Below are 121,733 nucleotides of genomic sequence, written 5' to 3'. Positions count from 1 at the left end.
AAGAAATAAAGTACAGGAACCAAACATAAATCCTGGAGCTGAATAACACGAAACCTGAAGTGAAAATGTCACTGCAGGGGCTCTGTGGCAGATTGGAGCAGGCAGGAGGAAGCCGGGGAATTTGAAGGAAGGACTGATCTGACACCAACTGGGTGTTTGTTTGTTTACAACTCAGCTCAAGTCTGACACTAACAAACTGGAGTCAACATCAGACCCCACAAGTTAAAGGACCACATCTCCAAAACGACTGCCCTTCAGATGCCAGCCACAAGTGGGGTCCCCAGGCCAGCCACAAATAGCCAATAAGCACAAGAAAAGATGCCCAACATCATTAGCCATTTAGGAAATGCACATTAAAACCACAATGAGATAGCACCTCACACCTATTATGATGCCTATAATCACAAAGTAAAATATTTTAAAATAAGTGTTGGTAAGGATGTGGAGAAATACGGAACTCTTGTGCATTGCTGGTAAGAATGTAAAGTGATGCAAGCTACTGTGAAAAACAGTTTGGCGGTTCCTCAAAAACTTAAACATAGAAATACCGTATTATCCAGCAGTTCCACTACTAGGTTATACCCAAAAGAAGAATTAAAAGCAGGGACTCGAACAGATACTTGTACACCAGTGTTCACCACGGCATTACTCACGATAGGTGACGGAAACAACCCAAGTGTCCCTCACAAATGAATGGATTTATGTGTATACAAAGGAATATTATTCAGCCGTAAAAAGAATGAAATTCTGACACATGCTACAACATGCATGAATCTTGAGAACATTATGCTAAGTGAAATAAGCCAGATACAAGAGGACAGAAATAGTAGGATTCCACTTACATGAGGTACCTAGAGTAGGGAAATTCATAGAGACAGAATAAGAGTTACCAGGGATTGGGGGAGGGGGAAATGGGGAGTTATTATTTAATGGGTACAGGGTTTCTGTTTGGGATGATGAAAAAGATCTGCAAATGGACAGTGGTGACAACAGCATTTTGAATGTACTTAATGCCAATGAAATCTACACTTAAAAATTAAGAAAATGACAACTTTTATGCTATATATATTGTAGTACAATAGAAAGGATGAAAGGCAGAAAAATTAATGCTACTATATCAATATGTACTGCTGTTCTTGGAAAAAGGAACAGAATAGAAGAAGTATTCAAACAAGTAATAGCATGAAGTCTGACACTTTAATGGGTACTCTGTACCTAAAAAACAAACAAAAATCAATACTAAGATAGAGCCTGATGACAATTCTGTTCTCTGATGACAAGTAATGTCTAGATCTTTAGGAAGAACGAGCAAATCATCTACAAAGCAGAAAAAAAAAATCAGGTGGTTTCACAATTTCTTCTATATAGCTGCATTAATTTCTAGTGGACACTACAGCAATGTCCGCTAGAAGCAAGAAAAATGTGACCCAGGACCATCTGTCCCTCAGATGCTGAATAAAGCCAACAAACACATAAATATCCTCAAGCATGTTAACAACTCAGCAGCTATAGCACCCCTGGCTATTAAAAAAAAAAAAAAAAAAAAACTGCTTGCAATCAAAATAATTCAGGAATTGGACTCTTTGGTAGAAGGACTGGCAATATGGAACTAAGGAAGTGAGGCTTAAGAACAACGTGAGTTGTGATCATAGAACAGGACGTAAATGTAAAAATAATGTGTTTTTAAAAATCCGGAGGCAAGGAATGCAGAGGTGGGATAAAGCATAAATTCTCTAATTTTTATGTTTTCGTATCAGTAAATCCTACGGAAGGTTGAAAGCTGGGGTCTAAACAAGCCTCAAGTTCTTTTTTTAAATAACTCTTTTTTAGTTAAGCTAAGAGCTATTTTAATTAAATACTGTCTCATTATTAAACCTCACTTGAAATTCAGCAATTCAGTTTCACTTTAGTCTTTCATTGAATTTAAGAGTAAATTTAATTGCATTAAAAAATAGTACTATAGATAATCCCATTGTTATCAGCTTATTTACCTTCTATCCTCACGTGTATGTATGAGAGAGATCTGGAATGACATCCACCAAACGTCCCCAGTAAGTAGTGTTATTTCTGAGAGGAGGAATCTGGAATTATTTTATTCCTCTTTGCTTTGTATAATTCCGTATTACTTAAATTTTTAAAACTAATGACTAATGTCATTTTTACAAAACAACAGTAAGTTATTTCTTTACAAAGAACTGGCCCCTTCACGCACTAAGGCCATGAAGTATTCAAGAACTTTTCAGGGCAGCAGAGACAAGGACCCCGCCAGACACCTCTACCTCCGCTGACCCCCAGCAGGGGCCCACAGCCTGGAGAAGGTCCCTGGACACTCTGAAAGCCAGACTGTCACAGTGTGATCTCAGATTACTTTTTTTAAAAGTGTGTATGACAGAGAGGTCCCCAAACTTTCCTGGTTGATGGCACTGTTCGTTAGTGCCTTAGCAATATGTTTTTCATGGCACCCTGTGGCCAAAAGAAATACCTATTCATTAATTAGTTAAGTTGATAATTACTCATAGCCTAACAATTTAGTAGCTATTTAAAAAATAATACACATAAATGGAAAAAAATAATAGTCTTTTTTTGTCTCATTCTTAAGTGGACGCCTGCACCTGCTGGGCACCGAACAACTTCTCAGGCCCTGAGGTCAGGTTGGACGCTGCTACCCTCACTGCCTTTTTCACACTGACTTTCACACAACGTTTTATCACAGCAACTGCTGAGATAAGTTTTTCAAAGATACGACGACATCATTAAAAAAATACATGATGCGTTCTAACGTTAGAGCTGTAAAATGCCTTCAGCTGATAGCTTGCGTGGTGTATAACAGGCATTAAGCCTCATTCTGTTTCCCTTGAAACTTTAAAATACTCTGAAATGTGCCTGTGGATTCACTGCTATCCCCATAGCACCTTGGCCCAGAGTTTGGGAACCAAACCGTTGAGTACGTATAAGAAAAAAGTCTGAAAGTATACAGCACATTAGCAGAGGATACTTCGGAGTGATGATGGTATTACACATAGTTTTTACTTCTCTATACTTCTCTGTATTTACTGGAAAAAAATTATGCATTACTTCTACAATCAGGAAAAGCAAATAATTAGGCAGCCACCAGATTCCCAAACATTAAAAATTAAAGCAATATCAAGAGTTCCTTATGACCCAGCAATCCCACTCCTGGGCATATATCCAGAAAAGACGAAAACTCTAATTTGAAAAGACACATGCACCCCAATGTTCATAATGGCACTATTCACAATAGCCAAGACATGGAAGCAACCTAAATGTCCATCAACAGATGAATGGATAAAGAGAATGTGGTACGTATATACAATGGAATATCAGCCATAAAAAAGAATGAAATAATGCCATTTGCAGCAACATGGATGGACCTAGAGATTATCATACTAAGTGAAGTTAGAAAGACAAATACCATGTGATATCACTCATATGTGGAATCTAAAAAAAATGATAACAAATGAACTTATTTACAAAACAAATAGACTCACAGACATAGAAAACAAATGGTTACCAAAGGGGAAAGGGGGGCAGGGATAAATTACGAATTTGGGATTAACAGATACACACTACTATATATAAAGTAGATAATCAACAAGGACCTACTGTATAGCACAGGGAACTATACTCAATATATTGTAATGACCTATAATGAAAATTATCAGTTATAATGTACATATATATATATAAAACTGAATCACTTCGCTATACATCTGAAACTAACAAAACATTGTAAATCAACTGTACTCAAAAAAAAAGGCCATATCAAGTGTCATCAAGGATGTGAAATAACAGGAACTCGTATACACTACTAGCGAGACTGTTAACTTGTAGAACCACTGGTTTTTAAAAAATTAAAAAATATTTTTTTAGGGCTTCCCTGGTGGCGCAGTGGTTACGACTCTGCCTGCCAATGCAGGGGACACGGGTTCGAGCCCTGGTCTGGGAAGAGCCCACGTGCCTTGGAGCAACTAAGCCCGTGCACCACAACTACTGAGCCTGCACTCTACAGCTCACAAGACGCAACTACTGAGCCCACGTGTCACAACTACTGAAGCCCGCACACCTAGAGCCCATGCTCCGTAACAAAAGAAGCCACCTCTACGAGAAGCCCGCGCACTGCAACGAAGAGTAGCCCCTGCTCGCTGCAACTAGAGAAAGCCCACGCGCAGCAACAAAGACCCAACACAGCCAAAAATAAATAAGTTTATAAAAAAAAATAATAATAATATTGGCTTCTATATTTGACTATGTAGTTACTTTTATCAGTGATTTTCATTTCTTCACATTGCTTTGTATTATTACCTAAGGCCCCTTCATTTCAACCTAAAAGACTCCCCTTTGCATTTCTTATAGTGCAGGCCTACTAGTGACACATTTTTTCAGCTCTTGTTTATCTGGGAGTGTTTTAATATTCCTGTCCTCTGGATAGTTCTGCCAAATAAAGGATTCCTGGTTGACAGTTTTTCTCCCAGCACTTTAAATCTGTCATCCCCCCATCTTCTGGCCTCCATGGTATTTGATGGGAAAGTGGCTGTCAGTCTTACTGAGGATTCCCTTCTGCATGATAAGTCACTTCTTTCCTGCTTTCAGAATTCTCCCTTTGTCTTTGTCTTTGTACAACTTGATTATAATACGTCTCAGTGTAGGTCTCTTTGAATTTATCTTGCTTTGAGCTAATTGAGGTTACTGGATTTGTAGATCCATGTATTTCATCGACTTGGGGAAGTTTCTGACCTTTCTTCAAATATTCCTTCTGCTCCTTTTATCCTCTTCTGGCACTCCCATTATGAATATGTTGCTACACTGGATGGTGTCTTATAGGTCTTTAGGCTCTGCTTATTTTTCTTCAATCCTTTTTATTCCTTTCTGCTCTTCATGCTGGATAATCTCAAGTGACCTATTCTGATATAATGAGTATATCTGGATTCTGACCCCCAGTTCCTGGCACAAAGCTTTAAAAATGCTTGGACTTTCCTGAGTGATAGGAGTGTTTGTAGCATGAGGTGACACATGCAGGGGCCCTTAGATAGCTGCAGGATGGGGGCTGGTCACTAAAAAACCAACCACACATGTAGAGGGTTGGAAATTTCAGCCTCACCTCCCTGATCTCCCCGAGAGGCTAGAGAGTGAGTTCAATCACACCAATGGTGTAATCAATCATATCTATGTATCAGTAATAAAACTCCATATAAAAATTCTGGGCTATAAAACCCAGGGGAGCTTCCTGCTTGGTGAACACTTGATATACTGGGAGGGTGATGGGCTCAGACCCCGAGAGGAGAGGGCCTGGAAGCTCTGCATCATCTCTGGCCCCCAGACCTTGCCTTACTTCCTACATCTGGTGTTCCTCGGTTGTTTCTTTTATAAAATTCATAATCATAAGTATAGCATTTTCAGTGTGTTCTGGGACACACTCTAGCCAAGTACAGAATGGAGGAAGCTGTGGGAAATGCTGAATTTATAGTCCAGTCAGCCAGGCAGAAGTGTGGGTATCCTGGCATCCCACTTGTGGCTGGTACCTGAGGGGAGTGCAGTCTGCTGAGGACACTGCCCTTCAGCTTGTGGCATCTGATGCTACTAACTTGAGTTCAGAACTGAATTGAACTGAGTTGTAGACACACAGCTGGTGTCAGCAGAGTCCTATATTCAAGTTCATTGATTCTTTCTTCTACCTATTCCAATTTGCTCCTAAAACCACCAAGTAATATTTTCATTTCAGATACAGTATTATTCAGGATTTCTATCTGGTTCCTATACTTCCTATTTCTTTGTTGGAATTCTCTATTTGTTGATACATCATGCTCTTGGTTTCCTTTAGCTCTTTGAGCATTTTAAGACTGTTAATTTAGGGACTTCCCTGGTGGCGCAGTGGTTTAAGACTCTGCGCTCCCAATGCTAGGGGCCCGGGTTCAATCCCTGGCCAGGGAACTAGATCCCACATGCATGCTGCAACTAAGAGGTCACATGCCACAACTAAGGAGCCTGCGTGCTGCAACTAAGGAGCCTGTGAGGCACAACTAAAGGAGGCACAACTAAGACCCGGTGCAACCAACTAAATAAATAGATAAATATTAAAAAAAAAAAAAAGACAAACTATTTCTCAGAAAAGTTCACTGTCTGGCTTCTTCAGGTACAATGTCTATTAATCTTTTCTTCCTGTGAAGCGGCCATACATTTCTGATTTTGTGCATGCCTAGTAATTTTATATTAAAAATTGGGAATTTTGACTATTACAATCTGGCAATTCTGGAGTCAGATACTTTCCACTCCCACTGCTTGATAAAGATTACTTTTTTTTTTTTTTTTTTTTACTTTTTAAAACTATTTTTGTTAGAACAGTATTCTTTATTGTGTATGGCCACTGAGTCTCTGTTTCATTACCTTAGTGGTCACCTAGTGATTTCACAGAAATTTCCTTAAAGAGTTTTTGGCTATTCTGAATAGTGCTTCTGGGAACATTCATGTAGAAGTTTCTGTGTGGACATGCGTTTTCCATTCTCTTGGGTATATACCCAGGAGTACAACTGCTGGGTCATACAGTAACTCTATGTTTCACTTTTTGAGGAACTGTGAAATTGTTTTCCACAGTGGCTGCACCATTTCTCCAAATCTAGGGCAACACTTGTGGTCATTACTGCCACCAAGTGTATGTGGTGTCTCCTTGTGTGTTCATTTGTATGAGTCTAATGTCTAATATATTGAGCATTCTCATGTGCTTACTGTCCATTTTTATATTATCCACTTTGTATTGTCCATTTTTATATTACCCTTGGAGAAATGCCAATGCAGACCCTTTGCCCATTTTAAAAACAGACTTAATTTTTAAAGCAGTTTCGGGTTTACAGAAAAATTTCACAGAAGTACATAGTTCCCACAAATGCTGCCCCTCACAGACCCATGCACAGATTCTCTTATTAACATTGTGCATTAGAGTAATAAATTTGTAACAATTGATGAATGAACTTTGCTACATTATTATTAACTAAAGTCCATAGCTTACATTGGGGTTGACTCTTGGTATCATCTAGTTCCATGGGTTCTTCAAGCAAGTGTATTTCATGTACCTACCATGACAGTATCATACAGAGTTAGCTTCACTGCCCTGAAAATGCCTTTTGCTCATGGACTACTCTCTCCCCACACCCAAACCCCTGGCAGCCACCGACCTTTATTACGGTTTCCCAACTCCAGCATGTCATATAGCTGGAATCATAGGATATGGACCCTTTTCAGACTGGCTGCTCTCACTCAGGGATCCTCCAGGTCTTTTCACGGCTTGAGAGCTCTTTTCTTTTGACCACTGAGTAAAATTCCTTTGTATGGATGTAGTACAGTTTGATTATCTAGTCACTGATTGAAGCACATCTGGTTGCTTCCAAGTTTGGGCAATTAAGGATAAAGCTGCTGGGCTTCCCTGGTGGCACAGTGGTTAAGAATCCACCTGCCAATGCAGGGGACACAAGTTCGAGCCCTGGTCTGGGAAGATCCCACATGCCGTGGAGCAACTAAGCCCGTGCGCCACAACTACTGAGCCTGCGCTCTAGAGCCCGCGAGCTACAACTACTGAGCCTGTGTGCCTAGAGCCCGTGCTCTGCATAAGAGAAGACACTGTAATGAGAAGCCTGTGCACTGCAACGAAGAGTAGCCCCCACTCGCTGCAGCTAGAGAAAGCCCGTGCGCAGCAACAAAAACCCAGTGCAGCCAAAAATAAATAAATAAAATAATTTTTTAAAAAAAAGAATAAAGTTGCTAGGGACTTCCCTGGTGGTCCAGTGGGTAAGACTCTGCACTCCCAATGCAGGGGGCCCAGGTTCAATCCCTGGTCAGGGAACTAGATCCCGCATGCACGCCACAACTAAGAGTTCGCATGCTGCAACTAGGAAGTCTGCATGCCGCAACCAAGAAGTCCACATGCTGCAACTAAGATCCTGTGTGCCGCAACTGGGACTGAGCACAGCCAAAAATAAATTAAAAAAACAAAAAAAGAAATAATAAACCTGCTATTAACATTTGTGTCCAAGGTTTACGTGTAAATGTAAGTTTTCAACTCATTTGGGTAAATAAGTGCACCATGAACACTGGACAATACTGTAAGCCTATGCTTACCTTTGTAAGACACTGTCAAACTCTCCCGAAGTGGCTGTACCATTCTGGGCTCCTACCAACAATGTATGAGCGTTCCTGTTGTTCCACATCTCTGCAAGCATTGGGTGTTGTCAGCATTCCAGATTTTGGCCATAGGTAAAATCTAACAGGTAGATTAGATTCTACTAGGTACAGAGTGGTATCTCGTTGTTTTAATCTGCAATTCCCTGATGACTTACGGTGTTGAGCACCTTTTCATATGCTAATTTGCCATCTATACTCTTTGATAAGGTGACTAGTCAGATCTTTTGCCCATTTTTTAATTGGGTTGTTTTCATATTATTGAATCTAAAGTGTTCTTTCTGGGCGGAGTCAAGATGGCGGTGTGGGAAGATGCAGAGTTAGCGTCTCCCCACATCTAGAGCACCTGCCAGCTGCTGGTGGGGGACTCTGACCCCCAAGGAGACAGAGGAACCCCAAGGTGAACTGGTAGGATGTAGCGGGACTGAGCGGGGAGGAGCAGCGGAGGCCAGAAAGGTTCGGTGCCCCTGAGGCCGGGGGGATCAGGAGAGGCAGTCAGGAGGGGCCCTCCCAGACCGGAGGAGCAGGAGAGGAAAGAAGGGCGTCTGCCCCGCCCACTCGAGCCCAGGAAGCCTGCTGGGCTCCCAGGTGAGGTCCCCTGACCTCTGAGACCAGGGGTGCAGGGTACGCCTGGGCCTCTTCTGTTCCTTGAGCCTAAGCCCCACTCCCCACAGCCCCCAGGGCCTTTTCCAGCCCCGTGGGTCCTGAGCATTGGCCCCGCCCACTGCCCAAACCACGCCCTTGCTTAGGCCCCGCTCTCCATAGCCAAGGCGCCTTCCCCCCCTCTTTTTTTCCTTTCTCCTTTTTTTTTTTTTTTTTTTTTTTAACTATTGTGGTACTGTTGTACCTCCTGGTTGTTGACTCATCTATGTTTTTACTTTTATATTCTCCCTAACATATCTGTTACTTTCCTAGTCTAATTTTATTTTTTACTTTGTTATTGTTTTTTTTTTTTTGCCGCCTCAGGCGGCTTGCAGGATTTTGGTTCATGAGCCTGGGGTCGGGCCGAAGCTCCCGTGGCAGGAGCTCCGAGTCCGAACCACTGGACTAACAGAGAACCTCAGACCCCAGGGAATATTCTTCGGAGTGAGGTCTCACGGAGTTCCTCATCTCAGCACCAAGACCCAGCTCTACCCACTAGACTACAAACCCCAGAGTTGGAAACCTCAGGCCAAACAATCAGTAAGACAGGAAAACAATTCCACTCTTAAAAAAAAAGAAAAAATGAGATGGCAAAAAAGTATGTCATAGATGAAGGAGCAAAGTAAAAACCTACAAAACCAAATAAATGAAGAGGAAATAGGCAATCTCCCTGAAAAAGAATTCAGAGTAATGATAGTAAAGATAATCCAGTATCTCGGAAATAGAATGGAGGCACGGATTGAGAAAATACAAGAAATGTTTAACAAAGATCTAGAAGAACTAAAGAACAAACAAACAGAGATGAACAACATAATAACTCAAAATGAAAAATACACTAGAAGGAATCAATAACAGAATGAGGCAGAAGAACGAATAAGTGAGCTGGAAGACAAAATGGTGGAAATACCTGCCAAGGAACAGAATAAAGAAAAAAGAATGAAAAGAATTGAAGACAATCTCAGAGACCTCTGGGACGACAATAAACGCAGCAACATTCGAAGTACAGGGGTCTCAGAAGAAGAAGAGAAAAAGAAAGGGTCTGAGAAAATATTTGAAGAGATTATAGTTGAAAACTTCCCTAACATGGGAAAGGAAACAGTCACTCAACTCCAGGAAGCACAGAGAGTCCCATACAGGATAAACCCTAGGAAAAACACACCAAGACACATATTAATCAAACTAACAAAAATGAAATTCAAAGTAAAAATATTAAAAGCAGCGAGGGAAAAACAAAAAATAACATACAAAGGAATCCCCATAAGGTTATCAGCTGATTTTTCAGTGGAAACTCTGCAGGCCAGAAGGGAATGGCAGGACATACTTAAAGTGATGAAAGAGAAAAACCTACAACCAAGATTACTCTACCCTGCAAGGATCTCATTCAGATTCGATGGAGAAGTCAAAAGCTTTTCAGACAAGCAAAGGCTAAGAGGATTCAGCACCACCAAACCAGCTTTAAAACAAATGCTAAAGAAACTTCTCTAAGCAGGAAACACAAGACAAGAAAAAGACCCACAAAAACAAACCCAAAACAATTAAGAAAATGGTAATAGGAACATACATATCATTAATAACTTTGAATGTAAATGGATTAAATGCCCCAACCAAAAGACAAAGACTGGCTGAATGGATACAAAACAAGACCCATATATATGCTGTCTACAAGAGACTCACTTCAGACCTAGGGACACATACAGACTGAAAGTGAAGGGATGGAAAAAGATATTCCATGCAAATGGAAATCAAAAGAAAGCTGAAGTAGCAATACTCGTATCAGAAAAAATAGACTTTAAAATAAAGACTGTTACAAAAGATAAGGAGAGACACTACAGAATGATCAAAGGATCAATCCAAGAAGAAGATAAAACAGTTGCAAATGTTTATGCACCCAACATAGGAGCACCTCAATACATAAGGCAAGTGCTAACAACCATGAAAGGAGAAATTGACAGTAACACAATAAAAGTAGGGGACTTTAACACCCCACTTACACCAATGGACAGATCATCCAAACAGAAAATAAATAAGGAAACACAAGCTTTAAATGATACAATAGACCAGATAGACCTAATTGATATTTATAGAACATTCCACCCAAAAGTGGCAGAATACACTTTCTTCTCAAGTGCACATGGAACATTCTCCAGGATAGATCACATCTTGAGTCACAAATCAAGCCTTGGAAAATGTAAGAAAATTGAAATCGTATCAAGTATCTTTTCTGACCACGATGCTATGAGACTGGAAATCAATTACAGGGAAAAAACTGTAAAAAACACAAATACATGGAGGTTAAACAGTGCGCTACTAAATAACCAAGAGATCACTGAAGAAATCAAAGAAGAAATTAAAAAATACATAGAAACAATGAAAACACGACGACCCAAAACCTATGGGACGCAGCAGAAACAGTTCTAAGAGGGAAGTTTATAGCAATACAATCTCACGTCAAGAAACAAGAACAATCTCAAATAAACAATCTAACCCTACACTTAAAACAACTAAAGAAACAAGAACAAAGAAAACCGAAAGTCAGTAGAAGGAAAGAAATCATAAAGATCAGAGCAGAAATAAATGAAGTAGAAACTAAGAAAACAATAGCGAAGATCAATAAAACTAAAAGCTGGTTCTTTCAGAAGATAAACAAAATTGATAAACCCTTAGCCAGACTCATCAAGAAAAAAAGGGAGAGGATGCAAATCAATAAAATTAGAAATGCAAAAGGAGATATCACAACTGACACTGCAGAAATACAAAGGATTATAAGAGACTACTACAAACAACTATATGCCAATAAAATAGACAACCACGAAGAAATGGACAAATTCTTGGAAAGGTACAATTTTCCAAGACTGAACCAGGAAGAACTAGAAAATATAAACAGACCTATCACAAATAATGAAATTGAAACCGTAATTAAAAATCTTCCAACAACCAAAAGTCCAGAACCAGATGGCTTCACAGGCGAATTCTAGCAAACATTTAGAGAAGAGCTAACACCTATCCTTCTCAAACTCTTCCAAAACATTGCAGAGGAAGAAACACTCCCGAACTCATTCTATGAAGCCACCATCACCCTGATACCAAAACCAGAAAAAGATATCACAAAAAAAGAAAATTATAGACCAATATCACTGATGAGCATAGATGCAAAAATCCTGAACAAAATACTAGCAAACAGAATCCAACAGCACATTAAAAGGATCATACACCATGATCAAGTGGGATTTATCCCAGGGATGCAAGAAATCTTCAATATATGCAAATCAATCAATGTGATACACATTAACAAATTAAGGAATAAAAACCATATGATCATCTCAATAGATGCAGAAAAAGCTTTTGCCAAATTCAACACGCATTTATGATAAAAACTCTCTAGAAAATGGGCATGGAGGGAACCTACCTCAACATAATAAAGGCCATATATGACAAACCTACAGCAAGGATCACACTCAATGGTGAAAAACTGAAAGCATTTCCACTAAGATCAGGAACAAGACAAGGATGTCCACTCTCGCCACTCTTATTCAACATAGTTTTGGAAGTCCTAGCCACGGCAATCAGAGAAGAAAAAGAAATAAAAGGAATACAAATTGGAAAAGAAGAAGTAAAACTGTCACTGTTTGCTGATGACATGATACTATATATAGAAAATCCTAAAGATGCCACCAGAAAACTACTAGAACTAATCAATGAATTTGGTAAGGTTGCAGGATACAAAATTAATGTACAGAAATCTCTGGCATTCCTATACACCAACAACGAAAAATCAGAAAGAGAAATTAAGGAAACACTCCCATTTACCACTGCAACAAAAAACAATAAAATACCTAGGAATAAACCTGCCTAAGGAGGTGAAAGACTTGTACTCAGAAAACTATAAAACACTGATGATAGAAATAAAAGATGACATAAACAGATGGAGAAATATACCATGTTCTTGGATTGGAAGAATCAATATTGTGAAAATGACTATACTACCCAAAGCAATCTACAGATTCAACGCAATCCCTATCAAACTACCAATGGCATTCTTCAGAGATTTAGAACAAAATATTGTACAATTCATATGGAAACACAAAACACCCCGAATAGCCAAGGCAATCTTGAGAAAGAAAAACGGAGTTGGAGGAATCAGGCTCCCCGACTTAAAACTATACCACAAAGCTACAGTAATCAAGACGGTATGGTACTGGCACAAAATCAGAAATATAGATCAATGGTACAAGATACAGTGCCCAGAGATAAACCCATGCACATATGGGCACCTAATTTACGACAAAGGAGGCAAGAACATACAATGGAGAAAAGACAGCCTCTTCAATAAGTGGTGCTGGGAAAACTGGACAGCTACATGTAAAAGAATGAAATTAGAACACTCCCTAACACCATACACAAAAATAAACTACAAATGGATTAAAGACTTAAATGTAAGACCAGATACTATAAAACTCTTAGAGGAAAACATACGAAAAACACTCTTTGACATAAACCACAGCAAGATCTTTTTTGACCCACCTCCTAGAGTAACAGAAATAAAAACAAAGATAAACAAATGGGACTTAATTAAACTTCAAAGCTTTTGCACAGCAAAGGAAACCATAAACCATACAAAAAGACAACCCTCAGAATGGGTGAAAATATTTGCAAATGAAATAACAAAGGATTAATCTCTAAAATATACAAACAGCTCATGGAGCTCAATATCAAAAAAACCAAACAATCCAGTTAAAAAATGGGCGGAAGACCTAAATAGACATTTCACCAAGGAAGACATACAGATGGCCAAGAGGCACATGAAAAGATGCTCAACATCACTAATTATTAGAGAAATGCAAATCAAAACTACAATGAGGTATCACCTCATGCCAGTCAGAATGGCCATTATCAAAAAATATAGAAACAATAAGAGCTGGAATTCTAGGGTGTGGTGAAAAGGGAACCCTCCTGCACTGTTGGTGGGAATGTAAAGTGATAAAACCACTATGGAAAACAGTATGGAGTTTCCTTAAAAAACTAAAAATAGAACTACCATATGACCCAGCAATCCCACTACTGGGCATATACCCTGAGAAAACCGTAATTCAAAAAGAGTCCTGTACCACAGTGTTCATTGCAGCACTATTTACAATAGCTAGGACATGGAAGCAACCTAAGTGTCCATCGACAGATGAATGGATAAAGAAGACGTGGCGGGCTTCCCTGGTGGCGCAGTGGTTGAGAATCTGCCTGCCAATGCAGGGCACACGGGTTCAAGCCCTGGTCTGGGAGGATCCCACATGCCGTGGAGCAACTAGGCCCGTGAGCCACAATTACTGAGTCTGCGCGTCTGGAGCCTGTGCTCCGCAACAAGAGAGGCTGCGATAGTGAAAGGCCTGCGCACCACGATGAAGAGTGGCCCCCACTTGCCGCAACTAGAGAAAGCCCTCGCACAGACACGAAGACCCAACACAGCCATAAATAAATAAATAAATAAATTTATTAAAAAAAAAAAAAAAAAAAAAAAAGAAGACGTGGCACATATATAGAATGGAATATTACTCAGCCATAAAAAGAAACGAAATTGAGTTATTTGTAGTGAGGTGGATGGACCTAGAGTATGTCATACAGAGTGAAGTAAGTCAGAAAGAGAAAAACAAATGCTAACACATATATATGGAATCTAAGAAAAAAAAAATGGTACTGATGGACCTAGTAGCAGGGCAGGAATAAAGAGACAGACATAGAAAATAGACTTGAGGTCATGGGGTGGGAGGGTGAAGCTGGGGCAAAGTGAGAGTAGCATCGATACACATACGCTACCAAATGTAAAACAGATAGCTGGTGAGAAGCAGCAGCACAGCACAGGGAGATCAGCTCTGTGCTTTGCGATGACCTAGAGGGGTGGGATAAGGAGGAGAGGAGGGAGGCTCAAGAGGGAGGAGACATGGGGACATGTGAATGCATATGGTTGATTCGCTTTGTTGTGCAACAGAAACTAACACAGTACTGTGAAGTAATTATACTCCAATGAAGATCTATTAAAAAAAAAAAGATTTAATACAGGAAAAAAAAATAAAGTTTTCTTTTTATTGTACATTTTGGATACCAGTCCTTTTTCAGATATGTTTATTAGAGATTTTTTCCTAGTCCCTATCTTATCTTTTCATTCTATTAACAGTGTTTTTTGCAGAGCAGAAATTTAAAACTTTAATGAAGTTCAACTATCAATTTGACAATGTCCTTACTGTCCATATAATCAGTCATAATTCCAATTATTATTTTAAAATTCTCTATGTCACAGAAATAATCAAATTTCCTTGTCAACTGCATCTTTTTTTTTAATCGTCAAATCTCACCAAATCTTTCACCATGGCTATTTTTACGTCTTTTGTCTTTCACAGTTATTGTTTTACCTTTGATTCTTCTCTGAAAGCATTTACAATCAATTACAGGGAAAAAATGCTTCATCTTCAAGGAGATTCATGGAAAGGACCCTGACAAGTACTCCAGAATACAGGTTTTTGACAACTTTAAGATCATACTACTGAACTGGGTAAGAATTTTTAGAACTCTAATGAAGAAATTGATTCATAAAACTGCTAACCCAAGATATAGCAAAACAAGACTTAATTACATGTGACTGAAATGAGCTGATGCAGATGATTATAATTTTTGCACTTTTTGTTTGAAGCATTCTTGGTTCTTTAATGTTTTGTTATCCAGATTTAAGGAAACCTTTTCTCTTTCTCTTAAGCTATCTATAACTTACCACAATTTAATAGATTATGTTTTTTAAAATAAAAATTAAAACATGTATCTTTTCTCTCTACCTGATCCTTGCAGAATTCAGATACTCTTAGTTTCTCATTTTCATGGCAAAATACTTATTTGCATAGGTTCGATCAGAATCTGTTCTCCCTATAACAGCACACAATTGGAAACACTGGTTTATTAGCGAGGCTTTGTCTGGATCATCCTATTTGACCTACATGTACATAGAATCAGATGTGATCACACAGATTTAAGGAACTGATGTTGACTTTATGGAGCCAATGCTTATGAAGTCCCTTGAAACACTGGCCTGGTACCTTACTTACACTTGAGTAAGGATGGTCATTTTCCAGCTGGCCCGGGAACCTTAAGATACACTGGGGAGAAGAGAGTTTCCTGTGAGCTCGGCTTCCTCAACATGGCAGCGCCCTTGTCTGTGGAGGTGGAGTTCGGAGGCGGTGCGGAGCTCCTGTTTGACGGTGTGAAGAAGCATCAGGTCACCTTGCCTGGACAGGAGGAACCCTCATGCAGTCAATGCCGAGGAGTAGGGCAGGAGGACGTGCTGGGGAAGCCAGGTTCTCCACCGCAACGAGGGATGCCAGCATCACGGCTGAAATTGGCCGGGGCCACACTCCAAGCATTTTGGGTCATTTTCAGCTTGAGCGCGAAAGGGGTCAGGGATAGATGACCTGGGCTCAGACCCGACGACACCCGACTGCCCCCCCCCACCCCGCAACTCCTGAACCCACTTCTGAGGAAATAAACAAATAAATAAACCCCAAAAAAAAAAAAAAAAAAAAAAGATACACTGGGGACCTCAAGAAGAGTGGAATTCACCCAAATCTATAGGTACTGCAGGGGAAGTCTGATGGCAAATTCTTGGCTTGGCTTCCTAGACTTGAAAGACTTTTAAAGGTCCACTCTAGAATTCCTTATTAAAAGTTCCAACAAAGGTGACTTGAAAAGGACCTATATGATAAACCACTATTGTTGCTGTGTTTATACAAATAATCAGGCCAGGATAAGACTAAACTTATTTTACAAACAAATAGTCTTACTATAATGGCATTTGAGAAAAATAGGGTAACTATAAAGAGAAAATTATGTTTCAATGGAAAACTATCACACACCCCTGTGGTTATTAGATATGGCCCTATTCATTTTCTTTGAGGTTTTGTTATCTACCTGTAAACTGGACTGGATCCTGAATTATTCTAGTTTCCTCCAGTGTCTAGTTACAACTGCTCAAACTAACAATAGCAAGTTTTGTCCCACCATTCTAACTTGGAATCACTAAGAATTAAAACTATCCTTTTCCTGAAACACTATAAGCTAAAGCTGGATGACACGATATAAACTTCAGAGAAACCACCACAACAGATCACGTACGGACAACCTTCATGCCTGCTGTTCTGCAGGCCACTAAGAAAATTCATGGGAACACCCAATTTCATAAACAGAGACATTCAAACTGCAAACCAGGAAATTCACCAAACTACAACTGCCACCCTCATTCCACCATCTGAAGATACTTTGAGCTCAAATCCAGAAATCTTCTTGACTGGATGCCCTCTGGACTCAGAAACTAGGTTTCCAACTATGAATCTTTGTTTTTCTTTTGTTTCCTCAGAAACTCCCCTCATAAATGCCTGACTGCTCACACCACATAGAGACCTAACTTAGATGGACACGGACACCCCCCTGCACCACTGCCTCTCGAAACAGACAGAAGAGTTTAACTGCACTGACTTATTCTCAAGACTAAGACACTAGTTCGGTGAGCTATGAAACAAGGTACCTTAGCTTCTGGGCTGTGAGACTTCTTGTGGAAGTTTCAAAGTGGGAGTGGAGAGGAATGAAGGGTGGCAGAATATGCCACCCCCAAATATGCCACTTTAGCGTAAGAATTATTTTGAACTAAAGGCACTTGAAAAAACGGCATATTTTTGTTGTTGTTGTTGTTAGAAAGGCGGTTAGAAGAGCATTTTAATCTCTGCTTCTCTTTTTGAAAAGAGGACATAAAAACTCCCATGTGAAAGATGCCATCATCCCTGTACCGGAAGAAGAGAAACATTCTTTGCTGGGGAGTCAGAGCTGAGAGAATTCTACACAAACAGACCTTGTTAAAATAATTCTTACCTTCCTTTAGCCTCTTCACATGGCTCAGTTACTCTCCCACAGCTGCCACTCTTTACATGCTACAGGCCACTATAAAAGCATGTAGATTCTGCCACATTTTTGCATCTTCACTTCCTTACGAGGGCTCCTGTGTCACATAAAACTTACATAAATGTGTATGCTTTTCTCCTGGGAATCTGTCTTAATGTCAGTTTAATTCTCAGGTCCAGCTGAAAAACCCTAAGAGGGGAAAGGTAAAATTTTGCCTCCCCTACATGTATGATGATTTCTGGGCTACTTACATGTCAGACTGAAAACAAAGTCTTCTACTTTGTTTTTTATTTCTTCCATAATATTTCTATATTCCAACACCACTTACATTTTTTTGACAGTTTGGAAATGGACCAAAAGCACAACAGCAACAACAAAAATAGATAAGGTGGATTTCATCAAAATTAAAAACTTTTGTGCAACAACTCAATAGCAAAGAAATAAACAAGTCACGGGGATGTGATGCACAGCATGGAAACTAGAGTTAATAACACTGTGCCGTCTACTGGAAACGTGCTAAGAGAGAAAATCTTAAAAAGTTTTCATCACAAGAAAAAAATTCTTGTAACTATGTATGGTGATGTATGTTACTAGACATTGTGGTGATCATTTCACAACATACACAAACATCGAATCATCATGTTGTACACCTGAAACTAATATAATTTTATATGTCAGTTTTATCTAAATTTTTTTAGAAGTTTGTGCAACAGAGGGCACTATCAAAAAGTGAAAAGACAATCTACAGGATGGAAGAAAATATTTGCAAACCATACATCTAATAAGAGTCCAGAATATATTAAAAACTTTCACAATTCAACAGCAAAAAGAGAAACGACTCAATTACAAAATGGATAAAGGACTTGAACAGACAAAAAAAGGTATATAGATAGCCAAGAATCTTATGAAAATATGCTCAAGATTAATTTGCATGAAGTAAAGGTACAAATTAAAACCACATTTCACACCCACTAGAATGGCTATAATAAAATATAGTAAAACAATGAATTAAATAAACTAAAAGAATTAAATAAGTAAAAATATAATAAAATAAAATAGAGAAAATTAATAAAACCAAAATTGGTTCTTTGCAAAGAGCCACAAAATTGACAAATTTTTAGTCAGATGGACTAAGAAAAAACAGAGACTCACATAACTGAAAGCAGGAATGAAAATGGGGGCATTACTACCAATTTTACAGAACTAAAACAGATTATAAGAGAATACTATGAACAACTGTATGGTAATAAAGTCTATAACCTATTAGAAATAGACAAATTCCTAGAAACACAAAACCTATCAAGACTAAATCATGAAGAAACAGAAATTCTGAATAGATCTATAACTAGTAAGAAGACTGAATCTGTAATAAAAAATCTCCTGACAAAGAACAGTCCTGAACTTAATGGCTTCACTGGTGAATTCTACCAAACATTTAAAGAGGAACCAATATTTACAGACTTTTCCCAAAAAGTGAGGAAGGAAGACTTCCTAATTCATTCTATGAAACCAGCATTACCCTGATACCAAAGCCAGACAAAGACACTATAGAGAAGAAAACTACAGACCAATATCCCCTGTGAACACTGATGACAAAATCTCCAATATACTAGCAAATCAAATTCAGCAGCATATAAAAGGCTTATATACCATGACCAAGTGGGATTTATTGCTGGATGATTCAACATAGGAAAATGGGTTAATATAAAACACATTACAAAATGAAGGGAAAAAACCTCAGGATCATCTCAATTGATGCAAAACAAGCATTTGACAAAAACGCAACACCCTTTCATGATAAAAACACTTAACAGAATAGGAATAGAAGGAAAGTACCTCAATGTAATGAAAGCCATATATGAAAAACCCACAGCAAACATAATACTCAATGGTGAAAGACTGAAAGCTTTTCATCTAAGTTCAGGAACAAGGCAAGGATGCCCACTTTTGCCAATTCTATTCAACGTAAGTACTGGAAATTCTAGCCAGAGCAATTAGGGAAGAAAAAGGAATGAAAGGTATACAAATTGGAAAGGAAGAATTATCTCTGTTCAAAGATAATATGATCTTATGTATAGAAAACCCTAACAATTCCACAAAGAAAACTGTTAGAGCTAATAAATGAATTCAGTACTGTCACAGAATACAATGTCAACACAGACAAGACACAGTTGTATTTCTGTTCTATACACTAACAATGAACAATCTGAAAAGGAAATTATGAAACAATCCCATTTACAATAGCATCAAAAGGAATAAAATAACTTAAAAATTAACTTAACCAAGGAGGTAAAAAACTAGTACAATGGAAATTTCAAAATATTGCAGAAATAAATTAAAGAAGACATAAATAAATGGAATTACAGCTCATGTTCAAGGATTAGATGCCTTTTCATTGTTAAGATGGCAATATTACCTAAACCAGTCCACAGATTCAATGCCAATCCCTATAAAAATCTTAATGACATTATTTGCAGAAATAGAAAAATCCATCTTACAATTCACATGGAATCTCAAGGGACCTGGAATAGCCAAAAAAATCTTGAGAAAGAAGAAAAAAGCTGGAGAACCACACTTTCTGGGCTTAAAACTTACTGCAAAGCTACAGTAATCAAAATGGTGTGGTACTGGCATAAAGACAGACATGTAGACCAATGGAATAGAACAGAGGGCCCTTGAATAAATAAACCCTTGCATATATGGTCAAATGATTTTTGATAAGGATGCTAAGATCATTCAGTGGGGAAAGGACAGTCTTTTTAACAACTGTTTCTGGGAAAACTGGATATCCACATGCAAAAGAATGAAGTCAGATCCTTACCTAACACCACATACAAAAATTAACTCAGGGACTCCCCTGGTGGCGCAGTGGCTAAGACTCTGTGCTCCCAATGCTGGGGGCCTGGGTTCGATCCCTGGTCAGGAAACTAGATCCCACATACATGCCGCAACTAAGAGTTTGCATGCCACAACTAAGGAGCCCTGGAGCTGCAACTAAGAAGCCCACCTGCTGCAACTAAGGAGCCTGTGAGCTGCAACTAAGGAGCCCGCTTGCCACAACTAAGACCCTGTGCAACCAAATAAATATTTTAAAAAAACAAAAAACAAAAAAACTAACTCAAAGTGGATTAAGCTTAAATGTAAGACCTAAAACTATAAAACTCTCAGAAAAAAACATAAGGCAAAATCTCCACAGCACTGGATTTGGGAATGATTGCTTGGATATGACACCAAAGGTACACGCAATAAAAGAAGCAATAGACAAATTAGACCATGAAAATTAAAAACTTGTTTATCAAAAGACAATATCAGGGCTTCCCGGGTGGCGCAGTGGTTAAGAATCCGCCTGCCAGTGCAGGGACACAGGTTCGGATCCTGGTACGGGAAGATCTCACATGCCGCGAAGCAACTAAGCCTATGCACCACAACAACTGAGCCCGTGTGCCACAACCACTGAAGCCCACGCGCCTAGAGCCCGTGCTCCACAACAAGAGAAGCCACCACAACGAGAAGCCCGCACACTGCAATGAAGAGTAGCCCCCGCTCGCCACAACTAGAGAAAGCCTGCGTACAGCAACGAAGACCCAACGCAGCCAAAAATAAATAAATAAAATAAATATATATATAAAAAAATTAAAAGACAATATCAAAGAATAAAAAGGCAACTCACAGAATGGGAGAAAATATTTATAAATCATTTATCTGATAAGGTACTAATGTCCAGAATATATAAATAACTCCAAAAACTCAACAACAACAACAAAAACAAAACCAACCTGATTAAAAAATGTGCAAAAAAAAAAAAAAAAAAAAAAAAAAATGTGCAAAAAAACTTGAATGAGGGCTTCCCTGGTGGCACAGTGATTAAGAATCCTCCTGCCAATGCAGGGGACACGGGTTCAAGCCCTGTTCTGGGAAGATCCCACATGCCGCGGAGCAACTAAGCCCATGCGCCACAACTACTGAGCCTGCACTCTAGAGCCCGTGAGCCACAACTACTGAGTCAGCATGCCACAACTACTGAAGCCCATGCGCCTAGAGCCTGTGCTCTGCAACAAGAGAAGCCATGACAATGAGAAGTCCGCGCACTGCAACAAAGAGTAGTCCCCGCTCGCCGCAACTAGAGAAAGCCCGTGCATAGCAACAAAGAGACCCAACACAGCCAAAAATAAAAACAAATAAATAAATTAATTAAAAAAAAAAACTTGAATAGATATGTCTCCAAGGAATACATTTAAATGGCCAAAAAGTACATGAAAATATGCTAAACATAACAGATCATTAAGGAAATGCAGATCAAAACTACAATGAGGGGCTTCCCTGTTGGCGCAGTGGTTGAGAATCTGCCTGCCAATGCAGGGGACACGGGTTCGAGCCCTGGTCTGGGAAGATCCCACATGCTGCGGAGCAACTAGGCCCGTGAGCCACAATTACTGAGCCTGCGCATCTGGAGCCTGTGCTCCGCAACAAGAGAGGCTGCGATAGTGAGAGGCCTGCGCACCGCGATGAAGAGTGGCCTCCACTTGCCGCAATTAGAGAAAGCCCTCGCACAGAAACGAAGACCCAACACAGCCATAAATAAATAAATAAATAAATAAAATGCTTAAAAAAAAAACCAAAAAACTACAATGAGATACTACCTCACGCCCATTAATTAGCATGGCTATTATTAAACAAAACAGGACAAAAACCAGAAAATAACAAGTGTTGATGAGGATGTGGAAAATTGGTCTCCTGTACAATGTTGGTTGGAATGTAAAATGGTGCACCCACTATGGGAAACAGTATAGCGGTTCCTCAAAAATTTAAAAATAGTTTACCAGATGACCCACCAATTCCACTTCTGGGTGTACAGTGAAAACAACTGGAAGCACAGACTCAGATATCTGTAGTACACTCATGTTCACAGCAGCATTATTTGCAACAGCTAAAATGTGAAAGCAACCCAAGTTTCTATCAACAGATGAACAGATAAGCAAGATGTGGTACATACATATGGTGGAATATTATTGAGCCTTAAAAAGGAAAGAAGTTCTGGCACATGCTACAACATGGATGAACCTTGAGGATATTATGCTAAGTAAAATAATGTCACAAAAACACAAATACTATATGACTCCACTTATATGAGGTACTTGGAGCAGTAAAACTCATAAGGAGAGAAAGCAGAATTGTGATCTCCAGGGCTTGGGAGGAGGGGAAATGGACAGCTATTGTTTGGTGGACAGAGAGTTTCAGATTTACAAGATGAAAACATTATGGGGATGGATGGTGGGATGATGGTACAACACTATGAACATATTTAGTACACTGAGCTGTACACTAAAAAATGGTTAAGATAGTCAATTTTATGTTGTATTTTACCACAATAAAAATTGAGAAAAAGAAAAAGCTGATACGACATTACCAGTGGTAGAGCTTGAAAAGGCCCTTACTATAAACTCATTGACAGGATTAAATCCATTGAGAGGGAAATACAAACAAAACTAGATCAGCAATTAATATTTTATAGGAAAGTGACCTGCTTCCATGGAAGAAGAAATATTCCATATGAGAAAGAGTACGAAACCTACAAAAGGGATAATCAGATTCACACATTGAAAACCCATGACGGAGTTAACATCCGGGAGAAATGTTTACATAAAATCGTAGCTCCTTTTCTGATCTCCAATAAGATACTGCAGATCTTCCAAATAACTTAGAAAACATCACTCATATTTATCCACACACAATTGACAGAAAACCATGACAAGGTTAGTTAACACGCTTCATAAATGGTATAAAATGATCATTTCCAGTTTGTAGCCTGGTGACAATTCTTCTGTTTTAGTTATGGTATTTGAAAACTCTTATTAAAATTTACGTTAAAAGTACAGCAACAGCTAATGCTATTCCATAATGGAAAATTACTTGCTGCCATAGTTGCAAACTTAACATATTTTTTGCACTGTGCCCTTTACTGCTCCTAAATCCCGATAAAAGGAATAAAGTCTAAAGATAAATGGTACAGTCACCTAAGGGATAGTTTATGGTCCAACTGAACGTCCTGTACACTTCATTCCCTCCAGCAATCACACTGAAGGGAGGAAGGACATGATACGTCACCGTAAGGAAAGGCAGAAGGGCTGCGAACCCTCGAGGGTGGTCCAGACGCAGACCGTGGTGGTGGCGGTCTGCACAGCTCAGCTCCTCCTCACGGCTCTTTGTCCAGGACACCTCCCCTCAGCCAGCCTCCCACCCATCTCCTCTCAAACCCTGACGCAGTCAGCAGGGCTCACACTTCAACACAGAGATGCCCAGAGGGTCAGGATCCCGGTCCTCAACCCGCAGGACAGGTTCTGCCCCCAAGAACTTCCCTGATCACAGGCACTTAGCATTTTGCATTTCTTAGGAAACCATGGACCAAAAGATCCTTTTTAAAACGCCTAAAACGAGACAACAGATCAGGAAAAACAGGAAACACTACTGCTTTTCTAAGACTACCACACCAAAACAGCAAAATAGTTTCTAAGGTAATTCTCTTTTTTCTGGCTGAGCCCTGCTTAGTAGATACTAAATTAACTCCACATTAAGAGGAAAACGTGCTGACACAGGATTTCCTTTTGCCCCCAGCTCTCACGTTGGATGCATTTCACTAATCAAAGTGCGTCATGCTGCCAATGGATTTCTTACCATTTTCACCCTAAAAGATTCCTTACCTGCCCTGGGATCAACAGGGTCCCATCTCTAAGAGGACCCGCCATCTGTTACCTGCTCTGCCACTCTGTTCCAGTTTATCCTCCAGGTGTACACCAAGTAGAAGAGGGTTTGAAAGAAGACACAGACCATCAATCCGAACCAGAGACCTGTGGGTGGGAAACAAGTATCCCATTCAGATTTTCTGCAGTGCCCCCTCCTGGCATCATTAACATTCTCCCGTAACTACCGTATCCACAGCGTAAACTGCAGCTTACGCTAAAATTTTAGATAATTATGGACCAGGATCAGACTCAAGCTTCCCACTGACCAGGTTTGATTCCAACTCTAGTGGGAACGCACTGGAAGGCTTTCGGTGGGTGTGTGCATGTACCTGTGAGGCCTGATGTTTCTAGAAGCCCACTTTGAGAACCATCTCTCCAATTGCTGTGTACAAGAGATGACTGAGAAACATTATAAACAATGCCTATCTCCTTATGAGAAGAAACTATTTAAACCACTTAAATATCATTGCATAACAAAGTGGATATAAAATACCCATTCACATATGAGTAACTGCACTACAAAGCCAGCTGTCTAGGCTTGAGTTGGAACCCAGTATAAACTGGGAATTAGTCTGCTAACCTGTTCACATGTCTGGGGCCCCACGTTGGCAAGGGGTCACTGAGGCTGGGCCTCCCGTGGACTCCTGGCCATTTCACCAGAATAACCTCTAGAGTGGAGAAGCAGATGGATGGACACTTTATACCCTTTGATGGACTGATTCCATTCCTAGGAATCCATCCTAAGGAGAGACTCAGGAATGTCGTTAATTCATATACCTGGGATGCTCGTCACAATGTTATTTAAAAGAGGAGCAACTTACAACATCGCTAATGATTAGAGAAATGCAAATCAAAACTACAGTGAGGTACCACCTCACACTGGTCAGAAAGGCCATCATTAAAACGTCTACAAATAACAAATGCTGGAGAAGGTGTGGAGAAAAGGGAACCCTCCTACGCTGTTTGTGGGAACGTAAGTTGGTGCAGCTACTATGGAAAACAGTAAGGAGATTCCTCAAAAAACTAAAAATAGAGTTGCTACATGATCCAGCAATCCCACTCCTGGGCATATACCCGGACAAAACTATAATTCAAAAAGATACGTGCACCCCAATGTTCATAGCAGCATATTCACAACAGCCAAGACATGGAAACAACCTAAATGTCCATCAACAGAGGAACGGATAAAGATGTGGTACATATACACAATGGAATACTACTCAGCCATAAGAAAGAATGAAATAATGCCATTTGCAGCTACATGGATGGACCTAGAGATGATCATACTAAGTGAAGTCAGTCAGAAAGAGAAAGAGAAATACCATATGACATCACTTATATGTGGAATCTAAAATATGACACAAATGAACTCATCTACAAAATAGACTCATAGACACAGAGAACAGACTTGTGGTTGCCAGGGGGGGTGGGTGGGGGAGGGACGGACTGGGAGTTTGGGGTTAGTAGATGCAAACTATTACACATAGAATGGATAAACAACAAGGTCCTACTGTATAGCACAGGGAACTGTATTCAATATCCTAGAATAAACCATAATGGAAAAGAACATAAAAAAGAATGTATATATATATAAAACTGAGTCACTTTGCTCTACAGCAGAAATTAACACATTGTAAATCAGCAATACTTCAATTAAAAAATAAAAGGGGAGCAATTTAAATGTCCACTATTAGGGAAGCATTAAATAAACGATACAAGGAAATACTAGAGAATTAATAAAAACCATGTCTTTAACATGGGACCGGGGGAAATTACATATTCAGTATAACCCCACTTTTGTCAATAACAGAAAAAATACTGGGAGAAAAATAATTTTAAAAGGCTGGAATAAAATACATTGAAATACCTCAGGTTTTATATTTGAGGAGTGAACTAGAGGTAATTTTAATTTTCATCATTATATTTTTTATGTATTTTCACAAGATTTCCATGTTGTTAATGTATAATTAATAGTTTAAAAGTATTATTTAACAAATCTGAGCACCTGCTAAATAAGTCCAATAGCGAGAAGCACTTTTATGGACAAAGAGGGAAATCGGACGTGTTCTTATTCTAAAGAGCTTAGCGTCTACTAGAGTAGAGGTGTTTATGTTTTTTGCTTTTTTAAAGTAAAGCTGAATTGTGAAACCCCAACAGCTCATAAGGCAGAGGCTCTGGCTATTTGGTTAAACGGTATTTCCGTGGTGTCCACGATGGTGCTTGGCAGGGATGAGACCGTAATAAATACTTGGCAGCTCTGTGTCCCAAACAGAGAAGGACGAAATCCTGCTTGACCGTGATCAAATACCCCACAGGCTCCCAGCCTGAACTGGTCATCAAAAGAGACATGACCTTGAGGACAGTTACTCATTAAGCCATCACATGACAACATTTCCAAAAAGTCAGGATAAGAAACTAAGCACCTCTGTTTGTGTGGACACAGAAGGCTCTCACGACAGCTGCAGGATTAAAATTTCACAGAGCAATGGGGACAGATTCAAAATTGTTTACACGGTCAAAATGTACTGGTTGACACAGAACAAAAGGAGCTACTTGAATACATACTACAGCATTCGGTCAGTCCTCGAACCCTTAGAAAGATTACATACAAGATAAAGCTACAGACCAATCTTCCTCATAACTATCATTGCAAAACTCTTGAATAAAATATTAGCAGAGTCCAGCAGCTCACTGGAATAACAATAGCACAAAACAATCAGAACTATTCTATATGAGGAAACCAAGTGGTATCACATCATCATAGTTGATCTCAGGAGAACAATGATAGAATCGTCTCTATAGGCACTAAAAGGCCACCTGACAAAATCCTCAACCATCCTTGTTGGAAACATTCAATAAAGCAGACTCCATGGATACCTCCTGAACATTGTTTTAAAAAAGATGCACACGTAAACTTATTTATGTGTGTCTTTGTGCATGCTTTGATGACGTATTTAAGACCATTTAAAAATCAAGACGGAGTAACTGTGGTTCAGGCATGGAGCTGGGTGGCCTTTGTGGATGTGGTTTCAGGCACGTTCCTGCATCATCGAGAACTTGAATTTTCTGCACTGTATCAGACTCAAGGACACCAACAGCCGTTCTCAAAATAACCTCTGCCAGCACCTGCAACCTTATGATATCAAGGTCTCCCCTTGTAACTATGCCACCATTTCAACCCCAGCCAATCCTTGCTCAACAAGCACCCTTACTTCTCGCCAGCTCCAATACTAACTCCTGACAAACAGCTTACGCAGCTTTGTGGTTTTTGCCTTTATAAGCCTCCCCCGTTTTGTAGTCTGGCAGAAAACAAGAACAGCTTCTTGAATCTGTGTCTCCCAGTCTATAGTCGTCATCTTGCCTCAAATAAAACTCTCTTCTGTTCCTTAATACAGATTGTTTATTGATTATTGGCGTCAACAGTGCATATGTCAGCCCCAAATCCAACATGCTGTTTGGTAGAGAAACATTAAAAGCACTATCTCTGAGGTCCTAAACAAGACAAGCATTTCCACTAATACCATGACAATTTATTGTTCTACTACAGGTGTTCAGGCCGGAAAAAGAAATCAGTGGAATAACATCTGGAATGGAGAATATAAAATTATAAGATTATTTGTAGACGATATGATTGTATCCTTGGAAAATCCATGAGAATCATCTGAAAACTACTGCAAACAGCAAGAGGAACTCAGAATTGTAACAAGATAGAAAATTCACAATCATTAACAGCTCTCTACATACAACCAACCTTCAGATTATGCAATGAAAGAGAAGGCATCCAATGGCAACAAAAGGATACAATGTTGAGGGATACTCTTTACAGGGAAAATGACAAAAGCATGCCTGAGCAGAAGCTAGCATTTCTCAAATTGCATCAGATATTTGAACACAGAAGCTGAGACTGCCAGGAGAGCACCTATTTTGTGAAAACACAGATGGCCTCCAGGTCTTGGACCGAGATAATAAGAAAGAAAATTTTATTTCTTCCTTTCCGATTTGGACCCTTTTTAATTCTTTTTCTTGCCTAACTACTCTGTCTCCAACTTCCAATACCATATTGGATAGAAAGAGCGAAAGCAGACATCCTCGTCTTATTCTTTTTCCGGGGGGGAAACCTTCTGTCTCAGCACTGAGTGTTACATTAGCCGTCAGTTCTTCATGTATGGCCTTCATCATGCTGGACAATCTCTCATCTTTTGTGAATCACTTTTACATATTTTCCTCTCCCATTTCATTTTTTTTTTAATGTGGTAAAATGCACATAACATAAATTCACCCTTTTAAGCATCTTAAAATGTATAATTCAGTGGCATTACATGCATTCACCACTATCCATGGACAGAAATTTATCATCATTCCAAACGGAAACTGTGCACCCATGAGCCCACTACCCGCCAGACGTTAGTAACCACCATTCTGTTTCTGTCTCTATGCACGTGGCTAGGTACCTTGCATAAGTGGAATCACGCGATATTTGTCTCCAGTTCATTTTACATGATTTTGTCAAACTTCCCCTTTTGTATCTCTGCTTTATTCTACCTTTGGTTGTTTCTAAAGTGGTCTTCATTTCTGTTCAAGTGTTCTTTTTCTTTTCCATTTCTTTCCTAAGTTTTAATTACTTGTTTGTCCTCTCCTTATTGTTTTCTCATCTATTCTTTAATCTTTTAAAGCATTTCTTTGGGCTTTTTCTTTTCCTTCAAAGATTATGTTTCGGTCTCTCAAGAAATTGTGAGAATTATCCATCTGGATGTTCATTATTTCATATAAGGTTTTATCTCCTCTTCCTTAGAGGTGTATGTGTGTACACATGTGTGTACTGTCTTTGCATGGGCACTGGGTTTGTTCTTTTCTGACTAATACTCATCTGTGGACACAAATAGCTCTAGCGGGCAAGTATTTGCTGAAGAAGAGCATGGTGGTTTAGGGCAGGTATCCAAGGCAGCCTGAGGCTCCAATTCAGGTTTACTGTCTTAACATCTTTCATAAAATCTGTTTTTTCCTGCCATGGAAATATATGCAAATAGTCATAAACATATGAAAAGGTGCCCAGCATCATTAGTCATCAGGGAAATGCAAGTTAAAATCACACTGAGAAACCACTACACAGCTACCAGAATGGTTAATTTTTTTTAAACTGACATCATCAAGTGCTGGAGAGGCTGTGGAGCTAGTCGACTGTCACACACACACACACACACACACACACACATAACACTCTACACATGCACCACCCCACACACACATATAACACTACACACACACACACACACAACACTCTACACACGCACCACCCCCCACACACATATAACACTCCACACACACACACACACCTCTACACACGCACCACCCCCCACACACATATAACACTACACACACACAAACACTACACACGCACCACGCCACACACACATAACACTCCCCCCACACACACAATCACCCCCCACACACACATATATAACACACACACAAACACTCTACACACACACCACGCCACACACACATATAACACTCCCCCCACACACACAATCACCCCCACACACACATATATAACACACACACCTAACACTCTACACACGCACCACCCCCCACACACATATAACACTCCACACACACACACACAACACTCTACACACGCACCACCCCACACACACATATAACACTACACACACACACACACACAACACTCTACACACGCACCATCCCCCACACACATATAACACTCCACACACACATACACACACACAACACTCTACACATGCACCACCCCCCACACACATATAACACTCCACACACACACACACAAACACTCTACACACACACCACGCCACACACACATATAACACTCCACACACACACACACACAAATACCACACACACAACACTCTACACACGCACCACGCCACACACACATATAACACTCCACACACACACACACCACTCTACAAACGCACCACCCCCCACACACATATAACACTCCCCACACACACACACACACACACACAACACTCTACAAACGCACCACCCCACACACACATATAACACTCCACACACACACACACACACAAAACACTCTACAAACGCACCACCCCCCACACACATATAACACTCCACACACACACACACACACCTCTACACACGCACCACCCCCACACACATATAACACTACACACACACACAAACACTACACACGCACCACGCCACACACACACAACACTCCCCCCCACACACAATCACCCCACACACACACATATATAACACACACACACACAACACTCTACACACGCACCACCCCCCACACACATATAACACTCCACACACACACACAAATACCACACACACAACCACACACACACAACACTCTACACACGCACCACCCCACACACACATATAACACTCCACACACACACACAAACACTCTACACACGCACCACCCCCCACACACATATAACACTCCACACACACACACACACACACACAACACTCTACAAACGCACCACCCCCCACACACATATAACACTCCACACACACACACACAAAACACTCTACAAACACACCACCCCCCACACACATATAACACTCCACACACACACACACACACACACACACACACACACACACACACGGGGACTGTGAACTGGTACAAGCACAATGGAAAGTTATTTGACTACTGAAGTTATGCATGTATCTGCTTCCACCTGGAAATTCTCTAGCAGTGACTAGATATAGGGGTATAAGGGGGATGCTGGTAACCTTCTGGGTGGTAGATATACAGGTGGGTTACCTTTGCCATAATTCATTGTACACATTTATAATCCATATACTGTTTTGTATTTATGTCATATTCAATAAAAGTGTAGTGTTTTATTACCCCCCAAAAATATGCTAGACTACATGCAAGGTTCAAACGTGTGATCTCTTCAGCAGTCAGCAGGGAGAGCTTTCCTAAAGGCAAGTTAATTCTCTCAGTCTCAGGGGACGAACGTTGTGAGTGTATGCCCAGGACTTCTTCCTTCCTTCTGGCCCTAATCTGGTCTCCTAGAAAGCTGGATGATTTGCTCATAACTTATGCCACACTGCAAGGAATATATTGACTGCATACATATTTTTTAAAATGTTAACATCTTGAACCTCCTTTTACCCCATTGTGGATTAGTCTGAGGACCTGGATAACAGAATTAAGTGCAATGTGGCATGTCTCTCTATCATGTTCAGGTCTCTTGGTAGCAAGTGGCAAAAAAATTCAATTCAAACATTGGGTCCCTGACATTTGGAAATTGACTGGTTTATGACAGGAACTGTGAAGATGTCCTTCGCAGAGGTGCTTTTAGCTTCGAGCCTTAACTGAACACAAACGATCTTATCAGGACTTGTCTCTGAGCTCTGCCTTCCTCTGTATCAGCTTTATTCTCAGCGAGTCATTTCCCCTGGGGTGCCAACAAATTAGCTACAGGTGGCTCTAGGATTCTACCATCCGCATAGCTGGTGAGCCCATGGGGAAAGCATGTCTCTGTCATGATAGTTCTAAGCAAAGTTCTGGGAGGGCTGAATGGTCAGGCTTGGGTCACCCGCACCGGGGAGGGGTCACAGAGTGGACCACCCACAGTGAAGAAACTTTAAGGACAAAAAAGGGGTAATGGACTAGGAAAAGTATGGTGGCCAGGCGTACTATATTTCCCAAAGAAATAGCTTGTAGGCACTCACCCCACAATCCTGTACCCTGCAGTGGTGACCTCACTTGCCCAGAGATACTTAAATCCATGGGCACATCATAATCAAAAGCTGGAAGGGGAGCGTTTCAACTTGGGGTGAAAGAATCCCCAGTCCACTCTTTGGTTTCATAAACATACCACCTTGTTCTGCTGAAGAATTTGGACGTGGGTTTTCTTAGGTCCGTCTCCCAAGGCAATAGAAATAAAAACAAAAATAAACAAATGGGACCAAATTAAACTTACAAGCTTTTGCACAGCAAAGGAAACCATAAAAGAAAACAAAAAGACGACCTATGGAATGGGAGATAGTATTTCCCAACGATGCGACCGACAAGGGCTTAATTTCCAAAATATACAAACAGCTCATGATACTCAACAACAAACAAACAACCCAATCGAAAAATGGGCAGAAGACCTAAACAGACATTTCTCCAAAGAAGAAATACAAATGGCCAATAGGTACATGAAAAGGTGCTCAACATCGATGATTAACAGAGAAATGCAGGACTTCCCTGGTGGCACAGGACTTAAGACTCTGAGCTCCCAATGCAGGGGGCCTGGGTTCGATCCCTGGTCAGGGAACTAGATCCCACAAGCATGCCGCAACTAAGACCTGGCGCAAATAAATAAGTAAAATAAAAATTTTTAAAAAAGAGAAACGCAAATCAAATCTACAATGAGGTATCACCTCACACCGGTCAGAACGGCCATCATTAAAAAGTCTACAAATAACAAATGCTGGAGAGGGTGTGGAGAAAAGGGAACCCTCCTACACTGTTGGTGGGAATGAAAATTGGTGCAGCCACTATGGCGAACAGTATGGAGGTTCCTCAGAAAATATACTACCATATGATCCAGCAATCCCACTCCTGGGCATATACCCAGACAAAACTCTAATTCAGAAAGATACACGCACGGCTATGTTCATAGCAGCACTATTCACGATAGCTAAGACACAGAAACAATGTAAATGTCCATCAGCAGATGAATGGATAAAGAAGATGTAGTATATATATACACAATGGAATACCACTCAGCCATAAGAAATAATGAAATAATGCCATTTGCAGCAACATGGATGCAACTAGAGGTTATCATATTAAGTGAAGTAAGTCAGAGAGAAAGACAAATATTATATGATATCACTTATATGTGGAATCTAAAATATGACACAAATGAACTTATCTATGAAACAGAAACAGACTCACAGACATAGAGAATACACTGGTGGTTGCCAAAGGGGAGGGGGCTGGGGGAGGGATGGAGTGGGAGTTTGGGATTAGCAGATGCAAACTATTATATACAGGATGGGTAAACCACAAGGTCTTACTGTATAGCACAGGGAACTGTATTCAGTATTCTATGATAAACCATAATGGAAAAGAATTAAAAAAAAAAAAAAAAAAAGAATGTATATAGAGAATTCCCTGGCAGTCCAGCGGTTAGGACTCTGTGCTTTCACTGCTGAGGGCCCAGGTTCAATCCCTGGTTGGGGAACTAAGATCCCACAAGCCGTGCGGCAAAAAAAAAAAAAAAAAAGTATATATATATATATATATATGTATAACTTAATCACTTTGCTGTACAACAAAAATTAACACAACACTGTAAATCAACTCTACTTCAATTTTAAAAATTACGCAAAAGAATTTGGATGTGGTTTTAAAATATGCCAAAAAAAATGCCATCAGTTGATTTCTCCAGTTAATAAAAAAAAATGTTCACGAGCTGGCCAAGAGTCAAACTCCTGGTGATGCTTCCATTGGAACCACGACAGATTCTTCTTCAGGTCCTGTCTCATCCTCAGCAGGAGAAGGAGCCCTTTGCGGCTCAGAGGTTAACTTGCCTTAGATGATATTTTGATATCATGCCTCAGATTGCCTATTTTCACGTTGGAATTCTGTTCATTATTTACATTTTAAAAAATTATGGCCTGAGTCACATGTCAGTTTACCTAGTCCCTTACATAACATTTATTAGCTCAGCGTTGAAAATGGTTACTCAATGAACTGTGGGCCAGTTTAAACACTGCCGCACGGTTCCAGAAACAGGTTTCCCCCACTTTTTGAAAGTCTGCTTTACACCACTGTGCTTTTCCTAAAGACCTACATTAGCACCTGTGTTTGCTAATGGAAAGAAATCCAAAGGGGATTTTCACTTTTAGGAGCGAAGGAGGTGACGAGTGAAAACAGCATACAGCGTCTGTAATTGCTACTTGGCTTCACTCCATTTGGCTTAGGGACGGGTTCACGGGAATGCTGTCCTCTGGGACAGCGGGAGAATCCTGCACCGACCGCAGACCATGGGCCTACTGTGCACAGGCAACGCTCGGGTATGAAGTTGGCTTGGACACCGGGATGTGCTGGAAGCTCCAGCTTTTCCCGGTAAAGCAAAAGGCCTGCTCACCAGCTACCTCCCCTTTACCAGCAGGATCACCGTGGTATCTCCACGTGGACTTCATTTTTTTGGCCAAAAGAAGGCAAGGAAGAAGGTGAAGGAGAGTTTGATGGTCATGCCACCTTCCTTCCTTCACCAAGAATCTCTTTAACTCTCAAACTACTGTGGCTATTGAGAAAGCCACAAACGTGGACAGTGCAAGACACGGAGGCTGGAGCACTTGAGACTGTACCATTCCTTTGTTCAATAAATATTTACAGAGTACCTACAACTGACCAGATTCTTTGCTTGGTACTGACACTACGTTGAACACGAAAGACAGACACAAACAAATGGGTAAGGGACAGAGTGGCAGAGCCTGGTATTTCAGACATGGTGGTCAGTGAAGGCTTCTTTAAGGAGGTTACATTTAAGCAGAGATGGAATTAACTCAGCTGAGCACTCCAGGCCGAGGAAAGAGCAGAGTGCGAAAGCCCCGAAGTGGAGGTGTGCTTCCTGTTCTGTGAACAGCAAGACAAGCACTCCACTAAGTGCGAGAACCATACAGACTGAGGCTGGAGAGGAGGCTGCAGGCCAGGACACGTACGGCTAGTCGAGCATTTTGGATTTTGTTCTACATGTCACAAGAAGCCACTGGAAAGCTTTGAGCAGGGAAGTAACAGGGTCAAGGGTCTTGTGAAAGGATCACTGACAGCTGGGTGGAGAATGGCCGCAGCAAAGCGTATCAGTCAGGATCCAGCCGTGAAAAGAGAACCCACCCCAGTTATTGCAGGCGGAGGGGATCTGAAGAGTAAGAGAGGCCAGAAGGACGCATGCGGTGACACCACAGATGAGAAGCTGCCGAAAACTCCCCTGGCTGGAAGGAACCCAGGGGAGCTGCACCTGCACCGGTGCCGCCTGGAGATGCTGTCACTGTCACCCTGTATCTCCTAGAGAGGGGCCACCTTGACCAAGGAAGGAATCATCCCAGCTCCTCTTCCACTACAGAAACACCCAGCAGCTGCCACACTGCTGACTCCAGAAGCAGAAAGCTGCTCTCCTCCTCCACCTTCTGATTCCTGCTCACGCCTCCTGCTAGTAGAACTCACTGGAAGCCAGCCGGCAGGAAAACCTGGGAAAATCGTTCACACACTCTGGGTGTCTGAACACCCAGAGGGCAAGTGGAGGACTGAGAAACGACAGATAAATAACCTTCACCGAGTCCATAGTAGAAGCAGGAAACCCAGTAGAATGCTACATAAAGTGCTGGTGAAAATGATTATGGCTTGAACTAGGGCAAAGGTGGTTGAATTCAACCACTGGTATTTCTTTTATGGTATTTTTTTTCTTCAACCACTGGTATTTTTTTTTATTAATAATATGTATTTTATTCTATAAAGAAAGAAATTATGTTCCAATGTGAGTTACTCTGATACGATAATTTTCATAGATTTTTTTCCACGTACATAACAAATGTAATAGAGAAAACTCAAACAACCTCAGCAACTATGATATATTTCTCCTTCTATGGCCAGTGTTGTAAAAATAGTCTCCAGAACTTTCTGAGAGTTTGTAACCATCCTGTTAAAATGACATACTATTATTTCTTTTAATTGACAAATACATACATGACCAGTTGTCCTTCAATGGAAAACCACTGGTATTTTTATTATGTTTTGAAACTAGGGTCAAAGAGAAGAGTCAGGATGATCCTAAGGACTTTGGCCTGAGTAAATGGGATGAAGGATGGTACCACTTACTGAGACTGAGAACACCGGTGGAGGCGTGCATTGTATTTGTCTCGTGGATGAAGAGAAACCAACAGTTCTACGTACAGCTACCTTTAAGATGCCTATTATGGATCCCAGTATGAGTGGGATAGAGTTGAACATACTGGCTGGAGTTCAGAGGAAAGGGTGGGACCAGATGGGATTTAAAATCTTCTCTGACCACCATGCACGGGATTAGACGAGGTTGTGACTGTGGAAAGAGACGAGGTCCAAGGACTGAGCCCTCGGGCACCTGAACACGTCAGGAGGCCTGGAAGGGGAGAAAGGTCCAGCAAGGAAAAACCCAGAGGACTTGGTCAGGGAGGGAAAAGGAAAACCAGAATACAGGGTGACGGCGAACAAGCAAACACACTGTCTCTCCGGAAGACGGCAATGACTGCTGAGCGTGGAGGCCAAGTAACCAATAAACAACTTATCGTAAGACTAGAAGAGGGTTTTTTTTCTGGCCAAACTGAGGACTGTAGCCCAGGAGTGCAGTCTCCACCAAGGAGGAAAGCGCTCTGGCGAAGCATGGTTTTCAACACAGTTTTATATCTTGTCAGGACAAAGAACACACATCAAACAGGACGACAGGATACATTCCTTCAAGGTTTCAAAAGAGAGAGCGAGCCAGCACGACCCTGGCGTCTGGGAGGGAAGCTCACCTTCGAGGGAGCGTCAGCACCGGCGTCCCAGGAAGGGGACAGACGTCCCCACCTTCAAAGCGGAGTCCTTCACTTCTGAATAACGCATTCTTTCCCTGAGTGGTGAAAGCAGATGCACGAGATAAACAACCACGTGACAAGCTGATAAAGCCCAAGTCAAATCAGGTACAAGCCAGAAGGACTTCCTGCAATCTCCGCAGGTGCAGAGGAGAGCGAGGCGAGAACCCAGGTGCCGCGGGCATTGTCACGTGGGCGCAGGAGGGGGTCCGAGATAGGTGCCCCTCTAGGGAGGGAGGGGGCAGGGACCTGGGGGTGGGGCCCCGAGAGCGGCTGGTAAAGGGTAAAGGAGGGCGTGGGGGCGGGGCTGCTGAGGGGCACTCACCTGGGCGCCGAGTCCCCGCGGCTCCGAGCTGGAAGGGAGCGGGCCGGGCGGGCCGAGGGGCGCCGCGGCGGGAGAGCGACGCCTCCTGAGCCGCTGGGCGCGGGGCCCGGTCGGCGGGGTCGTGACCGCGGGCCCCGGCCCCAGCCCGCTCCACCCCAAGCCCGCTCCAGCCCAGCCGGCCGCCCCGCCATCCTCACCCCCTCGCCTGCCGACTCCTGGAGGCGGGGCCCGCGCGGCGTCCGGCCTGCGGAGGTCACGTGGGCCACGCCGGCCAATCGGCGCGCGGCTCGGGGTCGACCCGGGCTCGCAGGGCGGTGGCCTGGCAGTTAACGGCAGCTGAGCGAGCGCGCCGGCGGGACGGAGGTGCGGCCGGGGTCGCTGGGCCCGGGGACGGGGGCCGGGGATGGAGAGGCACCGCCCGGCGGCCCCGCGTCCGGCCCGCTCACCCCCCACGGCGCCCGATCTCCTCTGTCCCCGCAGGACTGGCCATGGAGCGCGAGGTCCAGCGGGTTCGCGCGGCGTTCGGGTCCGGCCGCTCGCGCCCCCTGACGTTCCGGCGGCGGCAGCTCGAGGCCCTGCGCGCGATGGTGCAGGAGCGCGAGAGGGACATCCTGGCGGCCATCGCCGCCGACCTGAGCAAGGTGCACCCCCGGGACCTGCGCTGCACGGCCTGCCCCTTTTCCGCGGGCAGCTGTGGCCCTTTCCCTTCCCCTGGATTTGGGTCATTCGTCCGCTTCGTGTATTGCAGGCCTCTTCCTCCGAGTCGGGTTCATGTCTTTTAACTTTCCGGTTTCTTATGCAGACACAGGGTTTTGCTTGTCGTCGTTGCGCTCAGATTTCCCTCGATGATGTTAGGTGTCAGATCTGTGCACCCGCGAGTCACCCGCGGACCTTGTTACGATGCAAACGATGCTTCACTGGGTCTGGGGGGAGGGGGTCTGAGAGCCCGAGTTTTTGTAAGAAGCTCCCAGGTGATGTACCAAGCTGCCCCGTTTTGGAACCACGCTTTGAGTAGCAAGGTCTTGGGGGAGTGTTTCGGGTTTAAAAATAGTCCCCTATGTTTTATATCACTGTTGTTACCATTCTGTTTTTAATTTTTCTCTTCATTTTAGGGGTAACAAGGCCTTGCTCTGGCTTTGCCAGGCTCCTTCGGCCCCTCCCCCTGGAAGATTATTTTGAGGGGTAGTACATCAGTTACATTGTTACATCAATAGTAACAACAGGGACTCTAAAACTCCCTGTGTAGCACTTCTGGTGGAGAGGAACTGTTGATGACAGTTCTAAAGAAGTACAATAAATTCCTTGCCCTTGAGGGCTTTAAGTTTGGTTGGGAAACAAAGCAGACACAGATAAAGTGGGACTATAGTTTTAAGCCAGCGTATTAAGGCTGAAATGTTAAGATATAGGGGAAAGCATAATGACTATGGTTTATAAAGTGTGATCAAGGCGCACCATTATTAATTAGGGAAGTCTTCATGAAAGAGTTAACGTTTAAGCCTGACTTTAAATGGCTTGGATCAGTAAAGAAGGATTTAAAGGGATTGAATTTATTAAGAAGGGAATTAGCAAGTCCTTACTGTGGGCCTGGAGGACACACAGGAATCTGCATGGCAAACCAGCTAGTCTGACAGGTGTGCCTGTCCTGATGCTTTTTTTTTTTTTTTTTTTTTTTCCATTGCCGTACGGCTTAGTTCCCCGACCAGGGATCAAACCCGTGTCCCCTGCAGTGGAAGCACAGAGCCCTAACGACTGGACCGTCAGGGAATTCCCTGGCCCGATGCTTCTGACATTCAGGGCCAAGTGTGTCCTACCCACAAAGGTTAACTGTGACCCTCTTGTAACAGAGTGAATTCAACGCATACAGTCAAGAAGTCATCACCGTGCTTGGGGAAATTGATCTCGTGCTGGAGAAGCTTCCTGAATGGGCTGCTGCTAAACCAGCTCAGAAGAACCTGCTCACCATGCTGGACGAGGCCTACGTCCAGCCAGAGCCCCTGGGAGTCGTGCTGATTATCGGAGCTTGGAACTACCCCTTTGTCCTCACCATCCAGCCTCTGATAGGAGCCATCGCTGCAGGTCTGGTGTCAGCTTCCGTCCTTATGCTGTCTTCGAGAGGCGTATTCTCTGAAACTGGTTGTACATTAAGGATAGTGGTTAGTTAAATGCATTTGCTGTGGTGGCTTGTCTTGGTTTACACCAGCAGTGTATTGAGAATTCATAAACGTTATTATTACTTGTTCAGTGGGCTCCAGAGATTTGTGGGGTGACTGCTTTCTGGAGCCCCGGAGAATGAACCCGTGAGGGTGTAGAGGCATGCGCGAGTCCACAGGCCCGGGTTTGGAGTCAGACGTCCATATCGTCATGTGGTTTCAGTCGCCACCTCTGGCTTTGGATGAACCAGTTGATTCTGTCTGACCCCTTTCTTCATTCAAATAAGGGCTCTGGGAGTAATGCGTGCTTGGGTCTACAGCAAATGCCAAGGGATTCATTTCTCAGTTAACCAGGATCCAGACCAACAGCTTTATGTTGGCAAAGCTTGTTTGTGCAATAATCCCAGGGCAAAAGGAAAATCCAAGGGTGGGAGTGAGAACAGTGAGAGAAGGCCGGAGGCCTGGGGGATGGGGCCTCTCGTCAAGGACGTACGTGGTGAGCACTGAGGAGTTAGCCTTTGGGAAAGAGGCAGTGGGACGAGCGCTCACGCTTGTGGTGAGGAAGGCAGAACGCAGAGCCAGAAATAACCAGAGGAATGAACCCTTAGCCTGTGCTCCCCACAGGAGCCCCGTCTCAAGGATGTAAGAATCACTCAAGTACTAGACAACGCTGTCCTGCTTTTTGCTTTGTTTAGGAAATGCTGTGATTATCAAGCCTTCTGAAATAAGTGAAAATACAGCCAAGGTCTTGGCTAAGCTCCTCCCTCAGTACTTAGACCAGGTAAGAGGGCCTTGCCCCCCCTCTGGCATGTCTGTCTGTCTGGCACATCTGTCTGTCGTGGGGAACCCACTCTGCTCCTCGTGCTGGCTTGCGTCATTGGTGGTCAGGCCTCCACACTCATTTTCCCTCAGCCTCCCACGTCTGGCTTAACAAGAGAAGTTAAGTTCCAAAAAAACTGTGGAATAGTTTAGCTATTGTAGTTACACGGTTTGGTCAGGCCCGTGGCTTTATCGGCACCTCTGCTATTAACAAAGCCTCCGCTGCCATTTGGCATTTCGAATTAACCTTTGATCTGACATGATTTTAGGTGTATCCGTTTAGTGAGTTATGTAATGAGGGACTGGTACCGGCCTGGGTGCTCTTCACGAGGTACGGTTATGTGAGCACACGTCTACATTTAAACGGGCATGTTTGTGGCCTGAAAACTACAGGAAGAAAAAGGCCTCCTGACCCAGAGTGTGGGCTCTCACCCAGGTTACAGTACTGGCATTTAGGACTATCGGAAGCTGGGACTTCCTGGTGGTCCAGTGGTTAAGGCTCTTCGCCTTCCAATGCAGGGGCGGAGGTTCGGGTCCGATCCCTGGTCGGGGAGCTGGGATCCCGCGTGCCTCGCGGTCAAAAAACCAAAACAAAAAACAGAAGCAATATTACAACAAATTCAACACAGACTTTGTAAATTGTCCACATCAAAAAAAAAAATCTTTAAAAAGAAGAGTATTGGAAGCTGTGGAGAAAAGACGATCTCTGAAGCAGAGGTCTGGTGCCGCCGTGGAGGGGATTGTGACGCCACGTGAACTGGGGCCGTTAGCTCTGCGTGGAGGAGTGGTCCGTGCGCGCCCGAGAGACGCAGCTCTGCGGCATCACGCGTGGAGTCGGCCGCGTTTTCCGACAGCAGCCTGCAGGCCAACTCCGGCCCTCGGAGGAGCCGTGCTCCCCGTGTTGGCTCGTTCCCGGCCACGGCGGCCACGGCGGCCACGGAGCAATGTTGTCCCAGGGCCTGGGGTACCCAGTGCAGAAGGGCGGTGAAGGCAGGGCGGTGGGGCAGACGCTTCACTGTCTCCCTCTGCCCGGACGGGGGTCGTCATTCCGGCCCTGCCTCACTCGGCTTGTCGGGGACCAACCACACAGGCTCTGTGGATGCAGGCGGAGGCAAGCTAAAGCTTGCAACACCTGTCGGGCCGCTGAGCTGTGAGTAGAGATGGAGGGGCAACGCGAGGCCCACCAGCTGCCTCGTGCTTGGTGTCCCGCCGCTGCTCTCCACGCCGTTGCTACCCTCTCTCGTGCGACAGCTGCAGACAGTCGCCCGGTGCACACGAGGGTTCGGTGCAAAGCCCCGTGACGTCCCCCCATCCCAAGAGGAGGCTAGGCTCGAGGCGTCGGGCGGCCGCCAGCGGGCACGCGAGCTAGTGGATGACGGGGTGCGGGGGCACCGGGACCTGTCCCTGGAGACGCTCCCCTGCCGGCCTTGGCACACGTTCGGGCGGCAGTCACTCGGTTCCCCCCACGGCCTGAGCCCCACGCTGAGCCGAGTGCAGAGAGGACGTCCGGGTGGACGCGCCTGGGGCCTGTCCTGTGGTCACCGACAGCGGCCACGTTCCCACAGCCCTCCCCTCGCCCAGCCCCCGTCTTGTGGTTTCCCGGGGCCAGTCTCCACCTTTTCCTGGTTTCACTGAATGTTACGTGTTTACGTCAGACGATAGGATTCCTTCGGTGACGCGAGTGTTTGTCTTTCTTTCTTGAAGGACCTGTACGCGGTTGTTAATGGTGGCATCGAGGAAACCACGGAGCTTCTGAAGCAGCGATTTGACCACATTCTCTATACGGGGAACACCGCTGTTGGAAAAGTTGTCATGGAAGCCGCCGCCAAGCATCTGACCCCGGTGACCCTTGAACTGGGAGGGAAGAGTCCGTGTTACGTTGACAAAGACTGTGACCTGGACGTCGCCTGCAGGTGAGACTGGTTATCTGGACTCCCCCCGCAGGCTGGCACGCCCTCTGTGCCTCCTCGCTGGGCACTGCCGGTCGATGTCCTCACAGGGACCAGGACTCTTTCACAAACCACGCCTTGGTGCCACAACCGGAGATGAACACGAGGTTGTGACATCACACAGTGGCCCTCAGGATGAGGAAAAGCTATGTCTGTTCTCTAGATAATAGACCTGGCAAGAAGTTTTACTGTTCTGCTGATAGCTGATCCAGGAAGTAGATAATGCCAAGGATCCTGTGTGCCTAATAAAATCTTTAAATTTCCAAAGAAAGGGCATTATGCTGATCTCTTAACTGAGTTCCTTTATTGATAAAACCAATAATTCTCATCTTGTAACTGAGAATAATAGCATCTTGCATCTGAGAACTAGAAGATGCAAGGTTTCGGGTTGTCTCCGCTAAATCAGTTCAGCTAACAGGAAGTGCCCAAACCCACAGCTGACTGTGCTGGCATGGCGTGGCTCTCCCTCCCTTCAGACGGGCGGAGCAGGGGGCATTGGCCGGGCTCCGGGTTGGCTCTGTAAGTAGACGTCTACTTGCTGGAACAGGGGACCCCGGTTCGTGGGTTTCCGTCCGAGCCCGGGCACAGCGTCCCAGATCAGGGAGGGCTTCTGGTCCTGCTGGTACCTGGCATCGTGCAGCAGGTCGAAGCCACAGCAGGAGCCGTAGTGTCTGTGGAACCCCTGTCCTCCCAGATGTCCTCTTGGCCGGGGCGGGAGGAGGAGGAGGGTGTCAGGAGGCTGTTTTTCTCCTTTCCTGCCGCAGGCAGTGGCTTCCCTGCGTATAAAGTACTGTTTCTCATGAACTGGCATGAGGCTTTCCCTGCTTTGTAGAATATTCTACGCCAATTGAAAATGCGTTCTCAGTTCCAACCGATTTAGAGATGAGTTTTCAAAACATTTTTTTTATCAAGATTACCAAATACGTTTATGTACTAGTAATCTTGACAGCTAGCTGAAAAACATTTAGACAGCGCCGAAGTGTGTGACAGGTGCGTGGGGACTGAACTCTGGCTGCTGGTGCTTTTCCCAGACGCATCACCTGGGGCAAGTACATGAACTGCGGCCAGACCTGCATCGCCCCCGACTACGTGCTCTGCGAGCCGTCCCTCCAGGACCTGATCGTGCAGAAGGTGAAGGAGGCCGTGAAGGTTCGTGTTTCCCACCTCTGGGTCCACGGGTCTCATTGGGATACGGAGTGAAGTCAGCTGTTTGCAGGGGGTATCGCCCCCCTGCCCAGGAACGTTCCAGGAGCACGTGACTGAACTAATTTCCTGGCTAATGAAAAGTGCTCTCTTAGAACGTGGTAGCAGGGTGAGATTGGTGCTACACACGCTGACACTGTCTAGTCGATTTGTTGATGGCACAACTGGTTAGGTGTAGAACGGGCCTTAAAGAAAAAAGCTCAGTAGCTCTTGTGTGGTTTGGGGAGAACGTTGCAAGGCCTGGTGTGGCCAAGGCCCTCTCGCCACGGCTGCGGCGGTCAAGGTTCTCGGTTCTCGGCTGTGCCGGCGGTTTAGAGAGGCCAGCAGTTTCGAGGAGCGTGCACTCTTGACGCGGCCATCAGTCTTTGAGGGCGTTTCCAATGGCGATCTCTAGTGAGGGGACCAAGGAAGGCTACACGGTGGTGTCCTGAGCTGAGCCAGAAGGAACGTAGGACGGGAAGAAAGGAAGGGGTGAAGCTGTGACAGTTCAGCAGTGGGAGCCCCCTGGGTGGAGAAATTACTGAAACAACCGTTGTTCACTCGCCGGGTGCTGACCGAGCCCCGAAAGGAAGGCTCCGGAACACCCAGGAGTGACGTATGTGAGCAGCTAGGTGACGTGGAATTTGGATGTTAGTGGCGGGACCGCGATGGGGCCGGACAAGGAGAGCGTGAAAGGGGAGCTTGGCCCGACGCTGGGAAGACACTGGGGTTGCAGGGGACGTGCTCGGGTGAGCGTGGTGAGGAACTGGCATTCCAGGAGGCGTGTATTCTCTCGTCACCGTGGCTCTCCACTGAGGTTCACCAGGAGCCGTTTAAGGAAAGCTTCCATTTCTCCCCCTCCAAAGACTGTGGTTCAGCTGGGCTGGGTCTCCAGGTGATTCTGAGGTGTGGCCAGCACTGAAAACCACTCTTGTGGCTCCGGCGTTGGGGCCCGAGAACATGCATTGCAACAAGCTGCCCAGGAGCTTCCTACCGCCCGGGTTCGAGGCGGGTGCGGGGGCTGGACCGTGCTCGTTCCCGCTGGAGAGTAGATGGAGGGCTCCCGCGGGGCTGACTGCTTGGCTTCTGAGGCTCTCTTACTCTGGTTGATTTGCCAGAACTGTGTTCTGATCTTTCGAGCAGTTTCACGGCTGTCTGACTGGTGGAAGTTCCAGTCCAGAGAAGACCTAACACAAGGAAATAGCGCAAAGCTCAGCAAACCCCTTCTGCAAAAGGGGAAAAACACACGCGGTCAGTGTTTTAGGCTTTGCAGGTCACAGGGCCTCTGCCACCACCACCCGGCTCCTCGCAGGACAGCAGCCAGAGCTGATAGGCAAGCGGACGTGTGGCCCTGACACGGGGCGAGACCCCCCTCTGTGTCCACCCCCAGGAGGGACCCATGCCAACCCCCGAAACCGTGGAAAATGGGAGACTTGTGTGCATGCTTTAACTCCTGTCCTTGACCTGCCAAAGAGCTTAGTCTTACTACTGTTAAAGGACTTGGGGGCTGGGGGGTTGGGTTCTGTGAGGATACAAAACCAGATTTGGGGCCATGGTGAATTTTATAGTTATTAAAGAAATTAAAATATGGGTCTTTGGTGACAACTAGATACTACTGTTTTAAACAGGAATTTTATGGAGAAAATATAAAAGAATCCCCCGACTATGAAAGGATCATCAATCTTCGTCATTTTAAGAGGATACGAAGTTTGCTTGAAGGACAAAAGATAGCTTTTGGTGGGGAGACCGATGAGGCCACACGCTACATAGGTAATGGAGACTCATCTCGTCCTGCAGGGAGGGGCAACTTAACAGTTTTTATTGACACAGTTTACCGACACTGAATAAACTATTAGGTATAAAGCGTTTAATAAGCTATTAAATACTGCTTTCTGGTATACTGCTTTGTTACAAGCGAGTTAAAGATGATTTTATATATGTATACTTTGAGTAACTCTATTTCGTTATTTGTATTTACACACATATTTTATCTAATTTTTTCTTCCTGGCAACCTTGAGAAGCAGAACCAGACTCTAATTATTTCCAGCTTACGGCCGGGAAAACAGCCCAGACAAGGACATAGCTCAGCCACAATTGCACAGCTAGCCAACAGCAGTTCTGCTCCAGAAAGAATGTTTTCACCTATCATGCTTGACCTCGTTATTTACTTTCTTGTTGTGTTCTTTGCTTTTTGCCACGAGTATGTATCACTTTTCAATTTTAAACACACTTATCTAAAATAACACCTAAGATGAGAGAAGAATCACGCATGGGGACTTCCATGATGGCGCAGTGGTTAAGAATCCGCCTGCCAATGCAGGGGACGCGGGTTCGAGCCCTGTTCCGGGAAGATCCCACATGCCGCAGAGCAACTAAGCCCGTGTGCCACAACTACTGAGCCTGCGCTCTAGAGCCCGCGAGTCACAACTACTGAAGCCTGCGCGCCACAACTACTGAAGCCTGCGCGCCTAGAGCCCGTGCTCTGCAAAAAGAGAAGCCACCGCACTGAGAAGCCCACGCACCGCAACAAAGAGTAGCTCCCGCTCGCCGCAACTAGAGAAAGCCCGCGCACAGCAACGAAGACCCAACGCAGCCATAAATAAATAAATAAATAAACTTACTAAAAAAAAAAAAATCACACATGAAGTTGGCGAAAAAGCTGCTCCGCAAATCTTTTTACCTGTCTCCTCTCATCATCACCAAAAACCCCAGCTTTTCAAAAGCAGAACTTAAAAGACAAACAGTACGGAGAAAAGTATGCTCTCGGCCTGTTAGTTCAGCGGCTCAGGAACACCCCCAGCGCCCCGGGGGTTCGTCTTCGGGTCCTGCCGGCCCAGCATGTTGACTGCCTGCCTCTACGCCCATCAGTGGTGCGAGGGAAGGTCGGCCGTGATCAGCTCAGACTAGTTAGGAGTTTCCGCCGACCTGGTCAGGGTCACCTCACCTTAGCGCGTGGCTCTGCAGAGGGGGATGGACACCTCTGGGCCGGGGGAGCCGCGGGCGGCGGATCTGAGGCAGCGGCTTCGGTGCCCCGGGCGTGCTGGGGGAGAGCCGTCCTGTGGCGTGCCTGCGGGACCGCCCGGTCGTAACCGTGGGTGGAGGAGAGAGCACGCTTGTTCCGCCAGGTGTCTTCTCCTGTAGTCGACCCTCCAGCCCGTCCGCAGGGTCTCCCCGAGCACTGCGGCTTGGGGACTTCTTGGTGTGGACACGGGACACCCCACAAAGCTCTTCAGGATCCGTGTCGTCCTCCTGTCTGTGTCTTTCCCCAGAGTGGACGGAACGCTGAGCTAAGGCTTAGGGAATCCCACCATTTCACTACGTTTTCTGAACCTGACGCAGTTGTAATCAAGATCAAAGAGATCACAGGCAGGAACGCACTTCAGTTAAGAAGCTGTACTGGTTTGATCCACCGCGGGGCCCTCTGCGCTCCCAGGAAGGCCTGTCCACAGAAAGACATAGGAATGTGGTGCTGAACAGGGTTAAACATGCATAGGATTTACTCAAGCCTGTCTCTCCCCCTGGGTTTGCACAGGGATCCCTGAGGCACACGCGTGGAGATGTAATATTTGCACGGTTCACCCACGTACTTGGGACTTGTCTCAGTAGATGACACCTGGGCGGGAGTGGGGAAGGGATGGGTGGGTGACCCAGTGAGCCAGACGTGAGGTGAGAGTTTGGCATTTCTGTCTTCTGCTTGAGCGTTTTCATTTTTCAGCCCCAACGATACTCACTGATGTGGATCCTGAAACCAAGGTGATGCAAGAAGAAATTTTTGGACCAATTCTTCCCATAGTGCCTGTGAAGGATGCCGATGAGGCCATACAATTCATAAACGAACGCGAGAAGCCCCTGGCCTTCTACGTGTTTTCTCGTAACACTAAGGTGAACTTCCCCGCGTGCAGCTCGCTCTCAGAGGCCACGCTCCTTCTCTGCTGTAAAGCAAATGCTGATTATTTCGTGTGATGCCAGAGTCCCCCAGTCCTGGGTAATGAGGCCCTGGGGTTATCGCCGTGACCCTTCCCTTACTCCCCGGGGTCAGAGCTGAGTCTTCGGGGCGAGTGTCACAAGCCTGGTGACTCACAGACACCTGCCATGTCACTGGGAGACGTCTGAGCGCCAGCATCAGAAACGTTTCTGCTGCTGATCGGTAGGGCGTCCTGTGTAGAGCCCCGGCTCTTACCCACACGGCGTCTGCGGCCCGCAGGGCGGTGTCTCTGGCGCTGCTGAGGGAGGTGCTTGGGAAGCCTCGGACTTGGCTTTCTCCAGCCACGTGCCTTTGTGGTTGGAGTGGTGTTGCCGTCCCAGCCGGGCGGGCAGATCACACGCCACCCCAGGCCCAGCAGCCCCGCTGCCGCCCTGCACGCGGCCCGTCCGTATGCGCCTCGAGGTGACCGGCCGCTGCTAAGGGACAGTGGCCTCAAGGTGGGCCAGTAGGCCAGGAGCCTCTGAAAAAAGGGGAAAACTCGGAAGGGAGGGTGCAGCCAGCTGAGGTCGAGGAGCTCCCACAGCAGGTGTTTTCTGCAGAGCCTCTGCCGGGGCCACGCAGGGAGTCTCGGGGCAGCTTCTAGAGCTGGCGGTGCTGGCGATGCTGGCGCGGTACCGATCTCTACAGACCGTCCAGGGAGACCGGACGTGCGGGGCTCAGCTAGGAACGGGTTAGTGGCACATAGCGGTCTGACGGTTGAAATGACCACAGGCAGTGGTGGACGGGGTGGAAGCCGCGGTCTGCGGGTCAGGCTCGGTCCCACGGTCAGCAGTGACCTTTGCTACAGAGGACTTGGTGGGCCAGCAGCCAGGGGAGGCGACATTTACCAGTCAAGTGCATCGTGCCCACTCAGGTCCTGGGCCAACCAGCGATTTCCTTCAAAAACGGGATGCTACCTCTGAAATCTTGAATGTTTTTTACATTTCATAGAAACGGAATGATAACCTGTTAATCACATGCTATCCTTTAAAGCAGAGGTAGAGAAATACTAACAATTTTTAAAACCTGGAATATAGCCTGAACCATCCCTGGTAAGAAAGGCCCTGGCCGTGGTCCCGGGGGTCCAGCGCTGGGGTGTGCCGGGCGTGGGGGCCCAAGTCTTCAGGCCGTCCGGGTCTCGCTCACTGCCCCCAGCCTCGAGGGGCGGCTGACCCGGCGCCTCTGTTCCTTCTCGCCCTCAGCTCATCAAGCGGATGATCGACAGGACGTCCAGCGGGGGCGTCACGGGCAACGACGTCATCATGCACTTCATGCTCAGCTCCCTGCCCTTCGGAGGCGTGGGTGAGGCCCCCCCTGGTCAATGCCCCCGCAAGCCGCTGCCTGGGGTCCGCCTCTCCATCCCCAGTCTGTAATGACTGTTCCCTGCGTTGCTTCACTGGTTTATGGATCTTCTCCCAGATTCAGGGCATTTCTTGGGCCAAAAATCAGGTCTCAGTTGAACTGATAAATGCCCTCTGTCCTTTATCGAACGAGGTAGCACATGACAGGCTCACAGCGCCAGGAGCAGACAGCAGCCAAGTGCTTGAACGTCCCTTTGCTTTTTTGGGATAAAGGGGCAAAACCAAACAAAACACTATAGAAAGTTACAAGGGAAAATGTAGTAACCTCCAAGGCATAAACACCGTTAATATTTTGGCTTGTTGTTTAGGTTTTTTTCCTTAAAATGTGTGTCTCTTGATACACATCACAGAGTCTCCCTGCAGCTTCAGCTGTCACCTAAGTGATGCCCCAGCGGCCTGGCCCCAGTAAGCTGCGTGCCAGGTGCCTTGTGCCACACGCGTGTCTGCCCGGCTCACGTGACCGAGCAGAGACGGGAGCACGGTCCCAGAGCACAGGTCTGAGAGGCCTGTTACCACCCAGCCGCGTGACCCCGCTGTCCTGGCCTTGGTCACCTTCCAGGAGCCCGAGGGAGCCGTGGCTCAGCCACGTGCGACGGTGGGAACGGGCACACGCGGCTCTCGGAGCGGGCCGCTTGGAGTCCCGCTCGGGCCCTGCCCAGCCCCCTCTCCCTCTCCGGAGGTGGGGCTCCGGTGACAATGAGCTTGGTCCCTGGCATAGTGACAGCCAGCACCCCGGGAGCTGCCGGTCCCTGCCCTGCCCTTGGAGAGCGTCCTGTGCCAGGGGTCCGCCGTGCGGGGGGCGCCGGGAGGATGTCCTGGAACGAGCCACGTGCGCTGGTGGAGGGGCGCAGCCGGGGCGCCTTGTGCACGGAAGGAGGGCCGTCACCCACAGCGGAGCCCGTCTCGTCTGTTCCTTTATCTCAGGGTCCAGTGGGATGGGAGCGTATCACGGAAAACACAGTTTCGATACTTTTTCGCATCAACGTCCCTGTTTGTTAAAAAGCCTGAAGCGAGAAGGTGCAAACAAACTCCGGTATCCTCCCAACAGCCAGTCGAAGGTAGACTGGGCGAAACTGTTCTTCCTGAAACGGCTCAACAAAGGGAAGCTCGGGCTTCTGCTGCTGACCCTCCTGGGCGTCGTGCTGGCGGCGCTCATGAAGGTGAGTCCCCGGCGCTCGGGCGCCCGACGGCTGCAGGCGCACCTCTTGCGTCTCGGGAGCACCTCCGATCTCTAAATCGGCTCTCTCCTATTCACGTCCAGAGGCTAGGACTCTAAGGTCAGGGGGCTTCCGGCTGCTGGGCCCCCCTGCTTTTCTGGGCCTCCGTGGCTGCCTCTGTGCTCCGGCGGCAGGGACCGTCCAGCCCACAGGCCTCAGCCCTCACAGGGGGCGCGTGGCGGCCTCTGGCCTGAGTTTAAAGCCCCTCGAGCCGCCTAGCCCTCTGATCTTCTTGCTTTTGGTGCCTCAGCGTCAGTTTGGTTTCTGGCTGTGCAGGAACCCGGCGTGCGTGGAGGTGGAGGAGAGCGTGCCGGGGACGGGGCTGGTGGGGAAGCAGCTGTGCCGGGGGGAGCTGGCCTGTAGCTTTTCTCTCTGGCGACTGGCCGTTTGGGGCGTGGACTTGCTAAGAGACCCTCATGACAGCCAGCGTCCTTGGACGGTCCGTATCCTTGGGGCGAAGCCAGATTCAAGCATTTAATGGCAACAGCTGTGTTCCTGTCTGTAGTTTGTTTAAACGTTGAAAGGGGGTCAGCTCACCTTATGGCGTCACAGCTTTGGTGGAACTGGAGATACCGGTCACGTCTGAGATCGCTTGGGTTTCCTCGGAAATACCAGGCTGTGCTGAGGAGAAAGGCCCTGTTATTTTTCTGGCAGTTCACAGATTGTGCCGTCCTGTGAGCCAGGAACGCCAGAACCCAGCCCTGTCTGTTGAGAGGAGTTTGGGCTGTTTCTTTCCTTTCTGTGAAGTGGGCCAGCTTGGGGAGTGTTCTCTTCCAGTCGTTTGTTTTTCTACACTTGGAGGCTTAGGCGTTATCAGAAAAAGAATGTCTCCAGACATTCTGGACCTTGGCCTAGAGCATCAGAGGGTGAAAACTTAACTTGGCCACAGGTTTTCAAGGGTGAGGTCGGCTTGCTGGACTCTCCAGATTAGAGGTCGTGGCTTAGCTGGGTCTGGGTGAAGCAGTCATTACTTCCAGAAAAGGATGGTCTCACGCACTCGGCTGTCCCAGAGGACGTGCCCGCTGACCCACTCATGGTCACCATCCTTTGTTTCAGAATTTGAGAATAATCTTATAAAAAGCTCCAAGTCACTATTTATTTTGGTTTTGAGTTGTTTCGTTTTTTTTTTTTAAAGTTTGACTTCAGAATTCATGTAGCAGACTTAGCGAATCAAAACATATTGTGGGGTGTAGGACTTTCTGGGTTTTTTTCTTCTGCTTCTTCCTGAGGTCAGAGGTGCGCTTGGGTCTCTGGTCACTATCTGCCTATCTTTTTTCCCGAGACGTGGGTCCCCAGCCTGACAGGCGTCTTCTTGGTCGGGATGGAGTTTCTTAGCCTCATGGAAAATACAGAGGTGTGGGCTGACTGTGCCCCGTATTCCCAGGAGGGCGCCCCCAGGTGCAATGGCCCGTGCCCCACAGGCTAGGGCAGGCCAGGTGGCCCGGCCAGAGTTCCCGAAAGGGTTTGGCAGACAAGCCTTTCTCTGGTAGGGTCTAGAGAAGCAGCCGTGTATAAAAACGTTTATTCAGCCGGGAACAAGAAAATATGGCTTTGATCCCGGGCTGTGGGATCGACTTAATTACGGCTTCGGCCGAGGCCCCTTCTGAGCCCACAGAGCGAGGGCATGGGCACCCGGAGGTCCAGGCCGCTTCCAGCCCCACCTCTCTGCTCTCCTTACTGGGAGCCGATGCGTTCGTTGTCCCGGTTGTTTTGGATTCCATGTGAGATTGGGTAAAGATTTGGGGTTTTCTTCCTCTCTGCTGCTTCTCTACTCTTCTCTCCGTGGTCTTACCCGCTTCTTATCAAATCACCTTTTAAACAAATTACTCTGAACCTAAATTGCCCATTTACTTGAGGAATCTACTGATGGTAATTGCAAACATTTTTCTGAAATTGCTTTTTGCACTTAGTAGTTATTTTGTTACGTGCTTCGGTATGATTTTAGTAATTCACTTTACTAGAATTAGAATGGACTTGCAACATTTTAAAGTGGGAAACTGAAAGCTGCAAAACTGTCAGTCTAAAGGGAACATGTCAGAACCTCAGAGTGGGGGAATTTTCTCTGTGCATTTTACACAAAGTAAAGTTCCAATAAAGCTTAACATAAGCTATGGAAGGCATTGAGGGGCTTGTAAAAGTTGAGGAAAATAAAAGGTTAAAATTGAACGATGTCATTGGGCCTTTGAAAATTAAATCCAACGTTTGAACTCTGAGGTTGTGGCCATGCTTCTTTAAGCCTCAGTGGGTACTGATGAAATTCACTACTGCTCTGGAATTGGAGAAGCAAAATTGTTCACCAGTTTTGAGAGTTCATGTGGACAGTCAGCGTCCTCCTTAGCCAGGACGGGAAATGAGTGCTTTCACCTCCTGTCTCTGCCCTCGTCTACCTGACATTGGACAGCGTACCACCTCCAACACCGCCTGTCTTGTTGTTGTCGTTTTGGGGGGAGGGCATGACCTGTCATCCTCAGCCCAGCCACACTTAAGACCCCTTAGGGATCTGTGGGCCTTGTTGACATGGTTCTTAGGACAGACGGCACGTGTCAGGGTCCCGATCCCGGGCCCATGTTCCAGGGCTGGTGGGGGCATTGTAAACCAGCGGGTAACCCGGATTCCTCTCTCCTCCCCCAGGCTGGATACTGCTGAAGAGTGATCCGTGCCGCCTCCTCATCCTCTCTCCTGAATTATTCTTCTACCAAATAGTTAATGAACCAATAATTTTTAAATCCTACCAAAAATTGTAAGACGATATGCAAATGCACCATCGCCGAACCTAAAAGTCATTGCCACTCACCATTAATAAAACTCGCTGTTTCAGCCAAAGCCCAGCGCTCTCCCGCCCAGTAGTGAGACACTCGGAGAACCCCCATCCCTAGAGCTCTGGGCTGGGGGAGGGGAGAGCATGCTGGCGGGGGGAGAGCGTGCTGGGGGAGGGGAGAAAGTGCTGGGTGAACCTGAGTTCCCAAAACCTGCTCAGCGACTCTGCTGCTCACGGGACATGGGACACCCCGCCCCTACCGCCTCAGGCATCACCCTGTGGCCTTCCAGAGCCCAGCCCCGCCAGGTTTCCAGGTCTCTGTCCAGAGAGGTGAGGCGAGGTCTCCCAGCTGCCTTGGGGTTCGAGGCACTAGAACTGGGGTGGGGGGGGTCCCTGTCCCTCGTCTGTTGGGACTTGAAAGCCTGACCTCCGGGAGTCGGCCCTCCTTTCTCATCCACTCTGTCCTGTCTCGTGCTTGGTTTGTGATGGTCCGTGGGGCCGTCCACACATGGTTTTGTGACTGATGTCACTCAGAGCATCTTGTAAATCCTAGGGCTTCCCGGAAGACAGTTGCCAATTTCATGCAAGTATCAGCTGTCATTCGTAGGGTGCAGGAGTTGTACAGTTCTGCGTCTTACAAAACCCACCTGGCATTTTTTACTGCTGTCCTGAAAGTAGTCATAACGATACTTATCCTCGCATAATAGGACCTTCAATTTGCAAGTTAGTGGCTCTTCAGGGACAAATCTAAGTTTCTTATTTCTGTAGCACAAGGCAAGTAAATTTCCCTTTTTTAAACGTGAGAGAGATGCCTTTCTGAATAGATTGGGTCCACAGAACTTAACGTGGGGACCATTTCCTGTCCTGGACAGGAGGCCTTGGGCATTCACGGCTCTGCAGCCCTGAGAGCCTTGGGGGCTGGTGGGGGGCGTCTGGAGGAGGACCCTGAGCCCAGCAGCTGCCCCGCCAAAGGGGACGGAAGACACCCTCCCCCGCCCCCCCCACCCCGAGCACGGCCAGGACCCCGCCTGGGGCACTTCAGCCATATGGAAAGTCTGAAGGAGAGCCCTTGGGGCCGGGGGGGGGGGGTGGTGGGGGGGGGTGGCCGGTGAGAGAGTGTAACTCACCCTAGGAACGTGTGATCCACCACTGAGTGAACTGCTCCGTTAGGCTGTCTGCAGTACGTTACATCTACATCACAGGACGAGGTGGCAAGAGTCAATCACTAGGCTAGTTTAGGAAACAGCTGCTTAAACCACTATCAGAATAATCAATCATAAAACAGCTCAGACAGAATTTCAATACAGGATTTTCATTTGGTATATTGTACGTTACACTTTTTTTATATACAGCAGGTTCTTATTAGTCATCCACTTTATACACATCAGTGTGTACATGTCAATCCCAATCTCCCGGTTCATCCCACCACCACCACCACCCCCCGCCACTTTCCCCCCTTGCTGTCCGTACGTTTGTTCCCTACATCTGTGTCTCTATTTCTGCCTTGCAAACCGGTTCATCTGTACCATTTTTCTAGATTCCACATATATGCGTTAATATACGACATATTTGTTTTTCTCTTTCTGACTTACTTCACTCTGAATGACAGTCTCTAAGTCCATCCACGTCTCTACAAATGACCCAATCTTGTTCCTTTTTATGGCTAATATTCCATCGTATATATATGTACCACGGCTTCTTTATCCATTGATCTGTTGATGGGCATTTAGGTTGCTTCCATGACCTGGCTATTGTAAATAGAGCTGCAATGAACATTGTGGTACATGACTCTTTTTGAATTATGGTCTTCTCTGGGTACATGCCCAGGAGTGGCATTGCTGGGTCATATGGTAGTTCTATTTTTAGTTTTTTAAGGAACCTCCATACTCTTCTCCATAGTGGCTGTATCAATTTACATTCCCACCAACAGTGCAAGAGGGTTCCCTTTTCTCCACTCTCTCTCCAGCATTTATTGTTTGTAGATTTTTTTGATGATGGCCATTCTGACCGGTGTGAGGTGATACCTCAGTGTAGTTTTGATTTGCATTTTTCTAATAATTAGTGATGTTGAGCCTCTTGGGCATCTGTATGTCTTCTTTGGAGAAATGTCTATTTAGGTCTTCTGCCCATTTTTTGATTGGGTTGTTTGTTTTTTTTAAGATTGAGTTGCATGAGCTGTTTATATATTTTGGAGATTAATCCTTTGTCCGTTGATTTGTTTGCAAATATTAAACATTCTAATTAAGCAAAAGTGTTGGCTTGTCTACTAGTATATTCTGCTTTAGGATAAATACATTATATTTGGTAAAACTGGCATGAATTGTAATAATGTTCTTAGTTTCCAGATATCACCTGTTGGAGACAATTCTTTGACCACAAGTTTTCTCCAACTATAAATCCATTTTTTTTGCCTTTATCTATCAAAGGAGTTGTTGGTCAGCTTTCTTTAACTGATTATTTCTCATTTTAAATTCTCAGCCAAGAAGATTTTTCTCAAGTTTTACTTTGTCATTTGTGGGTTGTTTTTTAAAATAATCTATAGAGTAAATAGGGTTTTTTTTCCAACTATATCCTCCTTCCCCACCTGCTGACCCAAAACAAGTATTTCTGTAAGCACATTCATGAGACACCAATCCCATAAGATTTTACACAAAAACTGGTCCCACTGCCGATCCTGCCTAGAAGGGGTTTGTAAAGCACACCAGCATCTTAAAGATCCCAGGCCTACGGAACCTTTGAAGTGCCGGTGTGTGTTGTTTCCCAAACTTACTTGAGCATGGAGTCCTTTTTCCTCAATACCTCTCAACCTTAGGACACGTGACGTGACTTTGCTGTGTTGTGTACCTGGTCGTTGTGTTTGGGTGCAGAAGCTGTCTTCATGTCGCAGATGAGGGTGCAGGCTTCTGCCTTCCTGTGGGCGGAGGGCCTGGAGCAGGAGCCATGCCGTGCTGGCTCTTCAGAACCAGGGTTTGCACTCTGCATCCTTTTTTGCTATTGACCTTGATCAATACATCCGTTTGTCTGTGGGTGTGTTTATAGCTACTGATGCTGAAGGGGCTGATGACGACAGAGGCCAGGCTGCCCCCACTGGGTGGCGGTGTGCGGCCTGGAGCCCAGAAATGGTCACCAGTCCCAGGCCGCAAAAGCACCCTAGAATTCGGATCAGCATCAGATTCCACCCTGAGGCTACGTGGCCCAACGATCTGGGCCTCGCTGCCCTTGTTTATATCTTATCGCTACTGTATGAAAGGTGTTTCTCAAGGTCTGTGATACGTGAAAATGCTGATGCCACGAGAGGACCGAAGGAAAGGTGACCAGCCCGGCCCTGGTCGGGGCCTCACGGCGCCTGGATCTGCGGAGGGTGCATGGGCAGGACGCAGATGGGGGTCTCCGCGAGGTGGGCTGCTGCACGGGGCCCGCTAGCCCCCTTTCCAGAGCTTCACAAAGGCTTTGTGTACAGACTTGGGCAGCAGACTCAGCCTAGAAATATGCACTTCTTAATGTAACAGTGGCGTCTGCCATTTTGTTTTGATTTGAAATCTCCAGTTTGAAGCCGTTTACGTTATTGAATAATGGTAGCACCCCCAGGAGCCTCGTCTTCCGGTCAGCTGAGGCCTTGTAAAGAGCAGTTCGCCGCAGTTCAGACCCGTGACGTCACACGAGGCACCGGCCGAAGGCCTGTTTCTGAGGATGTGGGCTGGGCAGCCACTGTCTGCGTCCTTTCTTGCTAGGGCCTGGCAGTCAGGACCCTGATGACAAGCCCCACCACCAGCGTGCCCGTCGCTGCCCCCAGAGCAGCCCCTCGGCGGATGGCCAGCTGTTTGGCCGACAGTCTGCCAGGGGGAGCTGGCAGGGGTTGGGCTGCTTCCGGAGTCCCGAAGAGGTCCAGATGGGCCTCGGGCCTTGAGTACGTTGTCAGGGTCACGCCAGGGTAGCTGCCCGTAGCCACTGCAGAGGCAAACGGGCCAGCTTAGCATTGGGGGGGGGGGGCGGGGGGGGCCTGGAGGTGCACGATCGACGCCTGCGCCTCACAGCAGGAGACGCCCGCCTTTTCTCTACGGCACGACCAGAGGAGGGAACTACGTGGGGATGCGCAGGAAAGGCTGTCGCTAAGTTGAGATGAGACGAGACGCGTGTGCCTGTCTGAGCCTGCGTGACGCCTCACCTTCACCAGTGACCTCAGGGCACGTATGAAACGCTTAGTCGAGCTGCCTTTGCACGTTCCCTCGTGACAAGTGAAGCCCATAGAGTCTGCAGCTGGTTCCCCACCGCAGGATGAGGCACGGGCACTGGGATAACCGGGGCTTTGGGCCGTGATAACCAGCGCCCGCCCCGGGGCAGCAGAGCCGCCGCCTGGTGGGGTTCGGGGGGTCGGCGGGAAGCGCCCGCACGCTGCTGAGTCGAGCCAGGCTGACCTGCCCAACCCACAGGGCAGGTGGGTTGGGCAGGTCAGCCTGCTGACCTGCAGGCCTCCCACCCTGGGTTGGAGGTGAGTACTGACAACACGCTCTAGGGTTCAATGGCCCGTGCTCCGACCTCATCCCCTGCCTTTGCAGTTGCAGGATGACGGAGCAGAGACCTAAGCGCTCAACCCGCTCCCTCATCTGAGTGGAACCGAGGCTCACTGCCCCCCAGGCTGGGGAGGGACGGGGCCTGCTTCCCGGGGCCTCTTAGGTAGTGGACGTTAGTGTCACCCTCCTGGCGTCAGGACGGACGTCACTGTCACGCTGAGGAAGAGAGGCAGCTGGGGCTCGCGCAGTTCCCGGTCACCCGAGCGCGCGGGGCAGCGGTACCTGAAGATACGACCACTCTCTCGGGCCCGGGTCTGAGGCTGGGGGCTGCGCTCTCAGCGGCCTGGGGCGGCAGCCCCACGCGTTTCTGCACCTGAAGGAGACGGAGTCGTCCGGTTGGCCTGCTGTCCACCCCGGCCTCAGCTGTGCCCTGCAGGCCGAGCCGGACGTCACACACAGGCACACCGCGGAGGCTCCAGGCCACTGCAATAAGGCGGATGTCACAACAAAGCCACTCACAGGAGTTTTCCGGTTTCCCGGTGCGTATAAAAGCGATGTTTGCACGATACTGGAGTCTGTTGAGCACGCAATACCATCTTGTCTAAAAAAGCCTTGTCCCTGCCGCAGCTAAAAAGTGCCTCTTTGCTAAAAAATACTAACCATCACCTGAGGCTTCAGCAAGCCATCAGCTTTTTGCAATAGTGACATCGGAGATCAGTGATCACACCTCCCCACGAGGGAGATAATAATGAGAAGGTTTGAAACATGATGAGAATTAGCAAAATGTGAGAGAGACGTGAAGTGAGAAATGCTGCTGGGCAAATGGCGCCGATAGACTTGCTCAACGTGGGCTCGCTCCAGAGCTTCAACTTGTAGAAACCACAGCATCTACAAAGCGCGGCACAGTGAGGTCTGCCCGTGTTCGCCCTTCTGGGGGACTTTACAGCAGTGGTGCGTTAGGTCTGTGTTAATCCGTCGTCTCAGACGTCAGGAGCACTGGATCCACACACGAAGGTAAACCCACACTGCGGGGATTCGGTCTGAAACACCCCCTCCGCGCTCAGCCCGCAGCCTAAGCTGTGGCTTCAACGCCTCTGACGAGCAAGTGCCGGTCCGCCCGGTTTCAGTTCTTCCGAGAGGATGGTGACAGGGCGCTGTCGTCACCTCCTCCAAGGTCACAGCACCCTCGGGGCTCACCCACGTTCAGACGAGTCTGCTGAGGTTTCCTCTGTGCGTCTGGCGCGGTGGCCTGCGGTACCTGGATGGGGCGCCGCTGGCGCCGCACCGTCTCCATGACGCCCGCAGTCCTAGCCCAGGGCGCCCCCTGGCGTGTCGGGGGAGCAGCACTCACCTCCTCCGCGGCGCGCTTCCAATCCATCCAGGCGGTGGAGGTGACGAAGGCCGCGGCGGCCAGGAAGACACAGGCCAGCATGCCCAGCCAGAGGCCTGCAGGACACGGGGCAGTGGGAGCGTCTGATGGCCGCCCGGGCCCCCCGCCTCCCCCCGCTCCACGTACCCGTGATCCCCAGCCCGACCACGAAGGTCAGCACGGCGCCCAGCGGGAGGCCGACGACGTAGTACGCGACGGCGTTCACGACCGCCCCGAAGGCCTGCCTGCCGGTCCCTCTCAGGACCCCACCGTAGAGACACTGCGGGGAGGCAGAGGGGGCCGGGGTTGGTGACGCGGAGGCTGACGGGGCTCTCAGCAGCGGAAGCTTCCGCAGGAATCTACGGGGCCTGGCCTCATCTAAGTCCACAGCGCGGGACCAGGATGGGACCTTGTCCCCCTTCCTTCCCAGCGGGGACCTGCGCGGGGTCACGCAGAAGCCGCTGCATTTCGGACACAACTCCAGAGCCCCGGTCGACACCTTGGCTGCCTCCCTGGAGAGGGAAGGCGAAGTTGGTGACGGACTACCCACCGGCTTGGGAAACTGAACTCGCTTCATCCGGACTGTGTGTAGGTCTCCTGTTGCTGCTGCACCAGGTTACCACAAACAGTGGCTTAGAACAAGATACGTGGATTATTTTACAGTTCCCGAGATTAGAAGGCCGAAATGGTCCCATTGTGCTAAAGGTGGGGCTGGTTCCTTCTCGAGGCCCGGGGAGAATCTGCTTCATTGCCTTTTCCAGCTTCTAGAGGCGCCTGCATTCCTGCCCGTGGGCCCCAGACAGCACTATTGATCAACAGATGTTCGGTTACTTTTATTTTGTTAAGATGAGGGATGGGGAGTATTGCGTGGTTTGCTTTCCCACATTTGAGCAAAGAGGTAAATGTGTTGGGGGGGTAGGAGATGTGTGCCTCTTCAACTTTAAAATATGGCACACATGTTTCTCATTAACATATATCATGACATAAAAGATGAACCTTTTTGGTTAAAAAAAGACTTCTGCCAAATTACGATTGATGTGCTCTGGACCAGTATTTCTCAATCTGGGGGGTGGTTTTGCCCTCCAGGGGCCATGTGGCAATGTCTGGAGCTGGTTTTGGTTGTCACAACTCGGGGTGGGGGGTGCACTGGCATCTAGCGGGCTGAGGACAGGGTGCTGCGAAACATCCTACGATGCCCAGGGCAGCCCCCCTACAACAAAGAATTATCCGTCCTAGAAGTCAGTAGTGCCAAGGCTGAGAGCCCCTTTAGAGCACTGTGAATTACAGAGACAGTTTCAGTGGGCCCGCTAGCCTGAGACTGTGGGCCTGTTAGGGAGAAGCAGTGGACCCGTGGACAAGCGATTTTACAGGGAGCTCCAATGAGACGAAACAGCTGGGGCAGGGGATGCTTGGTAAGTTCTCTGTCCCACGTGGGCCAGAGGCTGAGCATGCATGTAGCAGAGGCTGTAGCAGGCCCAAGCCTCCCACACATCCTGGACCGCGGAGCCTGTGCACATGCACAGAAGAGACACGAGAGGACCCAGAAGAAAGCAAAAGCTGGGGCAGACTTGAAAACAGCCTGAACTCTGCGTGGGCCCCGGCCCATCCTCGGCTCCTTCAGCAGAGAACGGAAGCCCTACCAGCGGTCAGAGGTGCCTGAGTGTCCCCTCCAAACAGTAACTGGCTGAACACTGAGCTATGCAGACAGAGGGGTGACCCCTAGGAAGCTAAGCTTAAAAATAAAAACGAGAAAAACAAAATACAAAACTGAGCAGAGACAGCAGCTGCAGTTTGTGGAGGAGACAGGATCACAGGCAAGACTAAACAGAACAGCAGTCCTTGGGGAAAGGCTGCTCTCTGGGATGGACCTATGGTACATCACCAAGCAGGCCTCAGTACATCTAGATCCCTGGTGGTCTAGTGGTTATGACTTGGCACTCGCAATATGTTTAGAAAGACTGGATTAATACAAAAGATGTTCTTTGACCACAACAGAATTAAATTAGAGATGTCTACTGGAAAGAATTCTGGAGATACCCCCAAATGTTTGGAAATTAAACAATACACTTCTCAACCCATGGGTCAAAAAATAAATCACAAGAGAAATTTTAAAATATTTTGAATGAAAAAAATACAATATATCAAAATTTATGAAATGCAGTTAAAGCAATACTTAGAGGGAAATGTATAGCTTTAAACGGCCGTATTAGAAAAGAAAGGTCTCAAATCAGTAGCCTAATATTCCACCCTAGGAAACCAGTAAAGAAAAGCAAACTATGCCTGAATAAAGCAGAAGGATGAGCATAATACGAATTAAAGTGGAATTCACTGAAATAGTCAACAGAAAACAGCAGAGAAAAATCAATGAAACCAAAATTCTAGTTCTTTGATAGGATTCACAAAATTACGAACACTTACTAAGGATTTGATCTTGGTAAAATAAGACCAAGAAAACAGGAAAGTGAAGACACAAATTACCAAAATTAGGAATGAAAGGAGAAACATTACTACTTTCCCTAAAGAAAAGGATTGTAAGGGAATATTATGAGCAACTTCATGCCAAAGATTTAGACAATTTAGTTGAAGTGAATAAATTCCTAGAAAGACACACATTATTAAAACAAACTTAACAAGAAGTAGAAAGTGAGGGACTTCCCTGGTGGCACAGTGGTTAAGAATCCACCTGCCGATGCAGGGGACATGGGTTCGAGCCCCAGTCCAGGAAGATCCCACGTGCCGCGGAGCAACTAAGCCCGTGCACCACAACTACTGAGCCTGCGCTCTACAGCCTGCGAGCCACAACTACTGAGCTCACGTGCCACAACTTCTGAAGCCCGCGCGCCTAGAGCCCGCGCTCCACGACGAGAGAAGCCACTGCAATGAGAAGCCCACGCACCGCAACGCAGACAAAAGCCCAGATGGCTTCACTGGTGAATTCTATCACATTTAAAGAAGAAATAATGCCAATCCTTCACAAACTCAAAATGTATAGATATGAGGAGAGAACACTTTCAAAATCATTCCAGGAGGCCAATGATATGCTGATACCAAAGCCAGATCAAGATATCACAAGGAAAAGATAAAAATCACAGACCAATATCTCTCATGAATGTAGACACAAAATCTTTAACAAAATACTAGGAAACCAAATTCAGTGATATATATTAGAAAATATATACGCCATGATCAGGAGGGTTTTATCCCAGGAATGCAAGGTAAAACATCTGAAAATCAATTAATGTAATTACACCATATTAATAAAGGACAAAACCAGATGATTATCTCAGTAGATACAGAAAAAGCATTCTACAAAATCCAGCACGCATTCATGAGAAAATGTTTCAAACGAGGAGAACAGCTCTTCCTCAGCCTCAGTAAGGGGCATTTACAAAAATTTTACAGATAACATATTTAATGCTGCAAGGCTGAATACTTTCCCTTTAACACCGAGAACAAGGCACAGGTGTATGCTCTTGCCACTTCCACTCAACATCGTACTGGAGGTTCTAGCCAGATGGAAAGGGAGAAGTAAAACTCTTTATTCACAGATGACATGATCCTATATGTAGAAAATCTTAAGGACTCCACACACCAAAAACTACTAGAATGAGTTTAACAAGGTCACAGGATAAAAGATCAATAAACAAAGATGAATTATCTTTCTATAAACTAGCAATGAACAACCTAAAAATGAAATTAAGAAAAGAGTTCCATTCATAATACCATCAAAAAGAACAAAATATTGGGGAATAAATTTAACAAAAGTAGTGCAAGATTTGACCACTGAAGACTACAGCACATTGCTGAGGTAAATTAAAGAAAATCTAACTAGTCGGAGAGACATTCCATGTCCATTTTAACAATACTGTTAAGATGACAATTCTCCCAAAATTGCTCTGTAGAGTCAACACAATTCCTTTCAAAATCCCAGCAGGCTTTTTAGTAGAAACTAACAAGCTGGTTCTAAAATACATATGGAAATGCAAAGGATCTAGAAGAACAAAAGCAATTAAAAAGAGAGAACAAGGTTGGAAGATTTATAGTAACTTATTTCAAAGCTCACTATAAAGCTACAGTAATTAAGACAGTGTAGTATTGGCACAGGATGGGCATATAAATTAATGAAACAGAATTATGAATCTATAAATAAATCACTACATTTACAATCAATTGATTTTTGACCAAAGTGCCAAGATAATTCACTGGGGAGGGAATAGCCTTTCTTTCACACACCAAGAATGGTGTTGGGACTGTTGAATATCCACACACAAAAAAATAAACTTAGACCCTTACCTCGTACCAAACACAAAAATGGGCTCAAAATGAATCATAAACATAAGTGTAGGACCTAAAACTATAAAATGTCTAGAAGAATTCATAAGAGAAAATATTTGTGACCTTGGGTTAGGCAAAGATTTCTTATACATGACAGCAAAAGCATAAACCATAAAAGAAAAGAAAATGAGAAACTGGACTACATTAAAAGTGCAGAGCTTCTCTGGTGGCGCAGTGGTTAAAAGTCTGGCTGCCAATGCAGGGGACACGGGTTCGAGCCCTGGTCTGGGAAGATCCCACATGCCGCGGAGCAACTAAGCCCGTGCACCACAACTACTGAGCCCACACGCCACAACTACGGAAGCCCACGCACGTAGAGCCCGTGCTCCACAACAAGAGGAGCCACCACAATGAGAAGCCCACGCACCACAATGAAGAGTAGCCCCCGCTCGCCGCAACTAGAGAAAGCCTACGCTCAGCAACGAAGACCCAACGCAGCCAAAAATAAAAATAAAATAGTTATTTTTTATAAATAAATAAATAAATAAATAAGAAAATGAAAGTCAAGCCACAGACTGGGCTTGCAAATCATATACCTGATAAAGGACTTATGTGTAGAACATATAAAGAATTATTGGGGGAGGGGAGTGTGGGAGGGATGGACTGGGAGTTTGGAGTTGGTAGATGCAAACTATTATATACAGGATGGATAAACAACAAGGTCCTACTGTGTAGCACAGGGCCCTATATTCAATACCCTGAGATAAACCATCATGGAAAAGAATACATTTTAAAATGTGTATGTGTATAACTGAATCACTTTGCTGTACACCTGAAACTAACACAACATTGTAAATCGACTATACTCCAATAAAAATTAAAATTAAAAACAAACTATACAAAAGCTCTTAAAACACAACAATAAGAAAAGCCAATTTTAAAATGGGCTCCGAACAGACACCTCACCAAAGAAGACATACTGATGACAAATAAGCATATGAAAAGATGCTCCACATTACGTGTCAGTCGGAAGTTACAAATTAAAGCAGCAATGAGACACCGCTACACACCTGTTAGAATGACTAGAATCAAAACACTGACGACACCAAATCCTGGCGACGATGCAGAGCAACAGGAATTCTCGTTGACTGCTGACGTGGATGCAAAATGGTGCAGCAACGCTGGAAGGCAGCTGGGCAATTTCTTACAAAGCTAAACATAATATTACCATGCTATTCAACCATCACGCAGCCAGGTATTTGCAGAAAGAGTTGAAAACTATGTCCACACAAAAACCTGCACAATAATGTTCACAGCTTTATTCATAATTGGCCAAACTTGGAAACAACCACAATGCCCTTTAATGTGGTCCGTCCAGACAGTGAAGCATCAGTGCTAAAAAGAAACGAGCTGTCAGGCCATGAAAAGACCCAGTGGAGGCACCTTACGTGCACATGACTAAATGAAAGAAGCCAATCTGAAAAGGCTACGTGTTGTTTAACTCCAGCTATAAGACACTGGAGAAGGCAAAACTACAGAGACAATAAAAAGATCAGGGATGGCCAGCAGGTAGGGGAGGGGGACAGCGGGAGAAGGGGAGGAATGAACAGGGGGAGCAGAGAGGGTTTTTATGGCAGTGAAATTATGCATATGATTCCTTTTTTTTTTGGCCCTACCACACTGCTTGTGGGATCTCAGTTCCCTGACCAGGGATTGAACCCGGGCCACGGCAGTGAAAGTGCCGAATCCTAACCACTAGACCACCAGGGAACTCCCATGATTCTTTTTTTTTAATTGAGGTATAGTTGATTTACAATGTTGTGTTAGTTTCTGCTGTACAGCAAAGTGATTCAGTTATATATATATATATTCTTTTCCATTATGGTTTATTACAGGATATTGAATACAGTTCCCTGTGCTATACAGTAAGACCTGGTTGTTTAACTATTTTCTATATAGTAGTTTGTATCTCGTATGATTCTATAATGGTGGGTCCATGTCATTATACCTTTGTCAAAATCCATAGAATGTACAATGCCAGCAATGAACCCTATGGAGAACTATGGACTTAATTATAATGTATCAATATTCTTTCATCAACTAAACAAATGTCCTGCACTAATACCGGATGTAAATAAAAGGGGAAAGGAGGAGAGAGAGGGGTTTATGGGAACTCGCTGTATTTTCTCAATTTTTCTGTAAACCCAAAACTGGTCTTAAAAATAAAATCTGTTTTTAAAGTTTTAAGACAAACAATACCAAGAATTGGCAAGGAAGGGGGAGGAACTGGAATCCTCATATATTGCTGGGGGGAATGTAAAATGGTACAGCTGCTTTGGAAAACAGCTTAATGGTTTCTTAGAAAGTTAAAAATAAACTTATGCTTCAACCTAACAATTCAAATCCTAGGACTCTACCAAGAGGAGCAAAAACATACGTCCACATGATGACTTGTATGTGAATGTTCCCAGCAGCCTTAGTCACAACAGCCAACACTGAAAACAACCTAAGTGTTCACCTGATGAATGGGTAGACAAAACATGTTACAGCCACACAATGGACCGTCATTCGGCCACAAAAAATAAATGAAGTCCTGAAAAATGCTATAACATGGACAAACCTCAAAAACATTTCACTAAGCGAACGAAACCAGACACGAAAGACTACATACTGTGTGATTCCATGTCTATGAAATATTCAGAAAAGGCAAGTTCACACAGACAGAAAGCAAGTCAGTGGATTGCCTAGGGCTGGCCATGGGAGCAGGGAGTGACTTCAAAACAGGCCCCAGGAATTTTCTGGGGGTGATGAAAATATTCTAAAACTGGATTGCCGTGCTGGCTGCACAAGTATAAATTTATTTTAAAGGATTGACTTATGTACTTAAAATGCATGAATTTATGGTACATAAATTATAACTCCAGAAAGTTATAAAAAATATAAAATAAAGATGAGGTCCATGGAACACATAAATTAAGAATGGTATAGATCGGGTCTTCCCTGGTGGCGCAGTGGTTAGGAATCTGCCTGCCAATGCAGGGTACACGGGTTCAAGCCCTGGTCCGGGAAGATCCCACATGCCGCGGAGCAACTAAGCCCGTGCGCCACAACTACTGAGCCTGCACTCTAGAGCCTGCATGCCACAACTACTGAGCCCGCGTGCCACACCTACTGAGCCTACGTGCCACAACTACTGAAGCCCGTGCACCTAGAGCCCGTGCTCCGCAACAAGAGAAGCCACCGCCATGAGAAGCCCACGCACCGCAACAAAGAGTAGCCCCTGCTCGCCACAACTAGAGAAAGCCCACGCGCAGCAACGAAGACCCAACGCAGCCAAAAATAAAAATAAATAAATAAATTTAAAAAAAAAAAGAATGATATAGATCTAGCCGGGGGGAAAGATGATAGATGCAGATACACAAGCTCTAAGGTCCCTCGCAATTGCTAACTGTACGTCTGCCTCGGGTTCCCTGGTGGGCAAACTGAACGGAGAGGTGCTGCCTTCAGAACATTTAGAAGCCAGAGCTCTCCCCGACCTTACACTGCAGGAGGAATCTCTCAGCTGTGGCCTCACGTTGGAGCTAGAGAAAAAGTAGTAACAGTGTCCTTAACACTAGCCCATGACCAAAGCAATAACAGAATCCATAAGATAGTTTCTCTTAACGTTTTGCGGTAAAAGCTATGGATTTGATGACGAAAACCAGCCCAGAGCAAGCGGTCCTGCCGAGGTCAGAAATGTGCTCCAGGTATTTGCCCGGCTAAATTCAAAGGCCAGTCCTGGAACATACAGGGAACTGGGCAGAGAGCACTGGGGCTTCTGGAAAATTCCTCCACGAGTAGTTTCTCCCAAGGTTATTTATTTTCCATGAGAGTTGATAATAATTCTTGTGCAGGTGTTTGCCCCAGTGTTCTGTGCCGCTAGCTAAGCACTTGCTCCATGAAGAGATGTGGATTTTACGCTCGGGATGCCTTCCTGAAAGATTCACGTCACCCGTGATGTGAAGTAGAAGACCCAGAATTTCAAATTCTGCTTATCAAATGAGACTTTAGTGCTTTCTTTCTTTATGCCACGCTTTTAAAAGTTCACATAATTCAAACCTGCACTAAATGGGACCTGCCCTTTAGCGATCACAGGAGCAGAAAGTCAGGCCCACTGTACTCTGGGCTGACCCACTCCTCCGAAGTGTCCCTTTGCTCTGGCAACTGGCGCGACTGCTCCTGGCCCCCGCTCTGGGGAATGAGGATGGAACAGATTAGTGAGTTTACACTGGGGCCAGTGTTCAGTATTTTGCTCACCTGCATGCATCCCTGGCGTGTTGGAATTGCACGGCAGAAGGGGGCTTGTTATTTTGAATGACAGAACCAACACGAGCAGACACTTCGGGCACGTCTTCTCCGGTCAGCCCTTTCTGCGAATCGGTGAGCTAACGCTCACGGCCCTGACCGGCCTCGGGGAGGGGGCGTGAACGTGGTGGGAGGGGGGGGGGTCAGAGCAGGACTCACACAGACTGCCTCAAACAGGTGGAAGACGACGTAAAGCGGTAGGACCTTGCTGACCAGGGCGACCACTTCCCTGCAGGAGAACGGGAGCGGTAAGACACGAGCGCATCCTTGGCGCGCCCTTCGTGTCCCTTCTATTCCGCCCCTGGCCCACGCCAACGTAACAGGTGCTCCTGTCTCTGAGTTTCCCTGTGTCTGGGGGACACACGTCTTAACCCCCCGAGGAGCCCCCAAACTTTGCCCTGCCCTTCGGTGGGTGCCCTGTCCACCGACAGGCGAGCGGTACAGGGGGCGTCTCTGGGGACCAGCCGGGGCGCACCTGGCATCCCCAGTAGGGAGTGAGAACTGATCACCTACTCGTCATTGGTGAAGATGCGGCCCAGTTTGTTCCTCAGGAGGCTCAACACAGTGCCCACGACCAGCGAGGTGCCAACTGCAAGAGACCAAAAGCACAGCCCAGCTTCCACCCCACGTTCATTTGGACTAAGACCCTCGTTTGTGGTCTGGTAAGGAGGGCACCACGTGTGAAATGCCCTTCCTCCTGTGGTTCGCAAAGTGGGGTCCCTGCACCGGCCGCAGCAGCACCACTGGTAGCTGGTTAGAGGATGCATGTTCTCAGACCCTCACCTCCGACCTACGGAGTCAGAAACTCTGGCAGGTGGGGTTCTGTGTTTTCACACACACACCCCTACCCCACCCCCAGGGCTGAAGCCTGAGAGCCACTGCTCTCCACGAGGAGCTGATCTGAGCCTGGCGGCCACAGAAAACAGAGGCAGGATGGACACAGACGGGGCCACGCTGAGGGCTGGGATGGGCAGGTCCCAAGCTCCTGGAAACGCGGCAGGGCAGGCTCGAAGGAGGACCGGCTTTCCCAGAGTCGCGCTAAGTGATGGAAACTGACAGCCCAGAACCCCAGCGGTAGGGAAGGAGCGGAAGGGGCACAGCAGGCTTGCTGCTCGTCAGAGGGGCTGCCCTAGGCCACGTGGCAGGTATGACAGGTTTGGAAGGTGAACTGTTGGCTCCCAGGCCCTCCCCGGCCTAGGCCCCGACCCCACCCACCCGTGCAGAGGGTGCCTGAGACGGCAGATCGCTTGGCTTGCACGGTGTCTGCGGCTCCCAGGGCCGTCCCCACTCGGAAACAGACCGCGATGCTGAGCCCCATGGGAATCTGGGATCAGAGAAAAGAAGGTGCGGTGGTTAGAGCCCCCCTCCTGCCCTGGGGGCCGAGAGGGAGGAAGGCAGGATGTGTCCCAGGGGGGCGGGGCCCGCGAGGCTGCTGGCGACAGGCCGAGACCTGGGAGGTGGGGTGGGCTACCCGGGGCCAGCCAAACCCACCGGGCCGCGCCGTCAGACATCACAGGCAACCAAAATCAACGCGCTGCCAGAAACTCACGAGTAAACGCATGTTAAAGAGGTGGATGTGGTCTTAACTATGTTAGAAAAGTTCCCTGTAAGACAAAAAGATTCAGCGAAAGCCATCCGTAACAACAAGAATCACCTTATAAATTAGTTTAGTGCATGTAGATTTTTGCAACTCCCTTGATTAAAGCTAGGGTCACAGACTGCATGCCCCAGGAGGCTGGCAGATGCTACACGAGTGACACGGGACAACCCACGTGTCTGGGGGAGAGGAAGGAGCAGCAGGGACCACGGTGGACGCGAGGAAATGCCCTCACGAGGGCCAATGTCCCCCAGCGCCCACCAGCTGGGGTGTGCAGGAACGTGGGCTCACTGCTAAATGGCATGTCCCATTTTACAAGAAAATGCAAATATCTAGATTGTGATGTGAAATCTCCCAATTTTAAATGGTGCTAATTAATTCAAAACAATTGCAACATCGTGAATTCAGTGGAGCAGCCGTGGGCCACGTGTGTCTGGCAGGGCCTGGGCCTGGTGGGTGCAGGAGGTCCAGAGGGTCCCTCTGGAGACAGAGACAGCCTTTGAGGGGACAGCCCCCCCCTCCTCTGACACCCCCAGGCCGTCAGGGGGCCGGGCTGGGGGCAGGGCATGGCAAAGGCGCCCCCATCGAGCCTCACCATGTAGACAACAGTGGCCACCTCGTAGATGATGGCCTGGGCAGAGAGGTCCAGCACGCTGAGCAGGCCTGGGGGGTGGTGGGAGACACGGTGAGTGCCCGGCCGGCCAGCCCACAGCCCTGGGCTGACAGCAAGCCCCTCGCTCGGGGGCCAAGGGGCCAGTGGTTTCCAAGGGCAGATGCAGCAAAGAACGCTCCCGCTTGGGCTCCAGCCCTCCAGGAGACCCCTGCCCAGGTGTTACAGGGTCAGGGTCTCTCCTCTGTGTACGAGGTGTGATGAGGAAGGGAAAAACTGGACCAGGGGCAGGAAGCCAGGGTTCGGTTCTCAGCCCTGCCGGGTGACTCTGGACCGTCTAACTCTTGGGGTCAGTGTTCTCATCTGTAATTGGGTCAGGGGTGGCCTGGAAGGCCTCTCGGGGCCACCCCAGCCCTGGCTGTTTGGACTGAGTCCGCTGCTGAGCAACGACGTGCCAGGTGCTGGCCACAACTACTCACACACCAGCTCAACCTCACTGCCTCGCTGACTGACCACCACGCCCCGGCGTCCACTCAGTGCCAGGCCTACGCCGGGCAGCGCCGGGAGCTCACGGCCCGGTGGGGAGATGGGGCGGGCTGGGGGACCGCCCATCGGGGGGAGGGGTCCTGAGCTGCAGGGCGGCCCACGCGGCTCCCCGCACCCTGCTGTCCACGTACCCATGAGGAAGCTCCCGATCTCATAGGCCCACCACTCAATGCAAGTCATGAGCATGCTGGGCACGGCCAGGCGGAAGAAGGGGCCCCAGTCCTGCAGGCACTGGCTGGACCAGCCTAGGAGCAGAGGCCGCCAGCTGAGCCGCGGTCCACCCTGCGGCCCCGCCCCGCCCACTGCCCCGCCCACCGCCCCGCCCACTGCCTTCGGCCCGGGTACCTGGCGTCTTGCGGGGGCTGGCCAGCGGCCCCAGAGCCAGAGGGGGCTGGAGGGGGTTGGAGAGGGCCGGAGGGGGCCGGAGGGGGAGGAGGATGCCCGGCCAGCGCCCCTGGCGCTTCGGGCTGCGAGCCTGTGACACCAGAGGGTCTTGGATAACCGCCCCGCCCTTCCTGGACCCCGTTCCCTCGTATGAAAATTTTAGTCCTTATCTCCTCCTCCCCGGAAGTGTTGCTGGGAGGACTGCACGACACCAAGGTGCCAAACGGTTTCGCGAGGCGGACGGGGCTGTGCAGCCTCGAGGGACTAGGCCCGAGAGCTGCTCCTGAAGCAGCTGGGAGAGGAGCTCACTGGCCGCGTGGCTGGGTCTCAGGGGCTAAGAGCTCAGAACCTGAGGCCTGGAAACGGGTTCAGTCCAGGCTCTACCACGTACCACCTCTGGCCTTTGGGGCAAATGACAAGCCCTCTCTGCACCAGCTTCCTCCACGTAAATAAACAGGGCTAACGAGGTGTCGTGAAGCTTCACCGAGCAACGTGGGCACCGCCACTGCCGGCCACCCGCGCTGCTTCTCCAGTCTCCAGCCCGAGACCAGGGAACTGGCAGAAAGCTGCAGGGCCTGTCCGCAGCAGGGCTCTGCCCCATGACACACTGGATGGGGAAGCCCGGGCTTCTGGGGGCGGCAGGGAGGGGGCCCTGAGGGACATGCGGGCAGGCCCGGGCCAGGCCTCCTGCAACGGGCTGCAGCTGGGACCCCGCCTGCCACCTGCCCGCTCAGCCCCCAGGAAGGGCGGCCCTCACACCTGCCCACGTGTCCAGGTGCAGCTTCTTCTTCACGATGCAGAGCAGCAAGAAGACGGCCTGCGTGAACTGGGAGACCGTGTTGGCACAGGCTGAGCCCCTGGCAGAGCAGGGAGGGCAGGGCTGGGGCCACGGCTGAGTCCGGCCCTGGGCGGGGGGGGGGGGGGGGCACGGGCCTGGCTCTGCCGGCACCCCCATCCCAGGATGGGCCCCACCCCGGAGGGACCCACTCTGGGCCTCTTCGGGCAGGCCAGGCAGGGGTGGGCAGCGGCTCCTTGCCCCGCCTCCTTGGCGGTGGGTCCCCAGAACCCGAGGGAACAGCAGCCCCCAGTTCCCCACGACCCCCGGATGCTGGAACGCACGGGCAGCCTCCGCAGTCCCTCTCGTGACGGAGACTGGCCTGCCCGGTCAGGGGTGGCACTCCATGGGCAGGGCTCCCGACCAGGCCCCTGCGGCCCCCAGCCCCGGTGCTCACCTGACCCCCAGGCCCAGCACGGAAACCAGGATGTAGTTGGCCAGCCCGTTGACGCAGTTGCCCACGACGCCGCTGAGGACTTGGGGCCACACGATGCCCTGAAATAGGTGAGTGTGGGACTGAGGGGGGTGGACGGAGGCTGGGGACCGCAGCTCCTCGAGGGCCCCCGTGTGGCGATCAGGACGGGGCAAAGCACAGAGGGGACCCCGGGCACCCCTGCCCACTGGAACAGGGTGGGGCTGGGGGCAGCTCCAGCCAGGGACCCGTACCTGATTTTGCAGATATTTGGCCAGCAGGCTGTAAAGAAAATTTGCCTGTATAAAATAAACACACACACGAAGTAAGCAACAACTACCAAAACACCACCAGACGAACACTAACAGACATTTCTTGGATGAGTTGGGGCAACTGCTTCACCACGGTACCTCTGGGACCCCAGAGATGGGCTGTGTGCTGACCTGCGCTCCAGCCCCCGGCCTGGGACCAGCAGGGAGGTGGCCTGAAAACCTCAGGGCTCCTGGCTGCCGGCCGGGCCTTCCACCCGCTGAGGAAGGAGATCCAGGCCTGCTCACAGAAGGGCCACCAGAGCCCAAACCCACAGGTCGGGACACCCTGGGCCTGGCTGGAGCCGCCAGAGACAAGGATCTGGAGGCGGGGGGCACTCAGGGGTGTGGCACCAGCAGCCTCTGCAGAGCAGGTTGGAGACCCCACAGGGGTGGTGGGCCTTTCCCTGCCTGCGGAGGACAGAGAGGGCCTGTGCGTCAGTGTGTGTGTCAGGGGCACTGCCCTATCCTTTCTGTCCTCTGTCGAGGCCTGGCCCGGGGCCTGCACCCCCTGCGCACCCTCTCCTCAGCCCTCCGCCTCTCTTCAGCACTGCACAGTCAGCAAGAGCGAGGAGCTGGGTTCAGACACTGGCTCTGTCTCTTGTGAGCTGTGTGGCCTTGGGCAATGTACTTAACCTCTCTGTGCCTCAGTTTCCTCACCTATAAAGGGGACAATAACATGCGTGTGAATCCTTAATATTCATACATACATTCATATACAAAGTTAATATTGCAAAGTGCTTACAAAACAGTATTTGGCACATTTAAGTGCTCCAAGAGTTAGGTAAGCATCATGTAAACATCATGTAAACATTAACAGTCATTATGATTCTTATTTTATTGGTAGTTAAACTCTGCAGCACCACTGTACTGCAGAGGGACTTTGTTTATTTGATAAAGTTGCTGCCACAGTGATAACGTGATGTTTCCCCCTGACACAGCCCCAATGGCCCTGTTTGACAAGATACCTTCACTTGGTCTGAAGAGCCAAAGGCTTGGAGGAGAAAAACCAGACTTTTCAGGTGGTTTCCACGATACAGAAGAAATGTGGAGCTGGCCAGGCCCCAAAGAGGTCATGGCACTGGCCTTCCAGACGGGAGGAGGGTGAGGCTGGGGCTCCCTGCCAGGCCTGGAGTCCCCTGTGGGCACCCCGCCCCCATTCACCCCGCCCCGCCCCCTTCCCAGCCCCCCCTTAAGAGCTCCATCCCCTGTGGGCACCCCGCCCCCATTCACCCCGCCCCGCCCCCTTCCCAGCCCCCCCTTAAGAGCTCCATCCCCTGTGGGCACCCCGCCCCCATTCACCCCTCCCCGCCCCCTTCCCAGCCCCCCCTTAAGAGCTCCATCCCCTGTGGGCACCCCGCCCCCATTCACCCCTCCCCGCCCCCTTCCCAGCCCCCCCTTAAGAGCTCCATCCCCTGTGGGCACCCCGCCCCCATTCACCCCACCCCGCCCCCTTCCCAGCCCCCCCTTAAGAGCTCCATCCCCTGTGGGCACCCCGCCCCCATTCACCCCACCCCGCCCCCTTCCCAGCCCCCCCTTAAGAGCTCCATCCCCTGTGGGCACCCCGCCCCCATTCACCCCGCCCCGCCCCCTTCCCAGCCCCCCCTTAAGAGCTCCATCCCCTGTGGGCACCCCGCCCCCATTCACCCCGCCCCGCCCCCTTCCCAGCCCCCCCTTAAGAGCTCCATCCCCTGTGGGCACCCCGCACGCATTCACCCCGCCCCGCCCCCTTCCCAGCCCCCCCCTTAAGAGCTCCATCCCCTGTGGGCACCCCGCCCCCATTCACCCCGCCCCGCCCCCTTCCCAGCCCCCCCCTTAAGAGCTCCATCCCCTGTGGGCACCCCGCCCCCATTCACCCCGCCCCGCCCCCTTCCCAGCCCCCCCTTAAGAGCTCCATCCCCTGTGGGCACCCCGCACCCATTCACCCCGCCCCGCCCCCTTCCCAGCCCCCCCTTAAGAGCTCCATCCCCTGTGGGCACCCCGCCCCCATTCACCCCGCCCCGCCCCCTTCCCAGCCCCCCCTTAAGAGCTCCATCCCCTGTGGGCACCCCGCCCCCATTCACCCCGCCCCGCCCCCTTCCCAGCCCCCCCCTTAAGAGCTCCATCCCCTGTGGGCACCCCGCCCCCATTCACCCCGCCCCGCCCCCTTCCCAGCCCCCCCTTAAGAGCTCCATCCCCTGTGGGCACCCCGCCCCCATTCACCCCGCCCCGCCCCCTTCCCAGCCCCCCCTTAAGAGCTCCATCCCCTGTGGGCACCCCGCCCCCATTCACCCCGCCCCGCCCCCTTCCCAGCCCCTCCTTAAGAGCTCCATCCCCTGTGGGCACCCCGCCCCCATTCACCCCGCCCCGCCCCCTTCCCAGCCCCTCCTTAAGAGCTCCATCCCCTGTGGGCACCCCGCACGCATTCACCCCGCCCCGCCCCCTTCCCAGCCCCCTCCTTAAGAGCTCCATCCCCAGTGCTGGTGTGCCGAGGAGGATGGGGGGGCCGCAGATGGGAAGATGGATTCCCCCGAAACAGCACTGCCACCTGGTACCGCGTGCACTGAACCACAGCGAATCAAACAGTGTAGCAATGGGTTGGGGGTGGACACACAGACCACTGGGCGGGGCTCGAATCTCAGAAACTGATCAGAGGGGATGGACTGCTTATTTAGTATTTAATAAATTAACAGAGAAAGGAGAGAATATTCAATGAGTCTTAAAAAAAGTCTGTTAGATTACAGTCTTAAATGTAATGACAGAAACCATGAAAGGGTTCAGAGGAAATATAAGCAAATGCTTCTATAATCTTGCAATGGGTTCATTGTTTTTAAGCCCAAAGACAGACGTCATAAAGGATGGAATTTATGGGACTGTTACATATGCATTAAAAACTCCAAGTCAAAAGTATCGAAAATTAGAAGGCAAGTGAAAAACTGAAAAATTGTTTGTGACATGTCAAAGGGTTAAGAAATTATTTAACAAGAGTTAAAATAATTAGAAAAAGATGAACCCACTAAAATAAGCACAGGATACGGACAATTCACAGAAGGAAAACAAATGATCAACAAATACATGAAAAAACGCTCACCTTCGTTAGCAATAAAATGCGTGTTAAAATAACATTTCTAATTGGAAAAAAATTTTTAATAATACTCTGTGCTGATGAGAATATTGCTCTTGGGGGTAGAACTGGTACAAACTGGCATCAAAAGCCATTGACAGAGCAACTCTAATTCCAATAACGCATCTTAAGGAAATCATTCCAGATGTTCACAAAGATTTTTCTATAAGAATGTTTATCACAATCTAATTTATAATAGTGACTATTGCAAACAACCTAAATACCTAACATGTAGGGATTGGTTAATAAATTACGGCACTAGGGGATACTACATCGCCTTTGAAATGGATATTGTGGAAGGCTATTTAATCCTATCAAGAGACTAATGACATATTTGAAAGGGAAAAAGCAGGTTATAATACAACATACACACATTGGCCCCGTTTCACACTACGCATGGGTCTGTATGTTTGAACACACATGCCCACGAAGAGAAATAATCCTGGAGAGAAGGATTAACCTGTGTTCTCTCTGGGTGGTGGGATTACAGATTTGAAATTTTTCTTCCCCAGGCTTTCCAGAATTTCTCCCATAAACGATTTTCTAATCAGAAAAACATGTTGTGCTACTTTTTAAAAAAAATAATATTGTAATAACTTTTTTTTTTTTTGACCGCACTGCACGGCATGTGGGATTGCAGTGCCCGACCAGGGACTGAACCTGTGCCCCCTGCAACGGAAGTTCGGGGTCTTAACCCCTGGACTGCCAGGGAAGTCCCCATTCTACTTTTTAAAAGTTCAATCTGCACCAACCAAAATGAGAACTTTTCTCTGGCCCCTTCGGCCGCCAGCGTGAGGGCCGACGGCCTCCCCAGCTGATGGGGAGACAGGCAGAAAGCCAGAATCTCGGGGAGCGTGGGCCCAACCTCCCAAGTTCAGCAGAGGACTCACCGGGAGCGCTGGGATGTAAGCATGCACGTACTCCTGGGCCATCCTGCGGGAGAACCAGGGCTCTGAGCTGAGCAGCCTGCGCCCCCGGGTGTGAGGAGAGGCTTCAGCAGGCTCTACCCCAGAGACAAGACCCCCAAGTCAAGTGGGACCTCAGTGGTGGGGGGAGGCTGCCACCACGTGCTAGGAAGGCGCAGGAGGAGGGGCCCAAGGACCCAACCACGGGGTCTCAGGGCTGGGGAACTTGAATTCGGGGTGACGTGTGGTTTGTAAGGGGGAAAAAAGGTTCTATCACATCAAGAAATAACCAAATTCAGCGTGCATAATATTAAACGAGCAAGGTGTTCTCATGAAGGGGCAAAGCTAAAATTAATAACAAAGCGCGTAATTCATCAGAAATTGGGCTCAGTCCTGTTTCCACTGTTTGGAATTTGGGGTGGTGCACCCTTCACTTCTTCAAAAAGCATCTCTGAGGCTCCAAACCACACGCTGGGACACAAACGCAAACGCCACGCAAATCCTGTCTTTTCCTCCTCAGTTAAAACTGGCCGTTGGTCTGCCCCCTGCTGGCCACGGCTGGAGCAGCACGCTGCGCGGAAGAAGCTCCAAACCAACCCCGCAACGTCCCCACAGGGGCCGCGCACGCGACGCCTCGGGACCCAGAGAAGCGCGGGGCCCGGGGGTGGGCTTCGCCAGGGGCTCCCCCGCCCGGGGTACCTGGACACGGCCGGGTCCTGCCTGCAGAGCAGCAGGATGTGCTGGGTGTTGAGGAAGAGCGCCCAGCAGGGAAGGCAACAGAGCAGCAGCGCCAGCGCGCCCCGCTGCAGGATGACTCCCACGTGCGTCCTGTTGGGGCTGCCGAAGCTCTGAAACACAGCGGGTCAGCGCCCACGCCCCGCGCACCTGCCCTCTGCCCCGGGGGCCCTGCCAGGGCTGGGGGGCGGGCTGGCACCGCAGGCGCCCGGCAGGGCGGGGTGGGGCAGCCCTCCATCGCGCCCGGGGCGGCCCCGGCGGGGGCTCGGCCTGCTCACAGAGGGACAGCAGCAGCTGTTTGCTGAGCTCCAGCCTCCGTCCGCCCATCGTGCCCGGCTCGCCAACAGCTCCGATGGGGGAGGCATCGCCCCCCGCCCCCGCTGCCCTCCGGCGCGAGAGCACCTGCCCACTCTCCCTGGGGGTGAGTGGCAGCCAGGCCCACCGTGAGCCCGGGACCCCCGAAGCTGAGCCCCGCTGGGCTGTGGGCCCCTGAGAGCAGGAGGCCCCATCTGTGGGCCCTCGCACTCGAGGTCAGGGGACTGTCTTTCCCTCCAGGGCTCTCTCGCCCAGCTGCCCGGGCTCTTTTCAAGGGGAGGGTCTGCAGCACATGGCCCTTGGGGGTGGGTGTGCCAGGGACAGCGGGCCCCGCCCAGGGCCTGACGAGCTCCCAGATCCAGGGGACATTAAGGGGCCTCAGGTGGGCCCCCAGCCCCACCGTTTCTGCAGCAGCTGAGGGCCTGGCTCTGCCCCTGCCCGGCTCGCAGAGGCCCACCTACCTGGGACATTAAGGTGTCACAGGCCGAGGACAAGCCGAATCCAATGGAAACTCCGCAGACATTGACAAACTGGAGGCACACACAGGAGAGAGCGCAGCCTGTCAGGCGGAGCCCGAGGGGGGACCCTGCGCCTGGGGGTTTGCCCAGCAGCCGGTGACCCGTCCTGGCCAGGCCCTGCCTGCGCCGTGTGGTGTGCCTTGGGCGAGGTCCTGAGGTCCAGCTGTGCCCTGAGGCTGTCTCTGCGCCCCGGAGCCCCGGGGAGAAGGTCCCTGCGGCCCTGGCTGTACTCACAGCCACCGAGAGGGTCACTGCCGCCAGCTCCACCTTGCCCAGGTGTCCGCAGAACACCGTGCTCACGACGTAGGTCATGAAGTTCAGCATCTGGAAGAGGAACTAGAGGACAGCGGCCACGGTCAAGGGCCCCCCTCAGTCCTGCTGACCCCTCACAGCCCAGCCCCACGCGAGAGGCTCTCCAGGCCCTGCGAGGCCGAGCAAAGACCCGCAAAAGCCCCTCGAGGTCACAGGGCAAGTGACCCAGAGCGGGGGAGGGAGCATGGGCCGAGGCTGCTGCAGCAGCCAGACTGGGTGACGGGAGGCCCGGGTCCCCCGCTGCGCAACTGCGTTAACCCCTGAGCCCTGGTCTCCCCGCCAAGCAGCACCCCGCACAGGGGCTGGAGAGGGTACCACTGGCGATGCTACTGTCACCAGCTCGTCAGGCCACGCACAAACAGAGGAGCGGGGTTAAAGACACCAAAACCTTAGGAACGGCTCTGTCCAGGGGCTGGGATTAGAAAGAAGTTTCTTCTCACTTTTCGTCTTGTCTGAAACTCTTACAGCGAGCACATATTTATTAGTCTTTACGGTCAGGGAAAAATGCATCTAAGCCATTTTCCCTTTGGAAATAAAACAGGCAGAGGCCGCTCTTCTCCTGCAAATGCCCAGAGGGGACCCCCAGCTCCCCGCAGCAGGGGACCTCACTCGCCCTCTCAGCTTTCGGCCCTGCCTTCCCGTGGGTTCCCGAAGGAGGACACGCCTGCCCCTTCTGACGGGGGCGGGAGGAGGGGGGGCTGCCCGCTGCTGAGGGGGTCAGGCCCTGCCAGACTCTGGGCAGCAGCCCCTGGGGCCACCTGGACACGGTCATTAGGGGCAGTTTCTGGGCAAGGTCGTGAGCAGCCCCTGCCGGCCCTCGCGTCATGCCTGGATGGCGGCCCTCCACCCCACCGCCGCCTCCTTACCAGGGGTCCAGAAAGGACAAAGAGCGTCCTCGCCTCGGCCCCAAAGCCGACGGGGACCAGCCTGCGGAGGGCACGGCAGCGGCTCCCTTGGCCCGGGGGGACCATGTCCCGGGGGCCGTCCATTCCGAGCCCCGCTGCAGGCCGGAGCACCCGCACAGCCAGCCTCGCCCGGCCGGCCGGGGCACCGTGCCGCCTGGCTAATGAGTAAGGGCTGGGAGGAGGGGCCGTCGCCACCCAAGGCACCGGCCCTGCCCCCCGGCCCACGTGCTGCCTGGCCCACTGGCCCCAGACAGGACCGAGCCCTGGGCCCCCAGAGTCACCGGGCTGACCCCTCCCCGGGGGTCAGCAGCAAGGGCCCGGGAGGAACAGGCGTGGGCAGGCCCGGGGGGCCCTGAGGACTCCCAGGCCCAGAGGAAGAGAGGCAGACGCGCACTCCCGGGCGGCAGAGCCAGGTTCCGGCGGGGGGTTGAGGTGGAGGGGGCGCCCAGGGCCAGTTCTAACGAGGGGCCAACTGCTCTCTGCCCCCCAGACGGAGGGCATTCAGTGGACCGCCTGCAGGGCACCAGGTGAGGTCAGGGTTTGCCAGGTGCCCCCCGGGGGGTACTAAGCAGGTCAGTGTCTGCTCATCGTCCGGAGGGCAGGTCCTTGTCTCACAAATGATGACGGAAACCCACGACTTCTTCCATTTCCCTCTGCGGAAGCTCTCTGTCCCCAGGCTGCTCTCGGGATCGCTGCCCGGAGCCTATTGGGAGCAAGGCAGGGCCGTGGGAACTCCCGACCTTCCACCAGCGGCGGAACTGCTCCCTCTGGGTTGGGGGCTTCCCAGGCCCCCCAGGTGTCGACTTTGAAACCACCGCTTCCAGCCTTTTCCAGCGAACGCCCCCCTCTCGTTGCAGCCACTGCAAGTTCACCCCGTGTCTCGTGCAGCGCCTGCGGGCTCGGCCCCCAGTTCGGTTTTCCAGGACTGCAGCCCAGGGGCGCCGGCACGGAGTCTCAGAGCAGAGCAGCCAACCAGCCCCGCGCATCACCCCGCAGCCGGGCGAGAGCTGCGGGGTCAGCGAGCGCCCCTCCACGGCCCACCGCCGTCAGGGGCAGCCGTGCAGACCCCCACTGGACACGATCAGCAGTCCAGCTCTCAGCGACAGGGCCACGGACCCTGGGACCTCGGGAACCTCTCCCTTCTCAGGTGAGAACTTGTCCTCAGGCCCCTGGCCCAGGGCACAGCGGCCTCCCATCTCCTCCCTCCTGCCAACGTTTGTGTCATTGGTGGTTCCTTAGTGGAAACAGGAGAAACTAACTTGAGATGGTGTGGAGGGAGGGGGGAGGGGGGGAGAGGGGCCAGTGTTGGCATGTGATCTAGAAGGAAGCTGAGCTAGAATGAGAAAACCTGGGTTTTTAAGGGCAAGCCCATGAGATGATTAAGCTCCAAACACCTTCAGCCCCAGAGGGAGATTCTGGAAGACTGGGGCAGAGCCAACCTGTGATGGCAACAGAGGGGAAAGGGTGGGAAGGAGGGGGGCTGGAGACCACCTGGAAGGGGCCAGTTTGGCTCCCCCAAAGGATGGGATGCTGAACAGATAAAAAAAATGGTATCACCTGTATACCGAAAACTTAAGTGTCTTAAATCAGCCACCACTTATATCACGTGGGCTGCTGGGATCCGCTGGGTAGTGCTTTTACTGCACCTGTGTCTACGTGTCCGCTGCTGCCCCGAGGCTCGCCTGGGTGGAGTGGTCCACCGTGGATGCCTGTGGTCAGTGGGCACTCCGCTGGGGCCCCGTCTTCCTTCACGGGACCTCTCTGGGCGGCCTGGCATCTCATGGCGTGGAGCTGGCCCGACGAGGGAACATTCCAGGAGTGCAAGAGGAAGCCGCATCCATGGCAACACCCAGCTGGGAAGTTTCGCAGGTCACCTCTGCCTGTTGGCCATCGCTAACCGCGGGGCTGGCCCACGCTCACAAGAGGAAGCGGCGTCCACCTCCTGACGGGAGGAGCTGGAGACCCTGCAGCTTCTGGGACCCGCCCCCCTCCTCTGTCCCATCTCCAACCTCTCCCCTCCCGTCCCCCTCCCCACGCCCCGACCCTGAACGAGGGCAGAGCGGTGAGGGGCTCAGGCCTGCCCAGGACCCTCTCAGGGAAGAAGGGCCCAAAGCTACCAGGTCCTGGGAATGGTGGGGGTGCTGAGGGGAAGGGGGTGGAGAGTCACTGCAAGCCCCCAACACACACTGGGGTCGGGGAGGCTTCCAACCAAGGAGAGGGAGCCTCCCCTGGAGCTGGCTCCGGTGCCCGGCAGCCTCATTGTGCCATGAGGCACTGGCGCGTGCCCTGAAGGGCTCAGTGACTCAGTAAGGAAGCACGCGTGGAACCGCAACAGAAGCCACTGGCCTGGACAAATTGGGTGGCCTAGCAACCTCGGGGGTGTGGGGCGGACCTCGGGCTCCCCTGTTGCCACAGACCCGCCGCAGCAAATGCCAGCACAGAGCCATCCAAGGAGGACGCCGTCTCCGGCTGCAACTCCTGCAGCACCAAGAGGTCGAGTCCCCCTGGGGGTAGGCCTGGCCTGTGGGCCCTGCCCTCAGGTAACTGACGGCCCAGGGACCTGCCAGGCACAGTTGGGGCCGGGCCCCTGCAAACCTTCCTCACTTGGTTACACTTCACCAGGCCCAAAGGCGTTGCATTTGCCCTTTGGCTGCCCTGAGCCCTGCTCTCCACTGGGCAGTGAGGGACCAAACACCCAGCTCTCCACTGGGCAGTGAGGGACTCTGGCCTGGTCCCTCAGCTCCCCATACATCATCAGGGCAAAGGACAGCTGCGCAGGACCAACATCTGCAAAACGCCCAAGGCCACCCCTGAGCCCCCAACTCCCCCAGATCTGGCAACCGCTTCCCTCTCTACCTCCGCCCAACACCTGTTTCCTCCATCCCTCACCCCTCCCTCCTCCAACCAGACTTCACTAGGCACCTTCCCCACAGAAACACCTGAGCTCAGGTCCTGGTGGGACGTCAAGGTGGGCAAGGGTTGGGGATGGCCAAGCCTCAACAGTGACTGGGGGTCTTCATGGGGGATCTGCCAAGTTCAAGGGCTTCCAAAGTCCAAAAGATGGGGGGGGGGGGAATTTCCAGCTGGGGAGAAGTTTACAAGAATGAAAATGAATACTATTCAGCGCTAAAAAGAAACGGGCTATCAAGCCAGGAAAAGACATAGAGGGCCTTGCTGACCCTGAAGAGGGACTACCCCTCCAGGGTCAGCTCATTCCTAGAGATACGAACAACTCTGCCTGCAAACAAGAGCAAACAACTCTGCTCCTTTCACAGCAAACCAGCCACCTTGTCCCTCAGGGTTCTGGGCCACCATCCAGCTGCCTTAACCACCCCAGAGCAGGTACCAGACACCTCGGCACAGTCGTAGGCCTCAGAGCCGGCTGAGGTTATTCAAACGAGCCGATCTGAAGCCTGTCTGCCCCGCCTCAGCCGTTTACTCCCCAGAAAGTACGAGAAAGGCTCTTGCGCACGTTTCCCCTCCTGACTGACCCTGGTGCTTCCCCCAGTGGCCTGTATGTCATGCCCCACCTCTTGGGAACTGTGAGTACTTGTCTCCTGATCTATTGGCCCTGCCATCCCTGAATAATAAAAAAACCTACATTCTAAAACAGTCTAGAAAAAGGGGAGGGAAACCTTCATTACTCAGACACCCAAAGCCTGTGACAACCAGAGGTCTGGGCAGCCTTCCTGCCCCAGGGGTGCTCCTATGAGGCAGCCTAGGTTGTGTTCTCAGCCCATCCATCCAAAGACACCCTCACGAGGGGAGTGCTGGGCAGGAGTTGGAAGGGGGACCGCAGTGTGTAGCACTGTGAGAGGTACGCCCTCCAAAAAAGAAAGCATCGTAGGTAGGGGCAGGATCAAGATCCAGGTGATGGAACAAATTAGAAAATGTAGGCTTTGTGTATTGTACTGGTACAGGAAATCAGATCCACAGTGTTTACGGATCACTCGGCTCAGCTGTGCTCCCCCTGGCTCTCCTTCATGACTACAAAATGGCTGCAGCAGCCCCGAGCATCTCATTCCCTTCCCCTCACCCCCACCTGTGACAACATCCATATTCAAATCTCTGTCTCAGGCCACTTTGGGGAGCAAGATAACTTTCCCAGAAGTTCCCCAACTAACTTCCTCTAGTATCACACACACCCATGCTTAAGCTCATCTCCAGGGGATGGGAATACCAAATTCGGGGTTAAACCAGCAGTTCTAACCCCTGACTGAATTTTAGAATCACCTGGGGGCTTTCCTGCTGGTCCAGTGGTTAAGACTCTGTGCTTCCAATGCAGAGGTCACGGGTTCGATCCCTGGTCAGGGAACTAAGGTCTCACATGCTGCGTGGCATGGCCAAAAAAAAAAATAACCTTGGAAGCTTTTTAAAAAAATATCACTACCCAGGTCCCACCACAGATGTTCTAAATTAATTAAGGCCCAGGCAGCAATTTCTTTTCCTTTTTTAACTTCTTATTGAAGTATAACATTCATACAGAACAGCACACATATAATAAGTGAACAGCTCCACGAGTTTTCATAAATTAAATGCACCTGAGTAACCAGCAGCCAGCTCAAGAAACGTTTTTACTTCACTAGCCTCCTCTAAGGCCCCTGACGTCGTGTTCAGTCACTATTCCCACCGAGGATAAGCACTCTCTTGATTTTTAGCACCAGGGAATTCCTCTGCCGGGCATTCTTAGACCCACCCAGGTAACTTCCCCGAGTGCAGCTTGGGCTGAGAACCACTGGCCTGACACCTCCGCCCACCTTCCCAGCACATTGCTGCCCTAGCCCACCCCCAACTAATTCCTTGGCAAAGATGAAGGCCTTGGGAGGCACCAAGCTCACCATTACTTCTTAAATCAACAGATGCAAGGCCCGAGGCCACCTTTCCTAGGCCTGTCCCATGTGGCCGGGGCCTCCTGAGCCCGGCCTACTGTTGCTTCTCCCCACTGGCCCTAGTTGTCCCTGAGATGACCCTTCCAGAAACTGCCGGGGCTGTCAGGGCTCAGTGACCTGCTACTGCTCGCCCGCCCCCCAAACCCTGGCCAACCCCCATCCTGAACTGGAGGATTTGGAAAGCACCTGGCGGGCTGGGAGAGCCCAGCGCCCAGTTAGGCTTATGCTGGGGGAGCCCACGGTCAGGGGGCAGCTGCTTACCTGCCGGGGGAGCCCTCGGGGGCGCCTCAGCCTTGACAGCCGTCGTCTGTCCGGCCCCCGCAGATGCCATCCAGGGAGCCACGGTGAGGGCTTGGGCGCCCAGCCGCAGGGAGCCCTCCCCAGCACGAACCCCGAGCTCAGGCCACTGTTGTCGGCAGGCACGGAGCAGCTGGCCTCAAACGAAGGGCTTTACTGAGGTCAAGGCAGGCGGAGCCCGCGCACCGCCTCGAGGGCCAGCGCGGGACCCACGCTGGGGCGCAAACAGGAAGCCGAGCCCGAGCTTTAGGCGGCTCACGTGGGAACAACCGCCTCGATCTAAAATGAGCCTTAATTCAGACCAGCCTTGCGCGCAGCCGGCGCGGATTACCGAGGCCCAGGCGCCCCGAGGGGGGAAGCCGCTCACGCGGCAGGCAAGGTAGCACGTGGTGCACGTGGTGCACGCGGCGCACCAGGCCCTGCGGACCCCGCCCACCGTGCCCGGCAGGGGCGGGTCCACATGCCACGTGACCACCTCTCCACCACAGTATATTGGCGGCTAAGGCAAGGCTGGGCCAATCAGATTCTCTCCCCGGACTTCGGGGGTGGGCGTGGAGCTGGGTCCGAGAGAAGGCGGGGCTGGAGGCGCAGCTCTGCGCAGAGTTGGCTAGGCCCAGGCAAGGCTGGAGGGACTCCTGCACTAAACGGGGCGCTGGGGGCCTGGGGCAGTGGAGGCATACATGTGGGAGGAGAAGAGAAGGGCAGCCCCAGTGAGGGGCAGAGATGGGAGGCCCTGTGCCCCTCTGGGGAGGGGGCCACCGTTTCATTCATTCATTCATTCATTCACTCATTTGGTTTTTTCAGTGTCTTTTCCATGTCCGGTCCCTTTGTGGCCTGGCTGTTCCTTTTCCTACGAGATGATGCCCCATCGTTCCAGCCTCACGTTTTACCGGAGATGATGTGAATGGAGGTCGGTTCCTTGCAACCTCCTGACCCCTGCACCTGCCGCTCTCTCCCCACCCCAGCCTCCTGTCTTCGTAGTGACCCCACTGAGCAAACCCCTGCCTTACTTACTGTCCTTCACGTGGTCTTGCTAGGGAGACAGACCTCCTAGCATGAAGGGTCAAGGATGCTCCCAGACGACCGAGCAAGCCCCTCCCTGACCCATCAGATCCCAGCCAGCCTGGGAGGCAAGAGGACACCCCTCCCCCAGCTTCTGTCACACCTGCACCCCTTTCATGAGGCGGTTTGTTGAACCCAACTGATTGCTCAGGGGAGCGTTAAGTTAAATAAACAAGGAGGCCTACATAAGCAAACCAGCACCTAAGCCTGTAAATGCCTCAACGCCAGGAGGTCAAAGCCTAAGGACAACCAATCACAAACAGCCAGCTAGAAAGTGAAGGCAATCCAAGTGTCCACTGAGGGATAAACAAAATGTGATCTATTCATTCAGTGGACTATTATTCATCCTTAAAGAGGAAGGAAATCCTGACAGATGCCACACAACACATCAACAGTATGAACATTGAGGACATCATTCTAAGTGAAATCAGCCAGTCACCAAAAGACACATACTGATGAGGTATCATATGAGGTCCCTGGAGTCGCCAAATTCATAGAGACAGAAAGTAGAATGGCGGTTGCCTAGGGCTGGGGGAGGGGGAGGGGAGGTTATTGTTTAATGAGTCTAGAGTTTCAGTTTTGCAAGATGAAAAGAGTTCTGGGGATTGGTTGCATGACTGTGTGAATATACTTAACACCACTGAGCTATATACTCTCTGAAATGTTTAAGATGTTTAATTTTAGGTTATGTGTATTTTACCACAATTGAAAAAAATTTTTTTAAGATTTATTATTTTTTTATTATTTATTTTATTTATTTTTGGCTGCATCGGGTCTTAGCTGTGGCACGCGGGATCTTCGTTGCGGCCCGCGGGCTTCTCTCTCTAGTTGTGGCGCGCGGGCGCCACAGTGCATGAGCTCTGTAGTTTGTGGCACGTGGGCTCTAGTTGAGGCGTGTGAGCTCAGTAGTTGTGGCCTGTGGACTTAGTTGCCCACACTATGTGGGGTCTTAGTTCCCTGACCAGGGATCTAACCCACGTCCCCTGCATTGTGAGGTGGATTCTCTACCACTGGACCACCAGGGAAGTCCCTACCACAATTCAAAATTTAAGAAAAAAATTTTTTTAAACCTCACAGAAAGTACTGACACAAGAAGTAAATGAGCTAACATATATGGAAGTGCCTGGAACATCGTAGGCATTTAATAGACGTTAGAGTCTTTTTTCTTTCTTTCTTCCTTAAACTCTGGTCCTTGATTCCTGATGTTCTAAAGGTATGGACCAGATGAGACTAACTTATTGGAGGCCCAGAACTTACCTTTAGGTCAATGAACACTGCACAAATCCTTGAGATTCTTTTCTTAAGTAGGTTAAATAATCTGCATAACAGATTTTGTTGCATAACAAATCTTTTTGAAGAAGGAGGAGAAAGAGAAGGAGGAGGAGGAGAAAAGGATTCAAGAGAAAAATGAGCTTGGCTCACGGCATTTTCATCTGTAGAGATTTCCTGCAGAATGTGTGTTGAGTTTAGGAGGGTGCGTAGCGGTGTCTCTCGATTATGTGCTAATTGGACCAGCAGCATTAGACACATCAGCACATTTGATCTTGTCCCAACCTTTTCAGGTAGATATGCTTATCTCCAATTTACAAATGAGAGAACCAAAGCTCAGGGAAATACAGAGCTTGCCCAAATAAAGTGGGGGAGCCAGAATATGAGGCTGGGTCTGTGTCATCTCAAAGTGCACTTTCTTTCTGCTCCATCTGGGATGGCAAGAGTTCTCCTCCAGCCTGACAGCTCTGCATGGATGTTACCTTGCACTGCTGTGCTGTGAACCTCAGACAGTTCAGTAGACGAGTTCTGGGATCAACTCGCAATGTCTGCCATGGGCGTTGGGTAGAGGAGACACGGTACGGGTGCTATGCAACTGCCTCTCCAGCCTGTATCACACTGAGCACAGGTTTGGAGCAGAAAGAGGAAGAAAACTTTTCTCTGTCTGTCTAGCAACTGTTGGCCTGTTCTCTGAAGAAGAACTTGGCGTTGAAATGCTCCTCCCACCAGGGTATCTAGCCGGGCTTGGTCTCCTCTCCTCTCTCCCTCTGCCTTCCCGAGAGAGAGGATGGGTCATTCCAGTTTCTACCAGCCCCCGACCCTGTAAACACCTACCAGGCAGACAGGCTTCGGGAAACAGAGAGCTGTCGTCTTTCTCCAGCAAAACAGCTGCCAGCATGAACATTTATTTCCCAGAAGGTCACACGAGTACTCGTGAGCTCACGTCTGGCTCTGGCTCAAAGGAAAGATGTTCTGTGAATGCGGCGCCCTGGCACCAGGCCCGGGCAGCATTCCCCAGGCGGCAAGGCAGTCGCTGGGAAAGCTTGGCACCTGCAGGGTCTCGTTGTCATGTGAGGCAACAGAAGGCGTGAGTTTTCTCCCCATCTTACGACGTAAAAGCTTGGGTCAAACCAGAGAGGTGAGAACGTCTTCTCACCGACCCCCGTCCTCCCTCCCACCCAGCCCTCTCCCCTCCTGCTTTGCTGAAACGCTGCAGCCAGCCGTCGGAGTTGACAGCAGCCTGGAGTGAGTACCTGGCAGGTGGAGGTTGCCCTCCCAGCAGAGAACTTCAGTCCCAGGCGGGGCACCGAGGCCGCGGGCTCGGCCCCGCGGTGAGAGTCGTTGGACCTGCCCCCGAGGGCACGCGGCCTTCCCGAGGTGCTCGCATCCTGGGTCTCCCGGGAAGGAGCGGGCTGACTGGGTGGCCACCAGAGCTGCCCGTCCTGCCGGGCCGGGCTCTGAGCCTGGGCAGCGGCTTTGCCTGTGGCCGCCTCTCCGGCACGAACCATCTCTGTTGCCTTTAGGAATTAAGCCGCTTAGGCCACACCTGCTTGGTATTTTCAAAATTTCTTAGAAAAGAAATAAATATGCAGCTTATATAACACTCCTGGCTGGAAAGTCAACGGTTGCTGGCGTGGCCGAGGGGCCGGTGGGAGCCCCGGGGGCAGCACGTCCGGGGAAGCTGGTGCTGAGGAGGGCCTTGGTCAGCCCTGGCCATTGCCGGGCCACCCTCTCAAGACCATTTGCTCTAAACTTCCTAAAGCGAAAACTCTCCACCGAGGAGTGACCTCCGAGCCCATTTCAGAGCGAGGCGTGGAGGACCACAGAGGCAGCAGGAGGAGGCCTCAGCAGCGGTGACGGGCATTAACCAGGCCCTGGTACAGCTCCGTGCCAAGTGCTTCCCCTGCGTTAGCTCATTGCACCCTCACACTAACCCCAGGACGTAAGCATTGAAATTAGAACCACTTGGCGATCAGGAAGCCGTAGGTCAGCTGGCCCTCAGCATCCATTACCCTTCCTGCCGGTAGCTTTCTGTGTTGCTGAAAACCACCTTTCCCAGACTCTCTTGCAGCCAGGGCTCTCAGTGAGAATTCAGTTCTGTCCTTACACACAAGATTGGCAACTTGGCTTGGTAAGCAAGGGCATGGACGCCTGGGGGCTTGGGCCGCGGCCGTCGTGTGTCCCATCACCACTGTGGTTGGGGTCAAGAGCGGTTATGGTGGCAGTGCCACCTCCCAGCCCATGGCAGTGAGTTCAGAGGTGGGTCTCATTCCCCAGGTGGAGGAGTAACTCTGCAGGAGTGTCCTTCCCGTGCGTCCTGGGAGCCATTCCTGGAGGCCTTGCCCAGCGGCTGCTTCTCCAGCCCTTCCTGTGTTTTTGTAGAGACCTAATTCCCTTTATCTATCATCTATCTATCTATCTATCTGGCTGTGCCACGCCACTTGTGAGATCTTATTTCCCCGACCAGGGATTGAACCCGCGCCCTCGGCAGTGAAAGCGCTGAGCCCTAACCACTGGACCGCCGGGGAGTTCCCCCGATTCCCTTTATTTAATCTCTCTCTGTTGAAAACACCTGCAGTGGAGTCCGTATCCCGTTCTCAACCTGGCTGACACAGTCCCAGAGCAGATATGGGGCAAGTCCTGTCTCTCCTGTTGGTTCGGAGCACAGGACACGGGGTCAGCAGTGGCCGGAGGGAGGAGCCGGTGTGCTCGGGGCTTTAGAGTCAGGAGGCCCGGCTGGCAGTTGCTTCAGGGCCAGGGAGGGGAGCCCAGGAGGACGGATTTGCCAGAAAGCACAGCACGAGCAGGAGTCTCAGGTAGGAGAACAAGCAGCCCTGCTGGGAAGACGCCGGGACACGGAGAGACCAAGAGGGAGAGGAGGAGAGATGGACTCCAGCCAGGGGAGGGGAGGAGGGGAGTGTCTGTCCCAGACAGAGTGGTTGATTCCTTGCATCCGATAAGATGCTTTCAAATGTAAATAACTGAAAACACACTTCAAATGTTTTTTTTTTTTTTTAAAGGACATCTTATCATCACGTATAACAAAGACTCCTAAGACAGGGCAGGGTCAAGTTGCTTCCATCTTTCTGCGCCCCCATTCTTAGCAGGTCTACTCAGCCTCAGGGAGGCTGTCCTCGTGGTCACAGACGGCTGCACTATTCCAGGTGTCACATCCAGACACACCAACTTCTAAGAAGAGGACTCATCCCTTCTGCTGCTTCTGTTTTCATCAGGGAGGAACCTCTCCCAGAATCCACCCACAGTAGACCTCCCCTCACACCCTACCGCCCACAACTAGGAGGCGTACCCATCCTCACCTAGTCACTGGCTGGGAAAGCACACTTCAGTACTGGCTTCTGCCAGGGGTGCTCAACCCTGGCAGAATATTACAATCACTTACAGAACTTAAAAAACATATATATGTAATGTATATGTTAATGCCCAGTTTCCACCCCGGAACGTAGACTAACTCAGGACCCTTGCTAACGACATGTCAATGTAGGCCCATCGACTGTAACAAGCCCACCACTCTGGTGCGGGTCGCTGCTGGTGGGCGGGGCCGTGCGTGGGTGGGAGCAGGGGGCATATGGAAGGAATCTCTGTACTTTCTGCTCAGTTTTGCTGTGAACCTAAAACTGCTCTAAAAAATAAAGTCTATATAAAACTTGTTTTTAAAGCTCAGGATCCTAGGCATTAGTATCTTTTTAGAAGTTCCTAAAATTATTATAATATTCCAGCATGCCACCAGGGTTGAGGAACGATTGGTTTAGACTGTTTGAGATTTCTCTCTGAGCTGGGGACAAAGTGACCTTTCTTAGAGGCGAGTATCTGAACGAAATGAGGATACTGTTACGGAGGGGGGAGGGGATGGAGTTGGCACAGACCACGAGGCACCTGCTACCCTCACCAAGGTCCACAGCGCGGTCAGTCCAAGCCATCAGGGTGACTCCGGAGACATTCGGGGAAAGGAGGAGAGTCGGAGAAGGGCCATCCTGCTGTTGCCCGAGGGCGATGCTGGCCCACGGGAGAGGCAGGGCCAAGAGAACGTCAGGAGCAGAGCCGGGCCCCGGTCCTCCCCTGGCACCTGCCCTCCCTCCGGAGTGGGAGATGGTACATTTCCCCGCTGTTCAACCTTGGCCAGAGGCTGCAGGTGGAGTCCGGGCGGTGGGGTGCAGGGAGCGGGGAGGCTGGGATGGGGGGGCACAGGAGTCACTGCGGGTCGGGGTAGCTCTCGGGGGCCGTGACAAGGGGAGCGTGGCCTACCTTCCCTCAGTCAGTTCCTCGAGTGGGCCTCTCTCACTGCGGGCAGATCCTCCATCACTGGAGTGGCACTGCCCTCCTGCCCGGGACTTTTCCCGTCTGGTTATTCCCGTGTTTAGCGTCTGTGTCCGTACCGCTGCCCGATGGCGACGGTCCTCTGCGGTTCCCAGCACCCTTTCAGCTGGCAGGGGTGGGGTACAAGACGGGATGTGAGCGTGGCGACCCGTGAGCGACCCTCTGCCTCCCCCTCCCCTGCCTCAGTGAACCCCCAAGGCCTGCCCTGAGCCAGGGGGGGCCTCCATTAGCAGGGACCTTCGAGGAGCAGAGCCCGGCTAACCTCCTGTCGGGTTACCCACAGCTGTCCTGGGGTCAGCCCGTTGCTGCAGCAGCACCCAGCCTTTCCTAAGTCACCCCAATCAAACGTGGCTCCTCGAAAGCACAGACCCTATCACCCTGTCACAGCACCCAGGACAGTCCCCTCAAAAAATATTGGCTGGACGAACAAACCAGTGGGGGAAATCTTCCCTTCTGTTCTGTAACAACAACAAAAGAAGAGACTGTGACCACAACAGATGGTTTGCGTGTTTTATGTCTGAGAATCTAAACACTAGAAGCACCACACAGTGGAAACAAAGGATGCTTTGCTAAGGTTGTGGCTACCCGGCTGAGAACCGGGAAGTCACATCGGGAAGTCACGGGTGCCCTCTGTGCCCTCCGTCCAGCGTGATGGGGGTTGTGAAGAGCAACCCGGAATGTCACCTGCTGTCGCTGGTGAGCCGAGAGTTGGGATGGTTCTCGGTCGTTTACGTTTTGGACAATGGCAGTTGTTTGGAAAGAATGAATCAGTTGTGCAAATATTTTTTCAGCCCATTCCTTAGTCCAGGAAAAAACAGTAGAAAGAGAAAACAGTAGATGGGATCACCAGGTGGAGGCAAGATCAAGGGATTTTTCCATTGTTTTCTTTTGAGTTAAATCTAGTTTGCAAATAGGATTAGTCAGGTCTGGGACATCACAATAAAACGGCTTAGATCATCATGTGTTGTTATAAAGATAGTAAGTGGGAAGAAAAGGAGGAGGAAAGAAAGAGAGATGATGGTGATTTTTCCTGAAGGTGCTAATCTTCCCTCTGGAACAAGGCAGAATCAGGTGTTTGGAAACCCTGAGCCGTCTTCTCCGCAGGCTGAGCGTTTCCAGCTCTCTCGACACCTCCTCAAGCAAGGGTTTTGAGGAGACCCTCAAACGCCACTGCAGGTGACACTTCCGTGGTGTCAGGAAGGAGCAGATGCTCCAGAGACGCGGCCCCGGTGAGTGGCGCAGCGAACCCAGGTGACACTGCTTCCCTAGCCTGGTTTCATCTGCCAATGACGGCACGCAGGGCTGCTGGTGGGTAGGGGTGGAGGAGAGAGGGGCGGTCCGGCGAGACTCCCTCCCCCGAACCAGCCCGGGGCACACCTTTGAGCAGGATGTGGTCTTTGCTGTTAATACAGCTTAAACCGTCAGGAGCTCAGGGCCAGGGCCAGAGACTTTAATGCGGGAGGAGAATCCAGGGAGGTGGGAGAACAGAAGTGTGGGGTCCCAGGACCCCAGAGTTGAGGGGGAGGGTGTTGGAAGGAGGGGTGGCCGGGCAGGGCCTGGGGAGGCTGTGGCCACGACGGTGGGCCTGCCTACACGGGTCGGAGCCCGGATGGACGGGATGGGTTCGGCAGAGAGCAGGTGACGGACGGGCTCGGCCGGACGGGTGGGCAGGAGGAAGGAGGGCAGGGAAATGAGGTAGTAACTGCAGGGGCAGCAGGTCTGGAGAAGATTTTGGTTTTGTTACTATTCAGTTATCTGATGTTTGCAAAATAAGGGGCAGGTATGCATGCACAGTAGACATCCGGTGACACAGGACCTTTCACCCTCTGCCCGGGCCCCCTTCCCTTCTCCTGGAGGGGACGAGGCACAGGTAACAGCTTAAGGTAACAGCCAGCGGCCAGCCCCGGCCAGTCTTCCCCAGCTGCCCCGCCCACCCGCTGGCCTGATTCCTGGCTCCTGCTCTGACCCGCGCCCTGCTTCCCGTGGTCCTCGCTGGACCCTGTCCTGGCTCCTCAGGTCCCTCAGGCCAGACCCCGGGGCCCAGATGCCGCCGGCACTGAGGCTCCTGGGGCTGCCCCCGGCTCCCCATCCTCCGGCCCCAGGACCGTCACTCTGGAGTCACCCAGCGGGTCGTGCTGACCACCCACCGCGGGTCTCCCCAGGGACCCCCGCCTTGGCCTCCATGGTCACCCCTCCGCTGGACACACCTGGAATGGAGCTGACGTCCCCAAGCCCAGGGGCCCTGGGGCTCAAGTGAGGCTCCGGGGGTGGAGGGGAAGGGGGGAACCAGAGCGGGTGAGGAGCAGGTCTGCAGAGATGCGCACGCACACGCGGTCCTGGGCTGCTGGGAAGCTTTATTGGTCTCTACTCTAGCGAGGGAGGCGAGGATGCCCTCGGAGCAACAGGGGTGCCAGGAGCAGCCGTCCAAGGGCGCAGCACAGCGAGGCCAGGGCGGCGCTTCAGTGACGGGGCATCTGTGGGGGACACGAGGCGTGGTGAGGCCCTTGCCCGGGGCCCAGCGGCTCCCCGCACTGCCGCCCCGCCTCTCACCTTGGCCGGGCTCGGTGGGTATCTGGCTCTGAGGGCCTCCTCGTTCAGCAGAGGCCTCACCAGGCAAGAGCGGCGGTGGGAGAAGGTCTCGAAGCTCTTCCTGCCATGGTAGGACCCCATGCCGCTGCTCCCTGCGGGAGGAGCCGGCTCAGCGTGGCCCCGAGGCCCTGACGCCCCTCCTGCGCCCCTTCTCCGAGCCGCCGGGGGCCCCGATCCCCGGGGTGTGGCCAGGAAGAGTCTCATCCCAGCCCTGCCACTAGGTGGCTCTGTGACCTCTGACCCGTGCGGCCTCTCTCAGGCCCCAGGTGACCTCTGGGACCCTCTGGGGTCTCAAGGCTGAATGCGGCTGATGGATGTGCCAGCAGAGGGAGAGGTCAGTGGGAGTCTGAGGCCCAGCCCAAGGGCGGGGGGGACACCCGCGGGGGGCAGCGGGCCGTGAGCTCGGCCCCAGACTCACCCACGCCCCCGTAGGGCAGCGAGGGCACGGTGACGTGGACGATGACGTCGTTGGCCGTCACCCCGCCACTAGAAGTCTCCGCGATCATCTTCTTAATCACCTGCAATAGCCCCAGGGCTCAGCCTGCCGCCCCGGGACACCCAGCCCCTCCCCGCTGCCTGGGGCGTCCTAGAAGGCAGAGCCCCGGCCCAGGCCGCTCCCCGCCCCGAGCCCCAGTCTGGGTTCCCCACTCCCCCCACGTAGTTTTGTGGGGAGACGTGCGTGGCACCGAGGGGCTCATCTTCTCATTCAACGCTCTGTCCTGATTTCAGAGCTGAGAAGAAAGGGGCTCAGGAAGGTGAAGCGGCTTGTGGTGAGCGGTGAGGCTGGGATTTGCTCCCAGGTCTGCGAACCCCTGGATCTTGTTTGCAGGAGCGGTGCGCCCGGGGCCCCAGGACCCTGGAGGAGGGCCCCCCGGCTCACCTTGTCGTTTAGGGAGAACACGTAGAGGGCCAGGGGCTTCTCGCGCTGGCTGATAAACTGGATGGCTTCCTCCAGGCTGTGCACGCATACGATGGGCATTATGGGTCCGAAGACCTCCTCCTGCATCACCGGGGACTGGGGGTCCACGTCCACGAGGATGGTGGGGGCTGGAGCAGGGAAGAAGCCGGCGTCAGCCAGTGCAGAGACCCCAGCCCAGGCGTCTGGTTTCTCCCCAGCCCTTTACAGACAAGGCCAGCAAGGCTTAGTGGGGGGCAGGCACGGGGCCTCCTCCTGCCAGGCTCCATCCCGGCGGACCACGGAGAGAACCCTGGATTCACCTATACGGGGGGAGCCCGGGCGCCACACTTCAGGGGGCGGGCCCTGTGCCCCGCTGGCCCCGTGAGCCCTGCTGGAGCTCTTCAGCCTCCTGGCAACGTGGGGGCCCAGTGGGGTCCCATCTGCTGACCCTCCAGCCCAGGCACGGCGGGCCCCTCCCGCTCGGCACACCTGGGGCTCCTGTGGCCTCTGCTGAAGCCGCCGGGACGCAGAGGAGGTGAAGCCTCCTCTAGGCCTTGAGGGGAGGGGCTTCCGGCTGGGGAGGGGCCTCCCAGGGGCTGTGCCCAGCCCCTGCCCGCCGAGAGCCCCACAGCCAAGCCGGGGCCACTGGTGAAAGTGACGGACACACACCATGGGGCTGCGTCTGCTCTTCCGGGGCGTGTGCCCACCCGCCGCCCGCTCGCGGGGCCCCTGGCAGCACAGGCGGGCAGGCGGTGCTCCCCTGAAGGGCAGCGCACGCACCTATGTACCGGGTGGCCGCGTCCCCGGTGCCCCCGTAGGCGACCTTCGGGCCCTCCATCAGGCCCATCACCCTCTGGAAGTGCAGGGAGTTGATGATTCTCCCGTAGTCGCGGGACTTCTTGGCGTCCTCCCCGTAGAACTCCTGTGGAGGAGAGCCTCCAGGTGAGGATGTGGACCCTCGTCGTGGCCACAGGCTGTGAGGTCACCGGTGACCCCAAGCTGGGAGCACACGTGGGCACCGCCCGGTGGATGGCACAGCGACACCGAGAACCACGGAGCTGCCGCACCCTGGGCGCCCCACGACTTCCCTGGCACGTGAAGTGCTGCAAGACAGCTGTGTTGTTTGAAAGAGACACACGCACGGCGTCTGGACATCACACTGGGACCAAACGCGTGCGTCTACAGCAAGGAGAATGGAGGGGACACACCAAGTCAGCAGCGACTGGCTTTAGGTGGTGGGATTCCGGGTGGAGCTTTTTCCCCTTCTCTATGCTTTTCAATCTTTTCCAAATTATCGACAGTGAGTGTGGATTATTTTCATGATCAGAAAAAAATAATCCAGTCTTTTCTCAAGTCCACGTCCATCTCACCACCTGGCAGCCTGTCACCCACCCACGGGGCCAACACTCACTTTCAGGGACTTTGTGAGCTTCTCCACGATTTGGTTCTGGATGGAGGGGTCACACAGGATGTAATCGGGGGCCGCGCAGACCTGGCCGCTGTTCATGAATTTCCCCCAGGCGATGCGTCTGTGAAAACCCCAGTTAGATGACGTATCGCCAGCCCGGGGGGCTCCCCGGGAACAGGCCTCTGGCTCAGTTAGCCCAGGGTCAGGGCACGCGGGGCTGAGCTGTGAGCTGTCCGCCAGGGGGGGCCCCTTAGCACCCCACTGGCTTCTAGATCCCGTGATCCTGGACGTGCTCACAGGGCCTGCGGTGACCTCATCACTGACTGGCGGGGGGTGTCTGGGGTGGGCGGCCTTTATCCCCCTCTTTTCACAGCCTTGAGCCCTGCACGGCCAGATGTCACTGTGCTTAGGGTCCCACACCCCAGAAGGCCACGTGTGCAGGACACGAGGGCGGGCAGGGCTCTGGCTGGACCCCTCCTCTGCGGGAAGCCCTTCCTGCACCTCTTCTGCGAGCGTGGTACCTCCACCCCCAGCTCCGGCCAGGACCTCAGGCGCCCTGAGGGCAGGGACCACGTCAGCGTTACTCAGAGTGAACTGCCGGCTGCCTGCCTTGGGGGCAGTAAAGCCAGGCCCCCCTTACCTGCAGGCGACGTCCAGGTCGCAGCCCTTGTCCACGTAGCAGGGGTTTTTGCCCCCCAGCCCCAGCGTGACGGGGGTCAGGTGCTTGGCCGCGGCCGTCATGACGATCTTGCCCACCCCGGTGCTCCCGGTGTACAGGATGTGGTCGAATCGCTCCTTGAGCACCTCCGTGGTTTCGGGGACACCCCCACTGATCACCGGGTACAGATCCTTCCGAGAGAGGACAGAAGCGAGGCTCAGAAAGGACCACAGCCCCCTCCCCACGTGGCCGGGCAGTCACCACCAAGTGGATCCCCTCTCCCGGCTCAGGGGCTCCAGTCACCCCAGTGGGAGTGGCCAGCTGTCCTCACCCCACCCGTGGCTTGGGCCCTGGCTGCAAGAATTCACTATTTCTCAACCCCTGAAAACACGGCCCCGCCCCAGTTCTCCGTGTGCCCTGGAGAGCCTGTCACCTTGTCCAGGTACTGGGGGAGGATGGTGGCCAGCAGGCTCGCTGTGTTCTCACTCAACTCCGACGGCTTGAGGACCACCGCGTTCCCTGCAGAGCACACGGCATCAGGGCCACGCTGGGGCCACCCCCCTGCTCTGCCCTCCCAGGGACCAAGGGCGCATGGCGGGCGGTGAGGCTGTGTGGACATCTGATCCTGGCTGGGCCTGGGCACCGGGAGGCCTGGTCCCCGCAGCCTCCTGTGAGAGCCGGACCCTCCAATGGCTCCCTGACCCCAGGCCGCCTCTTCGCACAGGCCTGAGCCCCCCACCCCAGGCCCTCCTCTGCAGTGGAGAAGAGGGATCCCTCCTGGCTCCCCGACCCAGAACGGGGCCCACGGTACCTGCAGCAATGGCGCCCACCATGGGCTGGATGAGGAGGCTGAAGGGGTAGTTCCAGGCGCCGATGATGAGGACCACACCCAGGGGCTCTGAGTGGATGTAGGACTCATCCTGCTGGGTCTGGGGGGTCTTCTCCACGGGCTCGTCCGCAGCCCACTCAGGGAGTTTCTTGATCGTGTAGTCGATCTCCTCCAGGACGTACACGATCTCCTCGTAGTAGGCGGTCCATTCGTTCTACAGCGAGAGGGCTCTGTGAGGCTCGCCGGCCCCAGGGTGATGGCCACGCAGCCGGGGCTCCGAGCAGAGGCCCCAGGGCTGGCGGTGGTCCTGGCTTGCTGCTTCCCAGCTTTGTGACCCTGAATGACCTTCCTGGCCCCAGTCTCCCAATCTGCAAAATGGGAACATGACTGGACCTCATGCTCCAGGTGGGCCCATTGGACACAGCCTGGCTTGTTCTGCTGCCCACATGAAGGGGGCCATTCACCGTGGGCTCCCCAGCCCGGTGGGCCAGGCAAGAAGGCACAAGGGGGCAGAGCTGAGGATTAGCCTTTGGGTGGTGGGTCTGTGAGGGCCCCTTTCTGCCAGTGCTGGGGGCCCAGACAGGTTGGACACATCAAGTATGAGGTGCCCGAGGGCACCTCAGACCTGAGTAGTGATTTGAGGGTCACTAGTGAGTCGAGGGGAACTGAACCGAGGGGTGTCCGGGAAGGCTTATAGATGAAAACGAGACTTGAAGCCAGGAAGGAGCCCTAAGAAGACCACCCTGATGAAGTGGCTTCAGGAAAGAGGCCACCAAAGAGAGGAGAAAATCCAGGAGACCCTCAGCCAGTGGAGGAAGCCAGTGTGGGGGGGCTCCCGAGAGAGGGGTGCAAAGTGGGATACACAGCCTTCTGGGAACTCTGGCTGGGCAGAGCAAGACAGAAGTCGTGAGGTCAGCACTGGGTGTTCTTGCCTTTGTTTTTTGCTGTAAGATGAGAAATCTTGAGAGATTTAAAAAAAAAAAAATACAGTGGCAAAAGGCCAGGAAACGGTAGGGGGATGGGTGCCAAGGCCAGGCTGACGGAAGGGTGGAAGCAGGCCCCAGTGACTTGGGGGCAGCGAGGGGGCGGGGCTGAGAATTCGGAGGAGTCTGATTTTGCCCAGGGGGAGGAGAGGATGGGGAGGGAGGAGAGGATGGGGAGAGAGGGAGGGAGGGCCCCCAGCAGAGCAGGCTGCCCCCGCCCCCGCGCAGCCAGGATGGGCTGTTCCCTGGTGTGGAGAACCCGGCCGGCACGGGGCTGAGAGCTGAAGGAAAGAGGAGGCCGGAAAGTGGTGGCCTCGTGTGCTGGGCTGGGTGGAGAAGGGCGTGAAGCCAGGAGGGGGGATGGCGGACCGGGTGCGTGGGACCTGGGGCGCCGCAGGACGCAAGGAGAAGCCGGCGCGCCCCATCTCGGCGGCTGCGCTTTCCCCTCCGTAAAAGGGTCCTGAGGCACCCGGAGTGTTTTGGGGGCTAAGTGTAAAGAGCCGGGCGCAGAGCCTGGCCCGCGGCCGGTCGGGGCGCACCTTGCGGAGGTCGGCGGCCAGCGCGCCCACGAGGTCCTTCTCGCGCTCGCGGATCAGGCGCCGCAGCCCCTCCAGCTGCTGGACGCGGCACTGGAGCGGGCGCGTCTTGCCCGCGTTGAAGGCGGCTCTGGCCCGCTGCACCACCTCGCTGACTGTGCTCATGGTTCCTGAGGACAGAGAGCTCCTTGGAGCGGGGAGGAGTCCCCAGGGCAGCACCCACCCGCTGGCCGGGGTCCCCAGGGCAGCACCCACCCGCACTGATAATTTTATAGGAAGAGGAAGATCTCCCTGGGAGCACCGGGAAATGGCCTCCTTTTGCCTTCTCAGCTCCCTAACCCTGTTGTCTTGGACTCTTCTGGCCCTCAGTGTACTCCCTCCCTGAGCAGATGACAGACCCCCGCGGTGAGGACCAGGCAGCAGCGACCTGCGGTCCTAAGGGTGTCTACAGCTGCTGATGGTGGGTTCGTGGCAGGGTGCTGGGGGCAGGCCCTTCCTGGCATCTCTCAGGCCCCATGCCCACCTCTACCTTCGTGCAGAGTTGGTGACTCTCCAGGCAATCACTCCAAGTGCTCTGCACACCCAACCAGGGCACTCTCGAGATCAGATTAAAGGACACGGTTCGTGATTCCACACCCACGCTAATTAAAGAAAACCTAGCATCAGGATTCCCACACCACCTTTCTGGCTGAGCCGTCATTCTCAAAAGCACTGGCGGCTTCCCAGACAGAACCAGGCTTGGTGTTTAAACCCGTGTGTGCCTGTAACACCTGTGAGACAGACCGACTCACAGAGCTTCAGATTTCCACAAAAAAGGCACCCGTACAGGAGACCATGCTGGCAAAGTGGGATGGCTCTGCTGGGGGGCATTTGGCTACGTCCAGCAAAAACCTTTATAATCTATTTCTCTGTGACATAGTAGGTCCACATTCAGGAGCTCATAGAAATGAGAGCATTCCTAAACATTCACGAACAACAAAGTTCATCAAGTTTATACATAACAGAGAGATACTGGAAACATCCTAAATGTCCATCAGCAGGAGACAATTTCAAAGACGTCTGCTGCACCCACATGCCAGGTGATCGTGCAGTAATTAGGACAGAGATGGACAAGTGTTCCAGCACCTTTATAAGGGCGCTCTCTGTACCAGATGTGTCCCGGGCATGAGGGATAAGAAACAAAACAGGTCCCAGAACAACAGATACCCCAGGCATGTGCGTGCCTGTTCACGCGAGAGCCCAGAGGGGCGGCCCCCCCCGCGCCCCCCCCCAGCCCCGACGTGGTGACTGCGGGGGGGGATGGGGGTTAGGGGTGGATTAGAGGTGATCTTCATTTTCATCTTCTGGAGGGCTTCACTTCTTTGCAGTGAACTTGCATTTTTAAAAAATGTTTGTTCACTTTTTGAACAGGTAACACACGCTCATGGTAGAAAATGTAAAAGATACAAAAGGGACACAGAGAAAAGTAAGTGTTCCTCCTCCCTTCTCCCCCAGCAATTCTTCCCGTCCTCCAAGAGGTTTCCACCCACCTTCAGACACGGTGTAACCTCTGACATCAGAAAAAACCCACAATAAGGCTATTTCCATTTGGCAAAAAAATTAAATACCATATGTAGATATGGTATATATAATACATATGGTATATGTGTATATATTATCATACATGGCATAAATTTTTTGCAAAATGGAAATAGCCATTTATAGATGTATATGTATGTACGTGTGTATATGTATATATACGAAATCCTGCTAGAATTCCAGCAAGTGGCTTCTGATTCCTCCCATCACCTCCCCTCTCCGCAGCACTGACCCCCACCCTGGCTTTCGGCACGGAGAGGAAGGCCCTGCTGGCATCCAGGGCGCCCCAAGCCTGGGGTGCCACGGCCCCCTCCCTAGGTCCGACGGGAAATCGGAGGGAGCCCTCTGGGATCCCTCGGCCCAGCCTGCCATGGGCCAGGCCACCCTGCTGACCGTGACCCCAGCCACACAGCCCGGCAGGAAGGTCCTGCTTCCCTCCCCAGCCTCGCGTGGGCAAACCAGGGCAGCAGCCTCTGGCCATCGGCCACCAAGGCCTGGCGGCTCAGGGCAGAGGAGCTGGTGGGAGGGAGACCGGGAGGGCTGGCCCCCAGCTCAGCACTCAGAACCACGTGGTCTCTGGGAAGGAGCTTCCCTTGTGGGCAGCGTTAACAGCAGCGTCGCTTCACAGTCATTACAAAGATTAATGGCGCCGGAAAGTAGCTAACATTGCGCTTGACGCCCAGTGGGAGCAGCTGGAATTAGTCCCCCAGGACCCATCCTTCTTCCCACACCCCTGCATCCCGCCTGCTTCACCTGCGCCACTTGGTTCCCAGGTGTCATCATCCCCTTTGATCCTCACAAAAATCCTCGCTCTGTAGGAGCGCCCACCAAGAAGGAGCCGTTATGAGTCCATTTTACAGATAGGAAAGTGAGGCCAATAGACGTGCAATAAACGCTCTGTCTTTGGTCTCCCAGTTAGCAAGGAGCAAAGTCAGGATTTGAACCCGCTTCTGTCTCTATCTCATGCCGCTCATGCCTTTAACTACAGGGCTCTGCTGCCTCTGGGTGACTGAATCAAGGCTTCTCACCCACCGTCCCCTGGGTCCCCCTGCTCCAAGGGTCCCCGGGGCCTCTACCTCCCTGTGGCAGGGGTGGTAGAGCTGCCAGACGTGAGCTTCGGGCCCTTGGGGCAGCCAGCTGCGGATTCTCAGAAGACGCTCCTGGGTGTGGGGAGGACCAGCCACAGAGGTGGACCCGCTCCTGGCCAGGCTGCAGCTCGAGATTTCTAGGAGGAGAAGAGAACAGGGAAGAGAGTTACCTTCGACACAGGCTCTACCGGGGCTGGAGATCCAGGAATGGGCATCAGCCTAGAGGGGATGCATTTAAGGACCCTTCTCCCCGCCCCCTGGGCCCTTGGAGTCCCTGCCCAGGAAGTTTGCATAACAAGAACAAAACAGTTTTCAAACGTGGGTGTAATAATCCGGCCCTCTGCTCCCAGTCTGGGGGATTAGGCCTGGGGTTGTCTGCTTTTGTTCTGATCAGAAATGCAAGAATGTGTCTGTGGAGGCTTGGGCAGGGCCGGATCCAATCTTCCAAAGGAGCCCCTGTGTTTGCCTGGGGCGTGGGGCTGCTGATTGATTCAACCTGACCTGACTGCTTCCAGATTTTCCAAGTGCAATTGCCAGCTGCTGTCCTCCCGACCTCCCTGATTACATAAGGGTGGGGGAGGTACGGCCACAGTGAGCGTGCACGCAGCTCCCCGAAGACGCCCCATCAAGGTGAGATGTCTAAGCCTGGGGAATCGCAGGCCGGGGCTTTCTACACGAGGCCCCATCAATACGTGGGTCTGCCCACTTGTTGAACAGCAGAGAAGAGGGCCATGGACCAGTACCGACTGCCAGGAATCTCCGCGGTGTGGTCGGTCACCCATGGAGCCAGAGATGCTTGGGCAGAGAGGACTCTGGGATAACAGATGTTTGCTGGGCGTCTGCTCAGTGGGGATGGAGGCCGGTGTGGAAGACACATCTGGCCACTTCTCACACCACCCCTGCTACCTGGACTCTGGGCTTCCTCCCACCGGGCACTTCCTGCCCCCCTCACCCACCAGCCTTGCTTCCCTACAGGCCCCTGCAGAGGTGCTCTTCCCTCCCCCCTCCCGCCCCCTGGAATGCCCCTCCCGTACAGCAACCCACCACCCACGTGGCTCTGCTCACCACCCTCATCATCACGCTTCCTCCTCTTCCTCCACATCATTTTTCTTCAGACCATGTATCTATCACCCTCTGAGATGCTACTTGTCTACTTATTTTGTCACCTGCCACCCTCCAACTAGAATTTGCTTTGTTCACTGCTGTATCCTCAGCACCCAGAACACTGTCTGGCACATAGTAGGTGCTCAATAAATGAATGACGGAATAAACAGAAAGTTTCAAAATAATATGAACCCTGTAGTGGCTGGAATACGCACAAGATGCTACAGGGCCTCAGATGAGAGTCCCGAGGGAGGGAAACGGAGTCTGAGCTGAATGGAAGGTATTTAGGCTTGGAACAGCAAAGGCAAAGGCACAGAGGCAGGAAACAAAGTCGTGTGTCTTCGCAGTTATTAAGGTGCTATTAAAAACGTAATTAATGGGAAAAGAATTTGAAAAAGAATAGGTACATGTATATATATATGACTGAATCAATTTGCTGTACACCTGAAACTATCACAACACTGGGTTTTTTTGTTTGTTTGTTTTTTAATATTTGGAAACTTTATTTTAATGAACAATTCTTTTCCATAGTGATTTTATTTTATTATTATTAGTTTTTCGCTGTGCTGCGCAGCATGTGGGATCTTACTTCCCCAACCAGGGATGAAATCCGCTCCCCCTGCATTGGAAACGCGGAGTCTTAACCACTGGACCACCAGGGAAGTCCCAACATTGTTAATCAACTATACTCCAATATAAAATAAAAAGTTAAAAAAATAAAAGAAAAAAGAAAAATGTAATTGAACCTGTTGGAGATGCATATTCCCAGCCTCCACCTGCTCGACAAAATCAGAAACTCAGGGATGAGGCCCAGTCATTGGTGGTGTAACAAGTCCTCCAGGTGATTCTGATGCATCCAGGCGAAGTTGGAGAACCAGTGACTCACCAGTTACTGATAACAGTTTACTGGGAGGAGTTCCCTTTGATCTGTGTTTTTATTCCTTTAAGAAACTGCTATAAGAAAATCATATTATTTATTGTTTAATATCTGCTACATGTTACAGACATATATATGGATTTATAAAATTATATTTTGTAACTATATAAAGCTGGGAAGATTGTTGGTAATGATGTGAATATGAGAGAGATTTTATATTGGCCTGTGGCACAGAATTCAGTTTACATGTTTCAAGTGGCCAAGGAGCTAGGGTGATGGCAAAAAACCTTATGAGAAATTGTTCTAAGGAACGAATAAAAAGTTTGTAGTGGCAAACGTGAAGTCATCAGATGACAGCAGGTGTGACGTGAGGCATTATTCCAGGGGCGCAGCACAGATCTGGGGCTGCCTGTGGTCACCACGGCCAGCACTCAGGCAGCAGTCACTTGTGCAGTAACTGAACGCATGGGGCCTTTGGTGACAATTCCACAGGGAGGGTGTTATTCTCCCCATTTATATAAGGGGGACCAGAGACTCGTAAGAACATTGGTCCAGGCTCTGGCTGCTCACAGGTGGCAGAAGAAGCCCTTGAACCCACCAAAGCCCAGGCTCACTCACCGAATGCAAGCCGTCTCCCCGGAAGTGAGATGCAGCCAAAGCAACCCCAACAAGAAGTGACGTAGTCCATGCCCGTTCCTCACGGGGGTGCCCTCCTGCCCTCCTTCCGAACGTTCTGATTATCATTACGCAGATGGTTCCAACCAACCTGGGGATCTGGCTCCTCAGGCTAAGGGAATAGAGGGAAAGAGGAAGGATGATGGGGAGGAACAGCTGTGAAGGACAGCGAGGAAGATGCCGACTGAAAGGATCAACTCCATTTACAACAGCATCAGAAAGAAGAAGTAAATCTAACAAAACAAGTGTAAGACTTATGCACTGAAAACTGCAACAGGTCGTCGAAAAAACTTAAAGATCTGAATAAACGGAAAGAAATCACAAGTCTGTGGATTGAAAGACATAATGTTGTTAAGGTGACAGCACTCCCCAAATTGATTTACAGATTCAATGCAATTCCTGTTAAAATCCCAGCTGGCTTTTTTTTTTTTTTCTCAGGAGTAGAAAAGCTGATCTTAAAATTCGTATGTAACTGCAAGGGACCAAGAAAAGCCAAAACAATCTTGAAAAAGAAGAACGAAGCTGGAGGATTCAATTTCAAAACTGTAACCACGCTGCAGAGATCAAGATACTGGCATGAAACAGACAAGCAGGTCAATGGAATAGAGCTCAGAGTCCAGAAACAAACCCTTACACATGCGGCCAATTGACTTTTGACAAGGCTGCCAAGACAATTCAGTGAGGAAAAAGAACAGTCTTTCCAACGAAAGGCACTGGGATGATGGAATATCCACATGCAAGAAGATGAACGTGGACCATTACCTCACACCATACGCAAAAATTAACTCAAAATGGATCATCGACCTAAATGTAACAGCTAAAACTATAAAACTTCTACAAGAAAACATAGGAGTAAATCTTCATGTCCTTGGGTCAGGCAATGGTTTCTTAGATAACAAGACCAAAAGCACAAGTGACAAAAGGAAAAAACAGCTAATTGGACTACATCAAAGTCAAAGCGTGGGCTTCCCTGGTGGCGCAGTGGTTAAGAATCCACCTGCCAATGCAGGGGACACGGGTTCGAGCCCTGGTCCGGGAAGATCCCACATGCCGCGGAGCAACCAAGCCCGTGCACCACAACTACTGAGCCTGCGCTCTAGAGCCTGCGAGCCACAACTACCGAAGCCCGCGCACCTAGAGCCCATGCTCCTCAATAAGAGAAGCCACCGCAATGAGAAGCCCTCGACCTGCAACAAAGAGTAGCCCCTGCTCGCTACAACTAGAGAAAGCCCGCGTGTAGCAACAAAGACCCAACAGAGCCAAAAATAAATTAATTAATTAATTTTAAAAAAAGTCAAAGCATTTGTGCTGCAAATTATACCAGCAAGAAAGTGAAAAGAGGGCTTCCCTGGTGGCGCAGTGGTTGAGAATCTGCCTGCCAATGCAGGGGACACGGGTTCGAGCCCTGGTCTGGGAAGATCCCACATGCCGCGGAGCAACTGGGCCCGTGAGCCACAATTACTGAGCCTGCGCGTCTGGAGTCTGTGCTCCACAAGAGAGGCCGCGATAGTGAGAGGCCCGCGCACCGCGATGAAGAGTGGCCCCCACTTGCCACAACTAGAGAAAGCCCTCGTGCAGAAACGAAGACCCAACACAGCCATAAATAAATAAAAATAAATAAATTTAAAAAAAAAAAACACAGAGGCCCCCCATCACTGCTCATGAAACCATTGTTAAAAAAAAAAAAAAGAAAGAAAAGAAAGTGAAAAGAAAACCCACAGACTGGGAGAAAAGACTGGTAAATCATGTATCTGATAAGGGACTTGCAGTATATAAAGAACGGTTACAACTCAACTTTTATTGTTTGTTAATATTAGACAAATAACCCAATTTAAAAATGGGCGAAGGGGGCTTCCCTGGTGGCGCAGTGGTTAGGAATCCGCCTGCCAATGCAGGGGACACGGGTTCGTGCCCCGGGCCGGGAAGATCCCACATGCCGCGGAGCAACTGGGCCCGTGAGCCACAACTACTGAGCCTGCGCGTCTGGAGCCTGTGCCCCGTAACGGGAGGGGCCGCGATAGTGAGAGGCCCGCGCACTGCGATGAAGAGTGGCCCCCGCTTGCCACAACTGGAGAAAGCCCTCGCACAGAAACGAAGACCCAACACAGCCAAAAATAAAAAAATAAAAAAAAAAAAAAAAAAAAAATGGGTGAAGGATTCAAACAGACATTTTTCCAAAGAAGATATACAAACAGCCAACAAACACATGAAAAGATGCTTGGCATCATTTGTTATTAGGGAAATGAAAGAGGAAACCACAATGAGATAACCACTTCCCAGCCACTAGCGTGGCTATTAAAAAAAAAAAAAAAAAAAAGGCAGACAATAAGAAGTGTCGGTGAGGAGGTGGAGAAATTGGAACCTTCCTACACTGCTGGTGGGGATGTAAAATAGTGCAGCCACTTTGGAAAACAGGCAGTTCCCCAAAGAGTTAAACACAGAGCTACCATATGACCCAGCAATTCCACTCCTAGGTCTACACCCAAGAGAAAGGAAGACCTGTGTCCACACAAACACTTGTACATGAATGTTCACAGCAGCATGATTCATAGGAGCGAAAAAGTGGAAACAACCTAAATGTCCATTAACTGATGAATGGATAAGCAAAACGTGGTGTATCTGTACAATGGAACATTATTACGCCGTAAAAAGATATGAAGTTTGGATACACGCCTCACCATGGATGAGTCTCGTGGACATTATGCTCCGGACACATAGGACTACGTAGTGTACGATTGATTCCATTCATATGAAACGTCCAGTAAAGGCAAATTTATAGAGACAGAAAGCAGGTTAGGGGCTGCCTGGGCTGAGAAAGGGGGTGGGGGCAGAGGGTGAGGATTGACTGCTAACGGGTACAGGGTTTTTTTAGGGGGACAAACATGTTCATGATTAGGTTGTGGGGACGTTTGCACAAAAAACTGAAAATCATTGAGTTGCACACCGAAATGAGTAACATGTTGTTGAATGATATCTCAATGAAGCTATTAAAATATGTATATTATATTCAGTATCCTCACTCTGAGAAAATAGGAAAATGCATTAGGAAAATGTGGAATCTCCCCTACAGAGAACTGAAAATCATTTACGTAGATAACGCCCCCAGGAGGAGGTGGGGCCTAACCCTTATGCGGGATGCATGTAGTGACTTCTTTCCAAAGAGGCCAGAGTGGACTGGTCAGGGGAGCAACTCTACACGGAAGAAGCCGATGAACACGACCTCAGCGGGTGTTCAAGGTCAAGGTCATGGCGACCCCATGTCCCCTGGATACCACCCGGTGATAAAACCCGGCGCTTCCACTCTGTGGTCTGCTTCCCCAAACCCAAACCCCCAGTCTAACCATGAGATAAACATCAGACATGCCCAAACGGAGGGAAATTCAACAAAATACCTGACCAGCCCTCCTCAAAACCACCAAGGTCACCAAAACAAGGGAAGTCTGAGCCCAGAGGAGCCTGAGGAGACGGTACAGTAAATGGAAGGTGGTCTCTGGATGGGATCCAGGGACAGAAAAGGGGCATTTGGCACAAACCAAAGAAACCCGGAGAGAGCATGGGCTTCGGTTAATAACACACCAGCATCGGTTCACTAGCTACAACAAACAAGATATCAGCAATAGGGGATCCACATGCAGGTGACCCAGGAACTCTCCCCACTGTCTTGGCAACTTTTCTGTAAATCCAAAACAATTCAAAAGTAAGATTTTTATTTTAAAATCTCATCTGGAGGCAGCACGCAGGGTGAACGAGTGCTAGCTCAGGGGTCCCCAGCTGTGAGGCCCGGGAAAGACGCTTACCCTCCCGGGGCCCCATTTCCCCATCAGTTAAAATACTGGCGCCAGAATCGCGAGCAGTTGTGTGGGACCCTGAGGAGGCGACACGCGTGAAAGGCCTTTGGAAAGTGAAATTCCTTCCAAAATCATCCACAGAAAGAGGTAAGCTTCAGTGAGCTGCACCACTGACCCAAGCTAACCTCGTTTTCCTGATGTAATACTGTCACTAGGTCTTTGCCTCGGGAACCCTTCAGCCTCCAGGCGGGCTGCCCTTCCTCCTCCCGTCGTCCCCACTGCTTTCCCAATCCGGCACTGGCTCCCCTGCTGTCACCTGGTGGATGGCCCCCCTCCTGGCACCATGGGTGTCACCTCCCCACTGAGATCCCGCCATGTAAACTACCCGTGTAAACTTCCAGATGAGGCACAGGGCTGGGGCTCACTGACCTAGAGGGCTGGCTGCTGGGGCCTGGCTGGAGCGAGGGGGACCGCGTGGGTGGGGCAGGCTGGACTCGGCTTCGCCCAGCAGTTCTGACCTCGGGGTCCCCCCCGCCACCGTCCTGGGTTCCTGGCTGCAGCGCTGAGCCACTGGAGGACACTGGGATTTCAACTACTGTTTAGAGAGCTTCTCCCCGGACAGCGGCAAGGAGAGCGGACCGGCGGCACGTCTGGGAAAACGCAGGAAGGATCCCCGGGGTCCCTTGCCCTCTACCCGCCCTGAGAGCAGAGACTTGGGCCGGAGAAGCTGCAGGTGTGCATCCCAGGAAGTCAGTGGGAGCAAGGGGGAAGCTCCCCCAGGGATGCCGCAAAGGTCCCCTACTGTCACCCGACCCTGACCTTCCCCTGTGCAGGGTCCCAGGAAGCACCCAGGAAGCCAGGGCTGAGCTGGAACAAAGGGCAGCCCGGGGCTGGAGCGGGCAGGGCTGCGGGCCCGGCAAAGTGCAAGTCACGGTGAGCTGGGCGCCTGGCCCGACCCCGCCCGGAGCCCCCGCCCGCTGGGGGCCAGGCCCGGGCCGCCGGGCACTCCTGCTCCTCCGAGCGTGGGAAGCCGCACCCCGATTCCTGACACACACGAGTGCACCCCATCGCACACCAAGTCTGATATTTACTCTAAAGAGGGCGAGCATCTCTCCGTTTTATTTCTGCACGGTGATCACACATATAATGCCGTGAACCTGCACAATGTGATGACTAGTTCTGAGAGCCGCCCTTTCCTTTCACACTTAACTGGCTTGCCTCTCCCTCTGTCAGCACCCCGTAAAATTCCAGTGTGACCCCCCTGTGTTTTTCCCGATGCTTATATAACATCCGATAAAGTTAGATGTACATGACACACTGGGGGCTGTCGCTGCTTTTAAAACGGGGTCTCCTCAGACACGGGTTCTGATGCCCCCGCTGCCTCAGCGGTGGGCTCAAGTCCCCCAGGCAGGGGGACCGCGGGATGCACTCTGCCCCCTCTCGCAGCTGTTTAGTATTAATATCAACAACGTTTGATGTGCACAGGACCAGAATGCTCCCTGTTGAGGGGAAGCCACCTGGCTTCCAGCTTTTGACCGATGCTCCATAAGCCTCCTTGAACTTACGGCTGTTTTTCTTTCTTTGTAACAGAATCCCAAGAATGCTGGCATTTTTGATTTCGTGCGTGTTGCCCGATAGCTTTCCACGAGGCGGTCCCTGGAGGCCAGCAGGCTGTCCGGGCCCGGGTCCAGGCAGGCAGCCAGTGCCCTGCGTTCTTGCTGCTTCTCGGCTGTTCCCTGACCCCGGCGGGCGGGCTGGTGCGTTGTCACACCCGCGCCGGCCACAGGCCTTCGCCCCACTTCTCTTCTGTTCTGTGTTTTCCTTGTCAACGTTTAAGAGCTCTTGCTGTTACAGCTGCTGAGTCACTAGTACTGTCGTTGATCTGTCACTTGTCCGTGGACTGGATTTATGGCACCTTTTGCTACACACGAGTTTTAGTATAGCCAGCGAGAACTCTTCTGTTTTAGTCTGAACGAGGAGAGTTCTCTCTCCCGTCCTACATGGTTCATCTAATTCTCGGGACATTCTTGTAAGATTTGTATTATTTTATTATTTACTCTGAGCCCATCAAGAGACTATTTTTTATCAATAATGCGGACGTCCCCTATATGAGCTCATTTAATCCTCACAACTGCGAAGAGGTAGGAACTATTGTTATGTCCATTTTATAGATAGGAAACGGAAGCACAGAGAGGCTAAGTAATTGGCCTAAGGTCACACAGCTGGTAAGTGACAGAGCCCGGCCTCACCTGGCATCGATTCCTTGATCCCCCTTCGAAGGCTCACACCCTTGGGCTTCCCCATTTCCTCCTGGTTTTCGAATTTTTGCTGTAGTGTTGAATAGTTTCCTTAAAACGCTTTAATCTCCTGTCATTATGTCTCCTCTCTGAACCTTAATCTTGTGTGTTTCTGTGTCTCGTTTTTCTTTCACAAAGAAAGTGCAAGTCAGGGTGAGCTCGGGTTCTGCTCATCGGTGTTTGCAAAGAACAGGCCGCAGGTACCTTCTAAGAGAAGCGTGAATGTAGGTTTCTGATTCATTTCTGTTCTTCTTCATCAATTCCATCTTCCTACTTTCTTTTTGTACTTAAACTGGGTAAGTAGGTTCTCTGACTTTTGTTTTCCTATTTTCATACCGATGGCCTTTGTCTTTATTTTCCACTGAATACGGTTTTGCCGTGTCCTGGAGTTTTGAGAATGTAACATTCTTATTTTCACCGCTTTCCAATAATTTTTAATTTCCCTCTTGATGGCCTCTTTAAGTGTTTTTTATAAGTGTGTTTCCTAATATCAAAGTAGTTAACATTATATTCATCACACCTTTATTATTTACTGCCAGTTTTCTCAGATTATGATAAAAATATGGCCGCCTTCTCTGCTTTTCTCTATTGGTTCAGGCCTTCTTTGTGGTCGAATAGATAATTTCTGTAGCCGTTCCAGGGACATATGAATGAGATGTATTATTTCTGTTCATAGATGTAAGAATCTCCGCCTATTGAATCAAATGTACTGATTTTTCCTGGGTATATTATCCAGCTGTCCTTACAATTCTGATGCTTCTGCTTTGTGTGTTTAATCACATTTTGCTTTGTTCATACAAGTTTATGACTGATCCTCTTCATAATTTTTGCTTTTCTTCTTCCTCTGTTTTGATCTTAAAGGCCACCTTATCTGATGTTAATTTGGGTGGTCCTGCCTTATTGTTGTTTGCACCCGTCTGAACACCCAATTCCCTCCAGCCCTTCTTTAGCCTGCGGCTTTACATGCACTTCTCGTAAATGACAGAGGGAGGGTTTGTCTTAGCCGCCCTTCTGACAGTCTATTTTACTAGAAAGACTGAGACCTTCCATCGTATTCTTCCCATTACCTTTGTGTCCACTCTTCATGTCGCTCTCTCCTCTCTGATGGTCACGGTTCCTCCCTTTCCCTGCTCATCTGAAAGCTCTGCCGCCAGGGAAGTCCCCGAAATGGCTTTTTAATGTGTTTTCAATTCCTGCTTCCAGCTGCGCCTCCTCAAATCTTTCTGTCCCTTCAAACATTCCGAGCGGCTCCATCACTTCCTGGTCAATTTCCGGTGCCCAAAGCTCCGTCCAGACTAACTTAGCACTTTGATCCCAGTGCAGAGCCTCCGCCAGCTCAGCTCCAGTCTGTGGCCCCAGGAAGGGGACAGGTCTCACCCCGCCACGTCCCCCGAGGCTCCGTCCCCCGAGGCCCCGTCCCCCTGGCGCAGGGGCTGACAGGAGGAGAAGGGACCAGGGCAGCATCCTTCTGCTTACCTGGCGCTCCCCACGGCCTCTGGGGACTCCCAGGGGTCCCGCAGCTCCTGCCACCACACAGGTCCCGGGAAAGGAGAGACTTCCCCGCACCCTCAGTTCCAGCCCCACCCTCCAGGGCACCTTCCTCGGGTCCCCTCACCTGGCTGGCAGCTCCCCTGGTATCAGCGAGATGGTCCACAGGCCTGCTTCCTCGGAGTGCGGTCAGCTGGAGGAAACTCACACATCCTCGTGTGCAAATGGGGCCCCCTCTGCCCGGCTGTCTCTCTCTTTTCCAGCTCCATCATCTCGGATGACACAGAGGGTAGCTCAGCAAGCCCCCTGGGTGAGGAGATGTCCCTTCCCCAGGTACCCCGATCTCTCTCGGTGACTCTCGGAGCCCCCCTCGGTTGGCTTGGAGAGGTGGGGACTCCACCTTTGGGGGAGTGTCGGGGGGGGGAAGGGAAAAGGCCACAGGCCCCCCTCAGGTGCACGACCTTGACTCCTACAATTGCTGCACTTTCTAGTTCCCTGTCTCCATGGCAGAGAGATGCTGGAAGCAGTTCTCTCCCTCACCTGGAGCGAGGTCTCCAGGGGGCGAAGGGCCAGAGCGCACAAAGGAAGGACAGACGGAGCCCAAGGGGAGGGGGCGTTTCAGGCCCTGGGGCCCCTGGCGGGTGGCTGGAGAGCTGGCCATTCCCACACTGGCACACATGCCGGTCTCCCCTGAGTCCATCCTGGTGACGCCGGGGAGGGCTCGGCAGCCGCTCGTGGGACCGCGGAGCCACTACGGGGAACACGGCCCAGTCAAAACCACCTGCGCAACTAACTACAGCGGAGCGTCATCCCGCCTTGAAAGAGGAGGGAAATCCTGGGACTGCCCTGGTGGTCTATTGGATAAGACTCAGTGCTCCCAAGGCAGGGGGCCCGAGGTTCGATCCCTGGTCAGGGAACTAGATCCTGCATGCATGCCTCAACTAAGAGTCCTCATGCCACAACTAAGGAGCCCGTGAGCTGCAACTAAGGAGCCTGAGAGCTGCAACTAAGGAGCCCGCCTTCTGCAAGCTGGTGCAACCAAATAAATAAATTTTTAAAAAATGTTAAAAAAAAAAAAAGGGGGCATACTTCCCTGGTGGCGCAGTGGTTAAGAATCCACCTGCCAACGCAGGGGACACGTGTTTGAGCCCTGGTCCGGGAAGATCCCACATGCTGCGGAGCCACTAAGCCCACGTGCCACAACTACTGAGCCCAAGTGCTGCAACTACTGAAGCCCACGCGCCTAGAGCCCGTGCTCCGCAACGAGCAGCCCCCGCTCGCAGCAACTAGAGAAAGCCCGTGTGCAGCAACAAAGACCCAATGTGGCCAAAAATAAATAAAATTTAAAAAATAAGGGGGGGGGAGGAAATCCTGACACCTGCTCCAACAGGATGAACGTGGAGGGCATTGTGCTGAAATAGCCAGTCACAGCAGGACGAGTACTGTATGACTCCACTTGTATGAGGTCCCTGGAGTCATCAAATCCACAGAGACAGAAGGTGGGATTGGGGGGTGTGTGTGCCAGGGGCTGGGGGAGGGGTGGAGAGTGAGGGTTCAATGGGGACAGAGTTTCAGTTTGGGAAGATGAGAAAGTTCTGGAGATGATGGTGGGGATGGATGCATAACAACGTGAATGTACTTAATGACACTGAATTGCGCACTTAAAAATGATGAAGATGGTAAATTTTACGTTGTGTGTGCGCCTAAGTTCTCCACTCAATTCCACTGCTAAACTCGGCTCTGAGCTGTGGACACCATCTGGGAACCAGAGCTACTCTTCCCATCAAACCAGGGGCCTTCTTTGTCACGGGGCGGGGGCATGGAGAGAACCCATTTCTCCAGGCTCTTCCCTACCCGTGCCTGACAAGTGTGGACTCCAGTTTCGCTGAGAGTCGTTTTCCTACATCATTGCGGCTAATAATGAGACTCAACTCACGTCTCAACCAGACTCCGTGTAGTTATTTCCTTGGAACCATCAGCTGACCTTTCATATGGACCTTAACTCTGACTAGAATTTAAAGTCTCTGTATCAGCACAGTGTAATTTCTGTTGCCCTTACCCTCCGCTCCCTTTTTTTTCTATTTTAATCAGAAAATATAAATACTGAAAAAAAAAAAAAAATCCCATCCACATGGACCCAGTAATGTAGCAAATGCATGGACACCCTCTACTGAGCCCCCTGTCCCGGGTACTGGGGCGGGAGCCGCGGTGGACAAAGGGGAGAGGCGACCCTTGCCCTCAGAGACCCCACCCCGCAGGGACAGAGACGGCAGAGGCTCTCGGGGAGCTGGGTGGAGGCCCTGTGCGGTGGGTCAGGGGAAGTGGCCCAGGCACTTGTCCAGGTGTGAACCAGCTCCGGCTTTAAGTGAGCAAGGCCGGACTTGCTGAGAGAGACACGGGTGGAGGAAGATAAAGCCGCATCAGGACAGCGGTAACCTCTGGGGGCGGGGAGAGGAATAGATGGGGGGGTGGGAGAATGCACCAAGGGCTTTCTAGGTATGTCATTTCTAAAGCTGGGTGGAGGGAACACAGGTGTTAAGTATTTTCGTATATTTTTGTATGCCTAATATATTTCATTGTTTAAAGTTAAGACTATTTTTTAGAGGAGTTTTAGGCACAGCAGAACTGGGGGGGAAGACACAGGGAGTTCCTGTGCACGCCCTGCCCCGCCGCATGCACAGCTTCCCCACCATCAACACCCCACCAGACGGTACATCTGTTACCACCGAGGAAGCTGCGTGGACACGTCATCACCACCCAGAGCCCAGAGTTTACATGAGGCTCACCCCTGCTCTTGTATATTCTGTGGGTTTGGACAGATGTATCATGAGCTGTATCTATCATTATCATATTGCACAGAGTATTTTCTCTGCCCAAAAGAAGAAAAATGTAGCTTTCGAGGTGTCTGTGTGACATCCAAGCTAAGTGTCCGGTGGTCATGGGAGTGTTGCTGGGTCAGAGCCCCACTGTAGACACGGGCTCCCCTGCGGGGTGAAACTGAGAGCCAAAGAAGGGAAAACAGGATTGAATCCTGGAAGCCACGGGCTCGAACAGAGGGGGAGAGAGGCAATGGATTCAGGCGCAGCTTCAGCAGAGCAATTTATCTGTGAAACCAAAGAAGTGAGGAAACCATTAGGTACTAGCAGCCTCACTGGGGCGTCACTGGTGAACAGCACAGGATTGGAGCAGCCCGCAGGCCCGACAGGTCAGGACCGGTTAAACAAATGAATGGCGCAGCCATTCGAGAAATAGCTTCAGATCTGTAAAAAGGGCAGATGTTCATAATATATTCATACATAAGGAACACAAGTTTTAAAATAGTATATTTTGTATAATTCTATTTTTTTTTTAAAGTATTACCCTGGGTAGGTATAGGAAGCACTTTTTAAAAAAAAATTTATTTATTTGGTTGCGCCAGGTCTTAGTTGTGGCATGTGAGCTCCTTATTTGCAGCTCACCAGCTCCTTAGTTGTGGCATGCGGGTTCCTTCGTTGTGGCATGCGAACTCTTAGTCGCGGCACGCAAACTCTTAGTTGCAGCATGCATGTGGGATCTTAGTTCCCTCACCAGGGATCAAACCCAGGCCCCCAGCAGTGGAAGCACAGTGTCTTAACCACTGGACTGCCAGGAAAGTCCCTACAATTCGATTTTTATAAAAGATTTTGTTTGCACAGGGAAATCATGTGGGCAGATGAATTAAAATGTTAATATAATCTCTGGGATGATGCGAGGTTTGTTCTTTTTATTTATCTGCCTTTGTAAAGGTTTCTGCAATGAACACAAAGTACTTACGAATATGAAAAGGAGAAGGGCCTTCCACAGGGAGCGGGTCCTGTCATTTCCCGGGACGCTGAGAGAGGAGTGGGTCCCATGGCAGGGAAGCCGTGCTCCATCCGGGGCAGCCAGCATCTGAACTCCACCGGGCCGGGCCTGGGAGACAGACTGGCACGTTGTCGGCCCTTCTCAGTGCGAGGCAGGCGAGGCGTAGGGAAGCCTCCCTGCCTGCGGGTCTGAGCGAGGGTTCCTCCGACACAGCAGGGTCCAGAGTTCTCTCCTTCCCTCGAGGGGTGGATTTGGGGGAGCCCCCGACCCCTCCATCCCCGGGACATAGGAGACTCCACGCCTCAGGCAAATGGCTGTGCACTCCCCCTGCCCTTAGCCTCTGACGGTGTCTCCAGCTTTCTGCCAAGGTCCCCTTACACCAGCCTGGCCAAGACCCCAGCCCACATCTCTCCCCTCGACAGCCCCCCTCACATCCTCTGCAAACACTGCAAAGTGTCTGAGAGCCGCTGGTTAGGTGCGACCTCTTGGCCACCTGCGTTCTCAGGTCTCAGACACCATCCACAATGGCCCCCGGTCAGAAGATACACAGAAAAATCCCCCTAGGCTCCTCGGTGCCAGCAGCCCTCGGCCCTCCATCTGCGGCGTAGGGGTGGGGAGGGGCCTGAAGCACAGTCTTGGCCTCGGGCCCCGAAAAGGCAGGGCCGAGATAAAGGCTCCTGGGCAGGACCTCGCCGGGAGTGCGAGCCCAGGGGACATGAGATGGGGAAGGGGAGCCCACAGGAGGACGGGTGCTGTGCTGGTGACCACGCCACCCCGGATGCGGGCTGCTGCGGACCACGTGGGGGCCAGCCTGGAGGCTGGGCTGCTGCAGGACAGGCACCAGGGCCGCTGGTTGTGGCTCGTGGCACAAGCACTGGGGTCTCTGGACAGAGGCTGGTCGACCACTGGACAAGTCTTCCACGACCTGGTTTGCTCGGCGCTCCCCCTGGTGGCCACTTGCATGAAACGCAACGCTGTGCGCCCACTCCCGAGGTCATCCGCTCGGGCCACCCCCAGACCTCCGCACGTCTGATTTCCCGGTCTCCCTTCTAGGCCCCGGCCCCCCAGCACAGCCTTCACCACCACCCACATGTCTGCGTAGACCCTTACCCTGGACCTCTCCCCTCCACGCAAAGGCAATGACTGTGCACAAGCTCTGCCTGCCTTGCAAACGGAGTCTTGCGTGTGACCCAGGAGGAGCGAGGTGGTCCGGGGTGTGTGTGTGCGTGGGTGATCTGGGGTGTGTGGGTGATCTGGGGTGTGGTGTGTGTGTGTGTGTGTGTGGTCTCCTCTCTGACACCAGGCAGGGTTGCTGCAGGATCAAACCCCCAGAGCAGCACGGACACAGGGTCACAGCAGTGCAGTGACACCCGTCCTGCACGTCCTGTGCCCTGATTTCTGATTTTGTTCCCAGGCCACCGCAAAATTCTTTTTACAAATAGCCATTTTTCACCAATTCCGTTCTGCTTAAATCAGCCAGAGTCCTTTCCATTCGTGGCAGACTGCAAAAATGGCCACAGGGACTCCTCCCCCCGCCCCCCACCCCCGTTGTGAGGACAGGGTTTCGTGGTAGGTCGTTGCCGTGCTTCCCCACCTTGAACCTGGACTCGGTCCACGGGACGCTGGCAGATCTGACGCCACAGGGCTGAGGGGTGAGCGCCTGGGGCTTGTCCTCTGAACAGGGCTGGGCCGGCAGTTGACGGCAGAACGTCAAGCAAACCCACAAGCACAGGTGAGGCCACCTCAGGCCACTGAGCACCAGCCACGCTGAGCCAGAGCAGAGCCACCCAAATGGACCACAGAATTATGAGAAATAATACGTGTTCATTGTGTTAAGCCACTGTCTTTGGAGTGGTTTTGTTACACAGCAAACGTGAGCTCATACACGATGTCTAGCAACGGAGAACCCTACCCGATCCACCTACATCCTATTCCTCTCCAAGTCATGTGGGTTTTCGCTCCTCCCTACCTCTTGGAAGCAGGCATTTTCTCCTCTATGTTTCAGTGGGTGTCCCTGCAGCCATTTATGCCGCCTCCCGTCTTTTCTCCAACCCGCCAGTTCGATCAGGCCACCCGCTCTGCTTCGAACCTTCTATGGCTGCTAGAGGGCCTCCCCGAGCCTTCCTCGCTGCTCACTTTGTCCCCACACGCCGACCTTTGGTCAGTCAGGGCTGGTGCCGAGAGCCTGTGTCCATCACGGGATGGACGCGCTCACACGTGCACAGACACGCGTAAAACAGTCTCTGCGCACAAGCAGAGTCCTTGCTATACCTGCATCTTGCGGCGGTGTGTCAGGGCATGGGCTCGGGAGAGCCTGCCTGAGATGAAGCCTGACGCAGGCAGTGACCACTGTGAGATTCAGCAAGTTACTTCCGTCTCTCACAGGTGGCTGCGAGGTTCACACAAGTTCACACACATGAGATTCTTGGAAGTGCAATGGCACAGGACTGCACACAGTGTCTGCCTGGAATGCGGACGTAACCACCATCATCAATGTCACCACCACCATCACCATCACCATCACCACCACGACCACCACCACCATCACCACCATCATTGTCACCATCACCATGACCATCACTATCATCACCACCACCACCATCATCAATGTCACTGTCATTTTCCACAAATATTTGTTGAGCACCTGCTCTTTGCCAGGCACTGTCCTAGGAGCTAGGGACACTATTAACAAGACAGATTCTTGGCTTGAGAGAGCTGACATTTTAGTGAGGTGAGTAGAGTAACAAGTAAAAATATAAACAGGGTAATTTCAGAAACTGGTTACTGCGCTGCAAAAAGCAAACGGTGCTGGGACAGAGAATGAGTGCCGTGTCTGCGGTGCCTCTGTCGTTGCAGGCTCCCCCTGCCACGGGGCCTTTGCACATGCTAGTCCCGCTCTTAGAACATCCTCCCCTCCTTCATTAACCTGGTCAGCGGCCACTCATTTTTTCCTGACTTTGGTCCCGTCACCCCCGCCACAAGCCCCCCCCCCCCCCCCCACAAGCAATAACATCGTCCACCTCTCTTTTGCGGCATTCATCATACCTGTGTGTTTATCAGTCTTGTCTGAAGTGTACACCCGGTGAGGGCAGCCAAGCCTCTCTCTCGCTGCTGTACCCCCAGCACAGCAGGTGCTTAACAGTTTTGAATAACAAACAAAGCTGGAGAAAAGACCAAATCTGAAGTCCAACATTACAGTTTCTTGAAATTTAGCCGTCAGCTTCTGGCCTAGGAAACATCTCACAGAGGAGGAGACGCCTTCCCTAGACCCTGCCTCACACCAAACCCCTCTTCCCTGCGTGCGTTCCAGGTGTTCACCCTGAATCCAATCATAGAGAAACTTGGGGTTTTTCCTTCTCTACCCTGGTTGGCTGGAGGCCTGGCTCTTCTCGCCCACAAAAGACCCTCCAGGGCCGCCCTCAACACAAGAGCGTGAAGGCCCCTGGGGCCAGAAGTCAGAGGGAAACCAAGGGCAGCCTTTCCCCCAGGGTCCCTCTGTCTCTCCTTTGGGGCCCGATGCCCCACCCACTCTCAAGGGACAGGCTGGTCTCACCAGCCCCAGGAGGAGCCTGGGGGGGCTCCTCGGGGCAGTTTGCCTGGAGGAAGCGGGTGTAGGACTCATCTCCCTGCTCCCATCAGAAGGGAGCTGGGCTTCTGGGGGTCAGGGTCAAGTGGGCACCTGGGGACCCTGTGAGCTCCTGCGCTTAGGTTTTCCTCAGGCCCTCAAGTGCCCGTCACTGCGCAAAGGGCATTTTCCCCACAAGAATTGTGTGAGAAGGTACTACTCTGATCTTCAATGGATGGAAACTGGAGGCCCAGGAGAACGAGGGGACCTGCCCAGGGCCACACAGCAAGAGGGAGAAGTACCTCGTTTGTCAAAGAAACAGAAAAAACATGTGCTCCCCAAAATGTTCCAAAACTAAGAACCGTACAGACCTTATATTCCGTGTGTTTACACGCCGTTTGACGAAATGCCTAAGAGCAGAACCGTCGCTGGGGAGGCGCTGCTGACCTGGGGACACCGTCCACATCCGGGCTAGCTGATCCCAGGAGGGCGAGGAGCACGCGTCCCTGGTGGCCTGGGTCCGCCGCCGCGTGCGCCTCGATGCCTGGCTCTTCCGCGGTTCATCTGTGCGCTGGGGCCACACGCGACGGCCTGCAGGCCAGGTCCGGTCCACAGCCTAGAGATTAAGAATGGTTCTTACGTTTTAAGTGGATTGGAAAAGAAAAGGCTATTTTGTGACATGTGAAAGTTACAAGAAACTCAAATTTCAGGTGCATCGTACCGGCCCCGGCTACTTTCCATGGCATGACAGCAGAGCCGAGCAGCTGTCAAAGGCGCTGCCGTAGGGTCCTGAACGGAGAAAGTGGGCACCGTGTGGTGCCCTGGACGTCCTGTCCGATTTCCTCTGACACGACGCTACAGACGAACAGATGATGTGTTCGTGACCGTGTGGAAGGAAGCTGGGATCCTCACGAGTAAACAAGCTGCTTATGTAACAGGCATCTGTTTCCCGAGAGTCCCCCCAGGTTTCACATCCTTCCTGAACTGACACGCTTTTGTCACATGCTGGCTCCTCTGACGGCGACTGAATAAATGTCGATGTGTGCTCTAAACCAACTTGTCTAAGAATTGTTATTTTAACACATTCTCAGTGGAAGGGAGGATTCGTGTCTCTAAAATCCTGATGTGACAAGGAGCCGGCCTGTGACTGGAGAAGGGCCCCCCGCCTCAGCCTCGCTCACCACCCCGCACCCACCTCCCGGGGCTTAGATCCGCCCCCCTATTCTGAGCCCAGAGACGAGGACCCTCGGCCCGTCTGTGCCAGGGGCTTTTTATTCTTCTGCTCCAAGAAGGCTTCAGTCTGAAGGGGGGGAGGGGAGCAGGGGGAGGGCTCTTGGGGGAGGGGGAAGGGAATTTCCTTACTTTCTCCCAGCATTTCCCCCACCTTAACTCCCCTCATCTGTTGTGTTGACTGCCAATACCTTTCCTAGTTGATGACCTGAGCTTTAGAGTTCTTCCTGTACCGAGAACACCTTGTTAAAGAATTAGAAAATTAACAAGCTCACAGTGAAACGACATCAGCATCACCACCCCCCACGACAGACACTCCCGACAGGGAAGGAAAACCTGTTGTCCCGCTGGACCAGCGGCGACGTGCGTCTTCATCACCTCACAGACCCTCCCCTCCGTGGAAGGCACCCTGCCCTCGCGAGGATCCCCAGATCGGCCGCCCGCCCTGTGGTTCATTCTCAGCGCACAGCCCGCTCACCCACCAGCTTCACAGGAACCCTCCAGCTGGAACAGAGGCAGGCCCGTCGGGCCCCACCAGAGCCTCTGGCCACAGTTCAGTGTGCCAGACAGAAGTCCTGTTGTCGCCCAGATGGGACTCTGGGCAAAGGCTCGTGACCTGCCCCTGCCTGGCCCACCATCTCCCCACCCCCACCCCACCCCACCCCCGACCTCGCCCTACAGCAAGGGTGGGGCCCAAGGGCAGAAGGTGGGAGAAGGGGCAGCTGGGTGGGCCTCAGTGCTTCTAGATGAAGACAGGGCTCCACGTGCCACCTCCTGTTGAGGGACCGAGGGGAGGGCGCTGGCTTACGTCCCTGGGAGACGGTCCCTACATGCCGCCGTCAGCGAAAGAGCTGGTCTTAGGACGCCAGGGCCTGCAGGGGTCCCCTTGGCAAACCTGGGGTTGAGGCCCCTCCCACCCAGGACTGGCCGAATCCCTGCTGGTCTATCTCAGCGGCTCATGCACAGATAAACAAGCAGGGAACCTGCAAAGTGCCCATCTGTCCTTGTGCCCCTGAAGCCCTTCCCCTGGGGGTTCTGAGAGTGGTTCTGCTCTTGGGCTCCTGCTCCAGCCCCCAAGGGGATGGCAGATCTGCTAACCTCACCTGCTTCTCAAAACTTGCTGCCTGCCGCTTGGCAGGGGGAGTCCAGCCGGAGACACCTGCGCACCAGGAAGCATAAAAGTGCACCAGCAGGAAGGAGGGGCTGGAAGGCCGAGGGGTGAGCAGGGGCCGGGGCTCCAGGCACGTGTGCGGGATGAGGAGCTCGTGGGCCCAGGCCCTGCCCAGTAGCGTGGCTGGCCAAACCCCAGCCCTGGCTTTTTTCTCTTTGGAAACTACTTGCCAGGTCTGCCTTTTCCATCTGTGAAACGAGGCCAATGAGGGTTGGTACGAAGACCAAATGAAGTAATAAATATTAGATTGCCACAAACCTTGAACTACAAGGGTCAGATCAATCCACAGGGAAAGGACGTCTGCAAGCAGGTGCCCAGGGCTCGGCCGCGGCGGCAGGGCTGGTCCTTTCAGAAGGCGTCCAGACAGAGCCTGAAACCGGGCCTCGCCCCAAACCAAGCCGAACAGTGAGGAGCTGCAGGCTGCCCACCGCCCTCGGCTGGGGCTCTTCAAACCACCTCACGCCCAGTAACTCGCTTCGTTCTCACCACCACTGACCAGCTCCGTGCCGGACGC

At 50.8% G+C, this 121,733-nt stretch overlaps 4 protein-coding genes, 2 long non-coding RNA genes and 2 other non-coding genes across 29 annotated transcripts; 4 read left to right on the top strand and 4 right to left on the bottom strand.

Annotated features, from left to right (window-relative positions):
* The first annotated feature begins 7,779 nt into the window (after nucleotides 1-7,779).
* Nucleotides 7,780-7,852, top strand: TRNAG-CCC (transfer RNA glycine (anticodon CCC)). The gene has a single exon. It is a non-coding gene; the product is annotated as a tRNA-Gly (tRNA).
* A 29,320-nt stretch (nucleotides 7,853-37,172) lies between these two features.
* Nucleotides 37,173-52,864, top strand: ALDH3A2 (aldehyde dehydrogenase 3 family member A2). Of its 2 annotated transcripts, none has more exons than XM_059907960.1 (11): nucleotides 37,173-37,245; nucleotides 37,879-38,039; nucleotides 39,243-39,474; nucleotides 40,244-40,329; nucleotides 42,072-42,280; nucleotides 43,348-43,465; nucleotides 45,127-45,268; nucleotides 47,215-47,381; nucleotides 48,666-48,765; nucleotides 49,749-49,984; nucleotides 52,673-52,864. In XM_059907960.1, the coding sequence occupies exons 2-11, from the start codon at nucleotides 37,887-37,889 to the stop codon at nucleotides 52,685-52,687; spliced, it is 1,458 nt and encodes a 485-aa protein (XP_059763943.1). In that variant the 5' UTR covers nucleotides 37,173-37,245; nucleotides 37,879-37,886; the 3' UTR covers nucleotides 52,688-52,864. The 2 variants fall into 2 exon arrangements, with proteins under 2 accessions (XP_059763943.1, XP_059763942.1); XM_059907959.1 differs by lacking the exon at nucleotides 37,173-37,245 and adding an exon at nucleotides 37,670-37,761.
* On the bottom strand, nucleotides 38,771-50,657 carry LOC132355539 (uncharacterized). The gene is made up of 3 exons (XR_009499649.1): nucleotides 46,444-50,657; nucleotides 39,633-44,685; nucleotides 38,771-39,528 (listed from the first exon to the last, which is right to left on the bottom strand). It is a non-coding gene; the product is annotated as an uncharacterized LOC132355539 (long non-coding RNA).
* Nucleotides 52,865-54,089: 1,225 nt separating the features above from the next.
* On the bottom strand, nucleotides 54,090-79,013 carry SLC47A2 (solute carrier family 47 member 2). Of its 9 annotated transcripts, XR_009499646.1 has the most exons (18): nucleotides 78,745-78,941; nucleotides 77,801-77,902; nucleotides 77,510-77,578; nucleotides 76,698-76,846; nucleotides 75,984-76,026; nucleotides 71,937-71,981; nucleotides 71,668-71,765; nucleotides 71,195-71,292; nucleotides 70,183-70,296; nucleotides 69,491-69,558; nucleotides 68,514-68,622; nucleotides 67,812-67,887; nucleotides 67,458-67,527; nucleotides 58,827-58,959; nucleotides 58,662-58,756; nucleotides 57,262-57,683; nucleotides 56,965-57,214; nucleotides 56,661-56,747 (listed from the first exon to the last, which is right to left on the bottom strand). XR_009499646.1 is itself a non-coding variant. In XM_059907958.1 (17 exons), exons 1-17 carry the CDS (start codon nucleotides 78,865-78,867, stop codon nucleotides 56,527-56,529), a joined length of 1,704 nt encoding a protein of 567 aa, XP_059763941.1. In that variant the 5' UTR covers nucleotides 78,868-79,013; the 3' UTR covers nucleotides 54,091-56,526. The 9 variants fall into 9 exon arrangements, 6 of the variants coding, with proteins under 6 accessions (XP_059763937.1, XP_059763940.1, XP_059763941.1 ...); XM_059907958.1 differs by lacking the exon at nucleotides 56,965-57,214 and having other exon boundaries at nucleotides 54,091-56,747; nucleotides 57,593-57,683; nucleotides 78,745-79,013; XM_059907953.1 differs by lacking the exon at nucleotides 56,965-57,214 and having other exon boundaries at nucleotides 54,091-56,747; nucleotides 57,593-57,683; nucleotides 71,195-71,261; nucleotides 71,937-71,964.
* TRNAE-UUC (transfer RNA glutamic acid (anticodon UUC)) lies at nucleotides 64,653-64,724 on the bottom strand. The gene has a single exon. It is a non-coding gene; the product is annotated as a tRNA-Glu (tRNA).
* Nucleotides 78,745-89,918, top strand: LOC132355535 (uncharacterized). 4 transcript variants are annotated; one of them, XM_059907963.1, is made up of 4 exons: nucleotides 78,745-78,948; nucleotides 79,641-79,930; nucleotides 84,774-84,879; nucleotides 87,216-88,024. In XM_059907963.1, the coding sequence occupies exons 1-3, from the start codon at nucleotides 78,848-78,850 to the stop codon at nucleotides 84,866-84,868; spliced, it is 486 nt and encodes a 161-aa protein (XP_059763946.1). In that variant the 5' UTR covers nucleotides 78,745-78,847; the 3' UTR covers nucleotides 84,869-84,879; nucleotides 87,216-88,024. The 4 variants fall into 4 exon arrangements, with proteins under 4 accessions (XP_059763946.1, XP_059763947.1, XP_059763945.1 ...); XM_059907964.1 differs by lacking the exons at nucleotides 84,774-84,879; nucleotides 87,216-88,024 and adding an exon at nucleotides 89,405-89,918; XM_059907962.1 differs by lacking the exon at nucleotides 87,216-88,024 and having other exon boundaries at nucleotides 84,774-85,541.
* Nucleotides 89,919-91,553: 1,635 nt separating this feature from the next.
* Nucleotides 91,554-95,475, top strand: LOC132355538 (uncharacterized). Of its 2 annotated transcripts, none has more exons than XR_009499647.1 (2): nucleotides 91,554-91,864; nucleotides 92,410-95,475. It is a non-coding gene; the product is annotated as an uncharacterized LOC132355538 (long non-coding RNA). The 2 variants fall into 2 exon arrangements; XR_009499648.1 differs by having other exon boundaries at nucleotides 91,554-91,886.
* On the bottom strand, nucleotides 92,973-116,747 carry LOC132355530 (aldehyde dehydrogenase, dimeric NADP-preferring). Of its 9 annotated transcripts, none has more exons than XM_059907947.1 (15): nucleotides 115,224-116,747; nucleotides 111,559-111,703; nucleotides 103,802-103,970; nucleotides 103,053-103,260; nucleotides 101,191-101,339; nucleotides 99,060-99,177; nucleotides 98,540-98,706; nucleotides 97,000-97,231; nucleotides 96,622-96,707; nucleotides 96,171-96,379; nucleotides 95,534-95,651; nucleotides 94,903-95,044; nucleotides 94,105-94,271; nucleotides 93,643-93,742; nucleotides 92,973-93,316 (listed from the first exon to the last, which is right to left on the bottom strand). In XM_059907947.1, the coding sequence occupies exons 7-15, from the start codon at nucleotides 98,699-98,701 to the stop codon at nucleotides 93,000-93,002; spliced, it is 1,533 nt and encodes a 510-aa protein (XP_059763930.1). In that variant the 5' UTR covers nucleotides 98,702-98,706; nucleotides 99,060-99,177; nucleotides 101,191-101,339; nucleotides 103,053-103,260; nucleotides 103,802-103,970; nucleotides 111,559-111,703; nucleotides 115,224-116,747; the 3' UTR covers nucleotides 92,973-92,999. The 9 variants fall into 9 exon arrangements, with proteins under 9 accessions (XP_059763930.1, XP_059763929.1, XP_059763931.1 ...); XM_059907946.1 differs by having other exon boundaries at nucleotides 99,066-99,177; XM_059907948.1 differs by having other exon boundaries at nucleotides 99,066-99,177; nucleotides 103,053-103,257.
* Nucleotides 116,748-121,733: the final 4,986 nt, after the last annotated feature.

The sequence above is a fragment of the Balaenoptera ricei genome, chromosome 20 (assembly GCF_028023285.1).
Source record: "Balaenoptera ricei isolate mBalRic1 chromosome 20, mBalRic1.hap2, whole genome shotgun sequence".
NCBI classification, from domain to species: domain Eukaryota; kingdom Metazoa; phylum Chordata; class Mammalia; order Artiodactyla; family Balaenopteridae; genus Balaenoptera; species Balaenoptera ricei.
This window is presented reverse-complemented; position numbering and strand designations above follow the sequence as displayed.

Coding starts and splice junctions, on each gene's coding strand:
- ALDH3A2 (XM_059907960.1), top strand. CDS start 37,887: ATGGAGCGCGAGGTCCAGCGGGTTCGCGCGGCGTTCGGGTCCGGCCGC. Junction 39,475..40,243: donor GATAGGAGCCATCGCTGCAG/GTCTGGTGTCAG, acceptor TGCTTTGTTTAG/GAAATGCTGTGATTATCAAG. Junction 42,281..43,347: donor GACCTGGACGTCGCCTGCAG/GTGAGACTGGTT, acceptor TGCTTTTCCCAG/ACGCATCACCTGGGGCAAGT.
- LOC132355535 (XM_059907961.1), top strand. CDS start 78,848: ATGTCCCGGGGGCCGTCCATTCCGAGCCCCGCTGCAGGCCGGAGCACC. Junction 78,949..79,640: donor CCGTGCCGCCTGGCTAATGA/GTAAGGGCTGGG, acceptor CTCTCGTTGCAG/CCACTGCAAGTTCACCCCGT. Junction 79,931..80,459: donor GGGAACCTCTCCCTTCTCAG/GTGAGAACTTGT, acceptor TGCTGCCCCGAG/GCTCGCCTGGGTGGAGTGGT.
- SLC47A2 (XM_059907958.1), bottom strand. CDS start 78,867: ATGGACGGCCCCCGGGACATGGTCCCCCCGGGCCAAGGGAGCCGCTGC. Junction 58,960..67,457: donor ACCTGTTTGAGGCAGTCTGT/GTGAGTCCTGCT, acceptor GCCTCCCCGCAG/TGTCTCTACGGTGGGGTCCT. Junction 57,684..58,661: donor GGAAGCGCGCCGCGGAGGAG/GTGAGTGCTGCT, acceptor CGTCTCCTTCAG/GTGCAGAAACGCGTGGGGCT.
- LOC132355530 (XM_059907944.1), bottom strand. CDS start 115,540: ATGTCCCGGGGATGGAGGGGTCGGGGGCTCCCCCAAATCCACCCCTCG. Junction 93,743..94,104: donor TGTTCTCCCTAAACGACAAG/GTGAGCCGGGGG, acceptor GGGCTATTGCAG/GTGATTAAGAAGATGATCGC. Junction 93,317..93,642: donor GCTGCCCTACGGGGGCGTGG/GTGAGTCTGGGG, acceptor CTCCTCCCGCAG/GGAGCAGCGGCATGGGGTCC.